This window comes from Aethalodelphis obliquidens, unplaced genomic scaffold (assembly GCF_003676395.1).
Source record: "Aethalodelphis obliquidens isolate GAN/ISIS:26980383/991018 unplaced genomic scaffold, ASM367639v1 scaffold34, whole genome shotgun sequence".
NCBI classification, from domain to species: Eukaryota; Metazoa; Chordata; class Mammalia; order Artiodactyla; family Delphinidae; genus Aethalodelphis; species Aethalodelphis obliquidens.
In genome coordinates this window covers 21,090,337-21,231,261 of record NW_020837978.1, presented here as the reverse complement: position 1 = coordinate 21,231,261, position 140,925 = coordinate 21,090,337, and the positions used below count along the sequence as shown (strand labels likewise).

The 140,925-nt window shown below is 42.0% G+C and overlaps 5 protein-coding genes, 16 non-coding genes and 1 pseudogene across 36 annotated transcripts; 6 read left to right on the top strand and 16 right to left on the bottom strand.

Annotated features, from left to right (window-relative positions):
• Window positions 1-7,593: 7,593 nt before the first annotated feature.
• Window positions 7,594-7,666, top strand: TRNAA-AGC (transfer RNA alanine (anticodon AGC)). The gene has a single exon. It is a non-coding gene; the product is annotated as a tRNA-Ala (tRNA).
• Window positions 7,667-10,710: 3,044 nt separating this feature from the next.
• Window positions 10,711-10,783, top strand: TRNAV-AAC (transfer RNA valine (anticodon AAC)). The gene has a single exon. It is a non-coding gene; the product is annotated as a tRNA-Val (tRNA).
• Window positions 10,784-15,030: 4,247 nt separating this feature from the next.
• On the bottom strand, window positions 15,031-15,103 carry TRNAM-CAU (transfer RNA methionine (anticodon CAU)). The gene has a single exon. It is a non-coding gene; the product is annotated as a tRNA-Met (tRNA).
• A 16,217-nt stretch (window positions 15,104-31,320) lies between these two features.
• On the top strand, window positions 31,321-46,411 carry ZNF322 (zinc finger protein 322). Of its 6 annotated transcripts, XM_027128559.1 has the most exons (4): window positions 31,339-31,614; window positions 32,225-32,307; window positions 32,441-32,529; window positions 41,835-46,411. In XM_027128559.1, exon 4 carries the CDS (start codon window positions 42,017-42,019, stop codon window positions 43,223-43,225), a length of 1,209 nt encoding a protein of 402 aa, XP_026984360.1. In that variant the 5' UTR covers window positions 31,339-31,614; window positions 32,225-32,307; window positions 32,441-32,529; window positions 41,835-42,016; the 3' UTR covers window positions 43,226-46,411. The 6 variants fall into 6 exon arrangements, with proteins under 6 accessions (XP_026984362.1, XP_026984360.1, XP_026984359.1 ...); XM_027128561.1 differs by lacking the exon at window positions 32,225-32,307 and having other exon boundaries at window positions 31,321-31,472; XM_027128558.1 differs by lacking the exon at window positions 32,225-32,307.
• LOC113631829 (casein kinase II subunit alpha pseudogene) lies at window positions 37,261-39,229 on the bottom strand (annotated as a pseudogene).
• A 9,576-nt stretch (window positions 46,412-55,987) lies between the features above and the next one.
• On the bottom strand, window positions 55,988-60,373 carry ABT1 (activator of basal transcription 1). Of its 2 annotated transcripts, XR_003437582.1 has the most exons (4): window positions 60,092-60,373; window positions 59,203-59,408; window positions 57,913-59,046; window positions 55,988-56,551 (listed from the first exon to the last, which is right to left on the bottom strand). XR_003437582.1 is itself a non-coding variant. In XM_027128567.1 (3 exons), exons 1-3 carry the CDS (start codon window positions 60,330-60,332, stop codon window positions 58,666-58,668), a joined length of 828 nt encoding a protein of 275 aa, XP_026984368.1. In that variant the 5' UTR covers window positions 60,333-60,373; the 3' UTR covers window positions 55,988-58,665. The 2 variants fall into 2 exon arrangements, 1 of the variants encoding a protein (XP_026984368.1); XM_027128567.1 differs by having other exon boundaries at window positions 55,988-59,046.
• A 1,103-nt stretch (window positions 60,374-61,476) lies between these two features.
• On the bottom strand, window positions 61,477-61,567 carry TRNAY-GUA (transfer RNA tyrosine (anticodon GUA)). The gene is given in 2 exon segments: window positions 61,477-61,512; window positions 61,531-61,567. It is a non-coding gene; the product is annotated as a tRNA-Tyr (tRNA).
• Window positions 61,568-62,028: 461 nt separating this feature from the next.
• Window positions 62,029-62,116, bottom strand: TRNAY-GUA (transfer RNA tyrosine (anticodon GUA)). Its single transcript is given in 2 exon segments — window positions 62,029-62,064; window positions 62,080-62,116. It is a non-coding gene; the product is annotated as a tRNA-Tyr (tRNA).
• Window positions 62,117-65,443: 3,327 nt separating this feature from the next.
• On the top strand, window positions 65,444-65,516 carry TRNAA-AGC (transfer RNA alanine (anticodon AGC)). The gene has a single exon. It is a non-coding gene; the product is annotated as a tRNA-Ala (tRNA).
• A 1,401-nt stretch (window positions 65,517-66,917) lies between these two features.
• Window positions 66,918-67,011, bottom strand: TRNAY-GUA (transfer RNA tyrosine (anticodon GUA)). The gene is made up of 2 exons: window positions 66,975-67,011; window positions 66,918-66,953 (listed from the first exon to the last, which is right to left on the bottom strand). It is a non-coding gene; the product is annotated as a tRNA-Tyr (tRNA).
• Window positions 67,012-72,738: 5,727 nt separating this feature from the next.
• Window positions 72,739-72,811, bottom strand: TRNAK-CUU (transfer RNA lysine (anticodon CUU)). Its single transcript has one exon. It is a non-coding gene; the product is annotated as a tRNA-Lys (tRNA).
• Window positions 72,812-74,155: 1,344 nt separating this feature from the next.
• Window positions 74,156-74,227, bottom strand: TRNAP-AGG (transfer RNA proline (anticodon AGG)). Its single transcript has one exon. It is a non-coding gene; the product is annotated as a tRNA-Pro (tRNA).
• A 1,128-nt stretch (window positions 74,228-75,355) lies between these two features.
• TRNAI-AAU (transfer RNA isoleucine (anticodon AAU)) lies at window positions 75,356-75,429 on the bottom strand. The gene has a single exon. It is a non-coding gene; the product is annotated as a tRNA-Ile (tRNA).
• A 475-nt stretch (window positions 75,430-75,904) lies between these two features.
• Window positions 75,905-75,976, bottom strand: TRNAA-CGC (transfer RNA alanine (anticodon CGC)). The gene has a single exon. It is a non-coding gene; the product is annotated as a tRNA-Ala (tRNA).
• An 836-nt stretch (window positions 75,977-76,812) lies between these two features.
• On the top strand, window positions 76,813-76,885 carry TRNAK-UUU (transfer RNA lysine (anticodon UUU)). The gene has a single exon. It is a non-coding gene; the product is annotated as a tRNA-Lys (tRNA).
• Window positions 76,886-85,318: 8,433 nt separating this feature from the next.
• HMGN4 (high mobility group nucleosomal binding domain 4) lies at window positions 85,319-93,944 on the bottom strand. 2 transcript variants are annotated; one of them, XM_027128611.1, is made up of 3 exons: window positions 93,537-93,942; window positions 87,478-87,570; window positions 85,319-86,944 (listed from the first exon to the last, which is right to left on the bottom strand). In XM_027128611.1, the coding sequence occupies exon 3, from the start codon at window positions 86,864-86,866 to the stop codon at window positions 86,594-86,596; it is 273 nt and encodes a 90-aa protein (XP_026984412.1). In that variant the 5' UTR covers window positions 86,867-86,944; window positions 87,478-87,570; window positions 93,537-93,942; the 3' UTR covers window positions 85,319-86,593. The 2 variants fall into 2 exon arrangements, with proteins under 2 accessions (XP_026984412.1, XP_026984413.1); XM_027128612.1 differs by lacking the exon at window positions 87,478-87,570 and having other exon boundaries at window positions 93,537-93,944.
• Window positions 93,929-94,001, bottom strand: TRNAV-CAC (transfer RNA valine (anticodon CAC)). The gene has a single exon. It is a non-coding gene; the product is annotated as a tRNA-Val (tRNA).
• A 622-nt stretch (window positions 94,002-94,623) lies between these two features.
• Window positions 94,624-94,696, bottom strand: TRNAR-ACG (transfer RNA arginine (anticodon ACG)). The gene has a single exon. It is a non-coding gene; the product is annotated as a tRNA-Arg (tRNA).
• Window positions 94,697-99,298: 4,602 nt separating this feature from the next.
• TRNAT-AGU (transfer RNA threonine (anticodon AGU)) lies at window positions 99,299-99,372 on the top strand. Its single transcript has one exon. It is a non-coding gene; the product is annotated as a tRNA-Thr (tRNA).
• Window positions 99,373-104,494: 5,122 nt separating this feature from the next.
• TRNAL-CAG (transfer RNA leucine (anticodon CAG)) lies at window positions 104,495-104,577 on the bottom strand. The gene has a single exon. It is a non-coding gene; the product is annotated as a tRNA-Leu (tRNA).
• Window positions 104,578-106,741: 2,164 nt separating this feature from the next.
• BTN1A1 (butyrophilin subfamily 1 member A1) lies at window positions 106,742-115,129 on the bottom strand. Its single transcript, XM_027128613.1, has 7 exons — window positions 113,811-115,129; window positions 113,193-113,540; window positions 111,108-111,389; window positions 110,127-110,276; window positions 109,615-109,635; window positions 109,490-109,516; window positions 106,742-109,090 (listed from the first exon to the last, which is right to left on the bottom strand). The coding sequence occupies exons 1-7, from the start codon at window positions 113,887-113,889 to the stop codon at window positions 108,417-108,419; spliced, it is 1,581 nt and encodes a 526-aa protein (XP_026984414.1). The 5' UTR covers window positions 113,890-115,129; the 3' UTR covers window positions 106,742-108,416.
• An 11,819-nt stretch (window positions 115,130-126,948) lies between these two features.
• Window positions 126,949-138,436, bottom strand: BTN2A2 (butyrophilin subfamily 2 member A2). Of its 9 annotated transcripts, none has more exons than XM_027128552.1 (8): window positions 138,040-138,436; window positions 137,425-137,539; window positions 136,329-136,676; window positions 131,369-131,650; window positions 129,731-129,952; window positions 129,301-129,321; window positions 129,180-129,206; window positions 126,949-127,175 (listed from the first exon to the last, which is right to left on the bottom strand). In XM_027128552.1, the coding sequence occupies exons 2-8, from the start codon at window positions 137,507-137,509 to the stop codon at window positions 127,066-127,068; spliced, it is 1,095 nt and encodes a 364-aa protein (XP_026984353.1). In that variant the 5' UTR covers window positions 137,510-137,539; window positions 138,040-138,436; the 3' UTR covers window positions 126,949-127,065. The 9 variants fall into 9 exon arrangements, with proteins under 9 accessions (XP_026984353.1, XP_026984354.1, XP_026984347.1 ...); XM_027128553.1 differs by having other exon boundaries at window positions 129,785-129,952; XM_027128546.1 differs by having other exon boundaries at window positions 126,949-127,688; window positions 138,040-138,353.
• Between the last annotated feature and the right edge of the window lie 2,489 nt (window positions 138,437-140,925).

The window sequence follows — 140,925 nt, the reverse complement described above, 5'->3', positions numbered from 1 at the left end:
AGTAACTACTCAATCAAAATGACATAGAGAAAAGTGTATTTTAAAAGATGGACGGAGCCTTAGGGACAAATAGGAAAATAACAAAGTTCTTACATTCACATCATTGGAAACCCAACAGAGGAAGGGAAAGAGGTCTTTGAAAAGAGGCGGTGGGGGGAACACTGGAAATATTAATGGTTGAAAACTCCCCAAATTTGGCAAAAGATATAAACCAGAATAAAAACATTCAGCAACGCTATAGCAGCATAAAACCAAATAAATCTACACCCAGACATATGACAATTAAACTGCTGGAAACAAAAGAGGAAAAAAATGCTTGAAAGCACCAGAAGAAAATGAAAGGGAAACTGCAATCTGAATGATTGTGGATTTCTCATCAGAAACCATAAGAACCGTAAAGAAATGACATGACTTTTATTAAATGCTGAAAGAAAAGACCTGCCACTCCAGTAGCTAAATATAACAAAAATACCCTTCAGACATAAAGGTGAAAGAAACACATTCTCATTTGAGGTAAACTGAGAGAATTCATTGCTAACAGAAGTGCTAGAAAAGAGGAATGTCGTGAGACAAGAAAAAAATGATACCAGAAGGAAACAGAAGAGCATAAGTGAAGGAACAGTTAACCAAAATTTCAGAAACAGAAACCTGTTTGAAATAAAATGATGTTTATTGGGACTGCAGCCTGGGAGACACAGATTCAAGAAGCACATGAGTCGTGTTCCACTGGACTACAAAATGAAGGAAGCTTATTAAAGGGAAAAACTGCGAGGCCACACAGTTAGTTACCTAAGTTGTTTGTCCATAATTATAATTGGAACTGGCAAGAAGCAAGACTGCTTGTTAAGCAAGAATTGGTTAGGGTCTACAATGGTTACATAGTTACAAGTGGACCTTGAGACTATAAGTTTGCAGCTTGTGGAAGTTGCTCCAGATATGGCTGCTGGTGTCCTTGGGTTTGGTACAGTTCAAAGTTCAAATTCTCAGTGATGTAGGGACTGGTCTAAGACCACATCCTCAGTGGCCATCACCCTATTTTTATATGCCTGAACTATGATTACTCCATTATGATTTCAGTTTGTCATCAGAACCATAACAAAGAAGCAAATAACTGGGTAAATATAATAGACTCTTATGTTACTCTTCAATTCTTTAAAGTATATTTGATGCTTGAAAGTGAAAATTATTACATTATCTGGTGGAGTTTTCATTGTATCTATATGTATTATATACATAATATAAAGGGGTTATGGTAAAGGGACTAAATGGTGGTGAGGTTTCTATACTCAATTTGAATGGTAATTTATTGATTCTAAGTATACTGTGAAATATTAAGGATGTGTATGGTAATCACTAGACCAGCTACTAACAATGTTTAAATAAGTCAAGTGAAGGTAGGAAGGAAGAGGAACAAAGAAATATGAAAAACAAAGGGAACAAACCATTAATAAATTATTAACTAGTAAATGCAAACTTATTAATAATAATATGATGTGAGTTTCTTATAGTCAGCATATTTATTTTTAATATATTCTGGCAATCCAGATATATCAATTAAAAATCACAGTTTGTCAGTGTATTAAAAATAAATATGCTGATTATAAGAAACCCATTTCAAATATAGTTAAATGTGAGATTAAAAGCTATATTCAAGAGTAAAGGAGATATAGGAGATTAAAAGAAAAGAATGGGAAAAGAGACCCCACACAAGCATTAATCAAAAAAGATAAAGTGGATATATTAATATAAGACAAAGTGGATTTTGAAAGCAAAGAAAATTGCCAGGTATTACTTGAGAAGGTATGCAATTATAAGATGTCAGCTCATTAACAAAATAACTATCCTAAATGTGTATGCCTCTGACCACAGAGCTTCAAAACCCATAAACAATAGCTAATGAAACTGAAAAGAAAAATAGAAAAATCCACAATTATTGCTGCAGATGTCAACAATCCTGTCTCTTTCACTGATGGGCCTAGTAGATAACAAATCAGGGAATACATCAAGGGACTAAACACTAACCACCACTGGATCTAAATCACCTTATTAAGTAAAATTGCAATGTGGGTAGAAGAAGTTGAGAGAAAAGCAAAATCATATCCAAATTAGGAAATCAAAAATGGTCAGTGTGAAGCAGAAAACTAGTATTTCAGAAAGAGTTACTTAGCTACCAAGGCCAGGGAGACTGAAAGTGGTGAAACCGGAAGTGGATCATTCCGTGTCCATATTTATCCTCCCTGCTCCTGAGGTATGGGTGGTCAGATTCATTCTCAGTGGCTTGAGCCTACTGCAGTGCCTGGCACAGAGCAGCTTCCCAACAAATATGCACTGAATGAATGGAAAGGAGGTGATGGAGTCAAAAAAGCTGCACAAGAATAATGTTCAGTATTTGGCAAGTCATTTGATGTAGGTTTTGAAGGAGGAGAATAAGCCAAAGTTGACTTGGAAGTCTAAGCCCAGAAGTCCAGCACAGAGATTGGGAATTAGACAGGTGGTGTGTGGATGAATGGGCTACTGTGGAGAAGAACAGACAGAGAGATCATGAGCTGGAGCTGAGAAAGAGCTCACAGTTTGGAATCTAATAATTTTTCTCCGTTCATACTTTGCTGTTTAGCAGCTCTGGGACCTTAGAAAAACTACCTAACTTCTCTGAGCCTCCATTTTATCTGGAAAGTGCAAAATACGATACAGAGTTTTGTTGCCAAATTCAACTGGACTACATGAAATAATCTCCATAAATCTCTTAGTACGATTTAGCACATAAGGTTGAAACAACAAGGTGGCTTTTTGTTAAGTTCAGTTTGTGGTTTTTGCAGGGAGAATGTCTCCAGTCATATAGCTACAAATGGAGACGTAGAGTAAGACAGAGAAGTACAGACTGTAGACAAATTTGAGGACTATTGATTCACTCAGTGAAATAATATTAACTGGGCTCCTATGTTTCTTTCAACAAAGGAGATGATGAAAGGTGTAAGATTGACTGAGATCTCTGAGGGCAGGAAAAAGCGCGTAACTGGAACACAAGACTAACAAAAGACAGCACATTGTCTCCAGTCAAGAAACCCAGATGATCTTATCTGTAGGTGAATACCGGAAAGGCATAGACTGCATCATTCCTGATTTGGGGCATTGGCTTATTGGAATGATTTTCAAGTACCATTGATTGTATTTATTAAAAGCTAGCAGCTGATAAAATAGTGGTGGTTGGAAAGTACTGTCTCCTATTTTATTCTCAATGAGTAAAACTCGAGCTATCTGCCCTCGCATCAGTCTCATAATCTGAAGGTCCTGAGTTCGAGCCTCAGAGAGGGCAGGCAGGTCATTATCTTTCCATAGTCTTTTGAAAAATGAGCCAGCCTTTGCTTAAAAGGGTGAAATTAGATTTCAAGTTTGTTGCACTTCCCAGTAACTTCAGTAAAATCATTGGTGAAAACACTTAGATTATACCAGAAAACACAAGTTATATCACACTTTTGATCTTCCTCTCCATCTGATGGAAGAAGCAGGGGAGAGTTCTCTTCCAAATTTGGGCCCGGAAGGTCAGCCATTGGCAGTTAAGGAATGGGGAGGTGTAAAATCATTTATTCTCTTAATCATGCAACAAATATTTATTAGTGGACCCCTCTAGGTGCAGTGATTCAAGAGTGAATAAAACCTCAAACTTGCCTCCCTTATAGAGCTACATCCCAGTTAAGAGGCGTAGGAGACACAGACAAGATGCAAATAAGAAAACTGCATAATAGCTAGGTGAGAAGATGTCTGCTGCGGGGTAATCATTAGGCCATCAGGGGGCTGGGAGAGTGGAGGTTCAGCTTTCAGGAAAGTTGTCACCTTGAGATACGTTTTAGTCTCTTCTTCCTTCTTGCTTGCTGAAATCCTTGCGCCCCAATTTTTCTAACACTGTCAGTAGAGTCAGTTTTACCTGTCCAGGCAAGCGGGGGTTACAAGAGCTTTTTGCACATAAGGCAGGTGGACTTCGCTGGATAAATAGTGGTACCTGATACATCCTTCACATGTTTCTACACGTGGAAGATGAGATCTCCAGAATTCTCTAGGTGATTCACAGCAACTGGTGCAGGGTCAGAACAATAGGAAATGATTAGCAAGCGTTAGCTACCGCTTTTGCCTGTGGAGTGCTGTCCTTACTCACGAGTTTGTACTATGGGCGCTCATTAGAGGCTTGAAGAATGGATTTACAGATTGAGATTAAAACCCACTAACGTTCTCTTCTTGGAAAGAACAGGCTAAGGTTTCCCTTAGTCCCTGGGTAAGGAAAGAGCCCTAAATGAGTTTGAAAAAATGAATGTTCCCTAGGAAAAGCAGGATGCTTTCCAGTCTGATCGCAAGCTGGGTCTCAGCCTACTGGTGACTGCTCAGGATGTCCGGACGCTTAAGCAGCCGATCTGCAGAACGTCCACGGTGGAGAGAAACAATCTTGGTTTCATATCCGCAATTTGAAAGGCAAATGCAACAGACCTGTTGTCTACTGACCTTAAGAATGAAACAAACAAAAGAAACTTTGTTTCTTTCATGATGAAAAAAAACAAAATCAAACCCCAAAATCTTTACCATTATATCTGACTAAAATTGTGACTAGAAAACTCAAAATATCTGACAGATATTTAGGATGAGAAGGGATTCTGACCTGTGGAGCATCAGTGTTTTTTGTTGAACTTTTCTTGTTTGAGCAGTTTTTTCTTGATTTTGTGTTGATATTTCCTGACCATTCCTTCATTTCTTTCAAATTAAAGACTGAGTAAAAGCCCTGATTTCCAGTTTCCAATGTTCTCTTGAAAATTCTTCCTCTTCCCTCTGCTACCTCATCCTTGTCCAGGATCCTAGTGTCTTACTATGCCAATCCTATCTTTCTCTGGAAGACAGGAGGAGGGATGAAGCCCTACCCAGCAACCTGGGCCACGTTGAGAGGGCTTAATTGTGCAGGTGAGAGGGCTGCAGAAGCCACCCCTCCTCTCCTCCTAGGTGGCCATATTTCCAAAATCTCTAACAATCACAACTCTGTTTTATAGAGAAATACATGACATGTGAGACAGCCCCGCAATTCCAGCTGGGCACCCTACCCAGCTGGGACCTTTACTTGCTTTCTGGCAATTCAAAAGAGTGAAATGGGTTCAGAGCTAGATCATTCCCATGATGAAATACTATAGATCTCACTTCCCCCACCCCACTCCTTAATAGAAACAGTAGTATTTCACTGTGCTTTTGCTGAAGTCATATTTTCTCTCAGGTCCTCTTTGGTGGCAATGAAATAACCTTGCGGCAGCAGGTTAGACCCATACAACTGGTTAGGGCACATGTCTAGAATGACCCCAGGTCAACAAGAGGGTTAGAGCATGGGAATTAGGTTGAATGTTACAAAGCCTTCTTGGCACTGGGAGCTAGTGAGAAAGATATCTATTTTCCCCAGTTTTGCTCCTTCATTCCTTCTCCACAGGCACCTGAGTCCTCAGAGCTTCTCCCCTGAACCCAACTCCAGGAAATATTGGATTTTCTTTAAAAATGACAATTTATACGTTTATATTTCACACAGAAGACAGCACAGACTCAGTCTTTGACCAATACTCTTTGTCATTGTATTACAACAAGGAAGGAAAACCTGCTGTGGAGGGAGTGAACATGATCTGTACTGGACTGTGCTGGCCTTTCCATCTCAACATTCATGGTTTTGGGCTAGTGGGAGGGTGGACCTCCCACCCCTGTTTTCCAAACAGAGAGATCCTGATGAAAAGAAGGTCTTTCCACTATTTGTAATTGACATTTATGGGGTCTATTGACCTGGGAGAAGAGGGAAGGATGTTAAGGGACACCTAGAGAGACAAGATGTACAAAAGAATTTGTGGGTGTGAGGTCTGAGCTTCCTGGGTCTGGAAGGGGTCGAAAAAGACCCAGATGGTCAAAAACAAAACAAACAAGAAAATATGAAATTAGGGGAATTCTTAGAGAAAACTCATAAAGAAGAATAGGAGTAGGATCTTTGGGTAGTTCTTCCTTAAGGAGGTTCCTTACCCACCTGTCTCAACCCAAACGTTGTAGTACCTGCAATGACAGTTCAAATCAACACCTTCAGAAATATCTCTCAAATTATGAAACAGTCAGGCGGTATTTACTTTCCACACATAGAATCCAAAATAAATTTTTTCCTCTTTGCACAGGCAGCTGAAATATGATTTAAAATGGGGGTGGGGGATCCCAACAGGTAATGCAGGAAATATATTTATCAACACTAGCGATCAGAACCAGATGAGGTCCAAAGACAGGAAGGAAAGATAAAGAGGGTCATGATTCTGCCATGCTGAGCTGTGAACAGCCCTTGCACTTTGCTTTTCACTGAAAGACTTCCCTCACTTTCAACTTGATATTAAACGTCTTCAGGCACAGAGAATCCTGCGGATGCTGCTCTTGGAGACTCTGTGAATGGGTGCTCCTTCAGCACACCCAACATTTGCTTAGGCCAGAGTCACACAGTCTTCAAATGAGATGGAAAATTTCTCGCATTTTGGCTCTGCTGTGGGTATTTGGTAACCGGGCTCTGTCTGGGCTAGTTTCCCAGTTGTCCACAGAGGGCCTTTCTTCACCTCTCAGCTCCTAACTCATACGTCTTTTCATTTTGAATCAGACCTAGTAAGGTGCCTACTTCTTGGCATTCAGCCGCTAAATCAAATGTTACTTTGCTACTGAGACCACCCCCCCCCCCATAGCTAATGTCTCTTATCGTGATTTCAGTCTATCACATCAATTTATGCCACCTTCCTCACAAACACTCTCTGGTTCAGAAAGTGTCTTATGAAGTTTTTCTTCTTAAATTTCCTGTTTCTCCTCTAGAATATAAGGATCTTTAGGCTCAAATCACTGTTTTGCCCTCACTGTGTCCTCAGTGCCTGAAGTTAAGGCATAAATATGGCTTCTGTCTTGAAATGAAAATATTAGGTAAGGCTAAGGAATAGGTAGATCAAATATTGAACAGTTAATAATTTAATAAATGATTTCATTAACTTCCAAAATGTTAATCTCTGCATCTGTCGATTTATTTTACTCTTTCTTTATGCCTTATTCGATGTTTTGAATTTTATTGATGAATGACAACTTATTTATACTGTATAATTTAAAATTTTCCCAGACAGAATCTTCTACTTCTACTGTAATTAGTGAATAACAAATAAAGATGTAAGAGAACACAGATGTTTAGGACTCCTGTTATAAAACAGTCACAACTGATAACAGTTTAAAGTTGGGTGAAAACTGGAACAGAATTAAAACCCTATTTCCTTTTGCATGTATTTTCTTCTACACAGGTTCTTAATTTCCAGTTTCTCTTCAACAGTGAAGTCCAAAAATGTTCCCTCTGTCTCTTCTTCTTTTTCCCACGGCCACTCTCTCCTCCCTTCCTTAGCAGAGGAATAGGTACCAATCATGCTCTTGCCTCAGGGCATCTTTGGGTAGCTGTGCCCTGAGTCCAGTCCTGGTTTCACAATAAGGACCTTGAAATTTTCTGAAGTTTGGGTCACCCAGAAGAGTGACTAATGAAGTGGAGATATTACTCTAAAATATTTGAGGAAAGGGGCCAGAGTGATAAGTGGGGGATTAGCTCAAGTGGTAGAGCGCTCGCTTAGCATGTGAGAGGTAGTGGGATCGATACCCACATTCTCCAACTTTTACTCTTTGAACCACGGAGCTCCAGCTGACAACTGCAAATCTTCCAACCTGTAGAAAGAAATGAGAAAATCACACTTTGGATCCTTCTCCAGGCAAGGACAAGACAGGACAGCACTGGTTCTACTGGCCTTTTTTATGTACCTCTACTATCAACCTATAATTTATTTTCTGTTTCTTCAGAATAGCTGGTCATCTTAAGGGATATGCCCAATTCCTCTTTTTATTCCTGTTTCTTCCAGCTACTTGGCAGCAAGGCAGCAGAGTCCTGAGAAGTGCAGGGCAGAGCGGGGGTCAATAAGACCCCAGCTTTCCTGTCACTGATTGAAACCAGGAACCTCAAGTAACCAGAAAATATCAGGAAAGCAAACACAAGAAGTTATTAGTGAACTTCTGGATGCACCTATGAGTTGTGAATAAATGGCTCTGATCCTAAACAACATACCATAGGCTTTGAGAACTGGCTAAGCAAGGTTTGGTTGGGGTCTGCGATGGTTACATAGTTACAAGGGGGAATCTTGAGACCATAAAGTTGCAGCTGGTTATGTTGTTCTCAACAGGGCAAATGGCATCCTTGGGTTTGGCAAAGTTCAAAGAAAATTCAAGTTCTCACTGATGTAAGGAGGTGTCTGAGACCAGATTCTCAATGGCAGATGTCTCCATTTTTATATGCCTGAACTATGATGACTCCATTCTCATCAGAACAACAGCAGAGAAGGAAATATCTGGGTGAATAGGATAGACTATTATGTTTCTCTTGAGTTCTTTGAAGTATGTTTAATGTTTGAAAGTGAAAAGTACAGCATTGTCCCATGGAGTTTTCATTGTATCTACATGTACTATATACATGACATAAAATGATTATGGTAAAGGGACTGAATGGCAGTGAGTTTTCTATATTCAACTTGAATAGTAATTTATTGATTCTAAATATACTGTGAAATATTAAGGATGTATAGAGTAATCACTAGAGCAGCTACAGATAATGTTTAAATAAGCTGAAAGAAGGTAGGAAAAGAAACAAAGAATAAAAAATAAGGGAACAAACCATTAATAAACTATTAAATAGTAAATCTATATGCAAATTTATCAATAATACCATTAAATATACATTATCTAGACACACCCATAAAAATCAGAGATCGTCAGAATATACTAAAAATAAATATGCTGACCTTAAGAAGCTCTTTTCAAAGGTGTTAATATATGAGATTAAATGTTATAAACAAGGTTAAAGTTACACAGGAGATTGATAGTAAAGAATGGGAAAAGAGACACCACACAAGCATTAATCAAAAAGAGCCGAAGTGGATATATTCATATCAGACAAAGTGGACTTTAAATTTCCAGTTATTAAGTGAGAAGTTACATAATGATAAGGTGTTCTTTGACATTCTGTGAGCTTGGAAGCTGGAAGGAGAAAGCGGAGACAGTGGTCACATCTGGAATGCTGACAATGTAGACAGTGTAGTAGCCTTTTCAGGATAATAAAATATCTTGAAACCACTTTATTCTTTGGGGAACCAGTGACAGTTTGGTGACATATATGATTATGGGTTGTAGGATTCCAACTTTGCCCAGTTGATTTCCTTTTAAAATGTGAAAGAGAAGTGATGTTCTGTTTTACTTCTTATACACATGTTACCAAAATGACACCCAGAGATGGATTTCTGAAGGTTAGCTTGTCTAGAGATTGCTTCCTGAAGATCAGACTGTGCTGTTTCTTCCCCTTAAGGGCTCAAGGAAGGGAGGCATCTTCAGGCTGGAGAAAGCACCACAGTGGTTGCGAGGGGATTACCTCTTTCCATTTGCTGCCTCTCTGAGCCTTTGAGAGGATGACCACCACTGGGGACTTGGAATACAGGCTATGAAAGAATGAAAAAAAAATCCTTTTTCAGCACCATATGCTGAAAATTGTACTAAATGTTTATTAATTTTATGCAAGTTATTTGATTTAGGCTTTGCAGTTCATCCAAATATCATTATTCCCACTTTACTGATAAAACTGAAGCTCAGAATAGTTGAACCATTTTTTTCTCAGTTTGAATGGATGTGTGGAGCAAAACCGGAAGTGGAAAACTGATTTTTTTTTCCTATATTAAAATGTAGGCTTTTCCTTTAGCCCTGTGCATAGTCTTATCACTTTTTATCCAGACCAATTCATTCATTAATTCATTATTAAAACAAATACTTATAAATCAGTGGATTTAATCTTCCATGCATCAGATATTAATTCAAAATCACTTGTGTCTACCACCCAGGTTCAAGTGTTCTATACATGGCTTTGACACTTTCTTCTCCCTCAAAATCTCTACATCCAGTGTCTTGACATATACTCAAATACTGTAGATCCTTCCTGGACAACCTCTCCAGAATCTTTCTCTTTCTTCTCATACATCTATGCCTTTATCCATTCTATGTTTATGGAAAATGTATTCTGTACCAGACAGTGTACTGGGCTGGAGATGCAGAAAGACTCATGCTACTGCTAATCCCAGGAGCTAAAAAAATAAACCTCGATTCTTTAATACCTTATAACTTCTTTTTCTCTCTCTCTAATTCTAGTTTCTCCGTTTCCTACCTATTTGGCATTCAAAATAAAAACGTTTCATAAAATGTTTTGATTTTAAAGCCATGTGCCTGGATTTTTTTTCAAAGGTTCTTAAGCCTCCACAATTTTCTCCCCAATGTATCTTCATGTGTCCAGGCTTTTCAATCACTGTTTCCCTCCATGTCTATTTTACACACACACACACGCACGCACACACTCCACTCCACTCCAACTAAACAGGTAATTGCTGGACACAGGAATTCCTACCTCCATGCCTGTTCCTTCCACCCTGTTCACTCTTCATCTTCACCCCTCAGTGTCCATATTTTATTTCTTCTCTCTGATATGATCTCGCTTCTTATTTCCGATGGGTCCTGCTTGTAATAGTTTGTAGTTTTTGGTTATTCTCTCACACGGTGTAGATGTGAAACCTTTCATAACCCACCTCAGCAAGAATTAAATAAATATGCCGGGAAAAAACCACAACGCGAGTTTCCGTAGTGGAGCGGTTATCACGCTCGCCTAACACGCGAGAGGTCCTCGGCTCGAAACCGAGCGGAAACAACAGCTGATTCTTTTGCCTTCCACCATCCGGGAAAAATCAGTGTACCACCTGCCCTAAAAGGAACAAGTGATCATCCAACTTCTTTCGGTTTCTTGTTTCGGTCTCCTTTTCAAGACACAGATAATCATCCTGAGGTAGTCTTGTCGCATTAGCCAACTGTTCTGGGTGACTCCTCCCAAGTGAGACGTGTTCTCTTCTGTCCCAGAAAATCTGAAACGTGAACTTTTGGGGTATCAAACTTTTCCCATGGCTACTTTCTTTTCTTAGCGGAGGAATAGGTACCAACCGCGCTCTTGCTTTGGGGCATCTTTGAGAAGATGTGCCCTTAGTCTAAATTCTGTTTCGCATTAATGGCCTTGACATTTCCTGAAGTTTGGGCCTTCCAAAAGAGCGAATAATGAAGTACTCTGAAAAGCTGAAGGAGGAAGGGGGGGCGGGGGGAAAAAAGAGCGAGTGAGTTTGGTGTAGGGGAGTTAGCCCAAGTGGTAGAGCGCTCGCTTGGGATGCGAGAGGTAGGGGGATCGATATCCACATTCTCCAGGTTTTACTCGTTCTACCGAGGAGCGCCAATCTTCCAGCCTGTAGTAAGAAATGAGAAAATTAGACACTTTGGACACTTCTTTGGGCAAGGACAAGGCAGGGCAGCGCTGGCTCTACTGGCTTTCGGTATGTACAGGTATTTTCAACCTATAATTTGTTTTCTGTTTCTTCAGAATAGCTGGTCATCTAAAGGGGTATGCCCAATTCGTCTTTTTATTCCTGTTTCTTCCTGCAATTTAGCCACAAGGCGGCACAGTCCTGAGAAGCTCAGGACAGAGCGGGGTTCAATAAGGCCGCAGCGTTCTCATCAGGGACTGAAACCGAGTGCCCCAAGTAACCAGAAAATATCGAGAAAGACACTGTGGAAAGCAAACACGTGAAGTTATTAGTGAACTTCTGGATGAACCCATGATCTATGTATAAGTGACTCAGGTCCTAAACAACAAAAACTTTGAGAACTGAAGTGATAGTGCACTGCCCAAGTCCACACTGGTCACTGGACTGCACACACTCCACAGATCTCCAAATAGCATCAGAAAGGCTTTGGGAATGGATTGCACTATGAAACCACAACACGCAGAAGACTGGTTGGTACTCGGAACTTTAACACAAGGCAGTCAATTGACTGCAAAAACAAAAGTAGCAATATTCTCCATAAAATTTGAACAAGACACAAAGTCTGATGCAAAAATGGCCAGGTTATAATCCAACATTATTCAGCAAATGAAGAACCAGGAAAATTGGTTAACTGACTTGGAAAAGAGAATCAACAGATATCAATACTGAGATGACACAGATGTTGAAATCTTCTAATAAATACTTTGAAGTAGTGATTATTCAGTGCTCTGAGAATTAGGGGTGAGAACTGAAATGAATTGAATGTTAGAAAGTCTTAGCAAAAAAATGGGACATACAAGTCCAAATTGAAACTTCAGAACTGAAAATGTATTAACCAAAATTATAAACAACAATGCCTCAATGGACTGTCCTAATAGCAGACAATGACTGAGAAAAAGTCAGTGAATGTGAAGATAGATGATAGTAACTATCCAGTCTAAATGAGAGAGTGAAAAGTATATTTTAAAAGATGGCTGGTGCTTCAGGGACAAGTTGGAAAATAACAAAGATCTTATATTCACATCATTGGAGACACAAAACAAGAGGAGAAAGAGGACCTTGAAAAAGGGGGAAATTTATTTTGAATTTCCAAATTTGAAAACTTTCCAAATTTGGCAAAAGACCTAAACCAGATTCAAAACGTTCAGTAAACTTGAAGCAGGATATACTCCTATAAAGCCACACCCAGACATATTACTATTAAACTGCTGAAAACCAAAGGAAAAAAATAAAAACTTCTTGAAAGCAACCTGAGGAAAACTAAAGGGAAACTTTGATCTGTTCTCATCAGAACCACAGAGGCCATAAAGAAATGACATGACTTTTTTAAATGTTGGAAGAATAGACCAGAATGCTGATATAGCAAAAATATCGTTCAGACAAAGAGGTGAAAAATACATTTTGATTTGAAGGTAAACTGAGATAATCCATTGCCAGCAGAAGTGCTAGAAAAAAGTAAAGTGTGAGACAAGAAAATTGATACCAGCAGGACACTTGGAACAGCATGATTGAACAATAGCAAAGCTAGGAAAGATGTGGGTAAAAATGACAGACTTATTCTCTTGAGTTCTTTAAAGTATGTTTGATGATTGAAAGTGAAAATTACAACATTGTCTCATAGAGTTTAATTATATCTACATGTACTATATACATATCATAAAGGGCTTATGGCAAAGGTACATAATGGTGGTATAGGTTTCTATACTCAATTTGAATGGTAATTTATTGATTCCAAGTATGCTGTGAGATGTTAAGGATGTATAGGGTAATCACTAGACCACCTACTAACAATGTTTAAATAAGTCAAATGAAGGTAGGAAGGAAGAGGAACAAAGAAATATGAAAAAGAAAGGGGCGGTGGCTTCCCTGGTGGCGCAGTGGTTGAGAGTCCGCCTGTCGATGCAGGAAACACGGGTGCGTGCCCCGGTCCGCGAAGATCGCACATGCCGCGGAGCGGCTGGGCCCGTGAGCTATGGCCGCTGAGCCTGCGCGTCTGGAGCCTGTGTTCCGCAACAGTGAGAGGCCCGCGTACCGCAAAAAAAAAAAAAAAAGGAACAAGCAATTAATAAATTATTAAATAGTAAATCTGTATGCAAACTTATTAGTAACTATATTACGTGAGTTTCTTATAGACACTATATTTTTTATTAGTTATCCATTTTATACATATTAGTGTATATATGTCAGTCCCAATCTCCCAATTCATCCCACCACCACCCCCAGTATGTTTATTTTTTAATAATTCTGACAATCTAGACATGTCAGACTGTATGAAAAATAAATATCCTGATGGAATTGCTTCTCAGTATTTTCTGCTGTGAAGTTTTTGCATATCTGTGTCTATCTCCAGGAACCTCTAAAACAAAAGAGGAAAATCTATCCAGGTTTTGCGTGTAGCACATGAGAATGGCCTCTTTGTTTCCTTTAATGATTTTGAAGGGTTTCTAAAGTTATTGCTCAGGACCGGCGTTACGTTTGAAATACACAGGCAGGGACGGTAATCATGGGGTCCTAGGCAGATGGGTAAGCATCTCGTTAAGGACAGACTTCCCAACACTCTCTTTCTTCCCCCTCTTCCTGCGTGAATTCATTTTCTATAAATTCCACTGGGCGTCAGAACCTTCCTTTGCCCGACTCTCTGGCTCTTTGCCATCCCCTCCCCAACCGGCATCTACTAGGAGACCTTAGACGCGCAAGTCCTCTCGTAATCTAGCTTCTTTAGGTCCCCGTCATTGGCCATTTAATTAACTTTTCACCATTAAAATTAACATCTCTCGGCTTCTATAACACGGGGTTGAGGACCCACCCGACATACAGCACCGCGCATTGCTGTGATGGAAAATGACCAGCCCAGCCTCCCACAGACCTTCTTCCTCTTTGAGCATCTATCTCTGCCTGCTCCGAGATCCCCCATCTCTCTTCCACTGTTTTCCTCCACCGGCTACAAAGTTGGAGTGTCAGTTAAGACATCGCCAGCCCTGTCATGTGTGGAACCATACGAGGAAAAAAATCAGAAAGATCCGATTTACTACACTTCCAATATTTCAATGTCCAATATTTCCCTGTCTTCTACGGGCTCATAAAAAAATTTTTTAAGACACCCCCCCCCCCCCCCCCCCCAAAAGTCAATGTTTTCTATATCTGTATTGAGCTGTAGTCATCTGGGAAGTTGCTGTTACCGACCAAGAGGGCAAGGAGATGCACAGCCGAAGACCTCGGGCGTAGACCCTGCAGGCACCAGCCAGCGAAGTTAGTGAAGTACAGTTTCTGCGCTATTGGCTATTTTGAGCACGTGGTTATTGCGGCACTAGAAGTTTTATGCCCCGCGTGGTTTTTCAGGGCTAGTCTGGAGTCCCAAGCATCACCGCCCTCAAGGCAGAGCGTCTCCAGAACCCCTCCGGAAACAGCAGTTGCGCGGAGCGGCGAGCGCATGTCTGCTGGGGACCCGAACGGTTATTGTAGGAAGACTCTGGCTCTGATACAATCTCATACAATCTCACTTCTTGATACTTCACAGCAGAAGAAACTACGTCCCAGAGGTAAATGAGTGCAAAAACAAAGAAAACGAACACGCCGAAGAAAAGAAAGCTGCCCTCTCTGAGGCTCGAACTCAGGACCTTCAGATTATGAGACTGACGCGCTGCCCACTGCGCTAAGAAGGCGCTGGGGTACCTTGTTTAGCCCGGCTCTAAATGAATTATCTAATTTCTTTCCCTCGAAACGGATTACTTTCTGGATTTTCAGTTTTCTTCGTCCAGAGTTACTGGTTATCCAAGATATTTCCAAATAGCCAGGGTCCTTTCTAGCTCCGCGCTCAAAAGAGCTTCATACCTGGAAACTAGTGTATCCACTGAACAATTGTGCCTGACCTCTGGTTGATGCTGTCCTTATTTTCTAATCATCTGGATTGTCGTTCCCTCAATTATCAGTCGATTTTTTACCATCCATAGTCTCCTCTGTCGGAATAGTAGACTCTCACCAAATAGTAGTTGGATGAATGCATAGCTCCCAAACATATCTGTAGTCTACACTTACGTGTCTTAATTTAAATCTACATTTCCACCTATGTTGCCTGAGATGTTCCCCTCAGTATATCACAAACTGACTTTGTAAGTCTGCATGTTTTCTTCACTTCTATGTACCAAAAATCCTATTAAAGATTCTATTCATTCAATTTCATTTAGTCCAATTTAGTTTTTTGCCATAAATCTATATATCATTATCCACATTTTACTGATGAAACTGAGGCTCAGTAGAATCAGATTCACAGCTGCTAAATGGCAAAGCCAGATGTTGAAAGCAGATTTTGCTGATTCCAAAAAGTGTGCTTTCTTCACTCTAGATTATGTTCTTCCCCACATCACCACATTCACTCGTTACACACATATTTATAGAACTGTGAACTCTTCAGTCCATTCAACAGACATTAATTCACAGCCTGCCATGTGCCTGGCACCTGAGTTCAAAACTTCCAAGAAAACCTTGACCTTTCGTCCCTCAAATCCTGACAAATACTTTAGACTATCAGTTCTCAAAGTGTGGTGTCCAGACCCATGGGGGTTCTGAGACACTTTCAGGGTATCTGTGAGGCCAACAATTTTTTCATAATTATCAAGGCTTTATTTGCTATGAAAAAAAAATCTGATGGTGCAAAAACAGCAGCGCATAAATCTTCTGGTGCCTTCTGGTGCCTTCTGGTGTCAAGGCAGTGACATCAAGTTGTGCTAGCAGCCACTGTGTCTATCCGCCACACACTCAGAAAAAAAAAAAAGTATTTTACTTAAGAATATCCTTGATGGAGCAGTAAAAAATATTTACTAACTCTCACCCTTAAGTACATGTCTTTTTAATAATTTGTGTGAATAAATGAGAAGTGCATAAAAGCCCTTCAGCTGTGCACCACAGTAGGATGATTATCTCTAAGAAAAGCACTTGGGTGACTTTTGAGTTGTGAACTGTTCTAGTTATGGGTTTTGTTTTGTTTTGTTTTTCAGGGAACACCACTTTTATTTGAAAGAAGTAACAGACAAAACTATGACACATTCAGGCATTTTCTCAAGCATAAAAAAATTCAGCCTGTCACTTCAAAGAAAATAACTGACAGAATTTGTTTGCAGTGATAAAATATTAGCCTGCAAGTGAAAATTAGCATCTAGGAAACTTCATGAATTTGCAGCTTCCCAATATTTAGAGATGTTTCTGATGAGATTGGTGATGGTATCAATGAATGTTCTTTTCTGTTTGTTTGATATTGTATACTGAAACGTTTCAACATTTGGAAGAACTACATATCTCAGTGGACCAATATAACCAAGTTGTTACCAAATCACACATGGGTAAAAGATCCATTCAAAGTTAGCAATAAGGCATCAGATTCTACTTTACGACCAACCCTAAAGAAGGTATTGCCTGTCAAGTATTGGTGTAAAATCAAAGAAAGATGTCCACAATTACCTGAAAAGGCTATTGAAATACTCTTTCCTTTTCTAATAGCATATCTGTATGAAGCCAAACTTTCTTCATATGCTTGAAACAAAACATTATATCTCAAGATTTTGAATGTGGAAGCAGATATAAAAATCTGTCTTCTATTAAGCCAGTCATTAAAGAGAGTTTAAAATTAAAGAGTTATTTTCCATAAAATTATATTACTTATGATGACATCTGATAGGTTGATCATGTTATTTTAAAAATCAAATAAACATTTTAAATCTTAACATAATAAATATTGACAGATAAAATTCACAAAGGTCTTTGGGTTTCATTATAAAGTTTTTAAGAGTGTGATGAGACCTGACACCAGAAAGCCTGAGAACTACTACACTAGATTATTTTTTACAGAACCTCTCTTGAATCTCCCTCTTCCTTTTCATTCCATCATTCATTCTACTCATAATTATTGAGGACGTGTTCTGTGCCAGGTTTGGGGAGTCAGAGGCAATTGGGCAACCCCGACCTCAGGAGCTGACAGGATAAACAAAGGTCCCGTTCCCATACTCTCAAACCTCCTCATTCTCTCAGCTAAAAACAGCCTCTTGAATATTTCATTTTGATAATGTAACCCTTCTGCTCTGTATTAATTTGCTAGAGATGCCATAACAAAATACCACAGACTGGGTGGCTTAAACAACAGAAATTTTTCTCACAGTTCGGGAGGCTACAAGTTCAAAATCAAGGCGTCGGCAGGTCTGGTTTCTTCTCAGGCCCCTTGACTTGCAGATGGTCACCTTCTTGCTGTGTCCTCACATGGTCTTTCCTCTGGGCACATGTCCGGTATCTCTCTCTTTGTGCCCTAATTGTCCCTTCTTATAAGGACACCAGTCAGTTTGGATTAGGGCCCACTCTAATGACCTCATTGTAACCTAACCACCTCCTTAAAGGCCCTGTCTCCAAATACAGTCATGTTCTGAGGTACCGCGTGCTAGGCTTTCAACATATGAATTTGGAGGGACAAAATTCAGCCCATAACACGCTCAGATTTTTTTATATTTTCAATTCCAAATTTTCAGCCTTTGCTGTCACTACTTCCCTTCATGAGTATTTTAAAGCCCCCTCAATTAGAAAGGCCATACACTTTTTCTCATAGAGGAATTCCCACTTCCATGCCTGGTTCACACATCCGTGATTTCTCTGCTTCTTCATTCTCTAAGGCCCATTCTTGATACTTCCATTCTTATATGATCTTGACTTTTTTTTCTGGAATCCATGACTCCTTTTCAGTAACCATCTTATGGTTTTTGCTGTTACAGTATTCAGTATGGATGTGCCCCATCTTTCATTAATATCTTCCATCTAGTGGTCACTGTATCCGTAAGGAAGTGCTGCCAGTGGAGCTACACTCCAAAACCTGACATATGCATAGACTAATTATTGAGTTGGCCAAATATTTCCTTCAGTCTTTAAGTAAAAATAAAAGACACATTTTTCATTTTCACCAAGAACTTTATTGAACAACGTATTCACCGTTTTGTTCCACTACCTTCTGCCATTTTCCAGGCAACTTCATAATTCCATCTTCCCAAAATTTTTTATCTTTTTGAGCAAAGAACTGTTCCAGGTGCCTTTTACAGTCTTCCAGGGAATTGAAATTTTTTCCCTTAAGAAAATTTTGTGAAGGAATAAATGGAAATCCAAAGGTGTAATGTCTGGTGAATATGAGGATGAATCAGAACTTCCCAGCCAAGCTGTAACAGTTTTTGCCTGGTCATCAAAGAAACATGCAGTCTTGTGTTATCCTGATGGAAGATTATGCATTTTCCATTGACGAATACTGGATGCTTTTCATCGAATGCCTCTTTCAGTTGGTCTAACTGGGAGCAGTACTTGTTGGAATTAATCATTTGGTTTTCCGGAAGGAGCTCATAATAGAAGACTCCCTTCCAATCCCACCATATACACAACATCACCTCCTTTGGATGAAGACCGGCCTTTGGTGTGGTTGGTGGTGGTTCATTTCGCTTGCCCCACGATCTCTTCCATTCCACATTATTGTACAGTATCCACTTTTCATCACCTGTGACAATTTGTTTTAAAAACAGAACGTTTTTATTACATTTAAGTAGAGACTTGCATGTGGAAATATGGCCAAGAAGGTTTTTTCGCTTAACTTATGTGGAACCCAAACATCAAAGTGATGGACATAACCAAGCTGGTGCAAATGATTTTCAACACTTGATTTGGATATTTTGAGTATGTCGGCTATCTCCTGCGTGGTGTAACGTTGATTGTTCTCAATTAATGTCTCAATTTGACTGCTATCAACTTCAACTGGTCTACCCGACCGTGGACCATCATCCAGTGAGAAATCTCCAGCACGGAACTTCGCAAACCACTTTTGACATGCTCGATCAGTCACAGCACCTTCTCCATACACTGCACAAATCTTTTTCGTGTGTTTCAGTTGCGTTTTTAACCTTTCTTGAAATAATATGCCAAAAATGTTGCTTTTTTTCTTCCATCTTCAATATTAAAATGGCTACACAAAAATTCACCAGTTTTGATAAGTTTTTCTTTAAATACAAATACACGCTGACAGCTGTCACAATACAATCTAACAAAATTGTTTCGAATGAAATTAAAGACAACTAAGCGCTACTAGAGACATCTTAGGGAAAACTAAATGAACTTTTTGGCCAACCCAATATTTATATTGCCTAAAGAAATTCCTGACTCTCCTGATCCTGAAGGTAGCCATTTGTTATTTTTTTATTCACTCAGGTTCTTGCCAAGCTTACAGGATCCAATGCAGGTCCCAGGAAAAGAGGGAGGAAAGTAATGCTAACCCTGCTTCTGTTTCTACCTACCTGATTCCTTTAGCTGGAAGCTCTGTAGCATCCATGTCATGGGATGGTTTATGCCATAGTCTCAGGAGTTTTTCTAATGTTAAGAGTATCTTTTCTAATGAACTCTTTCGTTGGTGAACTCTTGTCATTTGTCTTGGTCAATGCCAGTAACGGGTCTGCATGTCAAAATGCCTGTAGGTACTTGGGATGTTCCTCTCTTCCTCCATATTTGGGTGAATCATTTTCTCTTAATTAGGGAAGTTCTTTCACTCTTGTTTCAAAGTCTAGTCCAATATGCTTCTTTTACAAAACCTCTTCCTCCATGCTACATTTCTCTTCAGATCCTTTTCAGACCCTCTTAGATCTTTGGGGTGATGGTTGTGGGGATCCTGGCTATAACTACTTTCTACATTGCTACACATCTCTATTTAAATTTGAATAGGGACATAAAATGAGAAAAAAATACACATCCGTGTCTCAAAATATAGAGCACAAATGCAAATAGGGAACAGCTGACAATAGACCAGGAAGTATCTACTTTCTGCTCTAGTTTTAAACAGTTTTTATGTTGTGGTATGTTAAAGACAAATAAGTGGGAGTTATTGGCTAGAACAAGATATTATTCCAAAAGTGCAAGTAATTGGGACACATGAAATTCATGGCTTTTTATTTTATTTGCCATCTCTAAACAGAAATTATATTTACACCAATACTCAGAAATTGAAAATGTCAAGTAGCTTTACATTATAAACATTGTTGTATCTGCCATGTGTTTGGAATAACGCAAATGGAGCACTGCCTATTAGATATCTGAGATGTCATTTTTTGGTATGATAGTAATAATAACAAAACTGATTAACGGATAGCCATATAACTTTATCAATTGGACCTCTCCAAATTCTGTGACATGAAAATGACCAATCTCTGGGATAGAATAATACAGAAGATATATTTAGGTCTTCCATTATCATTTTATTTTTATTCACTGGATGCATTCTTTTCCTACCTCCATATGAAGTTTTATGACTTATCCTGACTAATACCATCTCAGTCCCAAAATTAAAGTACTAAGCTCCATGTAACACTCTAAAATGCAAACTTGACATAAAGATAAAACTTCTCCCTTCACCCACTGGGGATGTTGAGTCATGGCTACTTGAATAAATGCTAGGGAAAATATTTCATCTCTCTTTGCTTCCCTGAACTCCTACCCTTCCCCTGCCATCTTGTTATCTAAGGCTTTGACCCTTCCAAGTTTGAGTGTAGTGGAGGGATGAATTAAGGCAGAGCGAGGTGAGATTAAGGGGACGGGGGTACAATAAAATTCTTACTTAAATGGTGATGTCATTAGTGTGACCCTCTCTTGTTGTTCAGATTTTAAATATGAATAATTCTTCTTTGAACAACACACAAGATTGTGGGTTCTCTTTTGCATTTCCCCTGATGATGACGTATTCTCTTCCACTTCCTTCCTTGTGACTTCCTTTTCAGCAGCTCTGAAACTCAAAGTTTCCTCCTGCTTCTTTTTTCCTAAGCTGCTTTCTTTTCTCCACTCAGCCCACTTGAACCGGCTTTAAGTTGATCCCCTGACATTGCTCCCTCTCTCCTGCTTCCCGCACATGTTTTGTGGGAAATGCTGATGCCTGGTTGTCCCTGATAAGCTCTGGAGCCACAGGCCAATCCCAAGAAAAGAGCAACTTTAGGCAGTCAAGCTGCCCATCTCTTGCCTTTATATGGCCCATGCCCCTCTCCACCGTGTCTCCCATATTTTGATGCCATTGCCTGGCCTTGCTGGCACCTCTCTTGTGCAGATTTAGTAAAAGGGCAGAGACACCGCAATCTGCATCCTGTGTAGGGAATGTGCAGAAATAACAGCATACCAACAGCTCACTCCAAAATCCTCTTCATAAATTCTTTTCCATTGCCATCTCTTTGTACTATACGGATGTTCTCCTCACCCTGCTCAGGATCTGACGCCACTGGCTGGGCTCCTGCTTCCACAGACACATCCCTCCTGCTGATTAGGCTTCAACACCTCATGCTGAGCTACCCTCTTCATCTCACTGGGGCTCCGACACTGTGCTTGCAGCCCCCTTCTTAATTAAGTGGATGCCTTCTGCACTACACTTGGGTCGAACAACCAGCAATAGGCAGTTCTCCTTGGTACTTGTCTATGCGTTTTCTCACCATGATTTGCATTGCAAGTCTAATAGAATGTAAATTCTTTGTCATTTTTGTTTACTGATTGGTCCAAAAAGTCCAGAACAGTGTCTCTGAAAATATTTGCTGAAGAATATATCTGTGAAAATTTCCTTCTTTCTATAGTATATTCTTGAGATCTCCTTTATTGAGGATCACTTGTGGGATAAACTCTCAAATTTTCTTTTGTCTTCTGGTATCTTTATGTCACTAATGTTCTTCAAAAATAGATACACTAAATAAAATTTTAGTTGAAGAGTAATTTTATTTCTTCAATTTGAAAATTCTAATAAGCTATTTTGTAGCTAACAGTGTCACTTTTGCAGGCAATCTCTTTTCTATGTTTTGAGGATTGTCATTAGTCTCTAACCCATTGTGATCCTTCCTTTTTTCCCCCTCCCCCTCCCCCCTCCTCCTCTCCCCCCTCCTCCTTCTCCTTCTTGCTCTCCTCTTTTTCTTTTAGAGTTTCACTATGATGTAACTGGCTATGGATTTCTTTTTATATTTCCAGCTTTTGATGAATTGGACTTCTTGAATCTTTTCTTTCCTATACATCTTGAAGTAATAGGTAAAAAATTCTCATGTATTATGTGTTCAGTTTTTCATTGTGGATCTCACACCCAACCTCCTCTCCTGTAGATAGAAGTTATCACAATTGTCAGTGAACATGCCAGTGTTCAGTCAGATGACCATTCCTGATAATCAGCAGAAAGGAACTGATGGAGGCATAGCCAGGAGTTAGAAATGTTTGAATACTAAGGAGCATTAACTTATTGCTTAAAATGAAATCCATATAGAAGAAAGTAACAAAACCTCCCCAGATTATGTTACCATCAGAAGCAGCCTCCTCAAATGAATAGCAAGTATAAATTCTAGAGCTTTAAATTAATTATAATGCTGGCAAGGGGTGACATCAGCAAGATGGCAAAATAGAAAGTCTTGTTTCCTGACAGAGACACAAACTTAACATCAATATATGGTCCAAAAAGCTTTTCTGAGAGCTCCAACCAGTTGAGAAGTTGCAGTACCCCAAGTACTGCAAAGCCAAGAATGGCTACGTTGAAACGAATAAATAAAACCATTGCATTCTACCCACTGTAGACTTTCCTCCAAGCTGACAGAGCCCAGCAAGATCAGGAGAAAATGCCCAACTTATTGTTTCCCTCTTGGGAAGGAAAGGAAAGAATGGAACACAGGCCCAACATTTTGGTTTTCGGGGGTTGCAGGGGAGGCTGCCCAAGGGACTAGTTTCTGTCTCACGTGATTACGAGCACTGACACGGAACCATCATACTTCGGAGGCCTGGGGCCACAGGGATCACCGGAGAGTTTGGCAACTTGTTGCAGCTCCACAGAACCTGCAGCACCACAGATGAACACCAGAGGGAGCAAGAGACTATGAGCTCCAGGAAAAGAATCGGCTGTGGAATGCCTCTAGTGTATTTTTCGGTTCCGTTATTGTATTCTTCAGCTCTATGACTTCTGTTTGGTACTTTCTTGTATTTTCTATGTCTTTGTTGAGGTTTTCATTGTGTCCATCCATTCTTCTCCCAAGTTTGCTGATCATCTTTATGACTATTACTTTAAACTCAGGTAAATTACTTATCTCCTTTTTACTGGGTCTGCCCGCCACCCCCCGAGGTTTTATCTTGTTTTCTCCTTTAGAACATATTCCTCTGTTTCCTCATTTTTCTACTCTGTGTTTTTTCTATACATTACATAAAACAGCCCTTTCCTAGTCTTGAAGGAGCGGCCTCACGTAGGAGATGAACCTTATCTTCAACCTTGCCCTAGCTCTTATTTTCACACATAAAGACATTTATTTCTTGGAATTATTCTTGTGGTTGTGGACTGGCAGGTTCGAATTCTGTAGGGTTTACTTTTGCTTTTCTTTTTTTTTTTTTTTTTCCTCGTGTTTTAGGTGTCATACCTAGACTCATTCTTTGACCTCTTCAGCTGGTTCAGCCCTGGCATTTGGGGTTCCTAGTTGAGGACCAGGCTCCAGGGAGGACTGGTCATACTCCTGGGTGTAGTTCTCTTAGTGACCCTGGTAAAGTGCTCTCTCGAAAGGACAGAAAGTCTCTTCCAGTGAACTGCATCTGCACAGGTTGTTCAGGGGACCCACTGGACCCAGTTATGCTTCCAAATTTGAGGTAGACTAGGGTGCTACCGGATTTGACATGCTTTATCTATTGTTTCAGTAGATTTGGGGTGGATTCTTGAGAAAGGCAGTCTCGTGTGCACAGTCTTTCAGCCCCTGCTTGGTCAGATAAGAATGGGCCTTGTGCCTGGAACACATCCTTACCAAGAAATAAAGAGCCCACACAGTCTGTGCCAGGCTTATTGCCTTATGTGGGAATCTATTTCCCTGTTTCATAATGTGTATTCCTTTGTTCTGCTTAAGCACATGCATCAGTGACCCTCAGGCATGCTCCCAACTTCCAGTATTTCAGACCCCACGGGAAAGGGGTTGTGGTCCTCCTACTGTGGCATGAGAGGGGTGTGCATAGCTGCTGTGGGGACCTGCTAGACATGGGGGACTGACACTCATATTAAAGCTGACCTTGCTCTGTCTCTTCACTATGTAAGTAAAGTGTTGCTCCATCCTGTGCTTGACTGTGTTGTGTTTTCCCTGGTGACTCTGAGAGCAAGATGCAGTGAGCAGACTTGTCTAGACTTCTATTTCTGGTGGTTGGCAATAACGGTGATCTTTGCTACCCGCCAAGTCGTTAGAGTCCTCCCCTGACAAGAGCAATCAGTACAGGCGGAACCTGTGAATATATTACCATGATGGCAAAAAGGACTTTGCAGATGTGATCAAGTTTACAACCTTGAGATGGGGAGATCATCCGGGTGAGCCCAATCTAATCACATGAGTCCTTAAGAGTGGAGACTCTGACTCTGGCTGTAGTCAGAGTTTTGCAATGACAGAAGGCTTGGAGAGATGTGACATAAGAAGAAATTGGTCCTTCACTGCAGGCTTTGGAGATGGAAGAAGAAGGCAATGAGCCCAAAGCTGCAGGAAACCTAGAAGCTGGAAAGAGCGAGGAAGCAGATTCTCCAGAAAGGACCACAGCACTGCAAACAACTTGATTTTAACCCAGTGTGCCCTGAATTAGACTTCTGAACTACAGAACTGTAAGATAAGAAATTTGTATTGTTTAATCCACTAAGTACATGGTAATTTGTTACAGGAGCCATAAAGAACTGACTCACACCCCTTTCAGGGAATACAAAGGATTCTACAGTCATGTCTCTCTTGAGAACTGCCACTTCTTTCATTCAGAGCAATTTTGGGGCATGATGTCCGTCACATGCATAGCCCCTCGGTTAGTGTCTGATACATATTAGCTGAATGAGTAAATTAAAACTGTTTGCCCCAATTGTGTTCAGGCTGGGTACCTAGATTATTAGCTAGGCTGATGTTGAATTAATACATAATTGTTCTCTAAAAAGAAGAGCCATGTATTAGCTTACAAAACAATCTGTTGAGCCCTAACTTATTTCTCTACTATGTTTTACCTGATTTTTCTTTTTTCTTCCTTTATCCCCCAAATTCCAAAGGTTCTTCGATATTTGTTTTGAAGGTTTCTGTTGTCTTAAACACATCAGCAAACATCAATATCAACAACACATCAACAAAAGCACAAAAGTTTTTATTAACCTAAAGATATTGTCCCTCAGCCTGCAGAAGGGGAAGGATTCTTCAGTTATGTTCACGTGTTTTGTGAATTAATATTGCAGAATTTCTTTGGAAGAGTTTGAGATGCTCTATAAAAACATTTGGGGCAAGAAAGCAGAGCAGGCAGCTCTAAGTTCCTGTCCCTTGACAAAAACATTTAAAAACAAGCAGAAAATGTGAAAGCTAATTTCATGAGAATTCTGGAAGGTAGTCCAAAGTTTACAGCAACCAATGAAAGCTGACTCAAGAAAAAGTCAACCAAAAAATGGTAGGAATCTCTGTGGCATGTTTACTTGCTCTTGCCCCACTCCCCCTCTGGCTCAGCAGCAGACTTAAAGACAGAAGTGTGTGTTCCCAGTGTGGGAACCTGGTGCCTGATTCCAAAGAAAGCAGAACAGTCCTTGTTCTCAAATTATCGTATAGGTCTGTTCTAACCTGTCTGGGGGTTACCTGGAGGACTGATGCGAGATGCTCATCTCGGTTTTGTTTTGTTTTGTTTAACTCAAAACTCATCCCCCAAAAAAAGTGGGGGCAACCATTTCTTGAAAAAATTTTAAGTTAGACAAACAACCTGAAGACACTTGAGGCAGAAGATTGTACTTGAGATTTATGATAGACGTCCTCAAGTATAGGAGGAGAACTTTTTTTTTTTGAAAATTAGGGCAATCAAAGCATCTGTGTATATAGGCTTGAGTCAGTAATACCCACCTAATAAAGACCTAGCCTGCGACAAAGTAACCACTCTCTCTCTAGCCATCCTGGCTGCGAAGGGTAAGTGATCCTGCTTACCAGGGGAAAGCCAAAGATCATGTTCAAAACAGACGTCCCAGACACTGCTGAATGTCAGTGTCTAAGAACAAGATTTGTACTCAGTAAGGGGAGATAGAAGTCTATTTCAGCAAGAGGGGAGCCACGAGGTTGAGGGCCAAGACAGAAACTCAACTTAGTTCCTTGAGTTCTCCTTGGGAGAGAAACATGTTCTGGTAAGGAAGGAACGGAGCCACTAACAGGATAAAACAAGACACACTCAGAAATTTCCCTCTGCTATTTCTCCCCTCCAGACTTGAGCTAGCCCCATCACTTGAGCTCTTTTAAAAGGAGACTTCAGATATGGCCAAATCCCTGGCGGTTTTTCATCAGATTTCCCAAATGAAGTTCTGCCCTCTTCACATAATTCACTCCCTCTTTACCTACTGGGCCCTCCATACTACCAACTTCATTTTTTGCTTCTTCAAGCTGATTCTCTCCAGATTTCCTTACCTTTGTTACCCTTCTTATTTAGCGACTATCATTGTCTCATTATGCTCTGTAGCTGCAAAGGAGTTAATTTTTATTCTGCTGTCCATATGCTTTCCAAAACTATTGGGTTCTATTCCTATGGAAGAAGATGAACATGCATATTATGGGGGAGGGGTGTTATAGCTACAAGAGTGATGCAGAAAATGAAAAATAAACCACTTGATTTAATCCAGTATTTAACAAAGCAACTTCCCTTCTTCCTTCCCCCATCCCAGATTCCCATGTAATATCCATATTCACTTTCATCCATAGGATTAGTACTTGCTACTCCATGTGACAGTGTGACTGAGGTCTGGCCAATGAGATGCAGGTGGAATGATTGTGTGGCAGCTTCTTGGAAACTTCCTTTACTAAAAGCTGGCACAAGCCCTTTGCCTTTTCTTCTTTATCTCTTTCTCCATCTTTCTGTCTAAAATGTGAATGTGATGGTTAGAATTCTGCCTACCAGATAAAAGCAACATTCCAACGAACAGGGGACAATGAACTGGAAGAAACCCGGCTCTCTGAAGAGTTGTGGAACAAAGCAATCATAACAGCCGTAGACTGCCTATCTTTTTTCGTAAAGTGTCCTCTGATCCCTCCAGACAGAATAACCCACTTCCTTCAATTCTTATGGTACTTTGTACAGATCTTTCCTCTAGTTCATATGCTATTGAATTAAACTTTTCTCGTGCACAGGGGTAGCAAAGCAAAATCCATCCTGACTGACTGACAGTGGATATTGTATTGAGAAGGTACCTGAGCTTAAGTTTTTGTAAAGTGGAAAAGAAAATTCACAACTGATTGGTGTTAGTGCCATGGTTATGGGGGAAGAAGCTAGTAATTTACTACATAGATTTGCCACCTCTGAACTAGGCAAATATCTATTTCATTTTTCAACTATGATTTATTAATGATAGGAACCAATTTTTTTAATTTTCTATTTCCAGTGCCCAACTAGATCACAGGGTAGAATGCAAATTGCATGAGTTTTAAAGATAAAATGAGACACCCAAATTAACTTTCCAACTGTGAGAAGCCACTTTGAGGTACTTGTTCATTCTCCTCTATGCTTGGTTATACTTCAGTGGGAAAATCTGAGATACCTGGGAAATCAGGAGGTAAAGAACAGCAATGCTATCCTACTGGAATTGCTGAAACATGAACATGGTGATTTATTTTCAAAAATATATTACTGATTTTTTTTTTTTAAGAAGATGTTGGGGGTAGGAGTTTTTTAATTAATTAATTATTTTTTGCTGTGTTGGGTCTTCGTTTCTGTGCAAGGGCTTTTTCTAGTTGTGGCAAGCGGGGTCCACTCTTCATCGCAGTGCACAGGCCTCTCACTATCATGGCCTCTCTTGCTGCGGAGCACAGGCTCCAGACGCGCAGGCTCAGTAGTTGTGGCTCACGGGCCTAGTTGCTCTGCGGCATGTGGGATCCTCCCAAACCAGGGCTCGAACCTGTGTCCCCTGCATTAGCAGGCAGATTCTCAACCACTGCGCCACCAGGGAAGGCCTACATACTACTGCTTTTTATCTTTGGATTCAATCAAACAGAAGATTATTTCTTGTGAGAAAAATTCCTCTGAATCAGGGTTCTGGCGAATGACTAATAGAATAGATGGGAGCCTGATGAATAGAGTATCTATGGCCAGTTGAGTTTCCTCCCTCCAAATTCTAAAAGTAGGGGTTTCTGAACAAGACCAAAGCAACACAGATATATTTTCCTGCTCTGATCTCAGATTCCTTCTCCCATTCAAGGCTAGTTCCTCTTCGTACTGCAGACCTCAGCCTCTCCTGTTTCCTAAGCGGCCTCTCTACACCAAATACCCCTTGCCTGAATCCTCATCCTTTCTATGAACTTGTTTCCTTTAGCAACATATTAAAATCTCCCCCACCCTGAAGCCCTAGGCCCTGCTCACTGTTTAAGACCTGTGTTCCATGCTAGAGATGGTCTTTCTTTGTTCTTCTTCATAGCCAAGCTTCTGAAAGAAAAGATGATGCTACCTGCATTCCCTACTTCCCTTTCCACCACAGTCCACAGAAGCTGCCCTTACTAAAGAAAAAAAACCTCTTTTTTTCCTAAACTCCGCAGAGCCTCTTTAGAGAGGCAGGATAGGGTAGTGGTAACAAGCACAGACTCAGAAGCCAGACTCCCAGTGTTTAAATCCCCATTCTGCCTCTTAACAGCTGCATGATTTTCCCCAAATTACTTATCCTCCTTGTACCTCATCTTCCTCATCTATAATATGGGGTTATTGTGAGAATTAAAGCACACAGTGTTGTTGGATGATTAAGTGAGCTAATACTATAAAGTGCCTATAACAGCACTTAGAACATAGTAATTCTCATGTAAACTTTATCCAATGTTCTTTGGTGCTATCTCATCTGATCTCGTTATTTGACATTGCTCTCAATAAACTTTTAATTGAACCTCTCCTCCCTTGGTTGCCATGACCCATTTTTTTCATTTTCCTAATTTTCTGGCTACTCTACCTTATTCTTTATCCTTGTCTCCAGGCTTCCTGTTTTGCTTCTCTCTATATGTAAAACTAAAATAAAATCATCCTTCTAAAGATTTTAAGGTTGGGGATAACTGAGCTACCCCATGAATGGATTCCCATTTCTTACAAGATAAAGTCCATTAACTGAAATCACATTAAAACATCTCTGACCTATTTCCCATCTTCCATTCCAGTCCCATCTTCAACTCCTTGCTTCCATTCCTTCAAGCCTCACCTCATGCCCCACGTTCGACAGTCATTTCTGACCCTTTCTCAAACAAGTGCTCCTTCTCTCTGCTCCCACACTACCTTATGTAACTTCTACCTCCATCACACCACTTGCTCTCTCCATAGTAGGCTGTGAACCGTTAGAGGAATGGGACTGAGTCTTTCCTGCCTTTAAATTCCTAATACTCAGCATCGTGTCAGGTGAACTGGAAGTGCTCAATAAACATGTGTTGAGTGAATGAAACAATGAATAAAATGAGCTCTTTGCTTGGGTCAATGTATCTTTAAAGAAAAAGGTGAAGAGTTCAGTTCAACAATTATTGAGACCTTCCTATACACAGTGCAGGAATCAGAACTCAGTACTTTTCCACTATACAGTCACCACTATTGATACAGCCCTATAAGTACAATGATGGCAAGCACAGGCTCTGGTATGAATGTTCATATTTCAGCTTCACTAGTTACTAAATGTGTGATCTTGGGCAAGGTACTCAATCTCTTCCTGCACCAGTTTTCTCCTAAGATAAAAATAATAATAAACATCTCATAGAATTTTTTTTTGAATTTTATTTTATTTTTTTATATATCAGGTTCTTATGAGTTATCCATTTTATACATATTAGTGCATATATGTCAATCCCAATCACCCAATTCATCACTCATAGAATTTTTGTTACAAGTTAAAGGGATAATACGTGTAAAATGATGAGAACAATGTCTGGAACATATCACATACTCTAAAGTTATTAAAAATTATTTCAAATATTAAGAAGGCTCTGGATAGGATATTTGGGCCTTACTTGGAAGTTTTCATTAAAAACAAACATGAAACTAAGCTGCAACTCCTCTGGGGAAGAATTCCAGAATTAGGAACATGATTAGTTAATCTTGAATAAACGACTGTTATGACCCTGATGATGCTCTCACCACTCCCTAAACTCAGTATTTTTCTCCCAATCCAAGTTCTTAGTCTCATTACCCAGCCTTTTGTCCTCTATATTCCTAGTACTAATCTTTCTCTTTTGATGTCTGAGGGATTTTAGGAAACTTTTTTTTCACTGAACAATTGAGCAACGGGAGATGTAGATACTTCTCTCTTAAGGAAATCTCATTTCTGCTCCAACCCAAACATAGGTGATTACTTAAGTTGATTCCAGCCCGTAAACCAGGAAGGCCTGGGAAACCTCCTACAATCAGAGCAGTCCTATCCTCCTCTGCAGTTTTCTCTACCCACACAAAGCCAACACTATCCCCCCTTTAAAGCATTTCATTCATCTCTCTGGCCACATCTTGGGTGGCGGAGCGCTTCCACCGTGTTCTGGTATCCTCCATTTCTTCCAGCTCCTTCGGGGTGTTTTCCACAGGGTCGGTGGCATCCATCTCTTCTGACGCTACTCCTGCCTCGAGTCCTCTTTTAACAGCCTTCAGGAAAGAGAACATAAGTCGGAAACGGTAAGATAAACAGGGTTGCTTCTTCTTAGACAAGGTGGTAGTGGGGTCCTCTCGTCACCCCCAGACGTCAGTAGTATCGGAAAGGATCCCTAAATAAAGTCCTCGACCGCTCCGCCCCGAAACACCAAGGGCCCCGGAGCGCAGGCGCCCCAGAGCCCCGCCCCCGGTCCAGAGGCTCGGCCCCTATTGGCCCAGAGGCCGGGGGTGGACTGCCCCAGTGGCTGAACAGGGGGTGATCATGTGATTCTCGGGGGCGGGGCTGCGCCGGCCGCTTCCCAGCCAGGCTGAAAGGGCTCGGGTAGCCGGCCTTGTCGGCCCTTAAAGAGTCCCCTGGATGGCCTGGCCTCAACTGCCCTCGCCGAGCCACGCAAAGGGGGCTGCTTCTGGTTCTCGTCGGCCTCCCAGGTTGGCTTTCCTTCTTTTCCCGAAGGTGGGCCCTTAGGTTTACCGCCAGGAGCCTGCGGCCGCCGGGAAACCCAAACCCGAGTGTCCGAGAGTAACCGGAAGTGCCGTCCCAGGCGGAGGGGCGGCGCCGGCTGCTGCCGTGGTAAGCGCGGCCCGCGGGGCCTGGGAGGGGCATGGCCTGCGGGGCCCAGGGATCGGGGGAGGGGTTCTGCGGGACCCGAGACCCCCTCGGCCTCCGCCTGGTAGGAGCAGCCTCTGGTCCTCGCAACAGAGCAGGGTCTGGGACCCCCCACCCGACGGCGACTGAAAGGAGGTCAATGAAAAGTTGAAGGAAGAGAAGCTTAGTACTATCGTTCCTGGAGATAATAGTAAACACTGCCAGGCACTTTTCTAGTGATCTAAGTGTATCTTTCACTTTGGGGGAAAAAAAAACAAAACAAGGACGTTGAATGTTCTCCACCCACCGCCCACCCCTATCTTTAAGGCAGAGATTGGTCATGTTGCATCGAATCTGTATGCAGAAAAATCTGGTTTGTTTAATCATTCCATAACCATTTTTGGAAACCGGCATTATATATAGCTTTGTATCATATGCACTTATCAACTGCATCTTGAGGTTTATAGTGGTAGAAGAATGGGTCATTGATCTCAGAAGTTGAGGTAAAAATTGAAACAAGTAGAACAGGACTCAGGGCTTTATTATGAAGTTAAGGTTAGTCATTACCCAGAAGGATTCTCGATGTTTTGTCTAGAGCTGTTTGGGAAGGAACTGATGGCTACCAGTGGCAGGTGCTTCTTGCAGGAGAAAATAGAATGTAAGGAAAGGTGGGAAGAGGTAAGTTACGGTTGAAAGATACTGACCAGACTGGGGAGTAAATGGAACCAATTTTTAGATGTTCAAGCCTCAGAAAAGTTATAAATTTCACAAAAATTATAAATTTCTACATTATTGATTTTTTTTCCTCTAGGAGAGGGAAGAATTGAGTGTTGTGAATAGTTATGGACTAGAGACCTTTTGGAGCCAAAAGGAAGATAGTCTTGAGTCTTTGTTGTTATGGTAAGTAACATACCAGGCTGTATGTTTCTATATAAACAGTGGATTTTTGAGGCCGGAGGAGAGGGAAACTGGGGGAGACGAGGAGGAATGGGAGAAGATACATGGAAAGAAGATACATGACCCTTTCTTAGCTCCTGAGATAGCAGAGTGCTAAAACCAGTGCTGTCCTACCAATTTAAGTGTACTTTCTACTCCTTTTCAAAGGGCTTATTCACAATAGGCTTTTAGTAATTCCTTTGTGATTGATTTGCAGCCCCCAAAAGGGGGCCCAATGCTTAAGCAGGCCCTGGAGTCCGAAGATGGAGATTTAGATACTGGCTCTGCTGCTTACTAGCTGTGAGTTCTTATGTAGTTATTTAACTGCCCTGAGCATGAGGTTTTCTATCTGTAAGGCGCAAACATTGGTATTCATACCTATTTTACAATCTTGGGAAGATTAAATGAGATAATCCATGTAATTAATGAAAAATAAATGAGGTAATCCCTAGCCTGGGACCTGATACAGTAAGCATTATCTAGTTTTTTAGATAACACCTTATCAACTTTATCTGCCTGTCACCTACATCCTTTAACTATAAGGATAGCCTTGAGCTTTGAAGTTCTGTACTCAGCCTGTCTGCCTATTCTGTGCACTCTGACCCTAGCCATGGAAGAGAGAACCAGTCTTTTCCTAGGAAGAGGTAAGAGAAACCTCTTAGCGAAGGGTACCCTGAAGCTAAGACTTGAAGTATATATTTGGGTTTGCCAGATGCACCAGCCAGGGCTACTAGCCTAGCCTGTTATATTGATGCTGAGGCTTAGAGGATGATGGCTCTTTTTTGGTTCTGATATTCATTCATATTTTTCATTCATTCAACAAATGTATTCTAGACGCTAGGAATATTGCAGTGAACAAAAGACTAAGTCCTAACCCTAATGGAAGTTATATTCTAGTAGGAGAGAGAAACAAGTTAACAAATATAAGATATATACCACAAAGTTGGATGATAAGTGCTATGAAGAGAAATATTGTAAAACAGGCTAAGGGGACATAGCTATTTTAGATGAAGTAGTCAGGGTGTGCCTCTTTTTAAGGAAATAATTTTCAGTCAGAGACTTGATCAAATAAAGGAGCAAGCTACTTGGGGGAAGGGCATTCTAGGCAGAAGGAGCAAGTGTAAAGATTCTGATGTGCTGTGTGAGGCTGAAGGTAGGGGGAGGTACCGCATTATGTAGCGCAGTGAAAACTTTAGGTTTTATTCTTAGAGTGGTAGGAAGCAGTTATAGTATTTTGAACTGGGGAAGTGTCATGGATTACTTTCAATTTTGACAGCCAGACTGTATTTTATTTTCTAGGTGCTGACCTCTAAAAGTCTTCCTTATTTTTAATTTTTTCCTTATTTTAAATTTTTTTCCTTGGTGCCCTACAGTTGATTGGCTATTTAGGGCAAATATGATACCCTCGGCTGATAAAATTAGGGAATATTTTAATTCATTTAACAGGCTATGACCATGCTCAGAATCATTTATTTCCACTCTACTCTCTCTCCTTTTGACCTTAACAGTAATACACATTTTAAAAGACAAAACTCCCATACAGCCACTATCTTAGAGTAGCTATTTGTCTGTATGGATGCATATCTTTACTTAATTGTGATTCTAAAGTCTTCCTTTTCCTCCTAGCATTTCTCCATAAATGTTTTTCTGTTTTTTGCTTAATCTTTGTATTAATCATTAACTGATTATTATTTATTATTGAGTTAACTATTTTAAATGGTTTTGAACAAGGCTTTGCATGAGAGACAGGCACAGAGGATGAGCTCAAGAAATGTTAGTGTTTTTGTGACTGTGAAGATGGAATTAAGAAAATAATAGAACCTACCATTTATTGAGCATCTGTTGAGATCCAGGCATTGAGCCACGTCCTTTATTGACAGTGTCTCAGTTCCCATGGCAACTCTTTAAGGCATGTAATGATATCTTACTTATTTTATCGAAATTGAAGTTTGAAGCTGAAGAAAGTAACTTACCCAAGTTCTCATAGCTACAAAAAGCACAGTGGGAATTTGAGCCAAAATTCCAGAGTTTGAACATTCAGCTTTAACTATCACAATATACTAACTCTCAGCGTCCATGTTCTTTTTTTTTTTAATATATATATATATATATATTTTTTAATTTATTTATTTTTGGCTGCATCGGGTCTTCGTTGCTGCACGCTGGCCTTCTCCAGCTGCAACGAGCGGGGTCTGCTCTTCATTGTGGTGCGCAGGCTTCTCATTGCGGTGGCTTCTCCTGTTGCGGAGCACAGGCTCTAGGCGTGCCGGCTTCAGTGTTGTGGCACGTGGGCTCAGTAGTTGTGGCTCGCAGGCTCTAGAGCACAGGCTCAGTAGTGGCGCACGGACCCATGTCCCCTGCATTGGCAGGCAGACTCTTAACCACTGCGCCACCAGGGAAGCCCTCAGCTCCCATGTTCTTAAAAAACAAAATAAGATACATTTAAATTTTGAAGTAATTTCAGATTTACAAAAAAGTTGTAAAATAATATAAAGAATACCCATACACCCTTCACCTGCAGTCCCTAAATGTTTACATTTTACTATGTTTGTTTTATGAGTCTGTCTATACTAATTTCTCTATACATACATGTACCTATATGTACATTTTTTCTGAACCTTTTGAGAGTAAGTTATAAACATAATACCTCATCTCAAACTACGAAAGAATTAAGCCCTAAAGTCCTAAGACATGGTAAGCCCTGAAGTAATAGGTATGCAATGAATTAACTTCTCTCCCATGTGTGTTCAGTGCTACTAGCTACATGCCATCCTTGGGAGAATTTTAAAAATAGTTACTCAAGTCATTTTCTGTAGGGCTTCATTCTTTGCCAGAACTCTAGTTGAGAAAGCCTGTCCTAAATACTCAATTGTTTATTCCCTGAAGACAAGGCTATTCTCTTATATTATCATTACAGTTATCACAGTCAAAAAATTAACATTCATATAATGCTATTATCTGATCGCCAGACATTATTGGAGTTTAGCCAATTGTTCCACTAACGTCCTTTGTGGGAAAAGAAAAATAAGTTTTTTTTGTTGTCCAGGATCCATTCCACCATCACCCATTTCATTTAATTGTCATGTCTTTATTGTGAAACATATCCTCAGACTTTGTCTTTAGACTTTTTTTTTTTTTTTTAAGTTTAGGCCATTTATTTGGCAGAATTTTCCTCAATTTGGGTTTGTCTGATGTTTCCTCATGATTAGATTCAGGTTATACATTTTTGGCAAGATAGCACAGAAGTGATGTTCTGTTCTTTGCATCATATTAGGAGGCAACTATATATCTTGTTACTGGTGGTGTTAACTCTGATCATTTGGTTAAGGTGGTGTCTTCCAGGTTTCTAAACTGTGAAGTTATTTTTTTGTCTTTCTAATTATTAAATATCTAGTGGGGAGATATATTCAGATTGTGTAAATATCCTGATTCTCATAAAACTTTCATCCACTATATTTTTGTATTTTCGCCTGAAACAGTTGTTACTCTTCATTGGACATGTGATGTTTTTAATTCCATCATTTATTCTACATTTAATTGTTGGTTTTTTTAATATAAGAAAAAACTATATCCCTTCTCAGTCACTATTTATTCACTTTTTTTTTTATAAATAAAACCAAACATTTATTTACACCAAAGAATTCCAACACTGGATCTTTCACATATGAAGGACAAAATATTATATATATACAGACAGCAAGGGGTGGCAGGGCTGTAACAGGAGAGTTTAGTTTTCCCACAATTACAGTTCTACCATTTCAGTTTCACTGAAGATAGTGGCTCTGCTCCTACCTCTCAGGTACATTTACAAGACTGAGGGGCAGGTCTTCTCAATGGATGGCATGTGAGGGAAGGGGAAGGTAGGAAAAGAAGGTAGAAAGCTTAAAATAAAATACAGTGGCCACATCTCTCATTAGCTCTTCAAGAGTTGCTAGCATGAAACCAACATAGACAATGTTTTTTTCTTTTGTAAAACGCAGTAATTATACCCAGTAACTAACTGAATTCAAAAGGGCCAAGTCAAAGAAAACTGAAAAAGATTTTGCCTTCCCCCTCCTACCAGCTATAGAGCATGTTGGGAGATGAAAGGGGAGAGGACCGAGGTAAGGAGCCTGGGAGGGACGGTATTAAAGTTTTAAACTGAACTGAAACTAAATTATAAGTGAGTTGCATTTAGGTTAGGTCAGTAAGACATGATTCATACTGAACAGACGTTTTCAGGACCTGTCTGCACTTTGGGTAGATTTTCAGCATCTCGGTGTAACTAAGACATATTTCCACTAGATTTACCAGTATAACCCCACTGAAGCACTTTTGGAGTAAAGTGATATAAGTGACTAGCAGTTCACTGCTCTTATAGGTTGGGTCCTTCCTTCTTCCTTCCTTCCCACCTCCCTTCAAGAAGCTACGTTTTTGTAATCTCTGGAGGAGAGCATGAAATACAAACCCCTCAAAGTGTGAGATGGTAGGGGAGCAATGGTGGGCATGGGAAGACATCTCCACCCAAACGCAGCAGCCAGAATTGAGGCTGGTTTATCTTTGTTCTTTAGTGGTGAGGAACTGAATTTGGAAGGGGAGAAAAAAATTTGTCCGTGAAATATTCCACCTGCAGAGAATTTTTCAGGGAATCCCCTGAGTTATGAAAAGTTCGAGTTAAAAAAAAAGGAAGAAAAAAAGGAATACAGCCTATTATAATTTTTTTTTTATGACTGAACTACTATAAATCCACAAGCAACGGTTCAGACACGGTGCTTCTGAAGCCTTTCACTCCTCCCCGCCAGGCGCAAGCTGCATCGAGGGAGTGAGTGACTCCCCAGCCTCTGCTCAGGCATCAGGAGACAGAAGGGCCATTACTGCTGAGCGCCAGCGGCAGCTGGAACAGGCATCCGGAGGGGGTTGGCAGCAGCAATCACTGGTGAGCCTACCTGAGGTCTAAGGGCTGAAGGGGTTGGCACTGAAGAAATCCCTGACATATTGGTGCTGCTGACAGGCATACTGCCCCCTGGCATGCTAGATGAGCCCATTCGAGTCTGGTCCTTCACAACAGTGTAGAAATAGGGGTGCTCCACGGCCTCTCTTGTGGTGAGCCATGACTGGTGGTCGTACCGCAGCAGCTTGTCCAGGAAATCCAAGGCCTCAGGGCTGACAAGGTACTGGTTTTCACTGTGGACAAAGCATTCCCATCGCTTACGGGAATGTCTGCCCAAGATATCATTAAAACGTGGATCTAATTGAATGTTGTATTTGTCAATATAGTCATATAAATCTCTGTCCCCAGAACCTTGGCTGTCCTCACCAACTGATCATAATTGTCATGTTCATGGAAAAATGGCTCCTTCCGGAAGATCACACTTGCCAGCATACAACCCAAGCTCCACATATCCAAACTATAATCATACATCTGATAGTCTACAAGTAGCTCAGGACCTTTAAAATATCGGGAAGCAACTCGGACGTTATGTTCTTGGCCAGGATGGTAAAACTCAGCCAAACCCCAGTCTATTAGCCGTAGCTTTCTGTGCTCATGATTAATGATGACATTATGGGGCTTTAATCTCTGTGCATAATCCCCATGCTGTGACAGTAATCCAGGGCCTTCAGAATCTCATGCATGTAAAATCGAATATCATAGTCTGTTAACATCTGGTACAATTGCTTGAAGTCTGTGTTGTTTACGTGTTCAAAAACCAAGGCAGGAGTTCGTGACACAGGGTCTTTTACAATGTCTGCCAGCGTGATGATGTTGGGACCGCCTTGCAGATTCTCCAAAATCTTTATTTCATGCTTGATTTTCTTCTTCTTTACTGGCTTGAGAATTTTAACAACAACTTTTTCATTATTTGTGATGTTGATGGCTTCAAATACTTCACTGTATTTACCTCGGCCTAATTTTCTAACCAGCTGGTAGTCATCTTGATTTCCCCATTCCACCACATGTGACTTGTAATCCCAGTACTTTCGGGCTCTGTGCGTATTAACATCTGTGTAAACTCTGGCCCTGTTTGGCACGGGTCCCGACATGTCAGACGGGTTGGCGGACAAAGCTGGACTTGACGTTTGGAGAGATGGCAGTCACTGTGTTGAGAGGCAAGTGGGGGTGAGAGCTTGTTTCAGAACTGTTTTCTTCAAACTGTGGTGGAAGCTGCAGTGGCGGCGGACGCTCTCCCCTCTCTTCACACAGACAATATGGCGGCGGCGGACTATTTATTCACTTTTTAAATGAGTATGGATTCATGGATTCTTATTGTGTTACTAATTTATCACTATCATTATTTATTTTGATGTTGTTTGTTCCTGATTTGTATAGTGGCAGCCCCTTCAGCCTGGCTCCTGGGTCCTCTTGGCATATTGTCACCACTTTTTGAGCACTTCCTTATTTTCTGACACAACAAGGTGTTGTTCCAGGTTCATCTTGTACTTTCTAAACCCTGGAATTAGCCATTTCTCCAGTGAGCCTTGATTCCTTTCAGTGGGAAATGGTGTTTAGAAACCATGCTCTAAGTGCTTGGTGTGCTCATTACTACTGGGATTTCATCGTTTGTGACCTCACAGCCAGACATTAGTAAAAAAAAAAAAAGTACACACTTTCACACATACACACATTTCTATTTTTTCTGTGTATACTTAAAAACCTTGACCTCGGGCTCTCCTGGTGGCGCAGTGGTTGAGAGTCCGCCTGCTGATGCAGGGGATACGGGTCTGTGCCCCGGTCTGGGAAGATCCCACGTGCCGCGGAGCGGCTGGGCCCGTGAGCCATGGCCACTGAGCCTGCGCATCCGGAGCCTGTGCTCCGACAGGAGAGACCGCAACAGTGAGAGGCCCGCGTACCGCAAAAAAAAAAAAAACCTTGACCTCATACTGATACTTCTAATTCCAGTTAAACACTACAGATGCAGAGTTCATTCTAGCCTTTCCCTTTTCTGTGTTTGTAACCCCCTTTGCTGACAGTGAAGCATCTGGGTGCCGTTATATTTATTTATTTGTTCATTCCTAGGCTATACATTAAGTGGTGAACCTTTTCCACTCTGGAGGAAAACTCCTACTAATTAGAGTTCAGTAATTGTTTATAGTCCTTTTTATCTTTAGTTTGAGTTTATATAATCCTAATACTGTATTATAAAGTTATTTGAGTTATTTTTCCCCCTCCTGGGTGGTTTTGTTATTAATTTGAAATACAGACTTGTTTGTTTTTATTTGTATTCCATTTTAATTTTTTTCTCCCCCAGCTTTTCTATTTATTTATGTATTTGTTGAATATGTGAAATGTAACAGTTTAAAAAGTAAAAATGTGTGTTTTACAAAAATGTATATACTAACAGAAGTATGACTCTCTTTCCATCCACCCTTTGGTACCAATTTCATTTTCCTGTCCTTTTGATCCCATTTACACCTACCTTTTGATGATAACCAAACTCATTAGTTTCTTCTTTTCTGAGTTTCTTTTTGGCCAAATGAATAGATACATGTGTAGTTTCTTATTTCTACTTAATTCACAGCTGCTTTCTAAAATTTACGGTTTATCCTAGAAATTGCTGCACATCAATTCATAAAGGTTATCTTCATCCTGTTTTACAGTTACATAGTACCTCATTATATGTGAACATACCTTCTCTGTGCCAGGCACTGTCCCAGGTGCTAGGGAAACAGCAGCAAATGAAATGAACTAAAATCCTTGTCCTTTAGGGGCTTACATTCTATGGAGAAAAATAAAACAGGAAGGGAGAGAAGGAGTGTTGTATGTGTGGGTCAGCTGGGGTGGAGGTGTGTCATAATTTAAAATAGGATGGTCAGTCAGGCCTTACTGAGACTATGACAGTTTACCAAAGATTTGAGTGAGGTGAGAGAGGGAGCTTTGAAGATCTAAAGGAAGAGCACTTTAGCAGGGAGAGACTACAAGCACAAAGACCTTGAAATGGGAATGGACCTGGCTTGTTTGAACAACAGCAAGGAGGCCAAGGTGACTAGCGTGCAGTACACACGAGAAGAGCAGGGAAGTGTGTCGGAGTGGTAACTAGGAATCAGATTTCCTAGGGACTCCTAGGTTCTAATAGGAGCAGTTTTGGTGGAGTGGTGAGGGTATTTGATTGGAGTATGTTCCAGAAACCTTGGAAGATAAGAATTAAAGACAATAAACAGATTGATTTCTTTTGAGGAATTTTGCTGTAAAGAGAAGCAGAAGTGAGACAATAGCTCGAGCATGAGGTGGTTGAGAGAAGTTTCTTGTTAGTGCTTTGGTTTTAGGAGAGACATAACAGCTAGTTTGCTGATTAGTGTGATCCAGTAGGAAAGAACAAATTGATATTGCAGGAGAGAGAGGATAGAATTGCAGGAGTGATGTCTTTGTGGCAAAAAGGGGTGGAATCCAGTACACCAATGGACAGGTTGTCCTTAGATTGGGCAGGGGAAGTTTGTTATCCGTGGTAACAGAGGGAAAGATGGAGAGTGCATGACCACCTTGGAAGAGGTTGGTTGATGTGGTGGGAGCATGTGGAAGTGTTTTTTTTTATGTTTCTGGTTTTTGGCTTCCTTAGATTTTCTCAGTAAAATAGGAAGCAAAGTCATCCTATTTTTTTTTATCAGCAGTAAGTTGGGATTTTTCTTTTTGAGCAAGGTTTGTGCTCGTACAACCATATCAAAGCAGACTCTTAGGCCCCTTTACCATAATAATAGTTATTATAATAGCTAACACAGAGTACTTACCATGAGATAGATCGTGATTAATTTATTATTCAACTCAATGATGTGAGATAATTTCCATCATTAATCGATTTTATAGATGAGGAAACTATGTACAGAGTGATTAAGTAACTTGCCTGACATCACACAGCTAGGATGATAGTCATAGAAACTTACTTTCTCTCTCTTTGCACTGGGAATTCTAATGATCATTAACCATTTTCTTCCAAACCTTACTATAGAAAGGACTGCACAGATATTCATAGCCCCTTTTGGATTGTTTTCTTCATGAGCAGGTGTACTAATTATTAGGCGTCTTGATTATTCAGTTGAACCAAGGGAAGAGGACAAATTCTGGTTTTGAGATCACCTGAGTTCATTAAAGAAACAGTTCTTTCTGGTACTTGCCCTGTATGTGTTGCTGATTGGTTTTATACTAGCAAAGAGGAAAAGTAACTGCTTTCAACCCCTGTATAACCTAGAGCACTTGTGGACTTTGATACAGAAATTCTGCCTTTTCTGCAGCAATTTTAATTTTGAGCATTTTTTCTTAGTTAAAGGAATATAAATAATACTTCTTCTTTGTCTCACAGGGTTGGAAATACCAAGTAAAGAATTAGTATATATGATGCTGGAAACTTGCAGAGAGGAGCTGCTCATGACTGAAAGGCCTAAAACAGATGTATCTTTCAAGTTCTCATCGAGAAAATGACTGTGAAGAAAATGATGGGTCAGGAAGACCAGTGGAAAACTCCCTAGGAGAGAGCCATAGAAAATGTACACTTCAGAAGAGAGGTATAATCAGAGAACTCAAAAAAGGAAAATATATCATGTATACCCTCAGAAGGGTAAAAAGATTTTTATTCATGTGCATGAGATTACTCAAATAGATGATCATATATACCAGTGCCTTGAACGTGAGCAAAACTTCTGTGAAAACCTAGCTCTTATTATGTGTGAGAGAACCCATACAGGGGAGAAACCTTATAGATGTGATATGTGTGAGAAAACCTTCATCCAAAGCTCAGATCTTATTTCACACCAGAGGATCCACAATTATGAGAAACCTTATAAATGTAGCAAATGTGAGAAGAGCTTCTGGCACCACTTAGCCCTTTCAGGACACCAGAGAACACATGCAGGTAAAAAATTCTATACATGTGACATTTGTGGCAAGAATTTTGGTCAGAGCTCTGATCTGCTTGTCCACCAGCGAAGCCATACAGGCGAGAAACCGTATCTATGTAGTGAGTGTGACAAATGCTTCAGCCGAAGTACAAACCTCATAAGACACCGAAGAACTCACACAGGTGAGAAACCATTTAAGTGTCTGGAGTGTGAAAAAGCTTTTAGTGGGAAATCAGATCTTATTAGCCACCAGAGAACTCATACTGGTGAAAGGCCCTACAAATGTAATAAGTGTGAGAAAAGTTACCGACACCGTTCAGCCTTCATTGTTCATAAAAGAGTTCATACTGGGGAGAAGCCCTATAAGTGTGGTGCCTGTGAGAAATGCTTTGGCCAGAAATCAGACCTTATTGTACACCAGAGAGTCCACACAGGTGAGAAGCCGTATAAATGTTTAGAATGTATGCGAAGTTTTACTCGGAGCGCCAACCTAATCAGGCACCAGGCAACTCACACTCACACTTTTAAATGCCTGGAATATGAGAAAAGTTTCAACTGTAGTTCAGACCTTATTGTGCATCAAAGAATTCACATGGAAGAGAAACCACATCAGTGGTCTGCATGTGAGAGTGGCTTCCTCCTGGGCATGGACTTTGTTGCCCAACAGAAAATGAGAACTCAGACAGAGGAGCTGCATTATAAATACGGTGTCTGTGATAAAAGCTTTCACCAGAGCTCAGCACTTCTTCAACATCAGACAATCCACATCGGTGAAAAACCATATATCTGTGATGTGGGTGAAAAAGGTCTTGAGCTCAGCCCTCCCCATGCATCAGAAGCCTCACAAATGTCTTGACCAGACAAGAAGTTATAATGCCATAAAAAATGTATTTGCAATGTAAGAGAACTCCTTAAGATGAAGAACTCTAAGCAAATCTCAGACTTTCCTCAGAGCTCAGATTTCACTGGGGACCAGAGAATCTGCAATTGTAGGAAGTTGAGAAATGGTTTGCCCAGAGAGCTGTCCTTACAGAAGCTTATCAACCACTCCAATGAGAAACCTTACAAATGCTCTGAGTTTGGGAAAACCTTTAGTCCAAGCTTGTATCTGATCACCCACAAGAGGATTCTTACAGGTGGGAAACCTTACAAATTTGGTGAATATGAGAAAGCTTTCTAGCAATGGTCACCTCTTCTCATTCCAAGAGAATTCACATTGGTGGACAGCATTTTTAATACCCTGTGTCAACAGTGCTTCAGAGAGTGTGCACGTTTCATTGGACGTCAGAACGCCCCACTGGGAAGAGACCCCCACAAGTGTGAAGAAAGCTTCTAACAGAACTATGACTTTCTTACCTATCAGAGAAGCCATACAGGTGAAAATTTCTATATTTGCCTTGAAGGTGGCAAAAGCATTAGGTGGAGAGCCTTCTTGGGTTTGCACCCCCCCACACACACACACAAAAAAACTATCTGAGGAAAGACCTTATGAATTCTCTGAGTGAGAAAAGCTTCTGTCAGTGATCAGTTTTTGTGGTATACTGGGGAACTCACATAAGTGAAAAACCCTATAAATAACCTTGAGCTAAAAAAAAGCCTTGCAGGAAATCCCTACCTTATTGCGCCCCAAAGAACCTACTCTGCAGATAATTTTGTTCTAGTAAGAGATCTAACTGTGGACTGTGTACATTTAATAGGTATGAGAAGAACTGTTCTCATAGTTAGTTGACTCATACAGTAGAGATGACTTTTAATGAGTCAATATGTAAACTGTTTTTTTTTAGATACCCAGAAACTTCTTCTGGAAGGAGCTAGGGCAGGTCAGAGTAGGCCTGATGAAAAACTCAGGTAAAGATGCTTTTCTTTTATCTGAACCACTTAATGATTGCTTTACTTTCAGTTTTTAAAGTTTGGAACTCCAATAAAGGAAAGGACTGTAACCTTGAGATAGAAGGTGTGGCATGTGTTACTGTTGGGGGAAAGAAGTACATTTACTTTGCCTCTGTCGATTTTGTAAGTCTTGGCTGGAATGGGGACTAGTGTGTTGATAGCAGCATGGGAACCTTTTGCTGGTTGTGAAAAGAACTAAGCAGCTAGGGAGTAGTTATCATAGATCAAAACTCTTCCCAAGGCTTCCCCTTTGGAGGGCCAACCTCATAACGAGGTAGAATACTCAGCTTTTTACTTGTGAGTTGAGGCGTACCCTTACAAGTTTCATTTCCCTAACATCTTTCAGATTATTACTGGTATTTGCAGTTTCAGCTTTAGAGATTCATTTCTTCTCAACTCAGAGATGCACGTTCCAGGATAATAGTTATGATTTTTGCTAGTACCCATACTTTTGTGACTTCATTTATCATGTTTCTTTCAATGGTAAGATATCCTTTTCAGCTCCTTGCAAAATAATTAAAGCTGAAAGAAAGATTTAAGCCTGAGTAGGCACAGAGTAAAACACATAATGATGCATTATTAATGGAGAAGCTAGACTTTGATTTTGAGAATCGTGACTCAAAAGCTGGTGTTTTGTGTTTTTTTTCCACTCCATCATCCTGCTGTTTATAGCAAGTCAAGCCGCATAATGACATGCCTTTCATTTACTTCGATTCTGCCAAGGAAAGAGAATACTTTTTATTCCCAGGGAAAAGACTGCAGTCACCACAATATAAGGTATATATTTCGCTTGTAATGTAGGATTCTAAATGCTAGAAGGGAAAAGTAGTTGGCAGATTCATCAGAGGTTTAAGGATAAGCAGTTATCTCCAACTTAACAGGATAATTATGATTACCTTTAATATTCTCCAGAAATACTCTAATTAATCCAGGGATCTGTACGTGGACACTTCTGAGGTTTTTTTTCTTCCCTCCGATTAAACGACATTTAATATAAATACTTAAAACTTCTACAGTATTTGGGACTGTGGGCTTGGTGAATAAGTTTTGAGTCCTCTGGTTTATCTTAGCAAATCCTGAACTCCAGAGAGCGTTGGTGTTCGGACTCATGGCGGTGGCCAACTATTGCACTGCCACCTTGTGTATGGCTCTAAGCTTTGATCCTGATGACTGGTTGTTGACCTTGATAATCTTAGGGTCAGAGGATATAGCTCATAGTGATAATAAGGAATCTGATTCTACGGTGTTTTTTTCTTTCTTCTTTTAGAAAACATGTCCTGGAAGTTTATTTGATCTGATGTATTTTAGTAATTTTCATAAATAGCTCTTATACCATAAAAAGTTGCTCAGTGTGATAAAACACACAAGATGTATTTGTTTCTCTTTGGTGAAAATCATGTCTATCACTAGTATATGTTTGACAATTGTAATTCTTAAAATAGTATTGGGTGTATGGCTTGGTGGTGATGAAAATTAGTCCTTATGGCTACTTGTTAGTCATTAGAGAGAACTTGGAGAAGGGAACAGAGTTTGTATCTTTGGCAGGGCAGTGACTTGCCCCTTCTTTCAACTAATCTTCCTGGTAATTGTCTCTAGTCTTTAAGTAAATTAAGAATGGACCATCCCTCAGACAGAGAACTTTGGGGGTATGAAACAGGTCTGAGGGCTTTTAACCATGGGGGGAAAAAGGTGTTGGTATTACTCATATAGAATAACCTGAGGTTGGAAAGGACCACTTGGGAGCCTGTAACCAAAACTAGAAGGTAACTTCTGGGATGGATGGAGGTTCTCTTGAAACAGTGCCAACCTAAATCTACCTCAGGTAAGTAGTCAGAGTGACTTTTTCTAGGTTTCAGACCAAACGAGACACTTGTATTCAGTCAATGTATTCCGATGCTTTAATGTTTTTGTTTTCCCTTAATTCTTAAATAAAAGCATTGTTCTGAAAACTCCCATTTTTGCCTCCACTGTACTAAGAAAAAGCATTTCCCCTACACTTGCGTTAGAATAAAGCAGATGTTCAGGAATCCTTTCACAGTGTATACGTATATCAAACTGTCATAGTGTACACTTTAAATACCTTAAAATTTTATTTGTCAGTTATATCTCAGTAAAGCTGGGGGGAAAAGGAATAAAGTGGATATTCATGTGACCCTGTGGTGATGATAGCCATTGAACCATCTCTAGAATTCCAAGATTTTTTTTTTTTAAGAATTCCAGGAATTTTTGATGCTAAGGCAGATAATGAATGGAAACCTGGAAGGAATTATTGTCTTTGCTCTGCTGTAGACATTAGATCCTTTTGGAGCCTCCCCATTGCATTACATACGGAGTACAGGGAGGAGTAATAGCTTAAACTGACCGTATTTGGGACTAAAATTCAGAAACAACAAAACTGTCTGTCTACACCCTCAAAATAAAGGACAATTTTGAATTTTCAATTCCCAGTGGAATTCATGTATGACTCCAGTTCTACCTCTTGTCACCTTATCATTTGTTGGAGTGGGGCAAAGCAGATGGTGTAAAAATGGTGGCACTGATTTACCTCCCATCATGAAGTTTGCCCCAGTTTACATCTATTTGCTCTGCCACAGAATAGGTCCCAGCGTTTTAAGTGGCTCTCATTGTGGGAAAAGAATAAGAGTTAAGACAATTTGGATGGATGAAAAGGGGAAGGGAAAATGGTACAATTTCAAGTTTTGTTTTTTCTTTTGACATAAAGTGGTGTGGCTAGAACAAGGCCTGTGGCCTTCATGCTTATCCCCCCCGCTTAAAGCGATGCTACATCCCAACGTTTAGCTGGGCTGTGGCGAGAAATACCTCTGGGAAAAACACTAGTCATATCCCTTACAAGTAATTAGAAGAGAAATGGTGCCACACTCGGGTAGAAGAAGGGAAAGGTGCCTCCCAGTACACGTATATGCCACAAGAGTTTCCTGAAAGAGTTCTTCACATTACTTCCTGACGGGCTGGGGAGCACTTGTATGCAACTGAAGCTTTCTTGTTTCATGCCCAAAATATTAGCTTGTGTCACTACCCAAGCAGAGATTTGGACTTTAAAGTGAGGGAGGCTGAAGGCAGTTAACCCTTGCAGAGAGAATCCTTTTTCCATCTGGCACAGGACACTTTAAAAATAGGGGTATAGGAATCCAACTCTCAGTAGTAACTGATAACATCAAATAATTGGTAATTAGTGAAGAAAAGAGAAGACTTGGAGTAACTCCTGTTATCTTTTATATCCACTTTCAAATTCTCTGCAACCCTCTTGTATCCAGGAATCTTGGTCTTAATTGCCTGGCTCAGAAATTTGCATTAATGTATCTGAAAATGAGAAGTCTTTTATATGGAATTCTAAGTGGACCTCCTCACTATTGAATCCAGCATCTCGTCTAGATGAGGAGCCTCAGTCTTGCAGGTAGAGGAAGTTGGAACTGCTCTGGGAGACATGGGGGCAATTGGTTCGGGGGCGGTAGGGCCATATCATGATTTACCAACAGGCAATTTAAACCACATCGGTTGTTTCTGACTGAGCAGGGGACTGATAAGGGAGTTGTTTGGAACAGTCACTGCTGCAGCGACGTGTCTTCTCTCCTCTGTCAATGTCATAAGCCCACACTCTCAGCCCTCATTCTCCAACCCTATTCAGCCACCACCACCCCACCACCCCTGCATAGGATCATCTACTCCGACAAGAAAAATCTCTAGTAGAGGCCTCCTGACCACTTCAAAACAAATCTCTTTATCCTGCCTTTCTTCTCCCAAAGGAATAAACATCCTGACTCCTTTAACATGCCAAGCACATTCTCTTCAACAACCTCTGAAACCTTCCTCATTTATCTCCAGTTTTTTTCGTTTATTTCCTTCATTGAGATTTTCCCTCATGTCTTCAAATATGTATAGATGCCCTTTCATTCCCTTTTTTTTTTTAAACTTTAGGTTGCCCTTAATAGGCTAGTGTTTCTCTTAATTTCCCCCCTTCCAGAATTCACCAGCTTAAAATCTATACTGCCTCCGTTTCTAAGTGTTCATTTCCTATCATGCTATAATCTGGCTTTACACAATTTCCTACCTAGGTATTCTCTCAAAGATCATTAGCGACCTTTGAACCAAAGTGGATGATGTGCTCTCCAACACCGCACATCAGTTGCCTGCCTCTTTTTTGTGTCCTTAGCAATACAGTATAGTACTGATACTCACCCTGTCTTTCTGACATTTCTTTCTGTTGACGCCTATGTTGGCTGCTTTTTTCCTAATCTTATAAAGCATAGGGGCTGATTACCTGCTTTTTCTTAGAAAATGTATTCATCTGTATTGTATGTCTTTTACTCAGGTGTAAATAACCTCCAAATTCTCATTCCCATAAGAGCTAATTTTAATTTTCCAGCATCCTGAGTCATTTCTCTTAAAGGCTCAAACCATGTAAAATCCAGCTCATTTCCATTTCCAACCACTGACCCATGTCCCAATTTTTCCATTAAGATTGATAGCACCACCTTTGCTGAGCCAGGGTATCATCTTTGACTCTTTCTTTTCTCTCCACTGTCACCAGATCCTGTTATACTTTCTTCATGTCTCTCACCCTTATTGCTTCATTTGCATTCTTATTATAACCACTCTAGTCCAGAAACTTATTAGTTTTGATCTTTACAATAATCTCTATTATCTATCCTGTTTCTCTCCATCCTACTCAGTTCAGTAGGTTTACCTGCCTTTTACACTGTCTTATGCAACCTTAAATAGATTACTTTCCATTATGTATAGCATCAACTACGTTTTCTAACCTAGCTTTTAAGGAGCCTAAAATTTGATCCCTTTTTAGATATATTTTCTGAAATTAATCTAGAGCTGACATTTCACCCTCATCCGTTGTGCGGCAGGAGTGTGGTTTGATGAATCGAGGGCAACTTCAAGCATGAAATACCATTTCCTTTGGTTTGTGAGCCCAAGTTTAAGCTAATTTAGCACCTTGCATTATCCCAATTAGCGTTATGGGTCTAAGGTGGCCACATAAACTATGTTGGCCCAATTAGACTAAAGGAAAAATCTTATATAAACTCCTCCCCACTCATTCCACAGGCATGGTTGATCCGGCTCTGGGGAAAGCAGAGCTGAGAGAATTGCCAAGAGATGGGTCAAGAACCATGGCTGAAGTGAGCTACTGCCTTCCAATTACATGAGAAAAAAGAAATCCTTTTTGATTACGTCTTATTGAGTTGGGTTTCTATTGCTTATAACTGAAAACATTTTCATATATTCCATAATGTCTTATCTAGTTAGGCAGTTTTCCTTGCTATCCACTGAACATACTTGTTTTTTGTTTACTGTGCTTTCTGTACTTGGACTGTGTTTCATATTGCTTTCTAGATACTCAAATCTAAATATCTGAATATAAATATCTGTACAAAATATGAATTTATATGGAACTCATACATCCTTGGAAGGCTCTCTGGTATCTGTTCTCTGATGACCGGAAGTGACTATGGAAGATATCCATGGATGAAGGACTCTACTGGGCTTGCACAATTTTATGGATTGTGAGTCAGACAATACTCAATATCTAAAAGGAAGTTCAGGTCACATGGCCATCCTTTGTATCCCATTGTGCAGCATTAAGTCTCTACAAAGCCCAGTAAAGAGTGAGGAGCTTTTTCTCAGGTATTCTTTTCCTGTGGATTGACAGAGGCTCCATAGAGCATCTCTATTTAACATGGACCCTTGATGCACCATTGGATCTGGTATCATAAAGCCCAGTTACACAGCAACTTGCTCAGTACTCTAAATCAGCTACAAAGTAGCTTAGTGGATTTGGGGACTGAGATGAAATAAGGTAGGTAGAGTTTTGGTAAGGTTCCATCTATCCCTCATTTGGCATTTATAGGGAGGAGCTCTCCAACTATTCCTACTCATAGTGTTACTGGGGCTTCTGAGTGTTTACTGGACTTCTCCTCCCATGGGTCCTTCTCATGGAAATGATAGGACTCCACATTTCCCGGTCATCAGAAGAACTAACACATATCCCCAAACTGTCCAACTGTGATAAGTATCAGGCTTTTGAATCTGAGCTTTGAAAGATTTTTAATTAGGGTCAGGCAGGAAATTTTAGTGGGAGCCATACAAAGAGAGAACTAAGAACATAATGACTGTTGAGTGAAGGCCCAATATTTGAATCACTCCTGTCATAAGGAAAAAGAGACCAATAGTGACTGGTGATGTCCATTTTAAGACAATGTGTGGCCATTATTGAACATTTGAAATATTCCCCAAAAAATAATAAAAAAGTGGTACAGAAGGGAATATCCCTCATCAACTCAGCAATCATCTCAGACTCTGAGTTAGCAAATAATTCTCTTTTTCTTAACCATAGTAAAGTAAAATATCACTGGCAGCAAGCCTATGCATTATATGAAAGCTGTTTAATGAAGAACAAGCATGTTTGAGGCTTATTAGTAGCTTAATCTAAAAGTGTCAACTGACAAAGAAAATAGGGTGAACGAAAAAAGCTTATTGAACAAGTTTTTCCATGGGATAGAGAACAATGAAATCCAGGGACCAAGATGTCATTGTTAACTTTGGAAGAAGAGAACCTGCACAATAGAATCAACTGGGAAGATTGTTAACATAGCAATGCCTGGTTTCTTCCGAAGAGATTCCGATTCAGTGAGTCCAGAAAGGTCAGGTACTAGAAAACATTTTTGAATCATCTCCTCAGAAGATTCTAGTAAGTATCTAAGTTTGAGAACCACTCAGGCAGAGGCAGGAGAAATTGTGAAGATGTTAAAGCCAGACATTAGGTGACTATTTCAAGCAGTCTATGTTATTAATGATGGAAGAAACAGATCATTCTCTACTACCTGGTATCAAAAACAAAGCTTATGCTGGAAACAGAAGCAATTACCTTGATGACCTTGGAAAAAATTGAAGATAACTTCACCAGTGGAATTAAAGGCAAGAGACTAAACCCCTGTGGACTAAGAAATTTAACTAGGGGAAAAAATCCTAGGAATTTAAGCCTTTTTATTTACTCAGTCAGTGCTATTGTTTCTTCTTGGGAAACACCAGAAGGTAAGATTGGAAAAAGAAGTTTAAATTTCAAAATTTCTAGCACCTTCATGGTTTCAAGGAGGCAGAAATGGATGACAACCTATACTGTTTTAGATACTTCCAAAGCAGTAGATATATTTTCATCTTAACTTGGCCTACCTTAATTCATCCCATATTTAAAAGTTGAGAAATATTAGTCTTGTCTAGGTCTTGGGTTCTTTTTAAAGAATATTATGTGAATGTAAGGCATTATGATTTGGCTGTTCTATAATGTACACAACTTTAAAACTCATTCAGAGAATCTCTTCATGGATCTATTTCATTAAATCTACACTTTTTTCCCCTAAGAAGCACATATTCAACTCTGTGTAAAGCAAAGTTCTGTTTGATTAAAGTAGTACTTTTTAAAATGACATTATCTTTTAGTGGCCTATACTCTAGTTTAGAGAATAAGTCATTATACAAAATAATAGGAAAAAAATAAAGATGGGAATTAACATATGTTGTATGGATTGAATTATGTCCCTCAAAATTTATATGTTGAAGTCCCAGTACCTCAAAATGTGACCTTATTTGGAGATTCGGTCCTTACAGAGGTAATCAAGTTAAAATAAGGTCAATAGGGTGAGTGTTAATCCAGATGACAAGTGTCCTTATAAAAAGAGGAAATTTGGAAACAGACACAAAACAGCAAGATTGCCATGCGAAGATGAAGGACACATCAGGGTTATTTTCTACTAGCCAGGGAATGCCAAAGGTTGCCAGCAACCACCAGAAGCTAGGTGAGAGGCATGGAACTGATTCTTCCTTGCAGCACTCAGAAGGAACCAGTCTTGCTGACACCTTGATTTGACACTTCTGGCTTTCAGAACTGTGAGACAGGAAGTTTTGATTGTTTAAGTCCTCCTGGTTTTTGGTACCTTGTTATGGCAGTCTAGCAAACTAATACAATATGATTAAATACCAAAAGTATGGTAACGGTAATAAGATGGTTGAAGCTTATATTTTCTGAGTTCGTATGTTTTGGATTAAGCTTTATGCTGAGTTTTATTATCTTTGCAACAACGCTGAGGGATGATATTGGTCTCACTATAGAATTTTTTTAAAGAGGATTCTTGAGAATATCACTGTTGGCAGTAGAGCAGTGATTCAATCACAGACCCATCTGATCTCAAAATCCCAGTTCAGCACTCTGCTCCAAGAGCAGTAGAAGAGACCATATGACTGAAGTTAGTGAATGGGGAGCATATGATCTATTAAAATGAAATAGAGTTCATGAGGGTGATGTGGTTGTTCTAGAGCTGGAATGAAAGAACGAACTAAAAATGTTGGAGTGAGTTGGAGAACAAAGCTTCTTCATGAGGGAACTAACCTGAGCCAAGACCTCATATTAGAAAATATTTGGGGATGAAAGGGAGAATTCTCAGGGTTTGTGTTGAAAAACAATGAGGAGAAACCTCTTGAGATGGTGGGAGTAACCTCTTGTGCAGTATCCTGAACCCCAAAAGAAATAGTTGTCATTTGATTTTCTGACAGTTTGGAGCCTGTGGAGGTCTCTGACAAGGAGAATGACATAACTCAATGGTACTAAAAAAAAAAAGCAAGCAGAGAATATTGTATCCACGTGAGGGGAAGTAAAGGATTTACTTTATTGAAAATTTAACAGTGTTACTGGGAGAGGCAGAGGAAATTTTCAGAAGTAGCCCTGTGTTTCCAATAGGTACTAGCTTTTCTCTATATGGAATACCATGAGAGGGTCCTCTTCAAAAGCAGGAAGATGGCCTACAGCAGTGGTTCTCAAACAGTAGCCAGTATTCAAATCACCTGGAGGCTTGTTAAAACATATTTCTGATTCAGTAGGTCAGAGGTGGTGCCTGGAAATGTGCATTTCCTGCAAGTTCCCAGGGGATGTTGATGCTACTTTGTTGGGGGATCGCACTGTGAGAATCACGGCACTAAATGAGTACTTTCCGTCTGTCCTGGGGCAGGCTTTTTACTGTATTCTGCAGGAGGATGCTGTGTTATAACTAAGAGAAAATACAAGTTAGTCTGGCATCCACAGAGGAATTGACCTCTTCATACTTGGTATGCCCTGACCATGTCCAGATTTTTATCTGTCCTCTCCATGTGGTTTCTCCTCTGTCTCTTATCCCTTGCAAGTGTCATTTTTGCTCAAAATTTAAACTAATTCAGTCATCTTCCCCAACAGAGGTTTTTCTCTGTTCCTCCTCTCTCCAGTTTTCCGTTTATGTATATATGTATTTAATTTATACTTGGAAGGTCCTCCTCTTGGAACTAGGAATACAGGTAAGCTCAATCTCATTCTGTACTCTAATGAAGTAATTAGGTATAGCCATATAGTGTTTAATGATACATTGTTTGTAATGATCAATGACACGTGGGCCCTTAATTCAGGATTATATAGCAGAAAGCATTTTGCAAGCATTTGGATGTGGATTTTCTTTTGTGCAAAAGAAAGTAAAATACAAAAGATTGAACTAACACAATTTAAGATTTTAGGTGTATTACTATATAAAACCCTTTGTATTACTATTTGTATAACTAAAGACAGTCTAAGATGTTCTTGAAAATTACTGAACCACAAGTTTTTTGACCACTAGTGTTGCTGCAAGATATAGTTTTGCAGGTGTGACAATACAGAGAAGTTTTAATCAGCTGTTACTTTAAGCTCTCTAACAAATTTTGAAGATTAGTTTTAGATCAGAAATTCTTATCATTGGAAGGGATGAAGAAACACTACATGTTCCCAGGAATAGTGACACACACACACACATAAACACATAGACAAACACAGGTACATTCCCTGTATTAAATAATTCTTGGGAGAGTCTGTTAAACAATGCCTTTGTATGATATTGAAAAGCAATGCCAACTGCCTTTTTGCCTTATTTCAACGTTTCGATACTGTTACTTAACACGTATCAAGAATAGGAAATATGCCGACTGAGTGAGGTACAATATTCCTATGGAAAATTAAACTCTATTTAGTAAGTTGATTACATCTTTCAACACGCTGAATGTTAGGTTGAAGTTTCTGTAGTTTTTTGAAGTACAGTAATGGCCACTAATATATATGTAAAGGATGAGCTGGAAACTTAATGATCTTCAGAAATAAGGGTTAATTAGCTTGTATAGTAACTATCAACATATGAGGATTAGGATTGTGGATTTTGGGTATAAAAACAGATGTACTTGTATGAATGAGAGAGTTAGTTTTAATAACAAATTTGTATGACTGTGTGACTGAGTCTTTGGGAATAGAAAGGAGTGAAGAAACCAAAATTAGCGTTTATGATTATTGAGATGTACAGTTAAAGAATTAAGGGACACTATGGTTATAAATATTTTCAGAAGACAGAATAAAGAAATGGCTATTGAAATATAGTTGATATACAATATTATTAGTTTCAGGTGTACTACATAGTGATTTGACATTTGCATACATTATGAAACGATCACCAAGATGTCTCTAACCATCTGTCCACATAGAGTTATTACAATATTACTGTCCATATTTCTTATGCTGTACATTGTATCCCCGCGGCTTATTTATTTTGTAAATGGAGGTTTTTACCTCTTATTCCCCTTCACCTATTTCACCCAGTCCCCACGTCCTCCCATCTGGCAGCCATCCATTTTTTTTCTCTGTATCTGTGAGTTTGTTTTCAATTTGTTTTGTTTTCTAGATTCTATATGTAAGTGAAAGCGTGCAATGTTTGTCTTTCACTGTTAATTTCACTTAGCATACTACCCTCAAGATCCATCCATGTTGTTGCAAATGGCAAGGTTTCGGGGTTTTTTTTAAGGCTAACACTCCATTGCATATGTATGCCACATCTTCTTTATCCAGTCATCTGTGGATGGACATTTCAGTTGCTTCCATATCTTTGATACTGTAAATAATGCTGCAGTGAACATCGGGGTCATACAACTTTTTGGATTAGATTCAAATCAATAGAATCAAATGTAATAGAATATGACTGATCATATCGCAGTTCTATTTATAATTTTTTGAGGAACTTCCATACTGCTATCTATAGTGCCTGCACCAACTGACAATCCCAACAACAGTGCACGAGAGTTCCCTTTTCTCCACATCCTGGCCAACAACTGTTACTTGTTGTAAAAGACATAAATTCGTGACTTTCATGTCAAGTCTGACATGAGGAAAAGCGTATTATTATGGCTGTAACCAGTGGGTGAAATAAACAAATTATTAAAAACTGTATACCTGTGGGGAACAAGATATGAGAATTTCCATTTTAAAATGTGCATTTTAATTACAGCCTTTTTAAAAATTAAAGTTAAAACAGATAATATGGGAGAATAGCAGACAACTCTAGAGATAGTTGAAATACCCTGATTAATAAAAGCCAAGAATTTGAAATTTGTATCTTCATTGATTGTATTAAGATGAGAACTCCGTATTTTTGGTAACACTTATAAAACACAAGTTTTATAAACTTGTCTATTTTTCTAATAACTTATTTAGAAAATAATTTTGCACAGATATCTGAAAAGTAAAACTCTTGGTTAGCTAATGCTATCATTAGTAAATAGGGATATTGATTATTTGATGTTTCCAAAATAATTTTCTGAACATGGTAAAAGTTTTATTAAGTATTAGCTGAGTGAATACTGATTGAATTAATTTAATCAAGACATATTAATTTGTGTATTTTTATTGAAATAATCTGCACAGTTGATTTCATTTGAATTTTACTCAGCATAAAATACTACAGTAAAATTGAAGTGTTATTAGGTTAAAAGTAAATATACCATCACGTTATTATCATGAAGGCTCTGGATCTAAAACCTAGTGTATTCCAGAAAAAGCAAAAGGCTAAATATGGATTTGATCAGTGTTCTTAATTAGTACTAGTGTCCAAGTAGACTAGATCAAAGCACATTATAGCCCTCATAGTCTCCTCCCACAAACCACACACACAGATGCTAATTTCACCACAAAATTTGGAGGAAGGGCAGTCTAGAGTGGACATGAATCTCCAGAGCAGGGAGGACGAGAGTAGGAGAAAACAGAAAAGATACTGTTTGCAAACGATACCCACAGTGCAATGATGGGTCACTTGCCACAGCCCAACATTAAGGCAGGAGATGCAGACAGTCTCTGGATGATAGAATCGCATAGGCCTTCTACCAATGAAGGGATGAGAGCAAGGATAGGCCAATTCTGGCTGGGCTTGAAACTTCTAAGGCATTGAGGGGCCCTCTTTAAGAAAAAAAGAAAATACAATGGTGAATAAAAAACTGCTAGGTCCTAATGGACCTAATGGACTTAAGCTTCAGTTAAATCCTCCTCTGGGTAGGGAAATCTCAAGAACTGCCCTTTCAGACTGAAATAAATCATAATTTTGATTTTTTTACTTCCTCATCCACAATTAAATCATCTCTTCATGATGTATAAATTACATGCAGTTATTTACCAATTATTCTGAACTGGAAGTTCATCATCTATGTAATTGTATAAGTAGTAGTCCTGGTTAGTCTCTAAGTTTGGTGTACAGATAAGATTACATAAATGCAAAAGTTAGTATCTCTTGGAAACAACAGAATATTAGTTATTTTACTTTACTATATAGGCAATGACATTCAAAATGCTCTCTTCATCTGTTACAGAATTCACTACATACTGACATATGATAAATTTATGGATATAATCCTAATAATAGGTTACGTTTCTTGAGAAGTCAGATGCCCTGTCCAGATGCTGTGGTTTGCATTGATATCTTGTTTAATAATCACAACTTAAAAAGTTATTTCTACTATGTAAAGGAAATAAAATGAAGCACGTAGAAATAACTTGTCAGAGGACATGCACGTTGGTATGGTGGAGCTTGAGTGTGATTAATGCCACCTGACTGCAAAGTCTCTGCTCATCCTTTTCCAGTCCTGACCGTATCGTGTATGTTGGTTTACCAGGGTACCACACAGAGTGGACAGTGAATAAGTAACTGTCCCAGATATTTAACATTTATAACTTATTGTGGTTCTAGATAAAGAAAATATTCATCATGGAAGCTGTTTCAAATACAGGTTAACCCTTTCTCTTGTGGCCAATTTCTTGAGAAAAAGAGATTTTTCTCTTTTGGTATTTTGAGTCTAGTCACCCTGAGGCAGGAGACAGATGGGCCCCCAGGGCAAACGGTTTGAGTTCCTTCCTTCCTTGTGGACGGATACTCCAGCCGGGAATAACAAGACAATTGAGAGAGGAGTCTGGGCTCTGCCCAGATAGATGATAAGAGTCCACATATTCCTCATTCTTGAAGTCAGGAGACCTCCCCGACTACACATGCAGATGGAGTCACCCGTGTCTTCCCATGGCCCCACTCTACCCCTTATACACATCTACCATGATGCCTGTAGTACTTCTGTGCATTTATTTCTTAAACATTTATCTTTTTTTAAGTGGTCTGTAACAGCGGTCCCCAACCTTTTTGGCATCAGGGACTGGTTCCGTGAAAGACAATTTTCCCACGGACAGGGGCCAGGTAGGGTGCGGGAATGGTTCAGGCGGCAATGCGCGTGATGGGGAGAGCCAGATGAAGCTTTGCTCTCTTGCCCACCGCTTACCTCCTGCTGTGCTGCCAATACCGGTCCGAGGCCCAAGGGTCCGCTCTGTGTCCTCATACAGCGACTTAGTAAATGCTGCATTAGATAACTATTAATAACATGGCCTAAGAAATTGATTAGATACATAGAAAAGGGTCCAGGTTGAATTCGGGGGGAGTGGGAGGGTCTGAGACCAGGAGATGGAGTGAAGGTGAGTGAATGGGACACAAGACAGAAGTTGGAACTTATCCAATGACCATCCCCACCCCCCATAAACTATAAAGGCATATAAAATATATATATATTTTTTCTTTTCTATAAATACATTTGGAAGGTGGCTCCCAAGCCACTCTAACCCATTAAGCCCTGTCCTTATTAATCTTTTCTAAATAAAAAGGATGTTGCTGATGCCCAGTAATGTGGTGGGTAAACAGCTGTCTGGACTAGCCATTATCAGTCTAGTTCAAAGTAAAGGCTCTTCCTGGGGCCAGAAAGCAGGATTTTTAGAGGCCCCCAGTGGGCAGGAGGCAGGTCGCCAAGAATCAAACAAGGCAAAACAGACATGTGCAGTAGTCATAATCATGCTAGTAAGAATTAAGTGCCTCAGCGAGGCATGTACAGGAATTGGAGGGGGAAGGAGAGGCCTTCAAAACTTTTATGTCTGAGCACTCACTCCTGGTTTGAGAAACACAATAAAATGTCTGCCTGGGTAGTCATTATCAGGTAGATAGGACGCTGGGCTGGGCTAGGAGGTGGAAGGGGCCTCCCTGCCCCTCAAGAGTTCCTGACCAGTGAGGAGTCCTCCATGCTCGCTGAGGGGGTGGAGGATCCAAAGATCTTGGCAAGAAGCCCTCTGTTGGAGCGGGCCTGGTCCTGAGCGTTGGCCAGGCGAGCCCGTTCACGTCCTCCTGGCCGAGCTGCCTTCCGGGCCCTCAGCTCCTGTTCAGTAGGACGCTGGGCAAAGGCCCAGGAGACGTTCGGGCGGGTAGAGTCCCCATCAGCGGCAAGGAAACGCTGTCCGCGCTCCACGCTTCGAAGATAGAAGTCAGTCTCACGCTTGGCCTGGGCAACCTCAGCCCTCAGGCGCTGCCTGCGTACCTGGCGCTCAAAAGCAAGATGCTCGCTGAGGTGGGACCAGGTAAAACGGTGCAGGTACTGCGGAAGGGAAAACAAGAAAAGATCTGAGGAGGGCAGATCTGGGATGGAGAGGAGATGGGGGGGCCGGGGCCAACAAGAGGTGACAGGGGTGCGCCGGCTGGGGCTGGGAAGACGGAAGGCTGAGCGGTGCGGCAGACAAGCCGATCCCCTCACCCTGAGGTTCCACAGGTCATAACGGAAGGGGCTGCGCCTGCGGGAGCCCATGGGCGTGTTGTGAAGACTGGCCGCCACACGCTTGGCTACTCGCTTGTCCCGGAACTCCACCCAGCCCTCGGTGTAGTCCTTGCTGTACTTGGACCGCTTTTTTCCTCCCGCAGCGTGGGCTGCCGCTGCCTTCTTCTTGCGCCTCACGAACCCGTCTGCGAAGCAAAGACAGAGCAGTGGTCAAGGAGGCCAATACAGCACCCACTCAACTGCACCTCCCATTCGCCGAATTCTCCAAACCTTCCCTCAGGCCAGAGTCCCACCTCAACGTCTTTGCCCGGAAGCGGTAACTGCAAAGTCCACCCTTTTCCCCTTGTCTAACTCAATCCTTTCCTCAAATGTTAACTCCTTTATCAGGTCTGCCCTAAACGCTCTCTTCAAAACCCGCACAGGCCCCCAACCCCAATTCCAATTAGTGTCTGTCTGTATGCGAGCTGGGGACGGCCGATCATAAACCTTCTCTAGACCTGGGCCGCGATGACAAAGAGATACGTTCAGTTTTGTGGGAAAACCACTGAGATTTTAATTCAGGCTGTACCCATTTAACAAACTGGTAAATTCGGCTCAGGAAAGATGGGCGGGCGGAGCCGAAGTTAAAATCCAAAAATTAGCTATCCGAGAACTAAGGCTCAGCGAGGTATATACTGCGCTATCCACATCCCATCGCCGCCTCCTAAAAGACATGCGCGCTACCGATTTACCAAAGAAGCCGGACGCGGGTCCCCGGCTCCGTCAGCGCCTCGGACCAGGGCAAGCTGAGACAACAGGACATGCATTGCGTGCTCACTGCCAGCGAGCATCACCCTCCTACCCTCACCGCCAAGGCCTGAGCACTTACCTTCCGGCTGGAAAAAAACGCGCCCGACCTCGCCGTAGGCGCTGAGAAGGTTCCGTACGTGCAAAGGCCTAAAGCGGGGCGGTATGTGGCCCAGGTACACAATACCTGGCACTACCCGTTTCTTGCTGCCGCCAGCCGCCCCTTCGGATTCCTCCTGTTCCTCCTCTGCCTCTGATTTCTGATCACTCCCTTCCAGAGGTTCCAGCTCAGCGGCTGCCTTCTCGGATTTCTCTGCCTCCATGCTTGCGAGTAGGTAAAGCAGGGCAGCCGTAAAGCGCCGCGCCTCTGACGCACACCTTGTGCGACTGCCTGTGTCGAGGGGGCGGGGTCGGTCCGGGTGACGACAAAGGAAAGGACAAGATTGGGCGGTGCCCGCGAGTCTAGGCCTAGAGGAGAGAGCGGAAGTGGGTCCCGGGTCTGTCGGGAGATTCAAAGCGTGAGAGAACTTGAGCTGATGAGGCAGAACCGGAGAGGTAGAGCTCCAAGTATAACTTACCCTATAGCACTCCTCGGTGAGATGCAGAAGGACGGGATGAAGCAGGCTCTTCCGGAAGTTTTGGAGAACTATTTTGGGAGTGAGGGGAGGTTTCTTTGTGTTCTAGCGGTCAAAATAGCATTTTACCCAAGGGACTCGGGTGAGACTCAAGGTTGGGGGATGGCTCAACTTCTAAAGGTTACTTAAATTTCAATTTTTAAATTAAGTTTGAAATTTTAATTATTTTTCAAAATTTAACTTAGAGATTTGAATATTTTAAATTTAAGTTTTGAAAATGTAATTTAACTTTGCAAATATAAGTTTTTGAAATTTAGTTGAGATTTAATTTTTGAAAATTTCATCTGTGACCTTTTCATTTAGTTAAAAAAATTTTAGTTTAAAATATTAATTTAAAATTTGATTTTGTGAATAAAATGTCTAAAAAATTTTAATGTTTGACAATTATTTCTTTTAAAAACTTATTTGGCGCCTGTTTTACATTTGTGTTGATGCATGGATTCGTATTTATACTTATGTTACAAATACCTATTGTCAAATGTATACGTGGCCCTGATTTAGGCGACTGCCTGTACCGCGAGCTTTATTCTCTCCAGGACTTGTTTTCACAGTGTTGGGGTCCAGGGTAGGCCACCCAAAATTATGCCTCAATGGCGTACTCGTTATTTTGAGTTAAAGGTACCGAAGAAATGGTCACCACAAGAGGACACTCTGACTCACCTTCTGTCTCGCTGAAGCAACCTTTGTTGACAGGCTCTTAGGCGTACCTGAGGATCGTTTGTGTGTTTATACACTCATTCCTACAAGATCTGAGCACAAATGACTGTTCACTGTTCAATTTTTCTGTCGTGTTCAGGCCAGCAGTGTCAATGACAACCTTTCAAAAACGGAATCCTTCGAGCCGGATTCGAACCAGCGACCTAAGGATGACCGAAAGATCAAACACCTACAGTCCTCCGCTCTACCAACTGAGCTATCGAAGGGCCTTTGAGAAAAAAGTCTTAGAATACTTCAAATAATCTTTACTCAATCCTGTAGTTTTGTTTTGACTATAAGTTTATTTCAAAAGTAGAAGCAAACATGAAGGATGCTAGAAATATTCTAAAACTGATATGGGTAGTGATTATAGGAGTATACTAAAAAATTAATGCCCTTGAACAATAAAGAGTTGTGCTTTAATTCATTATCCTGTGCCCTTGGATACAATACAGATAGGACCATCACCCTTGACACTCCTGCTGTCTCATCAGCTTAGCGCCTCCTCTCTCAATCAGAAGTGAGCCATAAATGAAAGGGTTTTCCTAAATGGGTTGAAGAGGGAGCTATTATCTTGAAGCGGAGTTACTGTCCAGTTATTCTTTTGTTATTCTTTTGGACCGGAAGGAGTTCACTCACTCTATGTGTATGTTTGATTTGTTTCGGTCTACAATTTTCAAAATTCTCATCCTTCGAGCCGGATTCGAACCAGCGACCTGAGGATATCTAAGTGTTGTACCTACAGTCCTCCGCTCTACCAACTGAGCTATCGAAGGACCACTTATGGCCATTATTTTAGAATCTCAATCCTAATGTCTATCCAGATGGTTTCCGCTTTGATCATATTCACTTTTGAAAGTATAATCAAATTTAAGAAGTCTTTTAAGGCACTGAATGGGTTCTATGTCATGATCTGGGTAGTTGGTTTCCTGGGTTTAATAAACATGTAAGATCCATTGAGTTGTACATTTAAGACGTTAGGATATTGTTCTGTGTATATCTCAAAACAAAAACCCTACCGGTATCCCATGCCCTCCTCCCTAAGCATTATATACCTAGGGTGAATTCCCTGGATTACGCCCGATTTCCTGCTGTCCCCTATAATTACTTTCTCCTTTTTCTCTCAAAAGTGTCTAGGTTGGCTCGATAAATGATATAATTACGTAAACACAGACATTTGGGTTGAAGAGGATCCCAAGGTTGTGAACAGAGCATATCCAGTGCATTTTGGTATCATTGTGATTCTCCTTTCTGAAAATCTAATGGGAAATCGTGTGTATTCATAGCTCTAATGATGAAATATGTGGAGTGTGTGTGTGTGTGAATTTTCTTACTTGGATAAATAATTTGGGTGGTTCATATTATATTGCATAATTTTTGTGGAGCAATTAAAGTGAAACAAAAACCCCTAAAATTTAAATGCAAATATATTCTTTTTTCAAAGAAAATCATCAAACATCGAGGTTCAACAGAGATTGCCTTACACTTGTGCTTAAAGCAGAAATATACACAAATGGAGAATACACTAAATTATCTGGAGAGAAAAGGCTTTCTTTGGAAATATGCTTAAGGAAAAGATTAAGTGTATTTCTCTATAAAATATCTGTGCTTATTTCTACAAATTTATACAAAACTATTATTTCTACAAAATGATATTATTAAAAAGAATTCCAAAACTTTTTTTCAAATGGCAATTGCCAATGCATTCTATTAGGGGCACTGAGAGGACGTAGTCGATATTGAACTCGGTAATTAAATCCCTTTCCATGACAAACCAAGAAAATATCATCTAGCAACTTTCAGTGTTCCTGACCTAATAGAGAATTGGCAGCGGGAGAAGAGAGACTGTAGGACGTGGAGTTTCTCTTTCATTGTCAAGTGTCCTCCTATCTGCGCCTTGAATACAAGGTGGAAAACAGCGGAGATGCCAACAAGTGTAAAATTTCAGCATGGTGCTGGATTCAGTTGCTGCTACAGAATTGTCGTCTCTTGGGATGCAGAAGTCTTCCTGGGATGATACTTAGAGGAACAGGAAGCTCTCCAAAAGGAAACAGAAAAGACAAGTCCACCTTTCCTCTTCCTCCTCCAACCTTGCATTCTCCCTCTAGCTTCCTTTTTGGCAAAGCCTAATATGGAGCCGTGTGGTTTACCTCCTTTATCACAAGGCAGATTAAAGAAGGATGAGTGTCTTAGTCTGCCCTGGCTGATGTGACAAAATACCACGGACTAGGTGGCTTAAATAACAGAAATTTATTTTCTCACAGTTCTGGAGGCTGGGATGTCTAAGATCAAGATGACAGCCTTTTAATTCCCAGTGAGAGCTCTCTTCCTGACTTGAGAGAACGCTCTGGTGTTTCCCATTATGAGAACAGTAATCTTATGGGATCAGGACCCCACCCTAAGGACTGCATTAACCTTAATTACTTTCCAATTTTGAATACAGTCACATTTGGATTTTGGAAGAACACAATGCAGTCCAGAACAGTGAGCTTAAAGTTGAATCAGTAGTTTAACAACTGGGAAAACTTCCATGTGAATTTTAAGATATTATTTTTGATCTTCATTTTACCTCTGTGCAAGCTAAGCTGTTGAAATTTTAATACCTAATCCAATGTACTGGAAACTAGAACTCCCAGCTCATGGTTGAAAGCCCCCAGTTGCTCCCAGTTCACAGTCAGTCATCCCAAAGCTTAATCCATGGATCTGAGCTATGGAATTAGTCCACTTTCTTTCACTCCAGTTCCACACTTGTACCCCTAATAGAATCATGGAAAATAAATGGAGAAAAAAAATGAGTGGAGGCCAAATTGACTTCTGTAGCTGGGTAAATTCTGTCCAAGGAGAAGTGAGGAGAGAATACCCAGTCGGTGGAGAGAATCAAGGCAAGGCTGACCTTGAGCCAAGTTTTGAGATGAATGGTGGGTTTCTACACACCCACTTAGAACATCTGAGTTTTGAACTCTTTTGTCTCAAATGGAGGGGGTGCAGGAAGGTGGAGGATTTCTTCCCACAGAAAGTTATTCACTTTATTTGTCATCCCTGACTGCAATGAAAAAGAAGAGAAGAGCAAGCATTAAGGGCATTAAAAGGGTCCTGGAAAGGCCTGCACAGCATGCCTGCACAGCATAGGGACATAGAGTCACTTTCTTAAGTAAAATGTTTCATCTCCATTTCATCACTTTGTCCCAATTTCATTGAGACTAGAAAATAACATTAAACCAAAAAGAAAAAATGTTTCTAATGATGGAATTTCAGACAAAGAACCAGTTGACGGGAAGGGTCTTCACATGGCTTTCCTGCAAGTGATGGGTCTCCGGGAATGCTCAAGAGTTCTCCTCTGAAGAACTAGCTCTGTGAAGTACCGAGCACCTAAGCACAGTACCTGGTACCTAGTACTCCACAGGCCCAGAAGAAAAAGAGGCAACTACTACTTTCGGTTTTTTTGCAAGGAATCCAGATCTAAGCATGCAGCCATGATTATATTCACTTCTATTAGTGTTTACCTTAGAAAAATAACTTGTACACCCTTGATCGAAATCGGGACTACGAAGCCAGAATGAAGGGAGAAAATAACTGGGACGCACACCCCCTCGTGACCTTGTGTCCACCGACGGTGATTTTTATCTATAAAAAAAGCCAGACAGAAAGCAGATTAGGGGACATTTGTAGGAACTCTGGAGAATCTGTTTCTGGTACTAGCAGAATCAATTGGTGGAAAATTTAGGAGTGCGGGGATTGGCAGGAACTATTGGGATGGCCAAAAGCCTAGTCTCATTGCCTGAGAAACTTGATTTGCCCTCCTGGATGTACCTACAATTTCCTTCCGGTCCCCGGTTTCCGTAGATATGATTCCAGTGTTAAACTCTTGCCCAATTTCGAAGACAGGTGTTTCTATGGATTCCACGCCCTGGTCCACCTGCACTCTGCAGTCTTCTCTCAACAGGATCCAGTACCGTAGAACAGATTATAGGTGGCGCCCCAGGGGCTGTTTGATAACCCGTACTTTGTCCTATTGTCTAACGCCAACTAGGTACCAAGGTGGCCACGAGTTCTGAATTACATTCGGATATTAAAGTATGGGAGGCAGAAGCATCTAGTAGGGAGGGGAATTAGCTCAAGTGGTAGAGCGCTCGCTTAGCATGCGAGAGGTAGTGGGATCGATGCCCGCATTCTCCAGCTTTATGTTCCGCCTACTCTTTGGCCTTTATTTCCATGCTTCTGTAAATAAACACCTTGCTCCAACGTTACCACATAAGGGCCCAGTTCCTAATTGATGGCCTCTCCCTTCTCTCCAGTGACAGGATAGAGAAGGTTGGATTCTTAGAGATTTCTCTCGCCTTTCGAAGATTTGAATATTGGTCTCTGCCAGGTGGATTTACAAATCTACACTTCAATTATTTATGCATTAATATTACATTTTTATCCTCAGAATCTATTTCCCACATGTATGACCTATTGAGGGCCACCTCAAGTTCTTACAACTGGAACAAATAATTTCTATTTCTTAATGAAATTTTGAAGAGCCAAAAATATGTAGGTATGTTTGAGATTTGGTTTTTTTACATTCACTCGTCCTCTTTTGGAGTCATCTGGCTGTTTCTACGGGGTGGTGGGGCCGCTACTGCCAATTGATACTGGAATATTGCAGAATATGGCCCAATTATGGGAGGGAAATTGCAGTGGAGAACTTGTTTGGGTTGGAATCTATGGTGCGTTGATGAGACGCTCAGTCCAGGACTATCTAATAAAATTTGCAACCAAGGTCCATGTTATCTTTGAAAATTGGACAATTTTTCTTGTTTACTCTTTTGCCCTCGAGTCGCTTTCAAAGAGCAAGGGAGCTACCAGTTTAGACCCAAGTGGGTAGAAAATTCTATCAATTTTCCCCTTGTCTATTATTTTTAATTCTAAAATTTGTCTCTTCTGCAGTGGTTCTCAAACCTTGCAACACATTAAAATCGCCTGGGAGCTGTTAAAACTACCAGTGCCTGGATCCCACCTTCAAAGTGCCGCAACTAAAGGCGCTTTGTAAAATAGTCCCAGGTGATTCTGACATCCACCCACTTTTCTGCGCCAGGGTTGAGAATCACTTTAACGGAGAAGTGGGAGTAGTGCCCCAGGGTCCGTGGGCGACTGCCAGTAGTTGAGCGTCCACCTGGGAAAAAAACAAACAAAAAAAACCTTCGGAGAGACTCAGGACTCTAATACCACGAGAGGGCGCCCGTGCCCAACCAGTTACTAACCTTTGGTCAGCTATGTTCCTAGCAGGCCGCCCCTCCCCTAGTCTTGGGATGCCGGGTAGGGTGGCGGAGACTTGTCACTGGATCCCTTGCTTAGGGGACCCACCTCTGATCCGCCTGCTTGGGGCTCGGGACTTTTTTGCGGCACGGGCCCTTTATGAACTATGAGCCTGAAGTTTGATCGCGTATTAGTAATTATTACGGAGAATAATAATTAAACAAATTAGATTCGTTGCACACTGAGATTACTCTTAAAAAGATGCACAGCAAGGATATATATAGCTGAGATAAACCTTCTTAAGGGTGAGGGTGAAAAAAGCAGACGCAAAACGTGAACTCCTTCGAGCCGGATTCGAACCAGCGACCTAAGGATGCCTGGTTAGAAACATACTCACTACAGTCCTCCGCTCTACCAACTGAGCTATCGAAGGAATCACAGTAACCGTTTTCCCCGCAGAGCATGCCATCTCTGCACGAGGTTGGAGAGCCATTGGTGCTTATTGTTTTACTCACTAGTGCTGTTGATTAGGTCTGCTCTAGTGGCCTCCACGTTTTTTTTGTAACCCAGCACTCCTTCACAGGACCACTGCCCTGGACCAAGGAGAAAACGCTAGCACCCACTGGTTTGCAAGAAGAAAATAAAATAATGAGGTATGAGGAACTGACAAAAATTTAGCAATGAGTGTCTTTTACTGTGATGAATGAATTTAAATAACCAGTCTTAGATAGAATTTGAAGTACTTTAATCTGCAATTTTAACAGATAATTAACAGAAGGAGGAGGAGGAAGAAAACAAGCACAGGGTTAAACTCTTCAAAACCATACTAAGACGTTCTTAATTGACATTTAGTCCCTGTAGATAAACCGGACGAACACACTAATTCTAAACTCAGAAAAAAACTGTCGATGGGAAGCTAAAATATTTTTTAAATTATCTTAACAAGGTAGAAAGTAATGTCATTCAAACACTAATTTTACAAAGTGTGAGCCTAGTCTAATTTTCTGTGACAGTCTGAAGCTCAGAATGGCTATTACTCTCATGTAAGTGAAATCCACTTGAGGTGGCAACAGACATCAGGAATCTTTGTTCTTCACGGTTCCACTAAAAATCATTACATTGTCATACAGTGGAGCCATACACATAGGACAAACGATCCCCCTTGTGCAAGTGGAACATTGAGACCAGTGTTCACTCCTCTATGGCTCAAGATTTTTTTTTTTTCTGAATTGGAATTAAAAGCAAGTTGCTAATCACTTAATTTAGCCATTTAGCTCCTCAAGTCTCCATGAAACATCTGTTTTGAGGGGGGTAGTCTGAATAAATTAAATATACAATTTTATCTCCTCCCCCCCAACCCCAATTGACTGAATAAGTTATCCTATTTTATAAATGTATTTAGTACTATCCATTTTGTAAAAATACGCTTTTACAAAAAGGATCCATTTCTTCCTTCCTTTTCTCCCACTCCACATTATAGAAGATTCAGACAGACAGAAAGCTAGACAGGCCTTAAGGAGCCTTGAGAAAAGAACAAGCAGATTTGAGGGATTCTGAGGAGTGTGTGTGTATGTGAATAACTTGAATTCTCGTAGGTCAAGAATCACGTCTGGTTCTTCCATATATATCTAGCCTTCTACACAATAAAATATAACTGTGAAAATATAAGAAGCAGGCAAGTTTTGGTGTTCCTTTCTTTTTCGCCTTCCTCAGTATTCTTAGATGCAGGTGGGAGATGAATTTCGAATCCCACCACAATAGGGAAGAACAAATATGACTCTATACTGGATATGTTTCTTTTTCTTTAACCTTTGCATTCTATTAGTTTTGCTATAAATTAATCACTAGAGGGACGTTGCCTAAGGCTTAAAGTATACATAATGGCCCGTCTCAAGGAACCCTGCCTCCCATGCCTGAGGGGTTAAGCTAAAAATACCTTTGCTTAGCTCCCAGGGAAACATCCTGACCTAGCCTCCCTGTGAATGGCTGCAGGAAAGAAGAAATTAACACATCCCCTCCCGAGTCTGGCCAGAACCAGGAAATATTTGCAACAACTTATCGCCTTTTTTACTTTATCTCCTCACCTCCCCCTCTTTTTTCCATAAAAGAAACTAGCATCCAAAGCCAGGCAAGATGGTTCTTGAAGACGTTTGTCTTCCATCTTCTCGGTCTGCCGGACCTTTGCTTTCCATTGCTTTTGTTCGGTCTATAGCTCTAGGCATACATAATGGCCTGCCTCCGGGAACCCTGCCTCTCTGCCTGAATGTTAAATTAAAGTGCCTTTGTTCAGCCCACAGGGAAACACTCTGCCCCTGCCCACCTGCGAATGGCTGCAGAAAAGCAGAAATTAACGCATCCCCTCCCCGAAGATGGGCCAAAACCGGGAGGTCTTTTGTAAGACTTAAAGCCTTTTTACTTTACTTCCTCATCCCCTCCCTCTCTCTGTTCTATAAAAGAAACCAGCGTCCAGCCCCTGTTAAGATGGTACTCCGGGACGCTAGATCACCATGTTATCTGACGCCTGGCTTTCCGAATAAAGTCACTATTCCGTGCCCCCAAAACTTGTCTCTCAGTTTATTGACCTGTCATGCGGCAAGCAGTGCGAACTTGAACTCGGTAACGTATACACAACAGTGACCTTTAATATTCACAAACATGCATTGAGCACTGACTATTCCAGTCACCATGCTAAGTGCTGGGAACACACAGAGGCAAATAAGATAAACTCTGTCCCCAAAAGGTGTCAAATTGAAAAGCTCAAACAGTAAGTTTGAGTCAATCATGGAGGTAAAGATTTTCAGCTTTGAAGGCTCTGACTCAAAACGCTTGGTAGTTAAGTTAGTGGGACCTCTCTTGTTGGTAGTTTAGACCATACTATATAATAAAAGTGTATTCTGCTGATGTAAACATTTATCTTTTAGAAAAAGTCCTAGGACTCTGAACTCTGGAATCCAGCTGATTATGAAAATATGTTCTGGCATACATATATTTTCCTCTTTATTTCATGTTCAAAAAATAATACTGGCTTGTTTCTGGAATGCCTGAGCTATTGTCACCTTGGGCTGCTGGTGCAGATAATACTCTTGTGTAGAATACTTCTTTTCCCTTTACCTATGACCCCAGCTTTCCAAGTCCGCTCTGGAACAGGATTAAGGCCCTGACTTCCATCTCTTGTTTACTCTTCTCAACTACCAAGACTTCCTGAAGCACACCTGACTATACAATTTGCTGTTGATAACCTTCTCTGAACAGACCTGTGTATTCACAAAATTGTAGTTGTGTCTGCCTTTGCTTTTCTTCCAGAGACTGTCCTCCCAAGTTCAGACCTAACTGTAGGCTAACATGTTCTTGTAGGCAGCCTCCAAATTACTGACCTCTGGCTTTTCTTTCATATCTGGCTCAGGCCAGTATCAGTCAAGCTCTAGTTATGAATAGAGAGTCTGTGGACTCTGCTTTCAGATTATCTGTCCTAAGGAAAAGCCACTAAGTTGTTTTTTAGTTAATTTGAAAAGATTTATTAAACAATGTTATCTATATAAAAGATTAAGTATCCTAAAGGCAATGCAACTAAAGTTATTCTTTCAACAAATATGTGAGAGGTTACTGTGTGTCAAATTCCTGAATTCCAAAATGTCATAGTGTGATTTGCTTTTCTTGTCCCCCCTACTGTAGACTGAATATTGTCCCCGCCCAAACTTATATGTTGAAACCTTAACACCCACCCCACAGTGTGGCAGTATTTGGAATAAGGAAGTAATTAAGGTTGGATTGGTGTTCTTAAAAGAAAAGACATCTGGAAGCTCACTCCCTCTTTCTTCCACTGAGGACGTGGCAAGAATGCAGCCCTCTACAAGCCAAGAAGAGAGCTCTCACCAGAAACTGAATCAGTTAGTGCCTTAATCATGGATTCCTCAGCCTCTAGAACTGCAAGAAAATAAAAAATTTTCAGTTTAAGCCACCCAGTCTGTGGTATTTTGTTCTGGTAGCCCAAGCAGACCAAGACACCAGCCCCCAACCTGTGCCCTTTTTAACCACCTTTAATCAAGGACTCCTTTGCAGTTGAAGTGTTATGTCTAAGGAGTTAGGTTAACTTGTGCTCAGGACCAAGCTCAGGATGGCCTTGGCCTTGGAGATGTTGGCACAGCCTTGAGTTCAGAAATGCAATTTTTAAGTATGTCAACTCAATTTTAACAATATAGCCAAAGGGCCATAAGAATGGGAAAAAGCAGTCTGTTCCAAGCAACTCAAAAAATGTTTATAAACAAGAAATCCATTAAGTTAATTGACAACAGGACATGTGGCTTATTAACACCAGCAATACTTGTTCTCTATCTAGGACATCCCTTTATAGTTTTCATCATACCAGGAAACCGAAACATTAAGTTGATGCTGCTGGGTGATCAAGAGTCCAGGCTTTACAATAAGACTTAGGGCTTAATACCCACAACATGGAGTCTGTAAATCTTCAATGATTGTTCTTTCTAGTAAGTAGAATATTCATATGAGTCCGATACAGGGCCTCTGTTCCCTTGATTTTACTGGATAAACGCTGGTAATTTCTTAACTCCGTTTCTGTCACCATCACCTATTTTTTAAAACAGTCACTCCGAGCACCTTCATTTCCTGATGCTAGACAGTTAAAATACAACTGAGAATTTAATTTTCACTTGAGTCAGTTACATTCACCCAGTAAGTAAATGATAGCCTTCTTGAAGGCACGGCCCATGTTATATGCATGTTTTCATTTTAAGTATCCAACAGGGAAAAGGCACTTAATAAAAATATGTTCATCAATTAATTTGAAAGATGTCTTGAGACCTGGAAAACAGTCAAGGCTCAGTGTACTCTTCTAGGAAAGTTGTTTCTTGTCCATCCATTTTAAGTTGACTCATGATTCTCGGTTTCATCGTGTATATACTGACAATACTTCCAAATTGTAGGGAGTCTACCTAGTTTAAAACATGTGATTCCATGTGCCCAACCATAGGTGCTATTCATCTAAATAGGTAAAATACAGAATAGTTTTAAAACGGAATATAACATCACATGGAGCAAGGGATATATTAACAATATTCAGGTTCCTGAGTAAAGAAAAAAGGAAGGTTTGGATGGGGGAGGATGGAGAGTGGTAAATTGTCCTGTCTCCAGCATGCTCAGAAGTGGGCATTCTTTCAATACAATATTGATAGTTCTGGGGCTCTTGGTCTCAATGGGTGTAGACAGCATTATCAGGTTTTCAAAGTGACATAAATATTTTTAACATCTAACTCGTTTTGCTCTGATTATACACTAGGCAACCTTTCGTATGAATTTTGCCTTCCCAAATTTGAGGGCCAATAAAAACACACTGGGCCACTTAGTTTTTTCTTAGTGTAAATTTATAAAGCTGGTATTCTGACTTTAAAGTTATTCTTGACTACATCCTTCACACTCCCATTCAAGAGAGAATGGCAGAAATGCAATTTGGACTATAAAAACCAGGCTTAAGTCTTTAGATTTTATTTTGCAGGCAGTTGCAACCTGTTGTGGGTCGGTTGGTTCTTTTACTTGCCGAAGGAAGGGAAGAAAGGTTGGAAACAGCACTATCTAAAAGGAGGTCCATTGTGCTGTTTAGGTGTAGTTGATCAGGAACTGAAAGGGTGTATGAGGTAGTGGTAATAGAAAATCTGTCTCCCGTTATTACATAATGACACTTGCTTGGGCCAGAAAGTTGTCACCATTCTCAAAACTCTCCATGGACATTGCTGCTTCTGAGCCTCTGCCCATCAAACTGTTTCCTTTGTTTGGATCGTCTCCACCTTCATACTACGTTTTCCAACATCCCTGCATCCTAAACCCTTTTCGGTGGGGATAGTGCTTCAGAATCATCCCAGGAGCCTAACTGCCCTACCAGAGACCATGTTATCTCTAGTTACCCAAACAAAAGCTCTAATAAGCCAGAGAAGTGCGTTGCCGCCAGGGGGCGATGAGGCTTAACGCTGCCGGAGTCATAGAGCTGGCCGGAATAGTTCAACAGAGCCAGTAAACCACAGCTGGTCACCGGGATTCCGCAATTCAATACTTTCTAAAATTTCTCGTTTGACAACGGTGAGGCACTTTGTTTTGGAGATTAGAGGAAGGTGCAGAAATGTAGCTGCGAGCAAAAGGTACAGAGATTATTCGCCCAACGTGGGGCTCGAACCCACGACCCTGAGATTAAGAGTCTCATGCTCTACCGACTGAGCTAGCCGGGCACTCCGCACACGAACTTTCTTCAGTGAATTAAGAGACTATAAAATTCTTCCTGGACTGACAGGGATTAATAGGATTCTAGATATTTTGACTGTTTTTGTTATATAAGATGACGTGAAACTCAAAGAATGTAAGTATTGTCTGAAATTATTGGCATGCATTCCATTCGCTTTCACTACATCTTCCCTCTTCGCCTCATTCTCACCAACATGTCTTGATAGACCACAAGATCCTTCCGGAATCCAAGAGTCGGAATCTCTGAACGCTCTAAGGGTGAGCCCAGCTCTGGCACTCCCAGAGCTCCAGGCCTGGTTGCCCATGTGGCTCCAAGCTCAGTCCCAAAGGTCAGGTCCTCGAACCAAAACATTGCACTGGGCCTTCTCCGTAACCCACTGAGACATTCCTCTCCTGTTTCTATCACCTGTCAACTCTGGCCCCTCTTGCCACGCTGTGTAAATGTGGTCCTAAAGGAATTCCCTGCGGTTTTCTCCCTCCTTTTCAGGCCGCTTGTTCTTGTTCATTTGTTGTCCTTCTCCACAATCAGGGCTTGCACACACAAAAAAGGGAGGCGGGAAGGGGTGTTGCAACTGCGTTTTAATATAAAATATTTGACAACCACTGGAATATGGGATCCAGTGATTTTTGTGTATTTTGTTTATCACAGACTGCAAAAGCTCATTGATTATAATAGATGCTAAACAAATATCTGTTTAAAGAGTGTACCAACAGTATGCTCCAGGAAAAGAGAAAAAGTGCCCCTTCTCAATAATGAAGCAGAGCCCCTATTCCTGAATGATGAAAGAATACGCAACGAGGAAAGCCGAAATAACTTGTACAAAGGTTTCCAGCACCCCAACTCTATAGGTCAATATTTGATTTTTCCATTTGAACCCATTTCTTTGATGTGATGAATGAATGATGGGTGACATTGAATTGAGATATGACCATCGTCTTCCTATACTATTTTTTTTAATTTTAAAAATATAATGTTTATTACCTGGATTTTTTAAAATTAACTTTTATTGGAGTATAGTTGCTTTACAATGTTGTTTCCTATACATTTCATATGACCACAACCGTGGAGTCGAACTTCTAGAATAACCAGAAACCTTGGCCTTTGCAAGAGTCAGTTTAGAGCTGATGCAAAACTGAGTAAGAGCCAAAACTGAAAAGTACTTGTCTCTCTTAACTAGAAGAGTTATCTAGTTACTTATTGGAATCAAGTGCATATACAGCCTACATATTTCTACATGAAAATATAGCAGTTTAATTTAACAGCAGATGTACCAATTTCTTTTGAGTGAGTTTAATAAAAAATTCAATAGCGGGTGTAGGCCGCAAAACTTGGGCTCGTCCGGGATTTGAACCCGGGACCTCTCGCACCCTAAGCGAGAATCATACCCCTAGACCAACGAGCCACTTGCAAAAACGATTTTTCTAAACAGATTAAATATTTACTTCTCCTAAATATTTACTTCTCCGTTTTTCTTTCCTACTTGGATATATAACATTTTTTTCCGTCTCTGTTTCTCTTTGTTTCTGTCTCCCTGCTACCCTCCCTTCCTAGTTTTAAAACCAGATCGACTTGGCTCAGAAGTTTCCTGGATTTCCCCGCAACAGAATCCTTCGAAGATTGGTCTGTATAAAGCCTTATTTCTGAGAGATCGCTGATCCACCCTTTGTAAGAAACAACGGTGGCGTTTATTTAAAATAAAGAAACCTGTAGTCTTCCTCAAATCTACTGAGTCAAAGTCCCTGGGGGTGAGGCCCAATAAGCTGTATTTTTGACAAGCTCCCTAACTCCTCTTGGCTTGATCTCAGTATTTTCCACGGAAAATAGTGAAAATTCACTCAACGGGATATAAAGTTCTGAGGTCGTGAATGAATAAAAAAATTCGTTGTACAAGGAACAAGGGGATACATAATTAGTGTTCAGAAAGTCGGTTTTGGTGGAAAATGAGACTGATTCAAGAGGCGTAACATCGAGAAGTGGACGAAACAGAGGGTCTGCTGGTGTCGGTCAACGTGGACCAACTGGTTGGTGACAGATGGCAAAGTAGATTCTGGAAAAGGGCTTAGTCCTTTCTTACCTAAAAAAATCAAAGTAACAAGAAAACACTTTTCCCAATATGGGAGTCCTCCCTTCATGTGAGGGATGATCTAACCGAATAGAAATCCTCAACTGAGCAATCGGAGATCATGAACACTGCCTTTTCACACTTGCCCCGCATCTCAGTATGTTTTCAGACTATTTCGAGGGCAGTGTTTGGCCACTAAACAAACTGGTGACAGTTTTTCCTTCTAATGAACTTAATAACTCCTAAGGTGTCTTGCTGCTTTTCTGCTTCTCTTGGACAAAATTTTGAGCTATCTGTCTTGCTCAAAGACGTGTGCTCTGGACTCCCTAGGATGGTTTGGACTTGTGGCAAAATGTCTCTTGTGGAGATACCGCAGGTTGTCTCGTAGGACAGTCGTTGGACAGTTTGGCTGGAAAGTAATCAAAACTATTTCACGGTTAAATCACAGTGGTGGTTAAAAGGTAACTCTGGCCCGTACGGGGATCGAACCCGCGACCTTGGCGTTATTAGCACCACGCTCTAACCAACTGAGCTAACCGGCCGCCCGTCATCCCAGTTCTTTGGAAGCCTTTACAAGAAACTTTTCTCGTTCTTGATGTTTTGATAATAGGAACAGTATTGTGTATCTGAGCTGCTGGATTCGCCTACACCAAACAAGGCTTCGTCCTTTTCCCAACATTTGTCCTACTTTTCAGTACCATGACTCAGCAACAATACCTCCTCCTCCCCTTTGAGTGTTTTCAGGCCCGTTACCACAGCTAGCCGTTCACTAATGGATCCTGGGCAAGTTTCCAAGTTGCTCCTCTTCGGCCATCTGTCCATTGGGTGTGCTTTTCTGCGTTTTCAATTTCATTCATTACAGATATCCTAAAAAACTTCAAAGGTATCCTGTTTCCCTCTCTACGTATACAGTTCTATACGCCGTGGCTAAAAGAGTACCGAGAAAATTGGAGGAGGATACAAAGTAAGCATTGATGTTTTTAAAGGGCAATTTCTGATTATGTAGATAAAAGGACCTGGAGATGCCGGGGATCGAACCCGGGGCCTCATACATGCGAAGCATGCGCTCTACCACTGAGCTACATCCCCATCCTGTATAAAGCGCGTTTGTAGCACTTCCCAATTCTTTGAATCTGAATTTTTTTCCCCCTCTGCAACTCTAAGATTTTCTGAATGCTTAAATTAAATTCTCCTTTGCTTATTCAGCAAAATCTTGAAATGGTTAATGGGGCAACGTTCATGGGCATTTCGAGTGGAGAAAGCCTTCCAGTCATTGGACCCTTGTCAAGCACTTAACTTAGAGACGGAACGAAATCTGACGAGAAAAAAGAGAGTGGGACTCTCCTTTAAAAGCTTCTTTCCTTTTTTCTTTTTCCTTTTTTTCCCCTCTCCAAAGACAGCTGAGACCCAGCACGAAATCAAATCGCTCCCTCAGTCCCTAGACCTATATTCAGGTATCCAAAGAGCGGCCGAAAGGTGATTTAATTATCCCTTAAAAGCATCAGCATTGGATTGGCTTCCTTTTGAAAGTGTTTGGGCCCAAATGTAGAATATTTGACTTGTTTCTCTGGGAAGCCTAGGAACTAAAGGCCAACCTGCAGTTTTTGACTGCACTGAATTCTATATGATACTATAGAATATATCTCTATATGCTACAGAGATACAGTGTTTATATACATATAGTATATATCTAAACTAGAGTGAGCGAGAAAGATACAATTTGGGGAGACATTATAATTAATGTAATATGGTTTTATCGCGGCCTTAAAGACCTTCACTGTGGCTGAGTTTCTATGCCAAGCATTTTCTGAATAGCCGGCTCTGAACCGGAATCACAGGCGAAATGCCTAAAATCGTTCTTCTGAATGTATGCATAAATTGACTATAGTTGATGTGGAAGGCGTTTTTTTTTTCTTCTTGTGTGAGCCCGGATAGCTCAGTTGGCAGAGCATCAGACTTTTAATCTGAGGGTCCAGGGTTCAAGTCCCTGTTTGGGCGTTGTCGTTTTCTTTTCCTATTCCTATATATTCATCTCTAAAGAATAGTAACAGAAAGGAAGGTAAACTCAAATCACAAGCCGATTTCCCTAAAGAAAAAAAGAGGGGACCCTGAGCATGGCATAGTTATCACAACCTAGGACCTTTTCAGAAAATAGAAGGGCCTTTTAGCCGGAAGCCACAGCACAAAACATTTCATCTAGAGCTCGAGTAAAAGTTTCATTAACAATGGTGACAAATTATCAAAGGCCAAACTCTTTCTTGAAAAGCAGCCAATGTGCAGAACTGCTCGCTCTTCTCTACACTGGTGTGCTCCTCTCAGAGCTCAGCTCTGGGGATGCCCAGGTAAACTGGATAGAGGAGGTGGCACCATACTCAGAATTCGTGGCCTAGGGGCAGTGCTTTCCACTGGCCATGACCAGTTTGTAGTTTAGTTTACATCTGGACCCACACACACATGTGTAACAGGAACAAAAGTTGCCTGAATTACCACTTACCACATGCATTGCATTCTATTTCAGATTCCATGTTATTCTCAAAAATGCTGGGTGATACCCATGCTTAAATTCATTTTATATCTCCCTCATTGAGAAACACTGGGCTGTAGGGTGATCATAAAGATGAAACGTAACACATAGTACAGAACAATGGGTACTGTGCTTGTTGCCGAGTCCAAGCTCAGACCGCTAGCAGAATCACAGGTCAATAAATTGAGAAACGAGTTGCTGGGGCAAGGAATAGCGACATTATTCAGAAAGCCAGCAGAAGGAGAAGATGGTGGACTAGTGTCCCAAAGGACCATCTCCCTGAGTTAGAATTCAGGCTTCTTTTACACTAAAAGGGGAGGGAGCAAAGTCCTGGTTCTAGGATGCGTTAATTTCTTCCTTCCTGCAGCCATTCACAGGTGGGCCTGGGCAGGAGGTTTCCTGTGAGCTAAACAAAGGTATTTTAGCTTAACGCTCATTACATGGGAGGAAGGGTTCTCAGAGATGAGCCATAATGTATAAGCTAAGCTTATAGGCAACATCCCTTTAGTGACTAACTTGTAGCAAAAGCAATAGAATACAAAGGTTAAAGTAAATTATTCTTCCCCATTACATGCTGAGTAACCTGCCTATACCACCTTTTCCTCTAAATCCAAGTTCACTCTTCTAGAGGACCCAAAGCCTCAAGTCACCTGAGCACAGGGGCACCAACACCATCTCTGCCCTGCTAGGAACTACTAAAGCAGCATAACTTGGCAGCCCTTGATTGAGACCTCGTTTGGTAACTCCCCAAAGCAGAAATTTCATCCCAATGGATCCAGCAGATAACAGACAAATAAGATTTTACTTTGCTATTAAAAATTACCAAACAAGTTATAAAACCTCTAGAAAAGAATAACAGAACACTCCCGTCATTTGCCTTGTTGGCATGGTAGGCAGCATATGAGCCTCATAACGTGAGAGCCTCGAGGCCAGTCCTCAGAGAGTGTAGCATTTTGCAGCAAGAAAATACTGCAGAAGAAGTAACCCAATGTGATCATCATTATTATTGCTGTTAGAGTCACACAAGAAATCTTTTCTTTCAGCGTTTGTCACCTTGTAACTTTGAGAAGGCCACACACCTGTAGATAAAAGCTTTTTCTGTCTGTAAGGAAGCCCATTTGGGCTGTGACCCCACAAGTTTTTTTTTCGTTTTGTTTTTTACAATGCTCCGAGCTTTTTGAAAAGAAAAGAAACTTCCTCGAACTCTAATTAAACTTTCCTCTTTCTCACAACATTTTAAAAATGTTTCTCACAACATTTTTAAAATAAGCGGTGAGGGGGGGTGATCACAAAATTGAATAATTCCAGATGATTCTGACCTAGTCTCAGAGAGTGTGCCAAGCAGTAAGATCATAAATGTTGAGCTGCTACACTTCTTGAGAAGATGAAGGACTTACCGATATGTCAGTATGTATACTTAGCTGAGAGTCAAAAGATTCTATTCGCAGCCTTTGGGGGAGGTTTGAGATAGAAAGAGAAGACAATCATTTGAGCTTTTACATTTTGCAGCTTGGATCTTAGTGGGCTGAAACACCAGCCTTCCTGAGCTGACTGTTATCTGTGTGCCAACAACAACTGATTGTTATCTGTGTGCAACCTGGATGCGATTGGCTGACTGACAGACTTGCCAAGAATGTTACTCCAATTCCAGGAGTCAAGCAGCTTATATAGTAGGTAGTTACAAAATGGCACTGGATTAAATTAACAGATAAATTATATCTCCATCCTACACTATTCTCTCGATCTCTAAACCTGTCCCCATTAGCCTGGATATCTTCAAACACTTAAAATCAATGAGTTCTGGGTAGGGGATTAAGAGGTGCAAACTACTACGTATAAAATAAATAAGCTACAAGGATATATTGTACAGCACAGGGAATATAACCAATGTTTTATAATAACTATAAATGGAATATCATCTTTAAAAATTATGAATCACTATGTTGTACACCTGAAACTTATATACTATTGTAAGTCAACTATACCTCCATTTAAAAACAAATTTTAAAAAAACTCAACTAATTCTAATAATTTGCTTTACCAGTCAAAACCTGCATCCTCCATTCAAGAAGCCTAGGTACCTTGAGGTAGTGCCTAGAGGGAAAAGCTACTAGAAGATTCCATGGGTCATTTACCCTTTTATTAGGCAGGTGACTTTAGATAAACCTTCAGATTCCCAAGCTACACTGTCAACCACACTTCTTTTCTACTGTTTATTAATATATATATATATTTAAAAAACCAGAAAAAGCATACAAATAACTAATTAGATATCAACAGTTCTGTGGAGGTTCTTTGGAGCTTCTGGTCTGTTAAGGTAAACTGGCTTCACTCTTTTTCACTTTTGAAATCTCACGTACCCTCCACCCAACTCATCTAGTCTTGGAAGACTTTGTTTAAAAAACAAAACTCAGCTAGTGAGAACAACTCATTGTTAGGAGATAATTCGTCATGGATCGCTCACATTTCTGCATGTATTGCTAGTGGGGCACTGACTGTCCTTTGTTCTGGATTATGTTTTCAAGGATGCTTATATAGCAAACACCGTTGGAAGACAGAGATAATGTTTCTCTCCAGAGCAACAGGCAGGCATGTTTACTGCTCATTATTAAAGAATTGGGATCCCCAGGTTTAGGGTTTCCGTCCTGTAACACAATCCACTGAATGTACAGATGTCATGTGTTGCCCTCTGGAAATTGGAGGCGGGGAATCAGATAAAATATGCTGATAATCTGGTTATTGCTATTCCTGGAATAATAAACTGTGCATTGTCTCTGACCCAGGAGTCTCGTGAGTTGAACCAGCATCCATGAAACTGTGTGTGGCAGGCTAACTTAACAAGCTGAGCTCGCAAATTGGGTAAATTTCAGAACTTTCACGTTTCTTTACACTCATCAGTCTCTCCCCTCTCCTCTTCTCTCTCGTATGTTCCTTATCTCAGTTAGTTTTACAATTGTCCACATAAATGCCAAAGGTAGGAATTAGGGTCCCTTCTCAGACTCCTTTCCCTCCCTTACCTCACTCTTTCATATCCAATCCCTAACTAAGTCTACCTTTTAAATACTTAAGAGGGAGGATGCAGGGAATTTTGTGAAAAATTTTCCATTTCGGCTCCCAACATACCACCCAACTTCAAGTTCTTGCCATCTCGTGTGAGGAGTATGGCAATTGTCTTATAACTATCTTTTTTAGCAAGGGAGGCATGTGTTCTGCCTCATCCTCCTGAAAGTCCTGTTTTTAGGCCTGAATAAAGCAGTATACTTTACAGGCGGGAAACCTCCACTTCCAATATCCTCCTTCTAATTCAACCAGACAAAAGCCAAGGACACAGAGGTTTTTGTAAAATGCAAATCTGATCTGGCTTTTCCCCAGGGCTAAAACTTTCAAGATCAGCAGGATAAAATCTGAACTCCTTTGTAAGAGAAAGACCTTTCTGAACTGCTTAGCCTCTGGTGTTATTTCTCCCCACAACCTACTTCTTTGTTCTTATGCTTCATCTTACCTCAACTTAACCTGTGGCTGCAGGGTTGTGGAAGGATATGGGCACTTTCTAGGTCTTCTTATCAAAGGTCATGCCTAGAGCTAAATCCTTTGGGCAAAGCAGCCTTTGAGTCTTTCCTTGCAAGGATGGATGGTTTAGAAACGATGGAGTCAAACTTTGGAGCTGTTCACTTTTGCTTTTTTCTACTCTTCCTTCAGGTGGGAGAGCTTTTTCTCTGTCACCAGGAGCTGAGAATCATCGCTCTCTGGTGAAGGCAAGGCCCTTGGGCCTGCCTTGTAGTCTTGGCACAGAATCGAAGCTCTAAAAATATTTGCTGGATAAGTCAAGGAATTAATCCTTAAAAACATGTCATCCTCTCTTTCTCTTCGAGTTGCCAACCCCCCACTCCCTACAACCACCAAATTCACATTTTCCTTTCCTTTATACCTCAGCAGGAGTGTGCAGACAGCACTCTTTTAGAACTCATATATAAATAACTGTATATATATGTATATATATATAAACAGAATGTTATATATATGTAACCCATATATAACATATATTTAGTTATATATGTTATGTTATTAACTGAAATTAATATAGTTAATAATGCTGCATTACATCTTTGAAAGTTGCTAAGTAAATCTTAAAAGTTGTCATAAGAAAAATAAATTTTTGTAACTGTGTGAGGTGATGGATGTTAACTAGATTTATTGTAGTGATCATTTCACAATGTATACAAACATCGCATCATTATGTCGTACATCTGAAACTAATACAATATTATATGTCAGTTATACCTCAATAAAAAATAATTAAAAAAAAAGAATTAATGGGTTGAACTCGATTTATCTTTGTGCTCTTTCAAGATTTCATTTGATTAACTTCATCATGGTCACCTAAAAGAAATTTGAACAGATGCAAGAAAAGTTATAATAAAATTACTAATATCTACATGTTAAGAGGGGACTTTGTGCCAGGCACTGTGTTAAGCACTTTTGGAGGTTTTCTTAACTTGGGGACTGGTGAACTTGGATAGGAAAAAGAAATTACATCTTTAATATCTCTAACCTCTAACTGAAATTTAGCATGTCCTTCACGGATGAATGTTGGCAACAAATTACAGTCAGAAGATAAGTACCTGCGGCTTTGTCACTAAGAAAAGTTACATTTTCATACCCCATATTTGAGATATGAAGTATGTTACAAATATCTCATACTTAACTGTTTCGAAGTTACAATAGTTATAAGACGGGTCTTGATGTTTAATATTTAATATATTAATGAAGAAGCACACGTGTTACTATACCGCAGATTATTTTAATTGTTTGATAACTGTTTCTGTAGTATAATTGGTTTTCTTTGTTATCCTATTTTAATGCTTTTTAAAATCTAATTTGAGAAGGGCTCCATTGGCTTCGTCGCGAAACCAGAGGGCTCCCAGGCACCGAAAAGGTTAAGAAGCCCCGCGCCCGCAGCGACCGCCGGGTGCTGGCAATGACCTTGAGCCAGACTTCACTGAAGGGGACTCGGGGTTGGAGACCGGGACCGGAAGCCCGAGCAAGGTCTGCGAAGGGTCTGAGGAGCAACCCAGGGAAAGAACTTCACGGTCCCAGCCTCCAGCCGGGCCGGCGCGAGGCGACTCCTAGCAGCACGGACTTCGGGGCGACCTAGAAGGGCTCGGAAGTGTGTCCCGGCGCCGTGCGGCCGCAGGGGCGGGGCGTCGGGGTGCGCGTCTGGCCACTTCTGCTGACAGTTCAAGTACGGCGTTTGTAGGTTATTTGCATGACCCCGGGTGGAAGCTATCGCAGGGTCTGCAAGGGTATGACGTACATTTCCCAAGGAGCACAGTGACCACTGTTGAGACTAGAACGAAGAGGGGACAAGGGCAGATACGAAAAATGTTTCCCTCCCTCTTCTTTCCAACTCTTAGGGGACCAATGCCTCAATTCTGATGGTCAGAAATTTGATTACTGAAAACTCTGGATCACTCAGGCTGTTTCATGTCAGACACCCAAATTCTCAGAGTATTAATAAACCAGGAATGTTAATTTATGAATTTACAAATAGGAATGTAAATGCCAAATGGATCAGAAGAGTGGGCAAGAGAGATTTAAAGGCTAATTTATAATTTCCTAATTTGTTCTTGTCCACTTCATAAGTATTTGTCTAAAAAATTATCATCCTTGTACAGAAATAATATCCCTTCTAGCTTTATGTTGCTAGAGATACACTAAAATTCTAAATTCCATATGACCACTTTTCCCCTGGAATTCACTTTCCTTGCATTACTAATCTTCTTCATTGGAAATTACAACTGCTTAGCTAGCAGAATATTATTACTTACATTTGACTGTTTCCTAGTGGTATCTTGGGAAATTCCTTAATTTACTCAGAAACACCATATATATTTTTGGATGGATTACCTTTGAGGTTATACCAATGATCTTTTTAACAATGAGGAGACTTCTTGGGCTTGGAGTTCTAGACATGGGTCTTAATCTGAATTTTACTCTCACTGTATGACCCCAGGGCAAATTATTTAATCTCTGTCTCAGTTTCACTAAATATAAAAATGGGAACAGTAATATGATTCAATTCATAGGGTCATGGAAATAAAATTATGCATGCATTATAAATCACTGAGCAGAACAGTGTTTGGCAAACAAATAAGCACTTAATGAGAAATACCTTATTATTTTAAAAAGCCCAATATAACTTATTTGGTTACACATTTAAACTTTTTTTGATTCAAGAATACTTTATGGAACACCTACTATGCACAATATTCTCTTAACATCTTTACAAATGTTACTACTCTTACTAGAAGTCTTTTACCCACCCCTTGCTTGACCAACTTCTGTTTTCATTTTGCTGCTTAGGTGTCAATTATGCCTCAGAAAGTGCTTCCTAATACCCTTTCATGCTCTGGCATCAGAGTCAGGGCCTCCTGCAGTATTATCACAACACCAAGCACACAGTGCTGACTTTCCTGAATTTGACTTTGGATTCTTGACAACAGGGAATGTTTATCTTTGATCCTGTTCTGTTGTTTGGCAAAGAGAAAGCACAGATAATATTTGTAATTTACCAATTAAAATGGGGTGGGAATAGTTGAGCAGAGGAAGGATGGAAACATAACAGGACAAAGTAGAATTTCCAGCAGTTCAGTTGTGACAGCCATCTAACTGGTCTTTCTCCTTCAACTCTTCCCCCGCTTACACCCTATTGCCCATGCATCAGCCATACACACACACACACACACACACACACACACACACAGATAACTTAGATTGTGTGGTTTCTCTATTCAAAACTCTAATGGCATCCCATCATTTTCAGAGAAAAGTGACAATGTGGAGAATCTTCCATTTTCTGGCCCCTGGCTATCTCTGCAATCATATCAACTATCACTCTTACTCTCCCTCACGCCAATTCAGCCACTTCTGCCTCCTTGTTCTTCCTCAGTATGCCAAACATTTTTTTTTTTCTCGGTACACAGGCCTCTCACTGTTGCGGCCTCTCCCGTTGCGGAGCACAGGCTCCGGACGCGCAGGCTCCGGACGCGCAGGCTCAGCGGCCACGGCTCACGGGCCCAGCCGCTCCGTGGCACGTGGGATCCTCCCGGACCGGGGCACGAACCCGTATCCCCTGCATCGGCAGGCGGCCTCTCAACCACTGTGCCACCAGGGAAGCCCTGCCAAACATATTTTTACCTCATCTGTGCATTTGCTTTTTCCTCTGCTGGAATGTTTTCCCCTCAGAGTCAGTCTCTTATTCCTTTACTTCATTAAGAGCTTATTCTTTTACTTCATTAAGAGCTCTGCTCAAATGTCATCTCATCAGAGAGGACTTCTCTAATCACCCTATCTAAATAGCACCCACTTACACTTGTTTATTTAAAGCACCCTGTCACATACATTTGTGCATCTTCTGCACCCTCCCCCACTAGAGTATAAGCTTGGTGAAAGCAGAGACTTTGTTTTGTTCACTGTTGTACCTCCAGCACTTAGACAATGCCTAGAACTAGAAAAAGGAAAAGAAGGTACAATGACTGTGAAGAAACAAAACAAAAAGAATATAGTTATCTATGTAGAAAGCCCCAAAGAATACACAGACATAAGAATTAATGAGTTTTAGCAAGGTTGTTGAATATAAAAATTAGCTGAAAACAGAAAATGTAGCAACTAAAAACATACCATATAAAGTAGCATCCAAAAGTGTACAGTCCCTAAGAAATATTAACAAAAGAAAACGTTTATGGAGAAAATTATAAAACTTTATTGAAAGACATTTAGAAAGCCTAAATAAATGGAGAATTATACCATGTTCATGGATTGGAAGACTCAATATTATAATTAATCTATAAATTTAATACAAATCCAATAAAAATTCCACCTTTTGTTAGTTTGATTTGGAACTTGTCAATCTAATTCTAGAAGTTATATGGAAAAGCAGTTGGCTAAGAATATAGCCAAGATACTCGAACGAAGAAAAGTTTGGTGGTGATGTTAAAGGTGGAGGTGGTATTTGTCCTGAGATATCAAGACCTTTTTCTAAAGTTGTAGTACTCAGGATTGTATAGTATTGCCACAAGGTTAGACAAATTGACCAGTGAGTCAGAATCGAAACCATCAACAGACCTCTCCCAGCTCCCCCCACCCCCGCCCCGTGCGAAAGAAACTTGATTTATGAAAAAAGCCACTATTACAGATCAGTGGGGAAAGGATGAACTTTTCAGAAAAGTTGGGACAACCAAGTGGTTGGGACAACCACTTACCATATGGAAAAAATATTATATTGAATTACTATCTCATATTTTTGCAAAAATCAGTTCAGGGAAGACTAAAGACAAATGTGAAAAGCAAAACTATAAAACTTTTACAAGGCAGTAAAGGATATCTTTATGACTTGGAGTAGGAAATGATCCCTCCCCTCCCATGAAGCCAACTTGTATCCAGCTTTATAAGATACTTTTCAAAAATAGTTACTTCCAGCAGGACATGGGTGACAATCCGTAACATCTTACAACTTTCAAACTCCCCTCTCCAAAAAGTCAGCAAAGTCTGTTGCTGCAATGAACAGGAAAGGTTTTCAGAAAGGGTGAATATTTCACATGAGGCATATAAGAGCTTTTCACAGGTCACCTCTGACATGGAGGAAAGGAACTAAAAACTCCAGGACTATTAATGAGATGATCCACAAACTACAAACAGGAATCCTGGCTCTTTTGAGCAATACCATCTTGATGTCATCACTAGAAATCCTGAGTGTTGTTACCTGACGCAGCTGATTCTAGGGGTGCCAAGGCCGCATCATGACTCTTGGTTTCAGGAAGTCAAGGATGTGTTTTTGATGGCATCAGGAAAGGAGAAGACATGAAGTTTTGCTTCCCCACACGGTAAGGCTTCTGAGCCATAGTGGCTGTCATGTGTGAATGTCGGAGAATCTCTCCTGGGAACCAAGAATAATCTTCAAATACGATAGAAAATTCTGTTTTCCCCCATTTCAATCCAGCTTCTGAAACATTCTACTAGTGGTTATTTTGCCCTTTCCACAAAAGATAACAACAAAGCGTCTTGTGTGCTAACAACATAACTTAAAAAAAAAAAATCTACGTTTTTACAAAATTTGATTTAAAAAAAATAGTATTTCAAACAGTAGAGTCACTAGAAGTACAGAGCTATCAAAAATGTATACTTCACTTGGCATCCCCGGTGCCTTCTGCTTTCTGTGACTGGACTGTGGAGGCGTCTCGGTTTTTTGCAGGGTTGTTCCCATCTTTGTTGCCTTCTGCTTTCCCCTTTCTCCCTTTGGCCAGCTTCTCTCCCTTCTTTGCAGGGGCCTTTTTTGCCCTGGGCTCTGGTTTTGGAGGGGCAGGTTTAGCAGACAACCGTGCCGATCTCCTCTGTGGCTCATCCTTCACCTTTGCTTTGTCACCTTTAGCATCTCCTTTTGCCTTTCTCTTGGGCATGGTGGCAGTAGTGCCTGGCAGATGGCTTTACCAGCCCAAGTGGTTCTTCTGTCTTCCTCACTGCTCCTAGAAAGATTTCTTTAACAAGACACAAAAAGTGTAAACCGTAAAGGAAAAGTCTGACAAATTTAACTACATTAAAATTCAAATTTGACTATATTAAAATTAGTAATTTTTATATAGCAAAAAGATGCATAAAAAGAAGATAAGTTATAAGCTGGGGAAAAGATATTCATAACACATATAACTGACAAAGGATTAGAGTCCAGAATATGTAAAGAATTCCTACAGATCTATGAGAAAAGGACAAAATGAAAATTTAAAAACAATGGGCAAAAGTGTTAATACGTACTTCTTAGAAAAAGCATGAATGGTGAATAAGCAAAAAAAAAAAAAAGGTCAACTTCATTAGTAATATGGGAATGAATATAAAAATCACAGGATATAACATTTCACATCCATCAAATTGGTGAAAACTATATTGTCTGACAATATTAAGGGCTCAGCAGATGAGGAACAATTAAAACACATACACTGCTAGGGTGTGTGTTTATATGTGTGTAGATTAGTGTGTGGCATTATTTAAAGCAATTTCACTTCTAGGTGTTTACCTGGAGGAATTCTTGGGGCTGTGCACAGGAGACCCCTACAAGAATGTTTCTAGCAACCCTGTAATTTCAAAAACCTGGAAACCATTCAGTGTCCTGCAATAGAATAGATAAATACATTTTGGTAATACCTATGCAAGGGAATACTATGCAGCAGCAGAAATGAATAGATTACAGCTATATGCAAAACCATGGACGAATCTCAAGAACATAATGTTGAGCAAAAAAGAGCGAGTTACAAGATGGATCTACAGTATGGATCCATTTATAAATGTAAAACTAAATGACTTGTTTAGGCTACAAGTAGGTAGTCAAAAAAGCAAGAGATAAATTTAAAAATCAGGACAGTAGTCACCTCAGGGAGTTAAGAAAAGGATGGTGGTTGGACAGGGCATGGGAGTTCTCTTCCTTAAACTGGAGGCGGGTGGGGAACAACACAGGGTTAATACACCATTATTCTCTATATTTTACAGAGAGTGATTTTATGTGTCTGCTCAAGAATAAAAGCCACTTTAAGAAGGTGCGCAGCCCCGAGCACAGAGTCAAGGCCACACAAATAGACGTGATTTATTTCGATTTTGGGCAATTAGGACCCAGGTCCATGGCTGGCATTCAAACACTGTGGGACTTTTTTAAAGCTCTGGGACAAAACTAGCCACTCACACCTTCTGCCCCACCCCTGAAAATGTTTCCTAGGGAATTCTGTAACCCTATGCCCTGCGCTACTCCACAATGTTTTATTTTAAGAAAAAAAAATTATTATCTTTTCTCTAAATTGCTCCAGAGTTTTGTTTTGTGTTTTTGCTCGACCTCACCATCTAGATAGAATGGGCAAACATGGTCCTTGAGCAAACTTAGATTTTTTTTTTTTTGAGCAAACTTAAAGATTTGATTTTTATGTTCTTTGGATAACAAAGGCAACCACCTGTAAATGGTGCGAAAACATCAAATTATCACTTGGTAATTTGATTATATGATAATTTCGTTATCTATTTTTCTATTTTCTATCTACTTTCATTATCTATTCTTCCCCCATTTTTCCACTATGACTAGAATTTCTGGAAATTTTGCAGTTTTCCTTTCTTCTCATGGAACAGAGGGAGATGTGAGAGTTAGTATAAAGAAGAGGGAAGAAGCCAAAGTGGGAGTGCGCCTTGAATCAGTCATTATTTCCCTTGGTACCTTGTAAGGAACTTTGGGAACAGAGATTAAAAATTGAGAGGAGAAACAGTTCTAATCTCACGTTGAACAGCAGTTCACTGAAAAGCTAATAAGGAATTAGCTGGGCCCTTCTCTTCCCTTACTGTGCTCTTGCCTTGCCTCTAAATATTCTAAATTACTGGTGGGTCCAAAAGTCCCGGTTGCCACAGAGACACCCTGCAATTCTGCTGACCCAGCCAGACCCAACCTGCTCGCTCCCAAGGACATCTTTCCCTAGACATCACATGAATTTATGCCTAGTTTACTTTCTCCCAAATGCACCACTAAAGAAATGTTTGGACAATTCTTAAAGAACAAAAGTGTTGTGTTGTTGTTGTTGTTGTTTTATCCAAAATCGAACACAATGAAGAAAAAATGTGCAAAGAAAATAATTGAGAAGGATGCCAGAGATCACAAAGGTCAACTCTGGGTATGGTAATGGTGTGCCCAGAAAGGAACAGGGAGGAAAAGACAGCTGTTCTTACCATGAAGAAAGCAATATTGAGAGATTTTTTACGGCATGAAAATCATTTGGTCTAATATTGGGTGACTTGTTTTGCGCCTGTTGCCCTAGTATATTATTAATAATGCTCCCTTTTACTCTCAAAAGTGTGCCAACTTGGACAATAAATAAGGTCACCCTAAATACTCTGCATATATTCTTAAAGGTCTTTTTGTTACCAGAGAATGAGAGAGGAAACCAAAGTGAGAGCTTCTGTTCTACGACACACCTCCCTAAACAATGGACACTCCATACCATTCTCCTTCCATCTCACTCCAAAATTGTGTTTCTTAGCCCATGTCCTGTCCTGGGAATGCTCACAGTCTGTTTCCTAGGCTCAGTCTTCATGTTGGATCCCTTGCAGTCCATCCCAAGCAGGGGAACCACGATCAGCACGTGTCAAAGGCCCAAACACAGCAGGTGACAATAAAGATAAACTCAAGGAAAAGAGGCCACTAGCTGGATTCTGGATCTGAGTATATGAATATAGATTAGTTCCTTGAAACTCACATTTAGGAAGCTTATCAGGAGAACAGGTGGCTGACCTTACAAATATAGGAGACAGATGCACAAATAATGAAAAAGGGCTGGTGGGATAAAAGGTTATTTCATTTTCATGAAGGCCAAGGAGGTCAGGGAGGGAGAGGCTCTCACCACACAGTGGTGTTAATTTAAAAGAAATTATTTGAGATGGAGAACAGGGAAGATTTTTAGGGCAATGAAATTATTCTGTATGCTACTGACTGTAATGGTGGATACATGACATTACGCACTGGACAAAACCCATAGAACTGTATACAGAGCATGGAACCCTAATGTAAATAATAATAAGAATCAGTTAACAATAATAATTTGTTAATAATAATGTATAAATATTGGCTCATCTATTGTAACAAAACTACCACACCAATGCAAGTAGTTAATAATGGAGAAAATGAGGTAGAGGGAGGAGAAATATATGAGAACTCTGTACTTTCTGCTCAATTTTTCTGTAAACCTGAAACTGTTCTAAAAAAATAAAGTCTACTAACTAAAAACAAATAAATACATTTTAAGAATTAAAAAAAGAAAAAATAATGTTAGGTAATAAAATATATAAGTCATAGGATTACAAATATTCCATCATGCATGTGAATAAAAAGAAAAATTATTAACTGGCAGATAAATCTTTTTTTTAAAGACTTTTTTTTACTTTAAAAATTTTATAGTTTTTTAAATTGAAATATAGTTGATGTGCAATATTATTTTAGTTTCAGGAGTGGCAGATAAATCTTTTAAGTAATATAACTTTTGGGAATACAGAGATTTATCAATGAGGCAAGAAATTATCAAGACAGATACTGAGGTTATTTTCCCAAGACATGGCAACAATTTTAAAAGTTGTAGGAATCTAACAATTCCCTTTTGTTAAAATAACACTTTCCAGGGCAAAATTATATTAACAGACAACAGAACAAGTTAGTGCAATTTTTGAATAACATGTCTTCATATTGTAAAGAACTGGACTGAAATTCTTGTGAAAGTCTCAGTTTAACTCTTCATTTAATGAACTTGCTGGTTTTAGGATGTGGAAAGGTATCCCTCTTAACAGCCTCAAGGGGAGAGGGAACATCCATTTCTTAGAGTTCTTTTCTTACCGATGAAGACTTGAATTTTTTTAATTTTAGAAAAAGACCTATATACTTAAATGTACTGACAGAAATAGCCTAAAAAAAAAAGACTAATAGAGAAATAAAAAGCAAACGATGTATTTCTTCTGCAATAAAAATATGCAAATGATTAGTAAGATGAGGAGATGCAGGTATGCTAAAATCTTCTGCAAAGTTAACTTCTGGGAATTCCCCAAACTGTTTCAATAATATACAAAACACACCAATCTCTGTTCCCAGAAATGGGCTGAATTTGTGTCCGTGCCCGCCCCCCCCACAAATTCATAAGTTTAAGTCCTAACCCTCAGTACCTCAGACTGTGACTGTACTGGGAGATGGGGCCTTTAAAGAGGTGATTAATGTAAAATGAGGTCTTATGGGTAGGTCTTAATCCAATATGACTAATGTCATACTGGAGATTAGGACACAGACAATACAAAGAGAGAGAGGACCATGTAAGGATACAGCAAGAAAACCAAACCTGCCACCACCTTGATCTTGGACTTCCAGCCTCCAGGACTGTGAGAATATAAATTTCTGTTATTTATGATATTCAGTCTGTGACATTTTGTTATGGCAGTCCTAGCAAACTAATACAGAAGGAAAGAGTATAAAGATCTCAATGACCTATGATGCATCTCGGATTAGATTAATTTTGATGTTTTGCCCAGCTCTCAGAATATTTTTTCCATGTTTTTTTTTTCTCTTTCATCATGAGTCTCTCTCCAGTATCCAAGGACCAAATCCCACCTCATCCAATACACACTCCCACGCCATCCCCAGCAGAGGCACATTTTAGCAACGTCCTTTCGCTCCCTTGACCGTTACTGAGCTGGGTTCCAAGGAGTTTGTTCTAATTTGGGGTCTAGTCTCAATCCCACCCCAAAGCCAGAAGGCCACCCTCTTCTCTCTGCCTCTTATTTATGGCAAGATAGTTAGCCTTGGGGCTGGAGAGAAGACTTGGAAGAAGATTACAACACCAAGCTTAGGAAGGAGAGAATAGAGGATATAGTAAAAAAAAACAAACAAATAAAAGACCCTATTCAAGGTGCAGCGCTATACAGGAGCAAGAGGTCACACAGCGTCAGCCACTCCCCAGGGCCTATTTGTTCTCCACCTTTCAAAGGAAATATCAGACAAGGTGAGCAGCCGGGAGCTTCCATTTGAGGTTAAATGAGGGAGACTGGGGGAGGAAGGGAAGGATAGTGGGAGAAGGTGAGAAAGGGCAGAGTGTCTAAAATGGTAGGGCTGCTGCTTCATCTTGCCAGAACACACCTGGTTTAAAGAGAAGGAGAGAGCCATAAGCTTCAAACAGTCACCCATCTGCAACAGGTTGGCGTGGGGCACACTCAGCTTCCCAGCTAAAGTATTCCTGCCCCTTGGCATCATAGAAAGATGGAGAGGACAAATCCCCATCACCTCCTAGGCCCAAGACCCTTGCTCCTCGCAGGGCACCACATTAACTCACCTGTATTTCTGAGTGGTATAGAGGGAATTTTATTATTTTTAAAAAAATTTTTAACATCTTTATTGGAGTATAATTGCTTTACAATGGTGTGTTAGTTTCTGCTTTATAACAAAGTGAATCAGCTAGACATATACATATGTCTCCATATCTCCTCCCTCTTGCGTCTCCCTATAGAGGGAATTTTAAATGAAAATGTATTAGACAAATTTGCACTGAGCACCTGCCAAACTTATTGTCTTGCTAACAAGGGAAACTACAAGATGATAAAAGCATTGGTGTTTCAGAGAAGGTCTGAAAATGGAGGAATAATAGGGCTGGGGAAGGGATGCCTATACAAGTTGCCTGTAAAAAAAAAAAAAAAAGGAAGGGAGGGAGGGAGGGAGGAAGAGTAAACAGTTTATTCTTGTCTTATGGCCATAAAAACATCACATTCCTGTCAGTCATTTGAGGGAATCTGGAGCGATGCGATCTGAGACACTAGGCCTTGGCTATCTCTTAGAAACAGTAATAATAATAATAATACATCTAAGAAGAAGATCCTGAGAATATACCTGAGGCTGTTTGGTGTTATATCAAGAGTTCTTTCCCAGAAAAGCATTTGATAGATCCAATTAACATGGAAGCAGGCCATGTCAGAAACAGCGGTAAGAGGCCAGACACTAGGGCACAAGTCCTGATTTTAAACAAGTGCTGCCAGTGACCTTTCTCAAGCTTCAAGGCAATACGCAAAATCCACAGTTGCCCCATTTCTTAACTTTGGGATCTTTTTTTTCTTTTTGACAGGAAGAGCAGAAGGCCAAAGCGGAGGAAGACTCGACCCTTCGGGGTCCCCTCGGGAGGGGGCACCTCGTAAGCTGGGGAGGGGAGGCGAGAAAGAACCCAGGCCAGGGCAGCCCAGCCCACCCGCCACGACCTCTTCCAGGCCACGGCCCTGCTGGCCCAAAGCTTTCAAATCCCCTCCTCGCCTCCCTTTTTTCTGCTCTTCAGTCTCTGTGGGGACTTATCCCAGAAGGGCCTGCGATCTTCACCTCCCGGCTTCCGCTTTTCCCAGAGATTCACACTCGAAGCCCAGGAGAGCCACTGCAGCTGTTCTGGAGAGTGGAAAGCAAGGTGGAAATGTCGGGGGCCCGAGGTCACCTAATCACGACGAGGGCCAGATTGCAGGAGGGTCCCAAATCTATGGAGGGCGGCGGGACTACCCCCATTTCCCGGAGACGCACGCTAAGGCCCCCAAGGTACTCACCCGAGTCTCGCGGCCGTGTGAGGGGCGCGAGGCTGCCAGCTGCGGGCCTGCCGCGCAGGTGCTCTCGGCTGGGGCAGGGCCGGCGCGGACAGTGGGCCAGCGAAGAGACGCCCGGAGCCGGGCGCTGCCGGGAACAGGAAGGCAAGGCGAGGATGCGCTTCCGGGGCTGCGGGCGTCGGGCCGCCTTGCAGAGCCGGGGACAGCCCGGTTCTCCCCCTCGCGATGCTTGTGTCCGCCTCCGGGGCCGCGGGCTCCGGACCCACCTCGAGCAGCGTCGCTTCAGCACCACAGCCTGGGGCAAGAGAGACAAGAAAAGGAGGCGTGAAGAGTTTTTAAATAAATGGAGTTTTAAAAGAAATCCACACAGGTAGGGGGGAAAAAAAAAAAGACCCTGTTTCCGCCCGGTTTCGAACCGGGGACCTTTCGCGTGTGAGGCGAACGTGATAACCACTACACTACGGAAACTCGGTGGAAAGTGTTCACGCCTGCTGATAGTTCTCCCGACAGGGCACGCCCCTCCCTCCCTCCCACTTCCTCCCTTCCCCCCCCCCCGCCCCGCCCCCCCCCGCCGCTTCGTCCCAGCAAATGTGCGTGGTTAATATGCGCGTGCGTCTTGTACCACTCTCCCAAATCAGAGAGGCCAATTGGATGCGCAAACCAAGCCCCTGCAGCGTACAGATCTGAAGCGAAATTCTTAATAATTTATTCTGGAAATGACCGGATGGGGGAGAACAAAAGAGACTTCAATCCCTTCACTATTACTTCTCAATCTGAACTTCTGGATCTTAATTTCTTCCTCATTGCTTACCAGGTTACCTCAAACCCATCCTCCAGCAGGAATGAGCTGGTGGGGCTGGGCGTGACACGGGGCCCACGCACATTTCCCAGTCTGGCTTTGGCTAGTGCCACCGCATGGCCGGACGCGGAATTTGCTCTGCAAAGGAATGATGACCCTGGCTGTGGTCAAAAGCGGGGCCTTCTCGCTCCTGAGACTTCCAGGCAAACTTCACCTTGTAATGGATTTTCTAACTCTATTGGGTTCCTCAGTGGTCGGCAGAGGAAAGAAGTAAAACGGTGGTGGGTACTCCGAGCCAGCCAGGAGTCGAACCTGGAATCTTCTGATCCGTAGTCAGACGCGTTATCCATTGCGCCACTGGCCCTGCACCTGAGCAGCCAGTAGGCGGGCATGCCTTCATCAGAAACCAGGCGGCGGCAACCGGTCCACCTTGTGGGGTCTACGCCTGGCCCTGAAAGCCCCGTCCTCCTGGCTAACTCAGACTGCAGCGCGTGGCCTCCCCAGGCGGCCAGTTCGCCTGCACGGGCCCTAGCGTCTGTGCTGCTTTTTCAGTCTGTCTGTACAGACCCTGGCATTCTCTGCCCCAGTACCATCTCTTCGTTCATGCATTCATTCATTCAACCAATATGGCACCGGAAATACAACTGTGAAGAAAACAGAGGTGATCCTTGCTCTCAAGAAGATTGCATGGACGTAGCGAAGACGATAATAAAGCACTAAATAAAATAATGGTGATAAGCACTTAGAGGAAAAAAGACCAACGGGAAAGAGAATGGAAAAGCCCAGCAGGAAAGGTTATGAACAATAAATACGGGTATCAGGGAAAAGAGCGACCTGGAACTGGGGAAATCTCCAGGGCAAAGGCATGGAGGTGGGAGCGTGCATGGGATGTTCCAGCAATGTCGAGAAGGCCAGTGCTGAGCGGAAAGGGCTAGGAGACCTCCGGGAGATGACCTCTGGCCTTGTACACCCTTGTATGGGCTTTGGCTATTACTGTGTAGGAAATTGGAAACCGTTGTAGGGTGACAATATATCTGACATTCTTTCTTGTCTCTCCTTGGGTCGTTGAAAACATTTTATTTCCAATATTTACTTAAGCAAGACTCTATGCTAAGCACCCTCACCGCATGCTGCTCCTACCTCAGGACATACATTTCAGAATTTGACACCTTTAAAAGGAGCATTTGTTTGCTTTCTCAGGAAGCGTCTCTTATGTGTGCCTTTCAGCCTGTCTATATTTCTGAGAAGGAATCATTATCTCCATGCCTGGTGAGCATCGTAGATAAGTTGAGGGCTGGGGACACACAGTTTTGAGAGCATTAACCCTCTGTGGCCCCCTTTGCCTGGCAAAACAATAAAGCTATTCATTTCTACTTCACCCCCCCAAAAAAGAACTAAGTTGAGGGCTACTAAACAGAGTAAAACTGCCTGACATTGAGAATGTACACATTGTGTTTAGAAAATCTTTGTTTTCAGTTCATAAGGTTGCAACAGCCCTTAAGAAAAATGTACATGTTCCTATTTCTGCATAAACATTAAGGTAGATCTAGTTAGGGATTTCTCCCTAGATAGTAAATAGGGGTCTTCTGACCAGATTTGGTATTATGTACCCCTAGGAACTTTGGTGGTTATGGACTTCATCACAGAATAATACTTTTAAATATAAATTAAAAAATAAATACATAAGATTTCAAGGGGAAAACAATTATATTGAAATATGTTATCAAACTATTAAAAATTTATAATATTTATGCTCCGTTATTAATGCACCAAATGATAATATCCAGCAGGAGTTCTAATAAATACTATAATTTCAAAGCAGTAATAAGCATAAATAATATTTTAAGAAATTTGCAACAATTGTAATTTTCTGTGAAAATATTTGTGATTGCCAATAGTGATAAAGTCAAAAGGACTGAAATATACTGTGCTTTGTTGCCTACATTCATAATGGAAGAAAATACAAAATTTCAGTAAGAAGTTAGTCAAAATAAAAATTTATTTTCCCATCCGAGCTTACAGACTATCCCCTCCTCATCAGAAGAAAAAGAGATTTCTGTTCTAAAGAGGAGTTTGGAAACATGAACAATTGCGCCTGAATTTTCAGAAATGAAGCTGTGTGATTAGGCAACTCAAGCTGGCTGTTCTCTGCTCTCTGTACATCCCCTGCTCTACCAGTGCCTGCTTCACCTACACCCTACTTACATGACTGACCTTCCCTCTTAATTGTAGAGCCAAATCAGTAAATGCCTACTTACTCACCCGGGGCCCCAGCTACTGATTGTTCTAATCTTTAGATCAGAACATCTCCACCAAGATAGCTTATCAAAGGGGTGGTGAGGGGTATGCTCTTCAGCTGGTTTCCCTGGTAACCCATGAGCTAACCCGATGTCAATTCCCCATATAACTGGTAACCTCCCTCTTCCCCTGGGAGCGAAGGCTACTGCCAAGTACCGAACACGGTGGGGTGTCACTCCAGGACCTGGCTTCAGATGTGTAAGATCCCCCATCCATTAAACCACTGATGTCTCTGTAGCTGACTCTGAGCTCTTTCTTCCGGTCTTGAGGTGGGGCAAGTACAGGGCTTGCAGGCCTGTGGGGTGCAGCTCAACAGAAGCAAACTGAGGTACCTCTTGATTCTATTTTATCCTCATCACATACCCAGGATGGGAAGGCCAGATTCCAGGGCATCCCTGGAAGTCACAGGTCCCATCTTGCACCTCTAAAATGGGTTTCAACCCAGCTAGCTGGAGGCCATGCTCACATCTGCTCTCCTCATGTCTGCAAAGACCTCCCTTTGTTTTGAAGGGTTTTTTTTTTGTTTTTGTTTTGCCTTGAAGGTTTTGAAAGCTTCTTTTGGCGGCCTCAGATTTCTCTGCTCATGCTCTGACATGAGCTGAGGCATGCTTTCATTTTGTTTTTAGATATCTTTCTACTGGGACTTCTTTTCTGAGAGTTCCAGTTTCCAGCTTCCAGTCTTTTCTTCAGTAGTTGTTCCAGTCAGAGAAAGAGAAACAGAGTCCAGAAAAAACAGAACCAGTAGGAAAATATACATGTATTTCTAGGAGTTGGCTTACATGACTGTGGGGCCTGGGAAGTCTGAAATCTGTAGTGTAGGCTGGCAGTCTAGAAAATCTCAGGCAGGAGCTGATGCTACAGTCTTGAGACAGAATTTCTTCTTTCTTAGGAAAACCTCCATTTTGCTCTTAAAGTCTTTAACTTGTTGGATAAGGCCCACTCACATTACTGAGGATAATCTCTTACTTATAGTCAACTAATTGTAGAAGTTAACCACACAAAAATACCTTCACAGCAACATCTAGATTAATGTTTAATTGAATAACTGGGCTCTATAGACTAGCCAAGTTGACATGTAAAACCAGCCATTACTGCGGTGGACTCTCCTCCTCCTCTGGGTCACAGTGCACTATTCTTCCAGTTTCTCTCCCAAGCATTTGGAAAGTAGTAGCACTGCCAGCCATTTCCACTGTCAGCAGTCTATGACACCACGATCTGCACCTTCTCCAATTTCAGTTGTGTGGAACAGAGCCATTGTGAGGGGCTTTTCCATGGTCTTTGCAGGTCACACCCAGATTTCTGGAAGTGATTGCTCTGAGTCTTAATTTTTCTCCCAAGACTTGTCTCTGGCTTGTTAAAAAACTCCTTTGACTTCCCAGAATTTCTGTGCAAATTTTGACAGCTGCCAGTCTAAGGAAAAACCCAGACCAAATATTGTTGGCTCTGTTGTCTTTCTGAATGTCTACCACAGTTTGGTCAAAGTCACGTTAGGTGTGACTCTGCTGTTTATGATTATCTTGGCTCCAAGCACATTAATAATACAATGGTTAATCTTATACTATTAAAGAAATCGGTGCTTATTTCATGGAGTGAATCAGACTGTGTGTTGAGTTCATAGACTTTCAACCGTTTTATGAAAAAGAAATCTAGCAGAGTCATGGGCTTTTTAACCTCTCCCCCAAATCATGTTTGTAGGCAGAGATTAGTGCCAATGGCTGGTTTAAAGTGAGACAGAGAAATCCTTCAATATTGATACAGTTCAGAAATACTGAAATGTTAATTTCAACATTTTCAGAACGGCAACAGATTTCAAGCAAGCAGCCAATCATAATTACGGGTTTCATTTGGGAAGTTACTTTCACAGCTATGGCAACAACTTGTAAACTCTTCCGAATTCCACTAAAGCCCTTTGCCTAAGGACGGATCTATTTCACAGAGAAGAGGATGAATTTGGAACAGTTACAAATACACAAGTCCCCATGAAAATATAGAAATTTTTGTGAATGCTTTCAATTTGACAGCTTGTCAAGCAGATCCTTTGGAAAAGTTTTCGGACAAGAAAGCGTCTCTCTTCCTCTAGCTTCAGAGGAGAGGAGACTGCTCCTTTATCTCTTTCCAAACAAGGTTTTAATGATGAAGTCTTGAATTTTTTAAAGATGCAACTTAGTTAAGCAAGAAGCAGGCGGTGGAACCCAATTTTACGGAAACAAATGGGGGTAAGGAAGAGCTGGAATTTTAATTAAAATCCGTGAAATAAAGAACACATAGCTTGCTTCCTGCAGGGACCAGTTCTTGATGTTGGAAGTGTTCTGGTCTAAATGTGGCCAATTTCCTCTCCTCCAGGGGCCCCAGGTCATAATTCACCCAAGGAAGCTGCAGCTGCTGAACTCTTGCCCTTCCTGGCAGTTCCGGGAAGACTCCTCTGGCGTCGCCTGAGGGTTCAGGCTCGCGCCAGAGTTTCCCTCACCCCACCCCCGCGCGGAGGGTCTCAGTTTTCCTATGGCTGCGCGGTCTCTTAGGTCTTTGGGGGCGAAGCAGAGGTTCATCTTTAGTGTCTGAGAGACCATCTTGGGGGGCTCGTGAACCTCAATAACGAAGAAACAGATGCTCAGAACAAAAGCTAAGATCATTCCTTTTCTATGTCTATTTGCAAGGACGCGGACGTGTTGGCTCCGTGGCTTAGCTGGTTAAAGCGCCTGTCTAGTAAACAGGAGATCCTGGGTTCGAATCCCAGCGGGGCCTTTTGTGGTTTTCCTGCCTTGGAAAAGGGTATGGGGGATTAAAATGTAATCAATCTTAAGGGTAAATTTTCCCTACGGAGTTTCACGGAACTGTGTTATATGAGTCTGAGGGTGGGGACAGTTTTATCGTTTACAAAAAAGAAAAAGAAGAAACAAAGATGAATTTGTTTTTCTTTCAGAAGAATTTCTATCTTTCTTGACGTTCTTGCATTTTTATGTAGTGTTTTTTCAGCAAGCAAAAAGGGAACCAGGGAAAGCAGAAGGCAAAGTCGCCAGATTTAAACTATAAGCAACATCATAATCTCTGGTCATTCTATTATTTTTCCTGGGGAAATCCCAAATGGATGCACTTTCATAATCTACAGGCATTATTTTTTTAGCAGGATCAGCCTCTGGAATGACTGATAAATGCGTTGTTGAGAAGGTTGCAGCATCTCAATTCATAGCAGCCACTAAAATCCAACTATACAATGCAAGTTGTAAATAAGTATTTCAAAAGGTGGTCTTGTGGTCAGAGTTTTTTGGAAAGGAAAATCAAAGAGAAAAATATTTGTCCCCGTGATTTCAGAAAAGAAGCTGTGAGGGAGAAGCATCCTTTTGATTGCATATCCACGGAGTGGATAGCCCACTAGAACACACAGACCTGAAGCTGTTAGCATGCAGGCTGACTTGAAGGAGCAGTCCAGGAAGGGCTGAGGTGCTTTCTTCCAAACTCTCTGTGAGAGAGAGGAAGGAAACATGAGAGGTGGAAGAGAAGTCTGGAGTTTTAATCATTACTGGGCCCCTTTACATAGAAACTCAAGACCAGGGAAATGAAGTTCACTGTAACTGTTACCCTCTTACTCATCTCCCAAGACCAAGCTCCCCTCCACCTGGCCCAGAAAGTCCCACCAACCTGGCTTTTACCTTCAGAGCACATTATTTTATGTAGATGGTCAAGGGTTGAAATGTGATCTCCTGTTCTGTCTGCAGAAACACAATGTCCCAACACTTTGAAGAATAGTTCAGGAAACAATTCTTCTTTTATGGAGACTTTCTCTACTCACTATGAAGCTTGATTCCCCACTTTTCTTTATAGGCATCACACAGCAGTGGAGAGTACCAATGAAAATTCAATTAATAATCAAGCTGAGAAGAAAAAAAAGCGGATTTTATTTGAGCTAAACTGAGGATTATAACCAGGAAACAGATTCTCAGAAAGCTCTGAGAAATGTTCCACCTGTTCGAAGTCGAATGCACAGTCATATACATTTTCGAGACAAAGGATAGTACATCAAAAGGTACGGATGTGTTTGCTGACATTTTACATAAAGTTCACCAAGGCTATACATAGTCCATGTAAGCATGTACAAAGGGGGCAGCAAGTCACCATGACCCCCTACAAATTTGGTAAAGAACGCTATTCTTTTAAGAAGTTACATCGCTAGCATCAGCAGAGAGGGGGAAAATATGATCTTTATGGTGGAGCAGTCACTCCCATCTTTGAAGTGCTCTGTTTAACGTGTAATGCAAATGCACACTGCACATGAGGGAGGAGGTCCAAACAAACACAGAGAGAGAATATTATGTTTAATTTTTCTTGCCCTGCCTTAAAATATAAATTTTATTTCATCAAAAGACAGACCCTCTTTTTCACATTCTCCTATCTTCTGCTCAAAAAAGTCTTTTTCCCAGGCCCGGATTACACACCTCCCTCAAATGGTGAGGCCAGCTGCGTCCCAGTATAGATGTCAACACTAGACCAATCCTTCATCCTGTCACCAAACCTGCCTTAACCTTTACCCTTCTACTCCATCAGGCTCTAGGAATACCTTTACAAGGATGCTTCCAGCCAAGTGGCCCTCAATAGATTGCCTGATCTGTACCAGTGAGGTAGTGTTGCTGGCTACTGAAGTTATAGAATATTCCAGGTGAGGAATCTAACCATCTCTCCCAAAAACCTAAAAATCTTCCGAACTCTCCATGTATCAATCGTGAAAATGATTTATGTGTACAAGTGGAAATGGTTTACAGTCAAATGCTTGTTTATCCACCCAGTGCCTATCACGTGGCAGGCACCATGCTAATCTCACGTGGCTCATGAGTTCCGTTCTAAAGAGGCTGGTGGGAGGATGAGTCAAACAGTTCAATAGCAATTACAGTAGAGTGGGATATAACACCATTGGGAGTGGAGGGTACTGTAGGCCACGCTTTGATACTTAACTCAGACTGGGTGGAGATAGAAGGAGGTGGGGAAGACGTCATGGAAGAAGTGACACCCAAACTGAGCATGGAGGAGATGTAGGCAAGATCGAGGCAAGAGAGTGGGCTGGAGAGAGAAGTGGAAGAGGTGCTCCAAGCAAAGGGAACAGTGTGTGCCTAGAGGTGAGAAAGAGGACGCTCAGTTCAGGTAAGCGGAAGCAACTAGAGAATGGGGTGTACAGATCTTGAAATTCTTCTTTGCCTGGCGATGACCATAGGCCCATAGGCATCCTCATAATTTGTGGCAGGGGTCCCCAACCCCCGGGCCACGGACCAGTACCGGTCGTGGCCTGTTAGGAACTGGGCTGCACAGCAAGAGGTGAGTGGCGGGCGAGCAAGTAAAGCTTCATCTGTATTTACAGCCGCTCCCCATCGCTCACATTACTGCCTGAGCTCCGCCTCCTGTCAGATCAGCAGCGGCATTAGATTCTCATAGGAGCGCGAACCCTACTGTGAACTGCACAAGTGAGGGATCTAGGTTGGGCACTCCTTATGAGAATCTAACGCCTGTTGGTCTGAGGAGGAGCTGAGGCGGTGATGCCAGCGCTGGGGAACGGCTGCAAATACAGATCATCATTAGCAGAGAGGTCTGACTGCACAGACACCATAATAAGTCAATTGCTTGCAGACTCATATCAAAACCCTATCAGTGACTGACAAGTGAAAACAAGCTCAGGGCTCCCACTGATTCTGCATTATGGTGAGTTGTATCATTATTTCATTATATATTACAATGTAATAATAATAGAAATAAAGTGCATAATAAAGGTAATGCACTCGAATCATCCCGAAAACATCCCGCGCCCCCCTCCTTGGAAAAACTGTCTTCCACGAAACCAGTCCCTGGTGCCAAAAAGGTTGGGAATTGCTGATTTATGGCATCAAGAAAACCACAGCTGGACTTGGTTTGACAGTTGATAAGTCTCAAGTGTTTTGTGTTTTCTTTTGAAAAGACCATACATTACCAAAGCAGTATGGATGGAACTTGAATTTACAAGTTGTGGATTAAGTGGGACCTCTAGCTGGGCTGCTGAGATTCTCCTATGGAGATGTACAGCTAAAAGGGTCTTTATTTCCCATTTCTTCCTGGGTAGCAACACTCATCTACTTGCTCCATACCTGTTTTTGCTGCCGACATGTCTATTCCTCGGGGTAGGAGCTGCACCTGTCCTGTTCACAGGCGTTGGCAAACAGTGGGTGCTCAATTACAACAACAAAAAGATTTGTTAGGCATTTATGCCTGGGATTTATCAGGCCTTTATTATTTGCCAAGCACTTTGTATATACCAAATCATGCAATCTCACAGCATACATATGGGGTAAGTTTCAATTATTTCCTCCATTTTAAAGAGGAAGTCACCAAGGCAAGGGATACGAAGTCATTTGCCTGGAAGGTCATATAGCTCGTAAGTGGCAGAGCCCAGGTAGCCTGAATAGCGTTGGACCCACCTAGTGACCCTCCAGGCACTTCTGAGTGCTTCTCCTATTACCCTAGGAGTTGTGCCTATTTGCCGTTTCCTCCTTTCTCATGTTTCCAGGGCCCACGTGGGGACCCTAAATGGGCAGAAATGGACAATATGTGGTCACCTAGGCAATAAAGGGAAACTTCATTTGTTTGTTCTTTTCTAGCCTTGCTAATGACCATCTTTCTAAGACATACCAATTCACTTTTCTTTCAGTGCATGTATGAACCTTTCTGTGAGTTCTGAGGAATTTAGAGGAGAGAGAGGGCAGAACAATTCTAAATATCAATAATCATAAGACATTCACCCTATTTTCTGCCTTTGTAACCTGTTATTAGATTAGATTTCTTTTTAAAAAAAGGAATGGAGAGGAGAAAATTCCAGTCACCTGAGGTTTTTGATTTTGGGGGGCTTTGCAATAAATTATGTACAAATAATATTCACTATCCAAGTTCTGAGTTCAGAATAGAAACACTAGGTTAATATTTGTAACTGTAGTATTAATGCTCAAAATAAGCGGGCTGGACGTCAGGAAAACTGAATTTGAGGGATGTTTCTGGAGATGTCACTAAACATGAATTTGTGTGTGTCTAAATCTCCCTTCCTGGGTCCTGGGTCCTGGGTGCTGTTCTGAACTGCAAAATTTGTAAACTCTCAGACCCTCATGACCTGCAAGTCAATCCTGCAGAAAATCTTACACAGCTTCATAATGTAATACATAGGAAGATGTTCATTGATAGCACCCTTATTTGTGGTGGGAGGGCGTTGGACCTAATCTGGGAGTCATCCCTGGGTGAGGACACACACTGCAGACCTCTGTGCAATAATTAAAAATAATAGTTCTAGATGGGGTCTAGAGGTACGCACAGCAACACAGATTGAAAAACTGGCACACACACACAAAAAAAACTGTGGCATGAAAGGGACAAAGTAAAAATAGAATGAGATATATGACACAGTGTCATTTATGTAATTAAAAACGCATGTACCGAAACCAAAAATACATGTTCTACAAAAACATATAGCAAGAAAGAAAAGGATGATCTTTCCAGTGATTTCTTATGGGGGTGGGAGACGAAAAATGAAATTGAAAGGCAATTAAAAAGGAATCCATAAATAAATAAAACAAATGAAGGGCCCTGTGGACATCAGTGATAAATAATTGAGGAGTAACATTCATTCGACTCCTTGAATGTGAAGGAGAGAGAGAGGGACAGACAACTAGAGACAGTGAAAGGAGATGAGATTACAATGACTAGATCTTAAATTGTGTTCTGGGTACAGAGTGCTTTCATTCTTTTTTTAAAATATTTTAATTTTTTTATTTCGGATAATTTATTTTAGAAAAAAAAGGATGAATCCACGAGGTGAACATTCTTCCATGTTGAATACAATCGTTGAATAGTTTGAAAAGCGAACTGTCAGGAGTGGGATTCGAACCCACGCCTCCAGGGGAGACTGCGACCTGAACGCAGCGCCTTAGACCGCTCGGCCATCCTGACTCGCTGTTCGCAAGAGACACTCGGATTTCATTTCCGTGTCTACCTCAACGCTAGTTAACTTTTTTTTTTTTTTTTTTCCCTGAGGATGTGGAAATTCTTCGGTTAAAAAGCGAAACCACAAGTTTGCGAACGGACCCGGACGCCGACCGTGGGTGGAAGCGCAGGATAAGTGCCGGGTTGCCGGGGCCGCCGGGGGGCGTCTTCTGCATGAAAGCGGATTCGATTCCAGGCTGCCGCGGGCGTGGCGGCGCGGGCCTGGGTACCCAAGAGTAAGGGAACTTTTTCTCCATTCTCGACAGAATTCTTGTTCAAATAATGGCACCCACGTTGCTGAAGTTGCCTTACTTAAATTGACACCTGCTCCCAGGAGGTTTTAGGCTATTTATTCAGTTTGGTGCTCGCCGAGGCCCAGCCCTCTCGGGCGCTCGCTCATTCCTCCCTCCTGTCCTTTCTGTTGTAAATCTCCCCGCTGGGGTTACCCTGGGGACCGGTGTAAGGGTGTCCGGGTGTCTTGCTTCTTGTTCCGAGTTATCTAGCTGTACACTGAGGATTTGTGGACTTTTCTGTATGGATGTTATACTGTTCTCAAAAGGAGACCAGTTCTGCCTTTCACTTTCTACAAGTGTATCGCTTTATCTTCCATTAATTCTTATGGCTTTCCTAAATCTCTGTTTATGTCCAGCAAAGCTACCAGATCTGCACCACAAAGAGTTTCTAATTGGTATGGAACACTCCTCAAAGAGAATTTAGTTTAGGTCCTTAGAACTAAACCATGGAGATATAGTTTTTTTGTTGTTGGTTTTTTTTTTTTTTAAGGAGAGGATAAACCCAAATTTTGACATCGGTTATATTTGAGTGATGAGATTTTGATCATTATTTTTTTAAATGAACTTCCATATGTATTCAAGGAAAAAGGCTATTTCCATTTTAAATTTTAGAATGAGAGTAAATGTGCATGTGGTTGGGAGTGGACTCAGAGGTTTTGAGAAGGAATTTTGAGGAGACCTGAGTGGGTCTGGAGGCAGAAGGGACAGATAGATAAATTGGGATATGCAGAGAGATGGCGCGGAACAGTTGTTGTTGTTAAGGGATGATAGAAGTTGTACAGTTATTTTTCTCTTAATTTGAATGTCTGAGCTCAACTATCTCACAGAATCTCTGTTAAAGAGAGGCAGGCCCTTTCAAACATGTGATGACCAGAGTTGGCATTTGGTGTGTGAAATGAAGTCTATCACTATCATTTCAGTAGCATTTGCGTTTTGGGGCTGATCTTTAGCTGTGGGGTGAGAGGTTTTTGTTTCTGGTTAAAAAAGAAAATCAGGCCTTGGAAATACTACAATTATTTGCAGTGGTGGAAGAGACGCCTTTTTGGTGCTTCTAAAATCACAGTATCACCGATTCTGCTTCAGGTGATTAAGACGGGCTTTGGCAAAGCATCAGCAAGGCCACCTTTCTTCTCTTTTGGAAGGTTTGAAAATAAAGCCAGAATGACCAAGACTGTTCATTTCTTCCAGGCACTGGTAGCTGGTGCCAGCTGGAAAGAAAGCCTCAGAGCTCATCAGATAAGTGCCTCATGAGAAGAGGCTAAACCTGGGAGGGGGGTGGACACAGATGTTTCCTAAGAATCTACTACCAGCTCAGTACTGTGTTTGGTAACCATTTTCCTGGAAGATCATGAAGAAATAGGAAGATCATGAAGAAATAGGAAGGGGAGAGAAGTCGCAGAAGTAATTAAAACCTATGACGAGTTCTCTTTCTACTGTCAGAGAGGGGTTCCCGTGGCAGTCCCATCTATTCGGAGTGAGATTTTACATATACATTTCAGGATACACATTGTACATTACACTAGCAAAACAACTGCTTGAGGTTCTCAAGGATTTTTAAAGAACTTCGGACTTTGTTTCTTGAACTTGTTTCTTTGTTTTTTGAACTTTTTTACTTTCTAAAAGTACAATTTGAACACAAATGAATACGTGTTTTTCTTTCCGGTATGTGGGCCTCTCACTGTTATAGCCTTTCCCGTTGTGGAGCACAGGCTCGGATGCGCAGGCTCAGCGGCCATGGCTCACGAGCTCAGCCGCTCCGCGGCATGTGGGATCCTCCCGGACCGGGGCATGAACCTGTGTTTCCTGCATAGTTAGGCGGACTCTCAACCAGTGCGCCACCAGGGAAGCCTGTAAACTGCTTGATTTGCATTAAGGTCAGACCCTCTGTGAGGGGGACTATTCCTGATTCTTGCTTGGGGCAAATAGGGAAAAGTGGGCATCTCACTGAACTATCAGGGCCTTCAGACTAGGAATCCAAAGGGCCTTTCCTCTGGAATGGTGGTTTAAAGATCACCCAAGTTTGTTTGTTTTTCCAATTATGAGGCACCACCACTAAAATTTCCCAAACATTTCCTCCAGAGGCTAAGGGCGGGTAGCCATTGGCACTGTGGCCTTATTGTAAATAGCTGGACAGTCCTGGGACAATAGCCCCTTCCCTGGTGAGCCCACTGCCATCAGGTCTGGGGATGGGTCTTGGATAAACAGAACCACACTGCTTTGGCTCACTGCATTCCCACGCAGGTTTCTTTCCTCTGTTTTTGTTTCAGTTCCACTTGTTGGGATAAAGAAAGGAAGGTGCAGATGCTGTTTTCAGCAATCAGACAGACCTATTTATTAGGTTAAGACCATGGGCGACATCTATCCTGGAAACTGGAAAACCCAGTGGAAATGGAAGGTTGGAGCCTGGGTAAATATGCAGTCTATTGGGAAGACAAGACACACATATATAGGAAAATGCAAATACAGACAACTGCGATCAATCCAGCTGTGCTGACACAATGGTGCAGCCTTCAGGGAACCCTGAGGAGAAGCAGCGTGTAGGAAAGCTGGGTGGGGAGGGAGCGACTGGTGGTGCAGTGTGGAAGTGGGTGGTGGTCGAAGCTAATTAAAGGTATGGTGGAGGGTCTAAACCAAATGTTGGGTTGAGGCTGAGACAATGGCTGATAAAGTGGTGATCTTACTGAACGATGATGCCTGGAAATGCCTCTGAAATGGAGAGATTCTAGATCAAAAAGAAGAAGAGAACCTGAGACTTGTGGAGTCAACAAAGTGAGGTTGAGATGAGCCCCAGGCAAGGGAGAAACACGGGTGCAGAGAGGGGAACAGGGCCGAGGCATGGCTGTGAACACAACCTTTGAATTTTATCTAAAATTCTCCCCTCTATCAAACGTTCTGTCTGATCCCTTAGCCCTGCTCATTTCATCTCTTCTTTACTCTCCTTGCCAATTGCTCAGATCCACCCCAGGGGATATGACTTAAAAAATTTGACATATAGGCCCTAAAACTCTAGGGGCAGGCCAGATGTCCATCAATGGCCTGGGTTCACCTCACTTTCTTCTATCATGACTTCCCCCGCAAGTTCCGTTATGGGATTTCAGCCTCGGATCTTCCCTTCCCAGGATCCTTTGGGTTTTCTGCTTGCCTAAAACCTGTTCCTGTACATATTCCTATTCTGGACACCAAGATGTTTCTGTCACAACCCTAGGCCAGCCTAAGCCCATCTTGATCCCTGAGCTTCAAGTGCCTTCCTATAGGCTTTGCCTCAAGGGCCAGGAGAACGCGAGAAGTGGTTGGAGTCCCCTCTCCGCCCCCTGAATGTTGAAACAGAAACGGAAACAGATTAGGAAGGTCCTACACCCCACACTCTATCAGCAGCAACACAACCTTTTCAAGATTAATTAATCCCTACCCAACAGGAAGAAACAGGGGCTGGGTACAGCTGGCAGATGAAGCCCCAGGGGGTGATAGAGAAGGGGGTAAGAGCGAAGGGAAGTGGTTGAGCTGGGGTATTCCTTAAGGTACCCGTTGGCTGGGCTGGGGAGGGATCAGTTTAGAATGGAGGGTGTCTGTATCCCCAGAGGCAGAGTCCTGCCCTGTGGGCGAGAGTGGGATGTCCTTAGAAAGGTCCTTGGGATCAGCAACTACTGTGACTCCCTCAAGCCCATTAGTGATTGGGCAGATGGTCAGGGGCTTTTTACCACAGGACCACAGGCAGAAGAAGGGCCGGAGGGGGCCTGAGAAAGAGGCATTAGAGAAAGTATAGATATGGGATCCATCAGTCATGTTGTAGAAGCAGATGTCTCCTGACTCACAGTCCAGGAAGATCCCAACTCGGCGGGGGGGTCCCGCCAATGGGAGAGGGGTCCGCAGGGGGGTGAGAGCCCAGTACCCGTTTCCATACAACTCCACAGCCCAGAACCCATTCTCGGGAGTCATGGGGTCAAATCCTTTCTTCATCACGTTCTCCCTACACACCCCGATTGCCCAGTCAGTCCTGTCTCCCACCTCCACCTCCCAGTAATGTCTCCCCGAGGTGAAGGCCTCACGACCCAACACACAAGGCCAGGAGTCAAATCTCTCTGGTTTCTCAGGCAGTTTCTGACGTGAATCTTCCAGTCGGACAGATTTTGAATCCTCATACAGAAAGAGGTGGGGGTGGGCGGTGTCTGGATCCAGAGTCACATCAACTAGAGACAGAGAGAAAGTGAGTCTGAATATCAGTGAATGTTAAAGGTTGAAAGAAGTGGGACACTGCTCTAGCAGTTGACAGGTCTCCTCCGGAAGAGAGCTGCCTGGCCTGCTCAGCTGTCTCTAGTCCCATCTTCCATCCACAGCCACAGGGTGATGTATGAACTGACTGTCCCCAGTGCCCCATGGGACCCTGTCAGAGGGGACTTGTCTTCTAGCCCTCTTCCAAGGACCCTCTGTGTGCCTCAAGGAAAACGTTGAGGCCATTTGCCATCGTCTTTCCCCTCTATATCCCCATCACTACAATATGTTAGTGGTTTTTATTTCCAAGTACTGTAGGACTTTGAATCCCTGAAAGGTAGCTCCTCGGAGCCCTTGAGATATTTAGAGTCACTGACCTGCATGCAATGTAGCCTTTTTCCATTCTGCAAGGGGGGAGGGGGGAAAGACTGTTATTGACACGTTTTATAATAAGAGAGAGAAAACCTTGTGGATGAAATAATTAGAAGAAGATAGAACTTACTGAGCTCTTCCAGGAGTTTTTCTGCAAAACAAACAGAAATACCTTAGTGACCTTCTAGAGTGGGCATGAGGGAGGGGACAAAACAGGTGTAAGAAACACACAAAGGAGTAACTGTTTACTTCATGACTACCTGATTGTTGAAGCATTATCAATAAATGAAGAACGGGGATTATGTTTTGTTTTCTAAGAAATATGCAGGAAGTTCCTACTGGCTTGGGATCAGATCTTTAGTCGTTACTGGGAAACCAAGTTAAAAGTAAGGATAGAGTCTGAAGGTGAGTAGTGAATACACATCAGGTCTATTCTCTCAGAACTGGTTTTGACTCGTCTTGTACCCCAAACCTCTGTTATTCTTCATATTGGGTGCCACTGACTTCAGGAGCCTTATAATCCCCTCTGACTTTCAGAATTCTAGAATCAATTATCTTCCCATTGGCAGTCATCCTAAAGGACTTGGATCCAACCCCACTTGGAAGCATTCCCAAAAAGAAGACTGGGATTCTATGACTTACCTTTAGAGCTGAATTCATGCCTTTTCTGTCTGGATCTTTCCTTGTATAGTCTCCAAGTGAAAAATATGGACCCAATTGTGAGAAGTCCTAGGACCATCAAGACCACAGCCACAGCCACCATCCAGGGAGTCAGCCTTGGGAAGAAGGGAGCTAAAACAAAATCCCCAAGAAGGACATTTGTTGAGAAGCTCAGAGCAAGTCCAGCTCCTCTCCTGACTCCAAAAGGGGGTGGAAGAGAGGATGACCTGGACCTCTCACATTCCTCCCATGGCAAAATAGTCCCTCCAATGCCACTCTGAGCTTTTCAGATAAATTTTGATCTTAGGTAACAGAGAGCAGAGAAAGAGAGGAATGAAGATGAACAAGAGTCATTTGGGGACAGGACCTGTGAGATAAAAAATATAATGGACCAATTCCTGTTTTCATGGAAATTTCTCCTTAGCTATCAATGCAGGATGGGAGCCAAGGGGTTGAGGGAAGTAAATAAGGAAGGGGAAATATCACATCTGAGTGCAACAGAATGGGACTCAATGACCAAAGAATAGGGAAAAGTTCCTGCCTGAACCAGAGATAGTGTGTAAGGAATAATGAGAAGATTTGCTTCCCTGAGGACCCTGGAAAGTTAGACAGAGCTCTAGCATGGAATGGGGAGGAAGGCAAGGCAAGGGTGGAAACAGGAGAACTAATTTAGTTAGATCCAGAAGACCCCCCCCCCGCCCAGAGACAAAGCTTCTCTACCAAGATATATCTCCCAAGATAGAAAATCTGGAATTTGTATGAGATCTAGGTAAAATTTATGCCTTCAGAATCTCTACTCTTCTAGTGAGGCTGGTGGGGCTTGGTGGGCAAGAGTTTAGGTGGGGGAAAACTTAAGGTGAGGAAAATAGACAAGTCTGCCATGAGGTTACAGCCGGGCAGGTGTCCCATGTGATGTGGCCCTGAAGCTGTGTCAAAAAGGAACCTAGCACTGATTTCACTGACCTGGTATAGAAATCTCTACTTCCTTCTTTTGGCCGAGAATGAGGTTCCGGATACAGCAGGACACATTCTTCATGGAGGTGTCCCTGATGATCACTGAAGCTGCCACGGTGAACAGACCTTCTTCATCAGGGTTCCTGGACTCTGACACGGATGGAAACTCCTCTCCCTCGGGAGTTCGCCACTGTACCCGGGGCTCTGGGTACCATCCCACTGAGGTACACTCCAGCCAGATCTCTCCACTCTCTTGAACTTCCATGTGGATGTGAGGATCAGAGCCCAGAGCTATGGAGAAAGGAGACAACTTACTCCTTTAGCGGACATCCTTCTGGGAGGCTTATAACCACAGGACTATGTAGTTTGAGAAAGAGAAACCCAAGGGAACTGGGGATGAGGGGGACTCATCTCCATAGTTTATTACACAAGGAAACAGAGGTATCAATAAAAGAATACATCTTATCAGACAGGGGTGCTGTGTTGGGATTTAGTGTTGGAATTGTGGGCAGGAGATGGTGGACAGACAAGGGGTCCGGTCAGCGGGAACAGCAAGCCCAGTGGCTTAGGGGTGGGTTAGTGAGTCTAGGCTGGGAGCTCCAGAGATGGGAGAGAGCTCTGTGGTTGCAAGTATCATGAGAAGGCTTTGGGTAGGAAAAGGGCTAGGATTGAGAATGTAAGGATAAACAGAGAAGGAGTATCCTTGAGGAGAAGGGGGATTGGAGGTTCTTTGCACTGAGATTGTAGTTGACAATTTAAGTTTCACTTACCTGTGATACTGATTCAGGAATTTTCTTGATCGATCTCAACCTCATCTACCCCCACCCCCCAATTAAATTGACGTAAATCAACAGGAAGCTGTTTTTCCTTTCTGTTCAGCCTAATTATTTTCTTACAATCCCACAAAGTACAGAAAAACAGCTAGCTTCAGAGAAGAGTTCTTAAACACATATCCACAACTATTGGTTGAAATCCATATACCAAGTCGTGCGTGTACGTGAAAATGTGTATTCTTTTCATGAAAAGGGCCACCACCCTCAGCAGATTCTCAAAGGTGTCTATCACTCAGAAAAGGTAACAATGACAGTTTATGCTATCAAATCTCTAGGGCTTTATAACCAACCTTTAAGATACTTCCCTAAAACGGAAATATATATGAGTTATATATGATGCTGCCACGTGGGGCACTCTGTTATGAGGCAGGGACCCAGATTTCACCCAGGTATTTTTCAAACTTTATATTTATTTGACTACATACATGAAAAGCAATATAGTTGTATATTATACATTGTAGGGCAGTCGAGGCACAGTAATAATATCTTACAAGTACATAATGCTTTTAGAATTGACCAAGCAGTTTCTCATATATTGTCTCATTTCATTTCATTTCTGCAAAACCTTGCTTGAGAGGTGGTGCTTTCCCAGTTTTACAGTAGGAAATATAGCTCAGAAAGAGATCTGTTTGATGCCAAGTGGGAAAGTCAGACCTCAATGTATACTTTCCTCCTGAGTGTTTACCATTTTCCTTGTTGTTTTACTCTGAAATTTGGCTTGAAAGGAAAAAGGAAACAAAAACAAAAACTTTTGTAGGTAGATCAAGACCCTTAACAAGCAGCCGTGCTCCATGATTTTAGGAAATTGGCCTTTGGGTACTAATCCATGAAGCGGCGTCAAAGTATGCATTGAGGTTGCTCACCACAGCCTTAATGTAATGGTGAAAAATAGACACAACTGAAATGGTTCATTCTGGGCTTTGATCAAGCAAATTATGGTCTATTAATAGAAGAGAATGTTATACAGTCACTGCATCTTACACTTCTTTAATTAATAACATGGGGAAATGCTTATGCTATAATTGAGAGAGAAGGGCAGGACATCATTGAAATAAAGCTCCGTCCAGAAAGGTAATTCCGCTGCTCCCTTTCCACTGTCAACTCAAACCCCCTTCCTACTCATCTCCTACCCTAGGCCTGCCAACCTCTTCCAGCCTAAAAGGGATTTGGGGAATGAATGTGATGGCTTCCAAATAACAGATCCATAGGAAAATATATCCCTCATGGAGTCACCGGAGAAAGTCAAAACCGGTCTACTCACCAGCCACCTTCAGAGGCACGGTGGCCTCTTCGTAGTTTTCGTCCTGCCTGAAAAAGCATCGGTACTCCCCATCATCAGAGGCCTTGACGTCCTGTATCCTCACAGCGACGCGCCCCTCCGCGATGCGGTCCTCCACCAGCGTCACTCTCCCCCGGTACTCGGCCATCTGCTCTCCGGGCTGCTCTCGCCCTTCCCGGCGCACGAACACCGCGGGAGAGATCTTCTCTCGGAACCACCGCAACTCCATGCGCTCGGCGCTCACGTTGGGGGAGAGGTGACAGGGCAACTCGGCATCTTCACCCACCACCGCCAGGATGGGCCCCGGGGGTCCAATCACGTCAAAGGGAGCTGCCAAAAAACCAGGAGGGTCAGACAGAATGTGGAGGTGGGAGATGAGGACTGATACAGACCAGGATCCCGCCGAAGGGCGGAGACTCTCCCACCATTTCTCTTATTCCTACGACAGCCCAAGGGAGCCCATCTCGACCCTTATGGAAGTCGCTAAGGAGAACCAAATGGGATTGTTTACAATTACTGAGAAATTTCAACCTTGTAGGCCAGAGAGAGAGAGAGAGAGAGAGAGAGAGGGAGAGAGAGAGAGAGACAGGGGAGACCTACCAGAATCCAGCTCGGGCACCTGGAGGAGAATGAAGACGAGCAGACACCCAGGGAGACAGGAGTTTGGGAAGACTGCCATCTCCAGCCTTTGTGGGCAGCAAGATGCTGGTGGACTGGAGTTTGTCAGGAGCTTCAACCTAGGAGACAGATGAACGGATAGGAGATAGCTATGGGTTGTTGAGACACTGTTCTCCCAGCGTCCTCCCAGCACTTCTTTCCAACTTGGAAAGAGTCATTTGCACCTGAAGCTTCCTCCTTACCTCCCCCCACAGGGCAGACTTTCAGTCCAGGCGGCCCTCAGCACGCTCTCACCGACCACCCTAAGTCTGGTCAATCTTGTCTGTATAAAACAACAAAATGGGCCCTGAATCCCCAAGAGAGACTTAGGATAAGGGAATTGTGAGGCATAGTACCCATTAATGGGTTTCATATAAATAGAAGAACCTTGGAACCACTGCCCTAAAAAACCTCTTCTTTCAAATACAGTAATTTGGCATTTGCTTTTAGCAATGATAGTCAAGATACAGTGATGGAGGTAGAGATGGAGACCAGGGGAATAAGTTGGAGGAGAAAGGAAGAAAGATTGGGAGCAGATAGAACAAGAAAGGGGAGCTGAAGAGAGCTAAAGGGCTTGAAGAGTAGAGGGCCTAGGACTAGGGAGGAAGGAGCCAGGGGGAGAGAAAATGCCTCCTGGCTGCTGGCTCTCTCAAGGGGTGAGAGTAATCCCAGATACTGACCTCTGATGTTGGAGGAAAAGGCACCAACAAGCTTCTGCTACCAAATGAGAAAGTTGGTTGTGGCCCCAGGGGCAAAAGTTAAAGGAGGAGGAAGGGGGAAGTGCTCTCAGGAAAGCCTGCCCCCAGGTCCCTGATGTATTTACTTTGGGGAAAAAAAAAAAGTTTTCTAGAGAGGAAAAGGTCTGTGGATTTGTGGTCTTCAGCTGAGAAATCAGGATATGCATTGATGACCTGGGCTAAACAGAAGGGGACAGGGCAAAAAAGAAAGAGGATTCAAGAAAACACTAAAAGAAAATGTAAAGCCTTGGGCCGTTAATTCACCTCTCCAAGCCTCAGTTCTTTTATCTGTAAAATGGGAGTATTGTTAATAATACCTTCTTTGGAGTGGTGTTGCAAGGATTAAATGAGATTAAGCATGTTAAGTGCTTAGCATATAATAGGGATTTAGAAGAGAGAAAGTTGTTATTCTATTATTATTTATGTGAGTTGAAAATTAAAGATAGGCTAGGAATACATTTGTGTGTTTCAGTTTTCAGGGCCCCAAAGTTGTCTCTCTACCAAAGCTACTTCCCTAAAAGCAATTCATGAGGCCTGCAATTTCTTGTTTTGGGTTAAACCCCTTATCGTTATGGAAAATTTAAAAATATGTATATTTTTGAAAGTAGAAATCACTCATAATGTCAGCAAATAATGACAGCCTCTGGCAGAATTGTTGATACTTTTGTAAATATAATTTGAAACATTGTTAATAGCTACATAATATCATATTGAAGGTTCCTATAATTCCCAAGACTGTGGGACATCTTGAGTTTTTTGCCTATTATAAATAGTGTGCTTTATACACAAGTCTTTGTCCACATCTTTTATAGTTTCCTGATAAACTTTCTGATGAATTCCCAGAAATATTGTCATCAGGTCAAATGGTATGAACATATCGTCAAAGTTTCCTCCTGAAATGTCAAGCCTATCACACCATCAACCGAGATGTCCTTCTCACCTAATTCCTGCCAGCATTGAGGGCTATTATTCCTCATCATCACTAATGGAATGGATAATGTTGACCAAATTATTACTTCACAATGCGTTTATATAATGAGGCTGGTCATTTTTCATGTTTATATACTTTAATATATTCTGGAAGTGAATTTTTCGAGCTAATTGCCTTTTTTTTTTCTAGATAGATTCTGGAGCTCTTTTTTTTTCTTTCTTAATCAAAATGCATGAACTTTTTAGAAATTAAAGACATCAACCCTGTATTATATGTGTGGCAAAAACCCTTCACCACCCGTTTGTTCTTTGCCTTTTAATTGGGACTATGATTAAGACCAACAAAAAATAATTCCTCCAGTGGACCCACCTGAGTGCTAGGAGAATGAATTTTCTCAAATACAAATCTGATCTTGTCACTTTTTGCTTAAAAATCCCTACATGTCTCCTTAGTGACCCCAACACCCAGTTCAGGCACCTTAATCTGGTCAAGAAAATGCTGTAAGATCTAGTGGCCTCCCTCTTTCCTTCCTCTCAGCCTCTTCTCACCAGAGCCTCTCAGTCTGTCCAACTCACATGAGAAACACTTTTGAAGTCTTTGGTCTTATCTATAATGTTTAAAGTAAATTAAACATTTTGCTGCATTACACATGAAATTTAAAAAAAATATGACTCTGGCTAGACTTTGCCCCCTCCAAGTGAAATCAGCTCTCCAGGAAGATGGGCCAGGTTTATCCTGTGACATGGACAACTTCCTGGTCCCTCTTTGCTGGCACAAATCTGACCTGAATCCTACCGTTTATTTTTGTTTATTTTAGATATGTTTAGATATGTTTATTTTTGTCTTTTGTTTCCAAGTCTTTCTTCCCCTCCTAAACTGAGCTCTTTGAGGTCTCTGACCTCGTATCAGCACATAGACCGAAGTAGAATTTGCAGCTTCAATCACACCCACCAGTCCTTGGCTTTCCTAGTTTGAAATGTGCCTGCCTCATTCTCAGCTCCCATCTGTGCTTAACTTTCAAAAATATCACCGATAATGAGTTTCCTCTCCTCAACCCATTCTGATTAGACTTCTGTCCCTCGCTCTACATTGTCAAAATATCTTAGAGGAAAATTTGGGGCAGGAGGAAGAGCTTTTACTTGCACCCAAGAGAGCTAGACTGAAAGAAAGGAGCTGGGGAAATAGAGAGCAAATGGTATTCAGGGTATTATGTGGCAGCCAAGGTTCTGATGGATAATATCTGAGTCATTTTGACAGAAACTAGCAGTTTTGGACAATCAGTGGCAGGATCTCTGAATTGTCCAGGCTCAATCAGGGAACAGACATTCTAGATGCCCCCAGTTTTCATGGCTCCCATTGTTTTTTAGGTGCCTTTGTGATGTGGGGCTACTATGAGCAAGTTCCTGTTATTCTGGGGTCCTAGAAACATAAACTGTTTCCTCTTAGACATGAAACCATTTGGGCTGAGGAGTGTGATGTGCTCCTCCGATGACAAGATGTCAGGGCTTCTCCCCCTACACTCCCCTTTTCACCACACACGATTCAAATTTCCTAATATTATAAATTAGTCAGATCCAATGATTATTCTCTTCCTCGTTTTACTTGACATCCAACAGCATTTGACTGAGGCAACCACTTACTCCTTTTTTTTAAGAAGTAGTTTTTATTCTGTCAAAGTAATTCATGCAAAGCATTTTTATTTTTTTTGCGGTACGCGGGCCTCTCACTGTTGTGACCTCTCCCGCTGTGGAGCACAGGCTCCGGACGCGCAGGCTTAGCGGCCATGGCCCACGGGCCACGGGCCCAGCCGCTACGCGGCATGTGGGATCTTCCCGGACCGGGGCACGAACCCATGTCCCCTGCATCGGCAGGCGGACTCTCAACCACTGCGCCACCAGGGAAACCCTCTTGCTATTCCTTGATGAATCCATTTTTAGATATTACTTTTCGATGCTCTATCATGAGCAGTGATGATTTCGTTCTTGTGGTGGCTGAGTTTATGTGTCAACTTGACTGGGCTAAGGACTACCCAGGTAACTGGGAAAAGGTCATTTCTGGGTGTGTTTGTGAGGCTGTTTCCAGAAGAGAGAAGCATTTGAATCCGTAAGTGAAGAGACCGTCCTCACCAATGCAGGTGGGAATCATCCAATCCTTTGAGGGCCTGAATAGAATAAAAAGATGCAGGGAGGGCGAATTTGCTCTGTGCTTGAGCTGGGACTTCCAGCTCCTGCCCTCAGACATTAGCACTTCTTGTTCTCTGGCATTTGGACTCTGACCTGGACTTACATCATCGGCTCCCCTGGTTCACAGTTCTTCGAGTTTGGACTGGAACTACACCAACAGTTTTCCTGGGCCTCCAGGTTACAGAGGGCAGATGGTGGGATTTCTTTGTCTCTATAATCACGTGAGCCAATCCCTCATAATAAATCTCTTTCTATATATCTGTATACCGTATATCCTATTGGTCCTGTCTCTCTGGAGAACTCTGACTAATACCATTCTTTTATATCACCAATAGAAATATATCATTTTTGTTCAGTGTTTCCAATACCATGATTTTGTGGCTATATTTTTATGGAGCTGAGGATCACATATGATTACATTTACTTTCCTGTACAACTTTTTGTGTTTGAGAGGGATGGGGGAGGGAGGGAGTTAAATGGTTCACCTTATTTCCTTTGTTTAGTTTTCTGTGTTCCCATCACAGATTTTTCCCAGCCCTTGACAGTCTCTCAGTACAGTCTCCGTAGTCAGACATCTCAGGTCATTTATTAGTGCTATTACAATCCCTCCCTAGCCCCATTCCCATCCCTCCCAGAGCAGCACTTCTCTAACTTAAATGAGCATATGCTTCACTGGAGGGTCTTATTAAAGATACATTCTGATTTAGGTCTGGACTGCTACCAGGATTCTCCCTGCTGGCTGCTGCCGGTCCACAGGAGCTTTTTCCTCTTCCTTATTCAGAATCCGCAGCTGAAGAGGCAGCTGCTGGCTCTACACGAATTGTGGAGATGACCCTGGGGGATGGTTCTGGCTGAGTCTCGGGCTTATTTCTTTTGCACGTGGCTAAACCGAGCTAAGACAAAGGGCTGGGTGCGAATGGGCACATCACGCATAACACCGTATCCTGTCGCTTGTAGTGAGTTTTGTGGTCAGCTGCTGTGTCTCAGGGCACACACTATTGGCGTACTGGTAATAACTAGATGTGACCTCATGATATGTTGACATTATAATACTGACATAACCCCCCTATTTACCAAGCCTGTATTAAATTTATGTGCATCGTGTAGCGATCGCTTTGTAATGTAGAGAGATATTGAACACTGTGTTGTGCAGCATGGACTAACATAGTGCTGTAGGTCAATTATACTTTAAAACAAACAAACAAACAAACTCATAGAAAAAGAGATCAGATTTGTGGTTATCAGAAGTGGAGGGTGGGGAGAGGGGGAATTGGATGAAGGTGGTCAAAATGTACAAACTTCCAGTTATAAGATAAATAAGTACTAGGGATGTAATGTACAACAGGATAAATATAATTAACACTTGTATAATATATATGAAAGTTGTTAAGAGAATAAATCCTGAGTTCTCCACACAAGGAAAAAATTTTTCTTTTTTCTTTTGTATCTATATACGATGGTGGGTGTTCACTAAACTTATCGTGGTAATCATCTTACGATATACATAAGGGAAATCATTATGCTGTACACCTTAAACATATACAGTGCTGTATGTGAATTACGTCTCAATAAAACTGGAAGAAAAGAAATTATGCTTATTGTAGCCCAACAGAGTTTGCATATGTGAATGGGGGCTGGAAAGAAATTGAAGAGGTCTGAAGAAGATGTGATGGGATTCTGTGTAGAAGTGGGGTTCGTGGGGGTGGAGTGAGGTTAAATGTGTTCCCTGGGAGCAAGTGGCTGAGGTCTGGTTGAGTGGTGACATCTCTGAGTCATATTCCGGGAAACGCTTTTGAAATGGAGAGTTCCTAGAACAAAGAAGAGGGTCAGGAAAGGAACGTATGGGAGTCAATAAAATGAGTTTGGATTGTGCAAGGGAAAAATTAGAAGATTTAGGGAAGGGAGCAGTTGTATGGACCCCTCTGAGTCCTTCTTAGAATCTACCCCATTGCCCCCTCTCTTCCCATTACCTGGTGGGGCAAATTCCTCCAAAGCAGGGCTCTATCTACCCTCTGGAGGACAGGCTATAGAAAACATGAAAATACAGAGTTCAGTATTTTAGAAGCAGGCCATGAATTCATTATTGGTTTGACTTCACCTTGTTTTCCTCTTATCACAGATGTCACTCCATGTTCCCTGATCAGACCTTGTCTTAGTTTGAGTTCTCCCTGAAACAGGCCCTCAGACACAGATATGGATGCAAGTAATTTATTTGGGAGGTGATCCTAGAAAACATGGTGGGGAAGGGAAGAAATGAGACAGGGAAGAGCTAATAAAGAGTGTGATAACACCTGGATTACTGTTATGGGTCCCTGGGACTCAATCTTGCTAGGGACTCTCTGAGAGATTGTGTGGAACTGGAAACTACCCAATTCAGAGTTGTCACCGAGGGATGAGAAAGCAGAAGGATTTATCCATAATCCAGCCCCTCATTGGCTGAGGATTTTCTAGGTGAACACCAGTAGGAAGGGTATGCCGGTGACCACCAAGGGGAGAGAGAGAGACAGACAGAGAGAGGGGGGACTGAGAATCAGTGAATGTGAGAGATTCAGGGGGCATCTCTTTCTCTCCAAAGAAATGAGACACCGTGGTAGGAATTGTCAGGTATCCCCAGGAGACATTTTTCCGCCTGGCCCCTGGTCTCCATTCCCAGCCTTCCCCGCCCTAGCCCCACACCGACTTCTTTCCTGATTATCAACTACCGATTAGAGTGCCTGAACTTCAAGTTTCTTGGGTTAGCTAATCTTCTGGTCATATTCCAAGGGATCTGTATGTCTCCTAAGGAGAATGTTGAGGTAATTTACCACTATCTCTGTTCTCTCCACCCTCATCAGTGAAATGCTGTCAGTATTTTTCATTTTGTGTGCCCTGAGGCTTTGAATCCCTGGGAGATATGAGCTCTGAGTCCCAGAGAAATGAAGAGCCATTAACCTGCGCACGATTGTACTTTTTTCTATTCTGTAGTAACAGAGAGGTTTTATAAGAGATACAAAGCCTCTTTATAGAACAATGGAGGGAACACCAGAATTTTCTAAGCTCTTTTATGAGTTTCTTTGGAAAATAAACAGAACTAAACCAGTTAAGATTTGAGTTAAAGATGGGGGAAGGAGGATGGAATGTGAGCATGAAACACACAATGGAGTGACTGTTCCCTTCTGTGAATACTTGATTATTGAAAAATTATCAATAAATCATGAACAAAGAATACTTTTTGTTTCAATTTTTGTTCTGAGAAATCTGCAGGAAGTTCCTCTTGGCTTTAGATACTGAGAGATTTTGCTGTATCTGGAGAACTGAAAGTCTGGGGCCAAATTTGGGGTGGATGGGAGTGAACACTGGAGGCTGATAGTGGGGTTCTGCTTGCCTATGACCATGTTGAAGGCCACCAGCCAAAGCCCAACTGCAGTTGAATGAAATTGGATTTGTTGCTACTTGTTACAGCAGTGTGGATTCAACACACCATGGGGGCTTGGGGGGGTGTGTCTCAGTGAGAGGGTGTGGGAGAACTTAACAGGATTTAGGTTTGTGTTGGGTGATTTGCGGGAGGTTCAAAGAATGAAGGGTTTGCTCTGGATGACTGCTGTAAGAAAGCAGCGGACTGATGTGTGATTGAATATTCCAATTTTTATTAGGAAGTGGAGGAAAAGAGTGGGCTGGAATTTCCTGGTGGTCCAATGGTTATGACTCCATGCTTCCACTGCAGGGGGCGGGGTTCAATCCCTGGTCGGGGAAATAAGATCCCACAAGCCGCAGGGCACGGCCAAAAAAAAAAAAAAAAAAAAAGATTTCAGTGGTAAACAAACAGCAATTACTGCAGTCAGGCGAGAGAGAGACAGAGAGAGACAGAGAGAGAGAGAGAGAGAGAGAGAGAGAGAGGTGTATGGTCATTTTTGTAGCTTGCACGGTGTTCTTGATTTTTGGTCTGTGCTCTGACATGACAGAATGGTGAAATGTTTAAGTGGAGAACGCTGGAGCCACTGCCAGGCTTGTTTCTTTCTTCCTCAGTCAGAGGCTGCCTTTTCCTTCAGATCTAAAGGTATTTGGGGCTTTATAACCTTTAGAGTCCTTCCAACTTTGAAAAATCTAGAATCATATTTCTAAATTTCTAAACTAGGATGACTTTTGAGTGGAAGTCATCTCAGAGGGTATGGCATCCCAGCACATGTCTACAGATGGGAGGAGTCCTGTGGATGGAAATACTAAGAGAAGGCTTTGAGGAGGACATAGAAATTTGGTTACATCTTAATATGATCTTGAACAACGGTGTGAAAGATTGAATTACTGAATTGCTATCATATTAAAAAACAACCTTCTAGGGGAGAGGAGCAATATAGAGGTTGGGGTATGCTGTTAGGTATAAAATGAACTACAAGGATATATTGTACAACATGAGGGATATAGCCAATGTTTTATAATAACTATAAATGGAGTATAACCTTCAAAAGTTGTGAATCACTATATTGTACACCTGTAACTTATATAATATTGTACAGCAACTATACTTCAACAAAAAATTTTTTTAATAAAAAATAAAAAAACAACCCTCTGAGGGTCTTTGGCTGGGTGTGAAAATTAAACTGATAAAGACAGATGAACAGGAGAAAAGCATCCACATTTTATTGAATTTTTACATGTACATGAGAGCCCTCACAAGAGGATGAAGACCTGAAGAAATGACCAGAGCAGGAAGCTTTAATACATTTTAGGCAAAGAAACAATAAATTTGTGAAAAATTGACATGGCAAAGGGGCTTGGGCTAGGGGTAGTAAATGGTGAAGAAGTAGCAAGGTTTGTTTATATAGCCTTCTCTCTGGTGATAAGGATATCTCCCTTCCTCCTGGTACAGGGAGGGTGCCTTTCACATGCGAGATTTATTTCCTGCTTTCAGGGAAAAAAGGCGAGAACGGGAAGCCTTTCTCCTGCAGTTTTCTCAGACTTTTTGGAGGAGCGTGCCCAATACCAGCTTCTAGAGGCTACCCATTTCTCCAACTTCAAGTCTAGTGGCATAGCATCTTCAAATCTTTCTATCTCTATCCTCTGCTTCTGTTGTCTGTCTCCTCTCTCTCTTAGAAGGAAATCATTAGGTGTTTTTTTGTTTTGTTTTGTTTTCTTGTTTCGGGCTGCGGCACAACCAGGAATTGAACCCGCTCCCTCGGCAGTGAAAGCGCAGAGTTCTAACCACTGGACCACCAGGGAATTGCCGGAAATCATTATGTTTCTTCCTTGTTTAAAATCATACAGTGGCTTCCCATTATATTGAAAAGAAAACACAAACTTCTTTCGCTGCCCCGAGTCTCCACTGATCTGGCTCTCCCTGTTTCTCTGGTCTGCCCACTCTTTCTCCTACCATCCTTTGGCTGCTCTCACCTTTTTGTTCAGGTGGTACCCCAGGTCCAATCGCACCCTAGTCCTTTGCCCTTGACATTCTTTCTCAAACTGTGTAGTAAGAGGTCTGGCCTTTGTCCAGCTCCTGGGAAATAACCTAAACCCTTGGAATTTCCCGAGTGTTGTGTCATTCCTGGTGAGCTCTCTGGATTGTACCTGATCGTTTACTCTAATGAGATGACTCATGGGCAATCACCAAGCCAGAAAGTCCAATCCTGTGATTAGGGGGTTGGGGCTTTGGGCTATGTGCTGTCAGCTTGACTCAGCAAGAGAGAGGGGCTGGAGATGGAGTTCAATCACTATGTGGTCAATGATTCAATCAATCAAGCCTACATAATGAAGGCTCAATAGAAAGTGTGGCCATCGAAGCGTGAGTGTACTTCCTGGGTTGGCAATAGTCCATGCATGTCACCTGTCCTAGTCACTGTTATTTTCCTCAGTGCCTAGACAGTGTTTGGCTCATGGCCAACAGCCAGCGATTGTTGCATGGATGTAAGAATAAGCTGCAGGTGTGTTGACTCATACACACCAGAAACTGCGGATATAAATGGATATAAATGGATATAAATGGATATAAATGTTAGCTTATTTACTGATTATTTTACATGTACCTTATCTGTGTCAGATTACTTCTGTCTCTGATACCAAAGTCCTCTAAGTTTGATTAGTAACCGTAATTGAAAGGTCTGGGATAATTATACATGTGCCTTGTGGTACAAAAGGGTTGGTTTGGGGCCAAGCATGGGGGAGGCTGGGGAGAAAATGAAATGATCCTGTGAACCAGCCTGGCAGCAATGTGCCAGGCTGTTTCATATATGATTAAGGAAAGCTCTTCATGAGTCCAGGGATATGTAAGTTTCACTTTCCCAGAAGTTGGGAAAACTTCTAATTATGGTAGGATATGCCGAGAAGACCTAACTTCCAATATCCCCACCCCATCTCCCTCCTTGGCCCAGCCTACTCTCTCCCACACGGGGATCAAAGGGTAACAAGATTAACCGTTGCCCAGTAATAACCGCTGACGATAACTCCCAGCCCATCCTAGGTAAAAGATTAAAGTCTCTCTTTAATCCAACATGCCAAAATCTGAAAAACTTCCACTGGAAGGTCTTGATTCAGAATTCTTTTTTTTTCCCTCTCCTCTTGGGGTTGATCTAAGTTACAGAGCCAAGAGGGCAGGTGGGATCACAGATGCCGTGGATCTCAGCCACTGAGGGTGCTGGGATCACTACGCCAGGCCTGAGCCGTGACACCCAAAGAAGGGGAAGAGTCCCTGGGGGGCGTTCCCCTTTTCTCCATACTCTACTCCACTTCACTCCCAGCCCCCAAACCCAGGAAAAAGGAAATTCTGGAAAATTAAATTACTCATGCTGCTAAGAACGAGTAACCCAGGAATTGCCTGGCGGTCCGGCGGTTAGGGCTCAGGGCTTTCACTGCCGGGGCGGAGCCTGGGTTCAGTCCCAGATCGGGGATCCAGCAAGATATGCAGAGCAGCCAAAAAAAAGGTAATCCTGCTGCCTGCTGGGAAAAGGAAATAAAAATAATTCTCGGGTGACTCCAGACATCTGTTCATTTGAGCTCTGGTTTTCAGTAAGACTCTGTTTGATTCTCAGCACTTTGCTGCGAGCCTCCAGATCGTCTGCTTTCTACGTGTTTCCTGCCCGTTCCATTCTCAATCTTTGCTCTGACTGTAGGGGTTTATGTTCCTTTAACTAGTTAGTTTATTTCTGCTTTGGGGCTCGTAATGCACAAGATTCCCAATGCTCGGGAATCTTTCTTAGTCCTCAAGTCTCAGAAAAACCATCACTTCCTCCAGGAAGCCCTCCTTAACTTTGCCATCTAAAGTGGTCCCCCTCAACCCCCACCCATTCCTCTCCATAATATCACCCTGTTTATTTCCTTCGTGACACAACAGACCGTACATTGTCGACACATTAAAGGTGATAAATTTGTTGAGAGTGAATGAATAAGCAAAGATATGAAGGAAGACAGTAAAGGATAGGAGCCGAGTTTTACACTATTTACATATTTTATACAGTGACTAGCAGAGCATTGGGTTCATGCTTAGTTTCAATAAATACTTAAAACATTTGAAATTTATGTTTATAAGGCACCTTAAGGATGAGGCATGATTTATCAAAAAAAAAAGTATGAATGAAAACTCTGTTTTCCTTGAACAAACAAACAAAAAAATTGCTTTAACTTGCTAGACCTCACTATTTCACTGTGAAATGGGGATCAGTATATTTGCTATGAGACAGCAAGGATACTGCATAAGTGAAAGTGTTTTGTAAACTATAATAAAAGATATGCAAACCCACTCAAAGCCTTATTTTACAGAATACCAAAACACCGAAAAGCTCTAACTTGCCTAAGATTAATATAGGCAGTTATTAGTAGTACTTGTTTCCTGAGTCGCAGTCTGGTGCTTTTAGTTAAAACTGTTCAAATATTATTATAACAACAATACCAAAAATAAAAACAACACACGCACATACACATTAATAAGCCAGTCTTCCGTCTCAACAAATCACTTACTTCAATGTTCCTGATTTTTTCCAGAATGTCTCCATTTGAAACTGCAGTAAAACAATTTTGAACTTTTGAAATACCTTTTAACGTTTTCAGCCAAGTTTTACAATTGGATGGCTGAATTATGTAAAGTCCAAAATGCTGCCATTTATGTCATCATTTTAGATGACTGACTCAATTCCAGGATCCTCTATCCTGGTTCTCAAAAGATGTTTTGCAGATTTCTGGGTGGTCCCTGTAATACTTGCAAACAGTGTACAAGATTAATACTATTCCATAATAATGATACTAAGATATTATTTTTCATTTTTGCTCTCACTCTCTCACTAGTGTACAGTTACATTTTTTAGAGCCTACATGACCTGTGATATCCCAGCACTGAATACAGAGGCAGATGTGAGGATCTAGCCACCTTCGAGAAGCCAGACATTAGATTTGCAAAAACGTTAAAGAATACCACACTTCTCAATAAACTTTATTTTGCATTGGAAACAACAGTTATTTTTCATGAAAATTTTTTTATGTTAACCTGTAATTGGCTTGTTGCTATTTTTAATATAAATTAATAAATAAATACATTTTCAACATTTCTCAGTTCCAATCTCTAATGCCACAAATATTGATAGATATATAACCCAAATGAGCAAAAGCTCTTTAGGGTCCTCAGTAATTTTTAAGTGTCTAAAGGCAACCTGAGGCCAAAAAGCAGAAAAGCACTGCTCTCCCCACTGAACCTGAACCTTGAGATCCACTTGGTCCAATGCTTACCTGCTCAGCTGGGACCTTAAACCTTAGGCCACTCTCAATAACTAAGTACTGACACCTTGTTTATTGTAGGGACACCTGAGCCAGGCCACGTCCAGAAGTATCCTCATCCTTCATCCTTCCTCATATGGATCTAGGCCTGGGGAGCTTTACTGTATGCCCTGGAAATCTTGGGGGTGGGTGGGAAATGGACCATCAGCTCCTGGGACCCCTTAGCTGTAATGGTGGGGCTTAACCACATCCATAGCCTCGGCCCACCTCTCAGGTCTCACTTCCTCTATCTCTGACTTCCATTTGTGGTTCCCGCTCCCCTCTTACATCCTAGTGCATCCTCGCCCCAGTCCACAGTATCTGACGTCAACTCCAGTCTCAGGCTGAATGTGTCACTCTGATGTTAAAGCAACCGGTTTTCTGCCTGTCACGTTCTCACACTTCTTGGTTGGGAGCTATGTGGCAGCACTTGTGTTCCTGAGACTGGCCCCTGCCCCATCGTTACGTGCAAATGAGTTACTAAAGCAACGGCCTAATGAGGGAGAGATGGGGCTGGGGCTTGAGAAGGTGTCCAGGGGACCTCTGGAGGAGATTTTCTTCCGTGACCAGAAGGAAGGAGGGTGGTTTTCCTCCAGGGGGTGCTGTGCTGTGGTAGTAGAGGTGGCCTGGGCTCTCTACTTGGCTCTGAGACCGGGGAATTGGTCCTGGAGGCTGCGGTGGGTCTCTGCCCTGTGAAGGACCAGGCCGCCCGCAGGCACTGTGACCCCCTGGGCCCCTGTAAACGCTGGACAGATAAAGAGGGGGCTGTCATCAGACCCCAGCCTGAAGAAGGGCCTCAGGGGCCCAGAGAAGGGCGAACGGGGACACGTGTAGATGTGCGACCTGTCCCTCATGTTATAGAAGGACACATCTCCAGCTTCATAATCCAGGAAAATGCCCACCCGGCGAAGGCGCTCTTTCACGGGGAGAATCTTCTTCGGGGAGGACAGGACGCGGTACTTGTTCTCAAACATCTCCAGGGTCCAGAAGCCATTCTGAGGAACCAGTAGGGTTTCCCCTTTCCTCTTAACACTGTCTCTACAAACACCCACAGCCCAAACCATCACGTTTTCGACCTCCACCTCCCAGTAATGTCTCCCTGAGGTGTAGTTCTCTAGGCCCAGGACACAAGGCTGACAGTCAAATCTCTCTGGGTTGTCAGGCAAGCTCTGCCTGGAGGGACCCCGTCTCACACTTCTCCGGTCCTCTGACAGGAAGAGCTCGGGATGAGCGGTGTCTGGGTCCAGTACCACATCAGCTGCAGAGGAAGTCTCAGGTTTAGGCCTAGGATCTCAGGAGATTGTGAGATTCCTGGTCCCCAGAGAGATCCCAGAAAGCTGGTGGGAGATTCCCCCATGTGACCGCCTTTTCCGTGAAGGCCCCTCGATCCCAGATCCCAGGCAGCTCACAGAAAATTCCTGAGGCTGCACTTCTATCTCTTAAGTGGCAGGAGCACTGCCTCAGGTCGAGGAGAACTGGGGCTCTAAGAAATATAGAAAGTTCAGCAAATGAGCTGAAATTAATGGCTCCCGCTTTCTCTCAATGTTCTTAGATCCGCCCCCTTTTCTATTCAAAATATATGATCTCTGGGACTCTCTTTAGTTAAAAAGTTTCCCACATGGCTTAAACCAGCAAAGAGGACCTATCCCCTCCCCCTCCCCCAGTTAAGCCATTAAGGCCAATTTTTCCCTACACAGATAAGAGTGATAAAGTGTCCCTACACTGGTCCTCTGTGTTCTACCAGTTTAACCAGGTGACAACTGATTTAAATGACTAATAAGCGTATCCCTCAAAGGGTAAAAAAGAAGGATAATGTCCCCCAAAGTCTACCTGCCATACTTGCCTGAGAGGTGAGTATGGCAAAAGGTAGTTTTGCCTTAATAACATTATTATGGTGTGACATCTATAGCTATGACCTCTCTGCATACAGGAAATGCCTCAGACCCCCGACTTTCTGCAGCCCTCTCCCATCTGCAGTTACTATTACTTAGTCAGTCTACATCGAACACAAAATCACTGTGTTAAAATGATTTGCTTCTTTCTCCAAGTTGTTATGTCTGATGGTGATAATTTTGAAATTCGAAAGAGGAAAGGTCCACGTGCTGTGGGATCTAGTAAAGCCTGCATTCTTTGATGCTTGTGAGCAGAACGTGACAAGTCATAAAACTCAAAGTGCTCATTAGGACCAGGCAATTGGACCCTGTGTTCTCCCACCTGCCCAGGTCCTCTCCACTGGCAGGCTACACACAGGGTTATCAGCATTCTCTTGGAGCAGGAAGGCATTTCTGGTCCCTATTTGTACACCCCTCAGCCAGGCCTGGGAAGCTTATTGCTTTTCCCACACGTGGCTCTTCCACTGTGCAGTCTATACCACCGCCCAGGTTATAAATAGCTAAGCCAGTATTGTCTTCTTTCAAATTAAGCCAGGATCCAAAGAGCAACAGCTACTAAAAGGTAAGCTTTTGGGACATCTATTATATATGGTAGACCTTTGGTAATCATGGATGAAATTATTCTAAAAAAGAAAGGATGGTGGGAAGTAAGCTATAGAGTTGGTTAAGAGCTGCAGGGCTTCCCTGACAGCAGAGGTAGGCTCCGGCATTGGGTAGGATACTGCTGGTGAATCGACCCCAGGCTCCTGCCCCCGCTAGCCAGCCTTGGGTCTCCTTGTTCATCTCCTCTAATGTGTCCTGTTCGCTGCCTGGTGGGGAGAAAGCTCGGGATCTGAGGGAATGTCAGAGGCGCTCACCCGCATGTAAGAGGCTTCTTCTCCATCCTGCAATGGGACAGGCAGAGAGGTGAGCTTCAGGAGATAATGCAGGGCAGAATGCAAATCATGCAGGGAGTAGTTCAGGAAATGCTCAACTTACGCAGTTCTTCATGAAGTTGCTCTGAAAAAGAAACAGAAACAAATGAATGTCCTCAAGAGAAGAACTAAGAGAAATAGAGTTTGTCTTAAATGATGATGGCTGGTCTTCTATTTGACCACTGTCCCCCTCCCTGGCTGCCTTGGGAATTGTCAAGATACCAGAAATAACATATGATCAGGTGGCTGGATATTATCAGTACTTATTTGGGTTTGCTCTTGTCCAACAATATAGGGCTATACGTAGCCAGGTGAATGGATGCAACATTTGCAGAATGGAAGAAAGCGAGGTCTGAGGGATTCATTACTAGGACACGAAGAGTTCTAAGCCCTTGCCGCTGCCTTTATTCATGTCCTCTCTCTCTTTCGCAGGCTTTTAGCTGCCCGAGCTGTGTCCTTTTGTAAGACAGTGAACTGTGTTCCTACTCTTTTACCTTTTATTTGACGTTCTTTCTCTTTTTCCACACGTTCTTTCCCCAGTTCCTTACGTGCAATTTCTTTCTCTTCATTTTCAATCTCTATTTGCATGGACAGAAGCTTTTTTTCCATTTGGAGTTTCTTGACGATACAGATGCTTCCAGCGATGATGAGGAGCAGAGAAGGCAGGATGACAGTCAGGGCCACCAGCCAGGGAGATGTGCTGGGAATAAAGGATTCTGAAAAGGGAGCCCAAAAGTCCCATTTAGTGAGAAAAAGGAGCCCTGGGATTAGAGCCCTTCCGGGCGCAGATCTGAAGAGCACCTCCCCTGCACCCCGGCCCCCACCAGGTCCCTGCTCCGTCAGCTTCTCTCTCAGAAACCCCAGCTAGGGAAAGAGACTTTGGCTCTGCACTGGCTCGCCCCACAGTGATTGCCAGGGTTGGGGCCCCAGAAGACAAAAAAGCAGTAACATCTGGAGTCACCATGGGTAAGACCAGGGTGACTAAAAGCTAACCAGCCACACTGAATCAGCACGGCCACCACATGGTATAAGCCATCATCCCTTCTTGCCTGGAATTTTGCAATGCCTTCTCCCTGCTTCTGTCCATATCCTCTGCGGTCTGTCCTCAGCACAGCAGCCTAAGTGAGATCATGTTGTTTCTCTGCTCAAAACCCTGCAGTGTTTCCTACCTCACTGAGACTAACAGCCAAAGTCCATTTGTGGCCTACACTGCCTCATATGATCCAGATCTACTGTCTCTCTGAATTCATCTCCTCCAACTCTCCCTGCCCTCAATCCATTCCAGTCATATCTGTGTCTTGGGGGGGTCCTTGAAACTGCCAGATATGCTCCTGCCTCAGCCCTTTGCATATGCCGTTCCTGCTACCTGGCTTGCTCAGTCCTCAAACATCTGCATGGCTCACTCCTCACTTCCCCAACTGCCATCTTTTCCGTGAAGCTTTCCCCGATCATCCTATTTACAATTACAACTGCCTCATGCCCCTGACACTCTCTATCCCCGCCTCACTAATTTTTTTCTACGGTACTTATCACCATCTGATATAATCCACAGTTTAATTAATTATTTCACTCCTTGTTTTAATTCATGATTTCATTTACTGCCTTCTGCTCTTCTAGAATGTGAGCCCCATGAGGGCAGGTATCTTCATGTATTTTGTTCACTGATTTACCTTCGGTTTCTAGAACAGTGTCTTGAACATATGAGACGCTTGTTCAGTATTTAATGAATTTATGAATGTCTACAGACAGAGAATTTCTCCAGCTCTGTCCTTTGGGAAATCTCTTGGGCAGGAAGGAAGGGCTTCAGCAGATACTACCTGCCCATAGATTTATGATTGTTCTACATGTTTGAAAATTGCTGCAGGAAAAGAACCATAACAGAGAAAAACAAAGCAAAACAAAACTATCAGATTTACCCTCAGAGAAGAGGCTTCCTACTCCTGTGTTTTGAGGTGATTTGATTTTCCTCTTGTGACAAGGGGAGAGGCCTCAGCTCAGCTGTAGCCTCTAGTTCTTCAGGGCCCAGGACCCTTCCACTCCGTGCCCCTACTCCCATCCCCATGCTGGGCTCCGGTCTGTCTGCTGAGGATCCCGCCTCCATGAGATGAGCCTCCAGAGAGCGGGGAACTAACCTGGAATGAAAATCACAGTTTCCTTCTCCTGGTTGAGCAGGGTGTTGTTGACGGAGCAGGTCATGTTCCTCACAGACTCGTCCATGATGATCACAGCCGTGGTGATCATGAAGAGGCCGTCTTCGTTCGTAGTGTAAGCCTCCTCCAGCGGGGGCATGATCTCACCATAAGGGTCCCTCCACACGGCATGGGGCTCTGGGTACCACCCTACAGATGTGCATTCCAGCCGGAGGCCTCCATCCTCGTGGCCCTTCATTTCAATAACGGGCTTAGAACCCAGGCCTGGGGAGAGAGACCAGCTAAAGAGGTAATGGTGTCTTAGCCGAAGTGTCTTAGCAGATCAGCTGTTAGTGATGAGAGCCAAGGGAAGCCACGAGAGAGCAAGAGGTTGGTGTCCAGAGAAACTGATGACGCACATTCCATTCTGTGAAGGGAGAAAGGAAGGAAGGAAAGGAGGGAAGAAAACCTTGATGTTGGAGAACACCAGGTGACCAACATGTCAAAAAAATTGTGAGATCTCTAAGTGGGGAAAGGATTACATTGTACTTTTCTTTGTGCTCCACCTACGGACCCCATCACAGGAGCAAGCATTTATCTGCCTCCTAATAGACACTGGTTGATTGATTCATTCAGCTAGAGATTTTAATTTTCTCACTTCTGGGTGGGTGTATCCACTGTGACCAGAAAGAAGCAGGCTTTCACTTTCTGCCCTGAGAGGACTTCTCAGTTGCTCTGGCTTCCTGAAGTTCTAGGTCAATACAATAAGGACAGAAACCTGCCAGGCTGGCAGAATCTTAAGAAACTTTTTGAGTTCAAGGCACTGACCCTCTTCTCCTGGTTTAGGACTTCACATCGCCACAGCTATCTGATAATCATAAGCAGCTGTTGGTTTTTAGGAAAATTGACAGAGCCAGTGTGCAAAGCCAACCCTTACCCCAGTTCAGAGATGTTTACCTTCCAGTCAGTTGGGCTCAGTCAATTAGGTAATTTTCTTACAGTCCCTTGACAACATTCCCCTATTAGATCTGGATGATCCCGGGATCCTTAAGATAAAAACATCACCTCCTTGGGCTTCTCTGGTGGCGCAGTGGTTGGGAGTCCGCCTGCCAGTGCAGGGGACACAGGTTCGTGCCCCGGTCCGGGAGGATCCCACGTGCCGCGGAGCGGCTGGGCCCGTGAGCCCTGGCCGCTGGGCCTGCACATCCGGAGCCTGTGCTCCGCGGCGGGGGAGGCCACAACAGTGAGAGGCCCGCATACCGCAAAAAAAAAAAAAGAAAAAAATCACCTCCTTAATGTCAGCAGATCATCGTCAAAAGTCCTAAGAATCTAGACTCTTCCTAACTTATTCTATCTTTCAGAGAATCCTCAATAAAAGAGAATACTGGGTAGGAGAGAGCTGCAAATGCATGGTCCTGGGAGACTTCTGCCCCTTTAGCCAGGTGTCCAGCAATCATCCAGACTTCTTTTAAGGAGTTCCTTTGTTAAGCCTGTCCAACCAATTATACCAAAGACAAAATTAAAGCAGTCACTTAAGCCTTACTGCTTCTTGCTCAATTTGATCTTTTCAAGATGGAAAATAAAAAACAACTAGTGGCATATTGAAAGGCTCACACAGAAACTTTGAAGTGGGATAAGATTCAAAAGAACTTGGCCAGATGGAAAGAAATCCTACAGAATGTTCCGGAGGGGTTCGATAAGGGCAAGCAGGAGACAATAGACTTAAGGACAGAACCAGCCAGCCGATTAACCAAACTGAAAAACAGTAAGCAAACAAGCAAACAGGTGTACACCAACTCGCTTCAGAGTGGGGCAGGTCAGGGTCTTGTTTACAGGGGAAGAATGGAAAATTCCTGCCACATACAAACACATGGTGGTCAGCTCTGTAGTGCTGCTGTGAACAGAGTCAGGACACAAGGGTGGAGAAACCCTTCTTCCATGATATTCTTTATTAATCAGATACAAAACTGCCCTTCTGAGTAACGAAGATGGGATCTCCTGCCAGTCACGTTTGAGGCCCATTGGGCAGGTCGCACTGTCCACAAACCTCCATTGGTCTGGTGGACTGAAATGCCATTGATTTATGTGTGTCTTAAAGGCTTTTCCGTTCTTCAAACATTTCTTTTAAAGTATAATACTCTGACACCGGAAGTGAGGTCATACCTTAAAGCCAATAAACTTGTAGAAATCCCAGTTTAAATGCCACTTCTATCCTGAAGCCTGGCCGAATTCTCACTCATTTTCTCTGCGGGACCACTAGGCTTAATATATAATTTACATGTCAGTCACTCACACGACAACTAGTATTTGAGGAAAGGGAAAGAAGGTAAACTTAATGTTTATCAAGAAATGAGATGTCCATATATGCTGTAGTTTCCTGGGCAGTCCTTGTTGATTCCACTTGTCCCTGTGCAATTATTGACAGTGCCTCCTCTCACTCTCAAAAGTGTGCAGTTTGAGTGATAAACTATATGGTCCCCTATCAGGAGCCCACACGCCCTGTGTTGTGCTAGATGGGACTTCACACTGGATGCTCTCAGTAGCCCTAGACGTGCATGGCTCACTTCCTCACTTCATTCTCGTTTTGTTCGATCGCCATCTTTTCCGTGAAGCTTTTCCTGACCATTCTATTTCTAATTATCTTACCTCCTTGCCTCCTAGAACTTTCCATCTCTTCCCTGCTTTATTATTTTCTATAGTACTCATCGCCATCTGATATAAAATCCAGTTTAATTATTTCATTTATTTCTCTGAGCACCCTCCAGAACGTGAGTTCCACGAGGGTAGGGATCTTCATGTACTTTGTTCACTGATTTATCCTCAGTTTCTGAAACAGTGACTTGAACATGAGATGCTTGTTAAGTATTTGTGGAATGAATTTATGAATGTCCGCAATGAGGGGTGCGCAAGGGTAAATTTTTCCACTCTGATTTTGATATCAGCCATTCATCTTTTTCACTCCTTCATTTTACAACTACTTATTAAGTACCTGCTAGGTGCCAAGCAATTTGCTAGATGCTGGAGACATAGTTGTGAATAATTGCTGGTTCTGATTGTGATGTGGACTATTAACGCTTTAAAAGAACGTCTAGTAACAAAAACCTGAAAGAGTACTTTTTAGTGCTGTCTACAAAAATTTTCAGTTCACCTGGGCCCATGGTTAGGCTTGTACTTCCCTCTCCTGTATAGTTAGGCATAACCATGTGACTTGCTTTGGTCAATGAAATGTGAGTATAAATGACATGTAGCACCGCCCAGGCAGAAGCTTTACAAACCAGTGAGTAATTTGCCGGGCTCTCTTCCCCTCTGCTCAGGTGAACCACAAAGCTCCAGGCAGATCGGTATGAAGTAGAGCCCCACCAGACTCAGGAAGGATATATTTCATGTGTTAGAAACAGACCCTTGTTGATCTGAGATTTGAGGGCTGCTTGTGACCAGAGCATAACCTTGACAATCCTGACTAATGCATACTTCAAAGATGATTAAAAGCATGGACTGGTAAGAGGCTCATGGAAAAAGGTTAAAAAAAAGCAGATCTCAGGCTTAGAATAGAGATAGCTCAGGCACGATGTGATGACCACTTACAGCTTTATGGAGCAGATTCATTTAATCCTTCAATAATATTTGTTGAGCACCTGTTATGCTCCAGGGTCTGTTCTAAAGGTGTGGATATAGCAGGAGAAAAATAGAAAACAATCCCTTATGAAAGCTACATTCTAGTGGAAGAGCCATAATAATCTGGATAAATACGTAAAATGCATATACGTAAGAAGGTGAGAGGTGCTGAGGAAAACAGTAGGGAAGGAGGGTAAAAAGGGTCAAGGATGGTGTTTGATCCTCACACGCATGGAAAATAGCTTATGAAAAAGAAAAAAATAGATTGAAATCACATGTGAAAAACTTCTCTTTGGACTTAATGAAAAAGGTATGGAGCATCATATATGACTGGCGAGAGTGTATATTGGTACAAACACTTTGGAAAACTAATGTGTAGTGCCTATTAAGGATGTATATTTCTCATTACACAGCATGTCTCTTCCTAGGAACCTGTTTAAGTCGGGGCTTTTGAGAAGTGGCATGTTGTGGACTGAACTGTGCCCCCGCAAAATTCATATGTTGAAGCCCTAACCTCCAGGCCCTTAGAATGTGCATGTATTTGGAGAGAGGGCCTTTGAAGAGGTAATTAAGTTAAAATGAGGCTGTTAGAGTGGGCCCTAATCCAATCTGACTGGTGTCCTTATAAGAAGAGGAGATTAGGACACACAGGGAAAGACACCAGGAACGTGGACCCACAGAGGAAAGGCCACATGAAGACACAGAGAGAAGACCACATGAGGACCCAGTGAGAAGGTGGCCATCTGCAGGCCAGGGAGAGAGGCCTCAGAAGAAACCAAACCTGCTGACAGCTTGATCTTGGACTTCCAGCCTCCAGAACTGTGAGAAAATACATTTCTGTTGTTTAAGCCACCCAGTCTGTGGTCCTTTTGTTATGGCAGCCCTAGCAAACTAACTCGGTCAGTAGAAGGCAGTGTTCTAGTTCTTGACATGAGTAGTGGTTACATGGGTTATAGCTCATAATAATTCAGTAATCTGTACATTAATGTTCTATGAGTTTTTCTGTATAATACTTCACAATAAAGATGTCTAATTCTAAAACATGTTACTGAGGAAGATGCTTAGAGATCTCTCACAAGTAGGCATAAGAATAATTTGTAGGGATTAAGCATTCGCCCCTACTCAAGGTGACAGCTGAGTTCCGTGTGTGCGTCTCAAGAGTTGATGCCCACCGTTTAGCAGAGCAAACCCACTCACTGGGTCCTTGAGCAGGGGAAAGCCACCCTCCCTGTTTAAAGGGGATTCTAGGCAAAAATCTGCTGGTCTGCAGGGGGCCTGAGGTGAGGAGAAAAACTTTCCCTAAGAGTCAGGCTGTGAAAAAGCAATGGAGCAAAATGGAAGGTCGTACCTGCCACTATCAGGTACATGATGGCCTCGTCGTAGGATCTGCCTTCTTGGAAATAACAGCGGTAGATGCCGTTATCGTGGGCTGTGACGTTGTGTATGATCAGCCCCACGCTCCCTTTGCTGATAGCTTCACTCACAAAGGTTGTTCTTCCCCTGTACTCCTCCATCTGCTCCTCCGTCCTCTCTCGATGGCCCTTGTACACGAACACTGCAGGGGAGAACTGCGTCCGGAACCACCGCACCTCCATGCCCTCAGCGTTTTTCTCAGGTGACAGGTGGCAGTGTAACTTGGTGTCTTCTCCCACCATGGCCTGAATTGGATCAGCTGGTCCCAGGACAGTAAATTGGACTGTTCAACAAAGCGGTAGAGTCAGACAAGGGCACCAGCCATCAACTCTCTAAGGTGGGAAAAGAAGTGGATATGCCAGGGCACAGACATGTTCTTTCTAAGGGGCTTCCTGGGCTCAGGATTCTGGGGGCCAAGAGATGTGGCTGGTCGATAGTAACAGACACCTAGCAGGGGTAGGAGGGGTGTCTATTGAGGATGCTAATGCTTCTTGAACAACACATGGAGAAGCATACCCTGATACCCCCCATGGACCCTGAGCTTACACAGATCTTTTTCTATTTCCCAAACCAGCACAGTGCCTGGAGTATACTATAAACTTGAGCTGTCCAATATGATAGCCACTAGCTAGTCCCAATTGGAGTGTGCTGTAAATGTACAATACACACAATTTTGAAAATTTAGAAAAAAATGTTAAGTATCTCACTCATATTTTACATTAATTAAAAGTTTAAATAATAATATTTTGGTTATGTGGAGTTAAAATAGATTATGAAAGGTTGTTTTATCTGTTTCTTTTTACTTTTTTAAACGTAGCTACTAAGAATTTTAAGTTATATATGCAGCTCGCCTTTTGTGGCTCTCACTGGATTGCTAAATGGAGGGCGCTGGGATCCGTTCGAAGACCGTGTGCAGAACGAAAAGGTGAGGGAACACAACTGCAGCCCTTCTTTACCCTTCCTCTTTGCACACTGAAGTGCTGATTTTCCCTTCTGAGAAGTTGATAGGAGTTAGTGGCATGCACCCCTACCTGAGACCGCTGCAAACAAGCTGAGGAGGTGGAAGAAGAGAAGGGAGCCTGGCAGGGAGAAATGCAGAGAAGCAGCTCGCTCCATAAGCACCCACGAGAGGCAGGGACGGGAAGCCTAGAGAGACGTGGAGAATCAGCCAGGGAGACTCGGCACTACGGTTCTGATCTAGGTCAAACTTTCCTGTAACCCGTGTTGGTTATCATCAGCGCCCCAACTGCTGTCTTGGGCAGCCTCCTTCCTCTCCTGGTTCAGGTATTTACCGATAGATGGCTTCATTAAACATTCCAGGGAATAAGCCAACAATACAACGATCGGGACTACAGTTTTCCGCCCTCCTCGGCTCACTTCTCCGGCCAGAGTTGAGTTTCTTCAGACGTCACTTGATATTCTTCCAAACCCATCCTCCCTCCCGTCCCTTCCTCCTCGCCGCGAATCTGGCTCGGCACCAAGTCAAGCCAGGGGTGGAGAGCCTCCCTCCCCCCCCCCCCCCCCCCCCGGAAGCATCCCCTACCCGGGACCCCGACTTTCGCCTTATCAGGTTCTGTTCCTCCCGCCTACCGCCCCCCACTCCCCGCCCCACCCCCGAGCGGTAGCGCGTCCCCTCCCTTTCTTACCTTCTAGAATTAACTTCTGCGTTTTCTTTTCTCCTCTGACGCTCAAATGATGATTTTCCGGTTGTCCGTCTTCCCCCTAAACCCGCCCATGGGCACAGGCACAACCAGACCAAACCTTCCCGAAAGCGGAGAAGGAACTTTTCTTCACCTCCTGTTAGTCGCGGCCTGGGGGCTGCGGTCCCTGGGACCCGGTCCACTCGGGGACCACAAAGTCACAAGATCTCCAATGAATGATTTAGAGCAGGCCGTGGGTCAGCCAGCCAATGGCATCCCTGAACCTGCTTTCTCACCAGTTACTGGGTAGAATACACAGAAACAGCTTAGGACTTAAAAACGCACAGCTGCACGGAGCCTTTAAAAAACTTTCCTTTTTCTTTCTTCAGAAGCGAGATACTTTTCATTTTTTTATTGAAAATCCTTGAGATTCCCCGAGGATTTTGGCGTTGCTGCTAATCACCAGGAGAGGCCTGCCGTGTGTAGAAGTCTGTGTGTGTGTGTGTGTGTGTGTGTGTGTATAGTGTTTGGGGTTGGGGGTGTGATGACGTAAGCATAAGCATATCTCACAGCATCACATGTTTCTTAGTCTTGGGTGGGATGGAGCCCAGTTGCCCACATGATAACCAACTGATTAATGTACCCTTTATGTAATTTTTCTCTCAGTTGGCTTTTCTCTTTTTATTTATTTTCGAACTTGAGTTTTCTGGGATCAGTTCTCAAGTAGACAACGTGACTCCGAGTCCTTGACTCAGAGTCAGCTTTTGGGGAACCCAAACTAAGAGATGGATTCAGTAGAAAGTTCACCAGACATCATCAACAGTGAGAATTATCTTTTCTGCAAAAGGACACTCTGACATGTATACCTGGGTTTAGTAAGTGAACGAAGGGCTACAGATAAAATTTCCAAAGAGTCACTCATTGAGATTCACGGGAATCTCCAATCATGGAGGCCCTTAGTGTATACAGGACAGAGGCCTCCTCCAGAGTGAGTGAGGCTGTGACTACGTGTGCTAGCCTGAAGAGTTCACACCAGAGTCTTTACAACCTGTGATTATGACACATTACATGGCAAAAGAGACCTTAAGGTTATGGATCTTAATGTAGAGAGATTATCCTGGATTCATAGGAAGATTATCCTGGATTATCTGGTTGGACATATCTAATTACATAAATTCTTAAAAGTGGAAAAAGGCAGGAGAGTCAAAGAGATTCAGTGGAAGAAGAAACAGGGTGATTCAAAGGCTGAGAGGGATTCAATCTGCCATTACTGCTTTGAAGCTGGAGGAAGAGGACCACGAGCTGAGGAACGTGGCAGCCTCCAGAAACCGGCAATAGCCCTCAGCTGACAGCCAGCAGGAAATGACAGCCTCAGTCCTACAACTGCAAGGAACTAAATTCTGCCAACAGTTTGAATGAGCAAGGAAACAGATTCTTCCGAAGAGCCTCCAGAAAGGAATGCAGCCTGCAGACACCTTGATTTTAGTCCGCTGAGACCCATGTTGGACTTCTGACCTACAAAGCTGTGAGATAGTACATTTATTTTGTTTTAGGTCACAAAATTTATGGTAATTTATTATGGCAGCAATAGAAAACTAATACAATAAGGACTTTGTGAAAATGTTGCAGTGAGGTAAATTGTGAAACTGCGGTGAGTAAACTGTAGGGGCTTGAAATCTAGAAAATGCTCAGTTGAAGAGTGAAGATTATTAACACATTTATTTAACAAAGGTAACTTGACAACCACACGCCCTGTGACGGGACACGCTGTCCCAGAACGTACAGTTTCGATTGTAATACTTGGAATTAATGATGAAATGTTTTGATTTAAAACTGTTTGTACTGTAACGGCTTTTATTGCTAACCGCTTGCCTCGGCTGCTGTGAAATTGAGCTTTGCTTCCCAGCATAATGTGAACAGGAAGACACTGGGTTCCAGATGGCCGACCCAATAGTTCAAAATTAGAACGAACATCCTGTTACCCTGGGATTTAAAAACCACACCTGTACAAGACTCGGGGTCTCACCCTTCTTTGGGTGAGGCCCCGATCGGTTTGTGCTTTTGTGCTTAATAAACGCCTATCACTAATCTACTTTTGATTTGCACTGGATATTGGTGTTCTGTCTTGGTTCTGATTCCTCCCCGAGGGAAGTTCGCAGGTGTGTGCAAGACCGCAACTGCCCGGTAGAGGGGATACACTGGTGAACAAAATAGTGATGATAATGAAGAGTAACTTCTGCCTGGTACCCGTCAGCTGCAAGGAACATTCGTTAACATCAGTAACTGATCAGGCGTGGAAATATCCCTTTCCTGGAGATGGACTCTACAGTGTGATCAAAATACTGCTAAAGTTCATCTAGCTTCATTCCTCCCAAATTCTTGTTCCACAGGCAGTCTTTAGGTATTAAGTTAGGCTTTCTAGAGACCTTAAACTTAGGAGGACTGCTTCTGCTCCAGGATTACTTATCACATTGGCCGGGGTGGGGAGGTGGAGAGGGGGTGGGGCGGTGGTGGTACTCATGCCCTTTAGTAGTTAAGATTTTGGCCTTTAGTCCCTTTGCAGTCCTGTGTGATGCAGTCACTGTGAATTCATTCTCTGGACCAACTCACCCGGCAGAGCCAATCTGGACCTATGGCTCTGACTGTTGACCTTGAAGGAACCCAGTGGGGTGTGGCCTCCATAGACACCTACAGTGATACTTACCCTGGGGGGCCCTGGGAAGGGACACTCAGGGCTGCACATGGTCCCTTCCCCAGAGGGGCAGTCGGGCTGGAAAACAGGCCAGCGGGTAGAGGGTGGGTGGAGGTGGGGGACAGGGGCCAAACATCCCCCGGCAGCACAAACTGATGAATTATGTAAGTCGCTTAACTCGGCCCTACCTCAGTTTCCAC

What these genes read in the sequence shown, in the direction of transcription:
- ZNF322 (XM_027128561.1), top strand. Translation starts at nt 42,017, where the DNA reads ATGTACACTTCAGAAGAGAGGTATAATCAGAGAACTCAAAAAAGGAAA.
- ABT1 (XM_027128567.1), bottom strand. Translation starts at nt 60,332, where the DNA reads ATGGAGGCAGAGAAATCCGAGAAGGCAGCCGCTGAGCTGGAACCTCTG. An exon ending in CGTTTTTTTCCAGCCGGAAG is followed by an intron (nt 59,409 to 60,091) that starts GTAAGTGCTCAG and finishes TTTGCTTCGCAG; the next exon opens with ACGGGTTCGTGAGGCGCAAG. An exon ending in ATGACCTGTGGAACCTCAGG is followed by an intron (nt 59,047 to 59,202) that starts GTGAGGGGATCG and finishes TCCCTTCCGCAG; the next exon opens with TACCTGCACCGTTTTACCTG.
- HMGN4 (XM_027128612.1), bottom strand. Translation starts at nt 86,866, where the DNA reads ATGCCCAAGAGAAAGGCAAAAGGAGATGCTAAAGGTGACAAAGCAAAG.
- BTN1A1 (XM_027128613.1), bottom strand. Translation starts at nt 113,889, where the DNA reads ATGGCAGTCTTCCCAAACTCCTGTCTCCCTGGGTGTCTGCTCGTCTTC. An exon ending in GCATGAATTCAGCTCTAAAG is followed by an intron (nt 109,636 to 110,126) that starts GTAAGTCATAGA and finishes TTTGTTTTGCAG; the next exon opens with AAAAACTCCTGGAAGAGCTC. An exon ending in AAAACTCCTGGAAGAGCTCA is followed by an intron (nt 109,517 to 109,614) that starts GTAAGTTCTATC and finishes CCCCCCTTGCAG; the next exon opens with AATGGAAAAAGGCTACATTG.
- BTN2A2 (XM_027128546.1), bottom strand. Translation starts at nt 137,509, where the DNA reads ATGGAGCGAGCTGCTTCTCTGCATTTCTCCCTGCCAGGCTCCCTTCTC. An exon ending in CTTGTTTGCAGCGGTCTCAG is followed by an intron (nt 136,677 to 137,424) that starts GTAGGGGTGCAT and finishes TTTGTTGAACAG; the next exon opens with TCCAATTTACTGTCCTGGGA. An exon ending in CATGTACCTGATAGTGGCAG is followed by an intron (nt 131,651 to 136,328) that starts GTACGACCTTCC and finishes CTCTCTCCCCAG; the next exon opens with GCCTGGGTTCTAAGCCCGTT.